The sequence below is a fragment of the Perognathus longimembris genome, chromosome 4 (genome assembly GCF_023159225.1).
Source record: "Perognathus longimembris pacificus isolate PPM17 chromosome 4, ASM2315922v1, whole genome shotgun sequence".
In the NCBI taxonomy this organism is placed as follows: domain Eukaryota; kingdom Metazoa; phylum Chordata; class Mammalia; order Rodentia; family Heteromyidae; genus Perognathus; species Perognathus longimembris.
Genome location: NC_063164.1, coordinates 5475274 through 5612287, shown reverse-complemented (window position 1 = coordinate 5612287; position 137014 = coordinate 5475274). Strand labels below are relative to the sequence as shown.

The window sequence follows — 137014 nt, the reverse complement described above, 5'->3', positions numbered from 1 at the left end:
TGTGATACGGTTTGCGTAAATGACCTTGAAACATGAACCTGGGCTTAGAGAGAGAGCGCACAAGTAATTCGGGAGAGTTACAAGGACGTCACAACTAGGCATCTGATTTGTTATTTATTATCAGGCCTCAACTTCCCAGTTTTTAGCTGAGACTTGATTTCCCCCACTGACCAAGTATTACATGTAGTATTAGCAATAACACCACTTGGTAAAGCTAATAGATAATCAAGAGAAATTCATCCAACATTCCTCTGGGGAGGGAATTTAATGGGTGTTGTTGATTAACTGATTACAGTCTGTGTGGTCCCTGCTATGAAACATATCTCTGTCATAGATAAGTTTCCAATTAGATGCTTAATAGTCACACCGGGGTCCAAGGATCTGACAAACAAATGAAATCCAGAGCCCCAGTGTCCTGATCCCATTTGGATACTCCCTCTTGGACTCTTTTTTGACGGTTGGGCTTGAACTCAGGGCCTGGGCACTGTCCCTGAGCCTCTTTGTGCTCAAAACTAGTGTCCTACCATTTGAGCCACAGCGCTGCTTCCAGTTTTTGAGTGGTTAATTGCAGGTAAGAGTCTCACAGGAACTTTTCTACCTGGACTGGCTTCAAACTGCGATCCTCAGATCTCAGCCTTTTGGGTAGCTAGGATGACAGGCAGGAGCCACCAGCACCTGGTCATCCATTTTTATTTAAGATTAACATAAATACTTCCATTTCAGTTCTGAAGCCAGCCCTCCCTCCCTCCCTCCCTCCCTCCCTCCCTCCCTTCCTTTTCCTTTCATTAGCTAACAGGGCAAGTTTATTTGAAAGTGAAGGAAATCCAGGAGAGGAAAATAGTGAGAAAGCATGGAGACTCTACGCAGAGCGAGGCCTTCGAGAGGAATCCGGGTTCTCGTGACTTTCAGCCCAGCCGTTGAGATCGGCGCTCGGGATCACGTTGGCCACGCGGATGGAGGTGCGGTCCGGGCTGCTGCGCGATCCTCCACTACAGTGTGCCATGGCGGCCTGCACGCTCTTCCACACTTGGGAAGGCAGTCTCGTGTGCACGGAGAGCATCCTTCCACACCCAGTGTGTGTGGACACAACCGGCGACACGGGGCCGCGTGGGCCCCGCCTCCCACCTCCACCCCTGCGTCGGTGGGCTGTGGGGATGCTTCACAGTCTGGGAAAGGACAGTGGCTAGCAAAGGACAACGCCCAGGATACCCAGAGAGCACGAAGGGAAACAGAGGCAGCCCCTTCCCCTGTGCCACACGGAGCAGCGGCGTGACCACCTCGCTCGGGCTGGGATTCGGAGGGCAAAGCTCGTCCAAGCCGAGGTTGCCGAGTCCCGAGCCGCGTTCCTAGAGCCAGGAGGGGCCGCGGGGCTGGGCGGGAGCACTGAGCCTCCCGCAGGGGCTCCGTGGAGGTGCTTCCGGAACCCTCCGTGGCTGCCCGGGTGGGGCAGAGGCCACTGGGCTGCAGAGGCCGCCCTGGAGGGAACGCTGGGCATCTGGGACCAGAAAAGAGATGGCCAAGCTCAAGGGGGACCGGGAGACACAGCTAACGGAGCGGGCCCCGCGAGGGCGGCCTTGGAAGCAGAGGCGGGGGTGGGGGGGATGAGGCCCCCGTGCCTCGTGCGGCTGCTCGTAGCTGCTGGTATGTGAGGGTCTGGAGCAGACACACGCGCACGTGCACACACACACACACACACACACACACAAGCTGGGCACCCTGGCTCATGCCTGTTCTCCTAGCTACTCAGGAGGCTGAGCTCTGAGGCTCAAAGTTCAAAGCCAGCCAGGGCTGGAAAGTCTGTGAGGCTCTTATCTCCAATTAGCTACCGAAAAGCTGGAAGTAGAGCCGGGGGTCAAGGGGTAGGACATTAACCTTGAGCACAAAGGCTCAGGGACAGCGCCCAGGCCCTGAGTCCAAACCCCAGGACCAGCACCTCCCTCCCCAGCTGAAATCCACTTAGAGAAAGAGTTGATTTTGTTACATTAAAATGACTTTCTAAGCCAGGCACTGGGGGCTCACACGAGTGAGCCCCCACACTGGCTGCTCAGGAGGCTGAGCTCTGAGGATCACAGTTGGAAGCCAGCCTGGTCAGGAAAGCCCGGGAGACGCACCTCCAAAAAAGAAGCCAGAAGTAGAGCTGTGGCTCAAGTGGTAGAGCACCAGCCTTGAGCAAAAAAGCTAAGAGACAGTGCCCAGGCCTTGAGTCAAGCCCCAGTACACACACACACACACACACACACACACACACACACACACACACACACACACACTCTTCACAGAGGTCCGAGTGAGTCTGATCAGATCCAATTAGCCAGGGCCTTCCTGTCTGGAAAGAAGGACAATGGCGGACTGTGGTGCTCAGAGGTGAGGAGGCCCAGCAGAGTGCGGGCCTCGTAGGCCGCGCCATCCGCCAACAGGCGGAGCCGCAGGGCCGGGAGAAGGAATCTCCGGGACAGAGTCCATGCTGCTCAGCTGCTGCAGCCCCAGAGCCCTGGGAACGCGGCAGATCCATCCACCTGTGCGCGAACCCGCGGACAGGGCTGCAGGCCTCGGGCACTGCACAGGGAGCCGAGGGTGCTGACGGAGGAGGCCCTGGCCTCTGGGGTGCGGGATGCTGACGGAGGTGGTGTGGGGGAGCCGGGCGGGGCTCCCCTCGAGGGCACAAGGAGAATGTAGAGCCTGGACTGCTGCTTTCTGCACTTTTGTCCTGGGGACCCCCCCCTCCTCACCTCCTTCCCCCCCTCCAGGCCCCTGCTGCCAGCCCCGCTCTGCCTTGCCCTGCCCCTGCCCCGCCCGGGGCCTTCACCCCGGCCCATAGGCTTGGGGAAACTAGAGCAAACCACACGGGGTGTCTTCACCAGGACTGGCCAGGACCTGGAGGTCACAAGGCGGGGGACGCGGGGGGTGGAGCCCCGGAGAAGCACCCACCGACAGGAGCACCCCACACTGAGCCAGGACCACCCACCAGGAGGTCAGGCTGTGTGCCTTGTCCTTACGCCGTGGTGGAGCCTGAAGCCGGTCCGGAACACGGGCGCCCTGGTGCAAGTGGCATCCTTTCAAAAGCCAGACACAAATGGAAAGCTACAGCGACCACCAGGGCAGAGCTTTTGAAAACAGGCCACCGATGGACGAAATGAGTCTCACAAACATGGAGGAACAATATTGTCTGGCCACACTGCAGCCCACACACCTAAAGTGGCGTGGAAGATAAAGACCACAAAAGCACACGTGTGGCAGGACATGAAGTTCAAAGACCAAGCGAGGACTACACTCCGTGGGGCGGAACACCAGCGCCGGCAGTTGAGTGCTGTGTAGTCAAACTGCTGGGCTGGGGCGCTCTGCTCCCTGGCCCTCGCCTCAGGAGCTCCGGGGCCTGCAGGTGGCTCAGTGCGAACCAGGTCCCCGTGTCCCAAACCATCCCAGCCCAGCACAGCCACGGAGCCCCAGCCCTTCCAGACACCACAACCAGGCCCACGCCTGCGGGACTGAACTCTGCTCAGGTGGACTTGTGTGCGGTTTTGGCTTTGCCACACTGTGAGTTGGTGGGGGGGGGGTGCCCCTCTGTCCCAGGGGTGCAGGCAGTGAACTAACTGGCCAGGCACTTGCTGGGGCTCTGCCCTTCCTCTCTCGGGGAGGCCAAGCTTGTGCATTTCTGTTCTGAACTCTGGGAGGAGAATAATAATCCCTCTGGATTCGAAAATCATGACGGAAGCGAAGTGGGGTCCTGCAGGAGGCCTCAGAGACCGGCGTCAGATACAAACTGGACTGGGGCTGGGGTAGGACCGGATTTGAAGAATGAATGGGATTGGACCCATGAAATGGGTTCATCTGGATCCGGGGGCTAGTGTCCCCAAGTCCTGTGACTTCGGCTTAGTTTGCTTTGGGTTTGGTTTGGGGGGTGTGGTAGTGAGTTTGGACTCGGGGCCTCATGCTTGCCAGGCAGTCACTACAGCTAAGCTACGCTTCTGGCTCTTAGGTGCAGATTATGCCCGACATAGGGCCTCACTTCCCGCCTGGCTTGTGGCTGGACCTAGATCCGCCTATTTTAGGTTTCCCCACCATCGCTGGGTGACAGGCACACACTGCCACCCCGAGCTTTTCCCACTGAGAGGGAGTCTCGGGCTTTTCTGCCCTGGGTTGGCCTGGAACCTTGATCTTGGCCTCAGCCGCTCACATAGGTGGTGCACCCATCGGTTGGAAAGGGGGTCTTGCAAATGGTTCTGCTTTGGCTGCCTCAATTGCAGTCCCCTCAACTGTTAACGCCCCCCCCCCCCCCCGCACCATCCCAAGTAGCTAGGATTACAGGCAGGAGCCTCCAATCCAAGCTTTCAGTTAAGGTGGTGTTGTTCTTCTTCTTTTGGGCAGAGAAGAGTTTATTGGGGAGGAGGGAAAACTGCCTGCTCACACGAGATAGAGGCATGGGGAGACGGGGGGACGGAAGAAGAGAAAAACAGAGAAAGAGAGAAAAGGAAAGAGAGCCAGAGAGAAAAGGAAAAAGAGCGAAAGCAGAGCCGTTAAGTTTTTGTATAAGAAGTACTATAAGAACCAGAGGGGCTGGGGATATGGCCTAGTGGCAAGAGAGCTTGCCTCGTATACATGAGGCCCTGGGTTCGATTCCCCAGCACCATATATACAGAAAAACGGCCAGAAGTGGCGCTGTGGCTCAAGTGGCAGAGTGCTAGCCTTGAGCAAAAAGGAAGCCAGGGACAGTGCTCAGGCCCTGAGTTCAAGGCCCAGGACTGGCCAAAAAACAAAACAAAACAGAACCAGAGAAAAGCTGAACCTTATCTAAAATAGGTTAGAGGGGCTGGGAAGGTGGCTTCACCGTAGAGTGCTTGCCTAGCACGAATGAGGCCCTCAGTACACATAAACGAAAAACAAGTAAAGGAGAGAAAACATACATTAAAATTAGTTAAAAAATATCAGTCAATGAATTTACTGTTAAAGAAAAGTTAATAAAAAACTTAGAGTTATAGTGGCAGGAATGGGGAGATTTTAAGCAAAATTTAACCAAAATACATTGGAAAAGAATATACTCTGGATCCATAATCTGAAACCATTGGATGTGTTCTTCATTGGCACGTACGGAGTGAAAAGAAAAGAAACGTTAATCCTAGTTACTGCTGACTGACAACTCGGCACCTTCTCTCTGCCTGCCTTCCGCGGCGTTCTGGGAATCTTCTGACTGCTTTGCTCACTTTTCCTAAGTGAGAAGCATTCTGAATGCGTGGTCTGCCGGGTCCAGTGGGAAAGGGGCTCACCTGACACGTGGGTCAACTAGCTTAAAAACACTTAGCTGCTCATCTGTCATTGCTGTGGCGTCACTTTTTAAAGGGCCTGTGGAGCAAACTTCATGTGTGTCAGTGTCTTCTTCACTTCCAGTTCTGCAGGAAGCAAAGGCCAAAGGCTTGGGGACAGCCCAGCCCCTCGGCAATGGCCTCCACCGAGCTCCCAGCTGCTTCCTTCCTTCATCAGGGCCAAGACTGGCGTTCACTCCTGAGAGCTGAGTTTTGTCTCTGAAAGGTAGGGGTCTGATCCTGCGTTCTCTGGAGTTCACAGTCGTTACTTTCAGCAAGACAAACTTTGAGGAGACTGTCGTCAGGAAAGAGGGATGAGGAAAGAAGGAGAGAGACAGAAGATCTGGGAAAGAGGGAGGGAGAGAGAGAGAGACAGACAGAAAGATGAGGAAGGGAGGAGAGGAAGAGAAGCAGGAAAATCGCTCAGAAGTAGATTGCTTGCCTAGCACCCGTAAGACCCCGGGCTCGGTACTCGGCACTGTAAAATGAACAAATAAATAAATGAAAAACCTTAAAAGCCTTCTCCACAAGAACTGGCAGGGCAGCCGTCGGCACCGGGGCAGGTCAAGTTAACCTCTCCCACCCGCCAGCTCCGCTGCAGAGTCTGGAGCGACCGCGCCGGGGGGGGGGGGGGGGGGGGGGGGGTCGGCCGCGCTTCGCTGCCTCCGCTTGCTACCGTGCGGTGGGCGGGTGGTGTTTTTCCACCTCCAGGCATTGCCACCAAAACCTATCAGAAAGCTCTGTTCCGCTGGCTGAAGGGAAACGAAGGGCAAGGAAATGGCGCTGCCCTGCGTTTGTTACCAAATCCAAGCCCATGACTTCTCTAAGAGGAAAAGTTGAGGCGGGCCTAAGAAACGAGGAGAGGGAGCCCCGCATCTCAAGGGAGCCCCGGACCTCCAATCGATCTCCCTCAGGAAGGAGGTGAGGGGCACTGACGGGTGATCGGGGGCGTGGGGAGAGGTACCCGCGGGAGAGAAAATGCAGCGGTGGGCATTGTGCACGCGTGTCACCTGACTCCCTAGCTCTTCGTGCGACCTGCGGGCAGAACCAGCGCCGGAGGCAGGCGGGTGGCCTGTCTGCGTCTCTCACATCCCAAGGTTGTAAAGGCCCACGAGCTGGTGGCTCACGCCTGTAGAGGCAGAGATCTGAGGATTGTAGTTCAAAGCCAGCCTGGGCGGCAAAGTCTGTGAAACACATCTTCAGTTACCAGCAAAAAGTCAGAAATGGAGCCGTGTGACTCAAGCCTTGACGCAAAAAGCCTAAGGGAGAATACACAGCCCCGAGTTCAAACCCCCTTGCCAGCACACGCACGTGTGTACACACGCGCACACGCATACGCACACACACATGCACACACACACACACACACACATCATGAAGGGCCCAGTGGTTTTCGCCAACTTGGGCAACCTGTAGGTTCCTGAAGAACCACTGAAATAACCATTACCACTGTGGCTCAGACATCAGCCGTTCACCGCGCCCCGTGACCCCTGCCACCGGCCATGAGAACTAGTGACTGGAGGGGCGGGGGCTGGAGCGAGCCAGGTTTCCCTCCGGTCACAGACTCCGTCCGGCAAGTGCTCATGGTGGACTGGACGTAATTGGGCCGAGAGCGATCTCTATCCCAAACCTGCCATTAGAGAGGTTAGTTGCTCTGGCAGACGGACAGATGGACAGCTCATTTCCTGAGGGTGCTATCCCTCTGAAGATGTTTTTAATTGCTCCTGGGACCCCCACAGGAAGTGATGGAGGGCACTGAGGGTCTCTGCGAGCCCACTGCTCCGCCCCTGGGACCGCCCCAGGCCGGGGCATTTCTTGGGATTTGCTGTCTACCCTGGCCGTGGCTTCGTAGGAGTTTCTAAACAAACACCATCTGCTCCAGGGTCCGAGGGACCAATCCTGGCCTGACTGGGGTGCTGGGTGGGAGCCCCATTATCTACACCCAAGCACCGACCCCATGATGGGGGGATTTCCTTCCAGAGGCAACAAGAGAGTGGCATCCACTCACTGGCGATGTATCAGTGGACAGATACCCTTGAGTAGCACGTTAAATACCCAGACACTCACCCCCGGCCCCTGAGCAGTGTAGACTACATTCTAGATGTTTATTCCAGGGATCTCTTTCTCTACAACGCCCCTTCGGGATTTCTGGCTGTCTTTATGCATTACACTCATGGATCCTCTTTGTGTAAATGTTCTTTCTTCTCCCTCCCTCCTTCCATTCCTCCCTTCCGTCCTTCCTCTCTCGGTGAGGGATTCGACTCAAGGGCTCTATCCCGTAAACCACATTCCCATTCCCCCAAATGATAACTTCCTATATCACCAAATAAGTTTGCGTGCACAACTGGAGAACACTGGTTTCCGGATGAGACAAGTTTAGTAGGAGGCTTACCTTGAACGGCTCCTAGGGGTTGTGTCCTAGACTACCTTTCAATCAGATTAGACTGAGAGCTGGTCACACTTAAAAGTAACAGTTCACTCACATTATGATTTTACAACTCCAACAACTTCCTAGCCAGAGTACAACTCTCTGACATTTAGTTCGCCATCTTGAAACTCTGAAGAAAAAAAATCACCTCTGAAGAAGAAATTTCCACTCTAAGGGTGAACTCCCCATTGTCCCCTAACTGTCTGTCTGTCTGTCTGTCTGTCTGTCTCTTAGTCTCTCATCTCATCTCTTTCTCCTCAAACTCCTGGGCCCAAGGCACTGACCTAAGCGATTACAGGCACCTGCCATGCAACCTGACTCTTGACACAGGGCAAGATAGGAACTTACATCTGCAAAACAAGCCTCCCCTTTGACTGCCTGATCTTTTCTGGGCCTTTACCTGTGCCCTTCTCTGTCTCAGCAAGCAATGGTGCGCAGATCCAAGTTTTCTTCCTCTCACTTGTAGCCTCAATTCACCCAAGAAGCATCGTTCACATGTGCAAATTTAGAGCTACCGAGCTAAGATGGCTAGAGACACTCACACAAGCTAGAAAACAATTGATAGTCTAAGGAATAAAATGATTTAAAAGCTAAAAAAATTGGAAAATCCAAATGAAAGCTCTCAGGTCTTTGTGCGTGTGTTTGATGTGTGCGTACACGTGTCTACTGCTCATCGCGTCTCCATGGACGCCATCCATAGATGTGATTGTGTGTTGTCTCCACGGTACACGTGGATTTAGAAATAAATGAGTGCTCACACATTCAGCCAAGTGGATCGAGGTGTTTTCAGCACTTACATGGCTTGGGAAATTCTTACATACCATTAGTTTCATGGGGGAAATCTTCTGATTAACTAGGCTCGTGTGTTTAATGTAAATCTCTTGCTTAGTCAGCAATGCATGCTGTGAAAATGGGTAATGACCCACAAAATCAGTCCTGCGAGCGGTTTGGGAACTGTCCACTGTGGGGCCAGGCTGCCGGGATGGCGGATCAGAAACCCCAGCTCTCAGCAGAGGAGGCGAAAACATGAGCCAAGCTGCATCTTCCATCAACCCAACGAGACAACAAACACTGACGTCATGGTTACTGTTGTTGTTGTTTCTTTTTCCACTCAAGGTTGGTGCTCTACCACTTGAGCCATATCTCCACTTCTGACTTTTTTTTACTGGTTAATTAAAGATTCGAATCTTGTAGACTTGTCTGGGCTGGCTTTGAATCTGGATCCTCAGATCTCAGCCTCCTGAGTAGCTAGGATTACAGCCGTGAGCTCTTGTGGGGATCGATCTTTAACCACTACTGCCAGTAAATAAATATAGAGTCTAGGGGTGCCGGGACTCTGGGAAGAACTGCCCTGGTCACCCACAGCTCTGTGAGTAGCCCCAACCCCAACTCCTCCACTCAGCAAGCTGGAAGGGTTCGAGTCGTTCTTTGGGCCGTTGGCATGGCCCCAATTGGAAGGCACGTACTTCTTTTTTACATCTCTCTGGGAAATTCCCGTTCACCCAGCGGCAGGGAGCGAAGGACAGGACAGCTTGCTAGTGTGGTTCAGTGCTAATGAGATTCCTGTGAGGAATTCAGACAGCTTGTTAAGAGCAAGTGGATTAGGTGGGATAAACTCTTCACGTTATAGAAATGAAAGGTCTGGCTGAAGACTAGGGCAGGCCTCCCCCTTGAGGACACTGGGGTGCTCTCCTCTCAACGCCGTAGGGTGTGTGTGTGTGTGTGTGTTTTGCCAGTCCTGGGGCTTGAACTCAGGGCCTGAGCACTGTCCCTGGCTTCTTTTTGCTCGAGGCTAGCACTCTACCTCTTGAGCCACAACGCCACTTCCGGCTTTTTCTATATATGTGGTGCTGAGGAATCGAACCCAGGGCTTCATGTTTATGAGGCGAGCACTCTACCACTAGGCCACATTCCCAGCCCCAGGGCTTCATCACCACGGCCCCAAACAAATGTTTCCTCCAGCTAGAACCTTGCCGTGGACCGTGACTGGCTGCCATTTATAGTGCCTGTGTGTTCTTGACATAAGCATAGTCTGAAAGTGAAACTTCAGAGCGGTTTAGAGAACTAAACACTAAGGAGAGGCATTACAGAGGCCAGCGGGGGTTCTGGGTTCTGGGCCTCTACCCAAGATTTAGCAGTTAACATCTAACCACTAAGGGCGGGCTTCTCTTCAGCAAAAGGATTGGGGGGGGGGGAAGCAGAGGAGGGGCAGCAAGGTCGAGCCCGCGAGAGCACGCCGGTCACATTTGTAGTCTCAAAAGTCTTTTTTTCAGGCAATTGAAGTCATAAGGTCATGTTCTACCAAGTTCAGTTGTATTCTTTAGCTGTCTAAGCTGGTTTTCTTTTTCTTTTTTTTCTTTTTTTTTTTTTTTTTGCCAGTCGTGGGGCTTAAACGCAGAGCCTGAGCACTGTCCCTGACTCCTTTTTTGCTCAAGCCTAGCACTCTGCCAACTTTGAGCCACAGCGCCACCTCTGGCCTTTTTCTATGTATGTGGTGCTGAGGAATCGAACCCAGGGCTTCATGTATACCAGGCAAGCACTCTTGCCACGAGGCCATATTCCCAGCCCCTTCAAACTCACAATCCTCTTGCTTCAGCCTCTGGAGTGCTGAGATTACTGGCATGTGCCACTACAGCCATCCCAGACCTTTTTTATTAGAATATGTTGATATTAATGCTACCAATTATTAAGTTTAAGGTTTATATAATTTATTTATCTACTTCCTTACTTATTTAGCTAGCTATCTAGTCCTGGGGCTTGAACTCAGGACCTGGGCACTGTCCCTGAGCTGCTTTTTGCTCAAGGCTAGCACTCTGCCACTTGAGTCACAGCGCCACTTCCGGCTTGTGCTTTTTATGTGGTGCTGAGGAATCCAACCCGGGGCTTCATGCGTGCTAGGCAAGCATTCTACCACTAAACCACATTCTCACCCCAAGGCTCATATAGTTTAGTATTTTATTTTTATATGATTTTTTTTAAAAAGCCCAGTCTGAGACTTCATTTATTTTAGTGTTTTGAGATGTTGCAGTATATCCTGGGATGGCCTCAGATTTCAGATCCTTCTGCCTCGACCTCCTGAGCGCTAACATCACAGACACTGACCACCATTCGGCTTTTCTGCCCAGGCTGGGCTGGGTGCTCCGGTCTCACAGTTTTGCTCTCCCTCATAGCTTAGAATGACAGGCAGGTGCCCCCCAGTCCAGCCATGTGTTGATGAGTGGGTTCTCTCCAACAGTTGTGCCTGAGTTGGCCTCAAATCCTTCCACTCCCATTCTCAGCCTCCCAAGTAGATGGGATTACAGACACTAGCCATGGTGCGCAGCAGAAAAACGTTTAAAAATGAGCCGCATGTCGCCATGCAGAGCTGAAAGATCTAGACCTGGAAATTAGAACAACAAAGGGGACAGACAGTAGGAAGGCATTTGCATTTGCATTTGGGGTACCTGTCAAGTAACTGTTGCATCCAGTACTCAGTGCAACCTTCAAGTTTCTGCAGAGTAACCTAGGCCACCATTACTGTAACTCAGGTGTCAGAATTGTTATCTGCAACAAAGCTAGTGGGCAGCTAACAGTGTGTTTTCCAGCTGAGCAACCTCCAACATGAGCAATTTTTAAGTTAGCTAAGCTAAATAAACTAAAGCACTTTTTTAGGCATTTTCCTCAGTAGCACCAAGGGAGAGGTTCATTATAAGGAAGTATAGGGGCTGGGGATATGGCCTAGTGGCAAGAGTGCCTGCCTCATATACATGAGGTCCTGGGTTCAATTCCCCAGCACCACATATACAGAAAATGGCCAGAAGTGGTGCTGTGGCTCAAGTGGCAGAGTGCTAGCCTTGAGCAAAAAGAAGCCAGGGACAGTGCTCAGGCCCAGAGTCCAAGCCCCAGGACTGGCCAAAACAAACAAACAAACAGACATTATAAGGAAGTATAATTTTGCCCTGACAGATTGTCTGGCATTCAGGGTAGGGGGAAGTTCTATTGAGAGCTTTTTAGAGAAAGAGGGTATCCCACGCCCCCTTTGAAAACCATACCCTCGTGTGTTCGTCAGTTGTGCGACCATCTCAAACCTCATTAGTTTTAGCGTGGTCTAGTCGTAAGGGTGGCTCCACTCTGGAAAGTTTCTGGCTTTGTGGCCTAATCTTGTTTTATGACAAGGCTGTTGAAAGCCGGCTTTGAATGGGTGACAATAAGGTCTGGGGGTGTGGCTCAAGTGGTAGGGTGCCTACTTCTCAAGCAAAGCCCTGAGTTTGAGACAGAGGCCAGGCAGGGATTGTCAACCAAGACTCACCCTGCCAATCTACACACACACACACACGGCTTCCCCCGTCATCCCATTGTGACTAAGCTGCAGAAAACCACACACTGGAAGAACATAAGAGAGTGAAATCTCCACAAAGTCTAGACCTAGATTGTAATCCCCAGTGAAAGATCAAGGCAACACGTCTTCCTCAAAAACTAAGGATGCAACTGGGAGAGAGCCAAGGAAGGGGTGACATTGTCCAAAAAGAAATGTTCTCTTTACCTGACTTAGGTAACTGTAACCCCTCTGTACAGCACCTTTAAAATCACAATTTTAAATTTTTAAATACAAAAAAATAACAAAAGAAAACCAATGATGCACCAATAAGAGACTTAAATGAGACTGAAGAAAAAAGTTCAAACAATGAGCTCAATAAAACAATTTTAACAATGATTAATGAAAATTTTAAAAGACAGATGTTTAAAAATTGGCTAACTTTGAGGCTGGGAATGTGGCTTAGTGGTAGAGTGCTTGCCTTGCATGCATGAAACCCTGGGTTCAATTCCTCAGCACCACATAAACAGAAAAAGCCAGAAGTGGCCCTGTGGCTCAAGAGGTAGAGTGCTAGCCTTGAACAATAACAACAACAACAAAAAAGAAGCCAGGGACAGTGCTCAGGCCCTGAGCTCAAGCCCCAGGACTGGCCAAAAAAATAAAAAGGATAAATTCAAAGAGGATTCAAACTAAAGAAGTCAAATTTTAAAAAAGATAATAAGAAATAAAAACAAACAGCTGAATGTAGGAAAAAAATCACTACAGAGAATGAGAGAGAAATGCAATAAAGAGGTAGAAACCTTAAAAAAATCCTAGAAATGAAAGGATCAGTTGCTAAATAAAAATTCAATTAAAAGCTAAGGTAATGAGGTAGAAGTAGAAAACAGACTATAGGTAATAAGACAGGAGAAATAGAAAACAGGGTACAGGTAATAAGACACAAGAAGTATAACAGGGCATCAAAGGTCAAAGATAAAGCAGAAGCATTAAATGAATCAGTGAAAGACATTGAGAAAACACTTAGAAGATACCAAAGGAATTAGAAGACCTCTTGGACTCTGTCAAAAGATCAAACCTGTGAATAATGGGGATAGACCAGGAAGAAGAAGTAAAAACTTAAGGCATTGAGAATCCATGTAACAAAATAAAGGCAGAAAACCTTTCCAGCCTCAAGAAAGAGAGCATTGTCTATGCGATTGAGACTTTCAGAAATCCAAGTAGGCAAGATTAAAGAAGAGACAATCCTAGGTACATCATAGTAAAAACATCATATATACTGACTGAAAAATATATTGAAAGTTGTAAAAGACAGAAGAAAGTAATTTACAACTGCAAGCCTAATAGAACAGTAGTAGATTTCTCAACACAGATGCTAAATGCAAGGAGGGCATAGAAATACATAATTCAAGCCCTAAAAGACAAGAATTGCCAACCTACATTGCGATACCCAGTGAGTCTATCCTTCATAACTGCTAGAGAAATAAAAACTTTGCTAAAGGAATCAACAAGTACTAAACCAGCACTGCAAAGAATACTTAAGTAGTTCCTACCCTCTGAGAAACAAAAACAGAAAAATACAGGGAAGAATAAACCCTTCTTGAAGAATAGATTAGCAAAGCCGGAAGAGAAAAGGAACACGCTTCACAAAAGCAACTAAGTGACAGGAAATCTGGCATGTCCCTCAATGTGAACCTTTTATGTTATAAGCTTATCTCTCCAATTAAAAGACATGGCATGGAAACTTCGAGCATGAAACAAGATCCAACCCTTTATTGCCTATAAGGAACACATCTCAAAAGTGGAGGTATGGCCAAGAACACCAGCCTGAAGTGGGAAAAGCCCCGTGAACACTCAAGGCCCAGAATTCAAACCTCAGTACCAACACAAAACAAAAATCCCATTGACAAATACAAACTTGGAATTAGAATGAAAGGATGGAGAAAGACCTTCCAAGCAATGGATTCTAAAAGCAGGCAGGGGCAGCCATACTTATATCTGATAAAATACTCCAAGCTGAAATCAGTGAGAAGAGACAAAAAAAAGTCATTTCATATTAACAAAGGGAATGACCCATAAAGAGTAAATTAGAGTTGTAAATACATATGCACCAAATAGCAATGAACCCAGGTACATTAAACAAACTTTTCTGGAATTACAATAACAGCAAAAGATATTAATGCCTCACTCTCACCGTTAGATAGGTCATCCAAACAAAAAATAAACAAAAGAACCCTTAGAATTAAGTATACATTGTCTATCTCTGTCTATCCATGCTTATTTGTATATTCATTTATATGCCATCTAAGAAAAACTAAGCACTCTTTATTAGAAAAATATGTTCCAATGTTACAAATCGTAAGACATAAGACTTGTTGAATGTTGACAAACATGGAATCTAGGTACAGGATTATTTGTATGCCCCATTTACCACAAAAGAGGCTTCTGGACAATACTAGGCCTGGGTCCTGGGAACTAAGACTTGTCCTTGGTAAAGTTAAACTCCATAACTTGGTTAACATAATTTTAGCTAGATGCATCTTGGATATGAGCCATTGAAGACTCAGCTTAGACCAGTGGACATAGTCCTTCTGATTAGTGTTCGAATGGTCCCAGTGCCTTGAGAATATTGGATAAACGTTTGTTTACAGAGCAACATCCACAGTTCAGTGGTGAAAAACTGCATTTCATCCTTACCACTGCCCAGTCCTTCCTGACTATTTTAACCATAAAAACAAACAAAAAGGAAACCACTGGACTTAGACACCACCTTGTGTAAATCCCAATACAAAAACCCAAGAAATATTTTTTAAAACAAGGCAAAAGGGCTGGGGATATGGCCTAGTGGCAAAGAGTGCTTGCCTCATATACATGAAGCCCTGGGTTCAATTCGCTAGCACCACATATACAGAAAATGGCCAGGAGTGGAGATGTGGCTCAAGTGGCAGAGTGCTAGCCTTGAGCAAAAGAAGCCAGGGACAGTGCTCAGGCCCCGAGTCCAAGCCCCAGGACTGGCAATCAATCAATCAATCAATCAATCAATAAAATTTTAAAAAAATAAAATAAAACAAGGCAAAATAATTCCTCCAAAAGTCAATAATTCCAGTGTCAGAGGCTAATGATCATAAAGTGGATGAAGTACCACATAAAGAATTCAAAACAATGATTATAAGAATGATCAGCAAAATCAAACATGACATGAATAAGCACATAAATGAATTCCAAATGAATACAATTGAACAGCTGAATGAATTAAGGGAGACAGTGCAAGATATGAAAGAAGAATTCCACAAAGAGATAGAAATTCTAAAAATAAAATCCAATTAAAACTTGGGAAATCGGTCAGTAAATAAAAACTCAGCTGAAAGTCTCAGTAAATTAGATCAAGTAGAAAATATATCAGTACTGGAAGACAAGATAGATGAATTAGAAATTCAGATTTACATATAAAAATTAGTAAAGTATAAACAACTTACAAACTTCTGAGACATTATTAAAAGACCTATCATAGTGATCATGAGCAGAGAAGGAGAAGTTCAAGCTAAAGGCATAGAAAACATATTCAGCAAAATAATAGAACATTCCCCAAATTTTAAGAAAGAGACGTTATGTTAATATAGATACAAGAGAACGTCAGACAACACCAGAAAAGAACCTTACTATGTCGATTATAGTCAAGACACTGAGCATTCAAAACAAGGAAAAAATATTGAAAGCTGCCAGAGAAAAGCAGAGTCAGCCAGCTGCTGGTGGCTTACGCCTGTCATCCTAGCTACTCAGGAGACTGAGATCCGAGGATCACGGTTTGAGGCCAGCCCAGGCAGGAAAGCCTGTAAGACTCTTATCTCCAATTGCCCACCAAAAATAGCTGAAGTGGAGCTGTGACTCAGGTGGTCCAGCTCTAGCCTTGAGCACAAAAGCTCAGGGACAGTGACCAAATTGCGAGTTCAAGCCCCAAGACTGGCACACACACACAGAAAAGTCAAGTCACATATAAAGTCAAACCCATTAGAATAACAGTAGATTCTCTAAAACTCTAAAGCAGAAATTTCAAAGCAAGGATGGCATGGAACAATGCACTTCAAGTTCTAAAAGGAAATAGGTGACAACCTAGATTACTGAGCCCAGCAAAGCTAAACTTTGTGGGCTGGGAATATGGCCTAGTGGTAAAGTGCTCGCCTCATGTACATGAAGCCCTGGGTTCGATTTCTCAGCACCGCATATATAGAAAAAGCCAGAAGTGGCGCTGTGGCTCAAGTGGTAGAGTGCTAGCCTTAAGCAAAAAGAAGCCAGGGACAGTGCTCAGGCCCTGAGTTCAAGCCCCAGGACTGGCAAAAAAAACCCACAAAAAAAAACAAACAAGCAAAACAAAGCTAAACTTTGTGATTGAAGGAGAAGTAAAAACACTGTGTGATAAACAAAAGGTAAAGAAATTCATGGCCAACAAACCAGCACTACAGAAAATACTTCAAAGAATCCTGCGTACAGATGAGGAAGATAAAAACAAAGACTGTGAGAATGTGAGGAGAAAATAATGTTCTAAAAGAGTAGATAAGGGCTGGGGATATAGCCTAGTGGCAAGAGTGCCTGCCTCGGATACACGAGGCCCTAGGTTCTATTCCCCAGCACCACATATGCAGAAAACGGCCAGAAGCGGCCGTTCTGCCAGAAGTGGCAGAGTGCTAGCCTTGAGCGGGAAGAAGCCAGGGACAGTGCTCAGGCCCTGAGTCCAAGGACCAGGACTGGCCAAAAAAAAAAAAAAAAAAAAAAAAAAAAAGAGTAGATAAGCAGATGAGAATTAGGAAAAAGTCATTACAAAAACAGCAAAATGATAGGAATCAGTTTATGCTTTTCAACAATAAATTTGAATGTTAATGGTATTGGTTCACTAATGAAAAGACAGATTCTGGTGGCATGGGTTATATTTATGTTTGTTGACAACAAGTTCACTTCAGTAGGGCATGGTAGCCCACACCTCGTATCCCAGCTACCCAGGGACTAGAAACAGGACCGTGTTTAAGGCTAGCCAAGACAAAGTGGACAGGACCTTATCTCCAAAACAAAACAGAGACAAAAAATAAATGGAGGTGTAGCTCAACCAACGGAGCTCTTGCACAGCATGCAAGATGCGCTGGGTTCAATCCCCAGTGCCATGAAAGAAAGAAGGGAAGAAGAAAGAAGAGGAGAAGTGCACATTACCAGTAAAGAAAAGAAAGCAAGCTTAAGTGAAAGAGTGGAAAAAGATATTCCAAACTAATGAAACCAGAAAGCAAGTAGTAGCTTTATTCGCAGCTAACAAAACTGACTTCAAGCCCGAATTAGTCAAGCAAGGCATAGATCACTCAATATTGATAAAGGGAATAATCTATCATGAGTATAGAATAATTTTAAACATGTGCACAAAATGTCAGCACACCCAATATGACAGAACAGACATACTGGGCATAAGACCACCCCTAGACCCCAACACAACGGTAGTGTGTGCCTTTAGTACCCCACTCTCACCAACAGAAAGGACCAGCCAAAGAACGCAACAGTTCCAACCAAATCCAACATACATTCCAACCCCGGCTTCACATCAGGAGCACAAGATTGCTCGACATACGCAGTGGATAAATGTAGTACAACACAGAATCACATTATCATCTCGATAGATGCAGAAATACCCTTCGACAAAAACCAACATCACTTCATAGTAGAAGTACTGTAGCTAGCAAGAGAAGTTTCATACCTCAGCTCAATAAAGAGTACACGTGGCAGACCTACTGCCAACATTATATTGAAAGTGGGAAAACTAAAAACACTTCCTCTAAAATCAAGGATGTGCACTCTAGCCACTCTTATTCAATATAGTGCAGGAATTCTTAGCCAGAGCAATAAGACATGACAAAGAAATAAAAGGAATATGAATAAGAAAGGAAGACTTCCAATGAACCCTGAGTCCAGACAACATACTACAAATACTACAAATTATTCTAGAAGACTGTTACAGCTGAAAGAAGATTTCAGAAAGAAGAACAATACAAAATTAACATACAAAAATTGTAGTTTTTCTGAGCATTGACAACAAAGTGACTGAAAAAGAAATCATGAAAAGCAACCCCATTCACAATAACACTTTTTAAAACCTAGGCATACATTTAGCCAAAGATATTAAATTTCTCTACCATAAAATCAGCAAAGAAAAAATTGTACACGACTCGGGAAGCTGCAATCTGAGGATTATGGTTCAAAGCCAGCTCAGGCAAGAAAGTCCATGAGGCTCTTAGCTACAATTATTACTCAATGGTAAGAGCACCAGCTTTGAGTTAAAAAAGCCAAACAAAAGTACAAGGCTCTGAGTTCAAGCCACAATACTGGCACAAAAAAAATTAAAAGAAATTATAGAAGTTACTGGAACATTCAAAGATCTCCCAGGTAAATGGAGCAGCAGTAGAAGAACTATTTAAATGGCCATGCTGCTTAAAGTAATACAAAAGTCCAAAGCAATCCCCACCAAAATTCCCATGGCATTCTTCACAGAAAGAAAGTCAGACATTACATTTTCTTTCATGTCAAATCTTGATCTGAAATAATGATAACAACAATCATGAAGGGGCCTCAGTTTAAAAGAGAAACTGGCTGGGGACCGGTGGCTCACCCCTGTAATCCTAACTCCTCAGGAGGCTGAGATCGGAGGGTCATAGTTTGAAGCCATCCTGGAGAGGAAAATCTGTAAGACTCTTATCTCCAAGAAGCCGGAAGTGGCGCTGGGGCTCAAGTGGTAGGGTGCTAACCTTGAGCAAAAGAAGCTCAGGGACAGCACCCGGGCCCAGAGTTCCAGTCTCAGGACAGCGAGAAAAAAAAAGGGGGGGGGGCGGGGGACTGACTGGTGGGGAACTGGGTGGGAGGGGGTGAGGAGGGGGAGATGGGAAGGTGACCATGGTCGAGAACAGGTGGTATGTAGCCAAATGAGACACTTTTTGAAAAGCAGAGGAAGAGAGGGAGTTTGGGTAGTGTACCAGAGCGGGTAATGATCAAAGTACACTGTATGCATTTGTGGGAATAAAACACTAAAAACACCTTGGTACAATTAATATACACCAGGGGCTGGGGATTTGGCCTAGTGGCAAAAGTGCTCACCTCGTATACATGAAGCCCTGGGTTCGATTCCCCAGCACCACATATACAGAAAACGGCCAGAAGTGGGGCTGTGGCTCAAGTGGCAGAGTGCAAGAAGCCGGGGCAGTGCTCAGGCCCTGAGTCCAAGCCCCAGGACAGGCCAAATAATCATAATAATAATAATAACTAATTAATAATAATAATATACACCAATAATAAAAAGAAGGAAAAGACAGCACAGCAATTCCTGGTGAGGACGGGGGAGGGGGCGGTGCTCTTACCCTCTGCTGGTGGGAATGTGAATTAGCCCCGCCACTGTGGGAATCGGTACATCAGTCCCTCCAGAAGTTAAAAACAGTACTTCCATAAGACGCAGCCATCCCACTTCAGGGTATACGCCCACAAGAAGCAAAGGCAACTTGCTATAGACATACCGAACACGCGTGATCACCAAGGCACATTCACAGTAGCCAAATCATGGAGTCAACCTAGCTGCCCATCAGTAATTGAATGGATAGTGAAAACACGGCAAAAGCCAGGGGCTGGTATCTCCCATCTAAAGTCCTAACTATTTGGAGGCTAAGAGTAGGAGGGTCACAGTTCAAGGCCAGACCAGGAGACAATGACACAAGGCCTCTGTCCTAAACCATAGAGATTGGGAGGGCTGTGGAGCTCAGCCACCCTGTGCAGGAAAGTCCACCAGACTCCGTCCCCACAGAAGGGAAGCTGGAAGCTGTAGCGTGCACCTGAGAGAGAAGGGAACCCTAAAAGTAGGCAAATCACAGCTAAGCACGCACCCAGGAGGGAAGAGAGACCCCAGCTAAAATAGAACCAGTGGAAACCGGGACCGAAGGTGGGCCCCAGGGGCAGGGTGTCGTCTAGAAGCTCTAGGCCCTTGAGTTCAGACTCTACCACCCCCAAAAGTAAATAAAGTAAAAATGGAGAAGGAGAAAAAGTGGCATGTGTACACAACGGAGCTTTGCTCAGCTATTAAGAAGAATGAACTTCTGTCATCTGTTGGAAAATGGATAGAACTGGAGATGTTAAGGGAAATAAGCCAGTCCCACGGAGGTAAGTCTTTCATTGCTTTCTTTGGTTTATTGAAATCAGGAGGGGAGACAAAAATAGAAACACAGCCAGGAAACTAGGAGGTCCGTAAATACTGGAGCATGGAAAAGGAGAGGGAAGGAGAGCGGGGGGGGGGGGGGGGGGGGGGGGGGGAGGGGTGAGCGAGTGCTGGGTGCACCAATACAGCCAGAACACATCCCCCAGCAGAGTCATGGTGACACGCTCACGCAGTTAACATAAAACCAAAAAAAAACCCAAACGACAAATGCATCACACACACACACACACACACACACACACACACACACACACACACACACACCATTTTCTGTTTGCGTTTTGTAATGCGTCTTTGGGTGGAGTCCAATACAGGAGCCCCCGTTTGAGGAGGGGAGCAGAGCGGGGTCCCGTCTCTCCACGTCTAGTGAGTTCTCTGGCTAGCCCTCCCTCCGCTGGCCCCCCCCTCCATGATGTCACATGGTGTGTATGCGATAAAACCCCCTAGGGAATCGTATTCAAATTAGCCGCAGATAGGTGACCATTCACAAACAAATTAAGACTGCTAAATTAGCCCAGCTGCTGTATGGTCCACGGGACTTAGGTAAATCTTTGGCAGATGGACTAACCTAAATTTGTTGGTCAGTGTTTTCCTGGGCTGCTGGCCAATCAGAATTATGTGTGTTTCTGGTAGACTTAAACTAAATAAATAAACACTGTGGGCTTCTCAGAATACAATGTACTGGAGTGTACCAAAGGGATTAAAGCTCTTAATAGTGCATTTAATTATAGGCACAATAAAGGAATGAAAAAGGAAAGTAAAAGGCGTTGGAAGTGTGGCTCCGTTGGTGGAGCGCTAGCCAAGGAGCAAAATTATGTGGTTCAAGTCCTGGTTTCAGACAAAAGAAGAAAAGGAAACTAGAGTGAAGGAGGGGGGTGACATTGACCAAGAAGAAATGGACTCATTACCTGACTTATGAAATGGCAAACTCTCTGTACAGTTAAAGGAAGAGAAAAGCAAACGAAAACTCTGGGCTGATAAATAAAACCGCACCGACATTTATTGAAAGGGAGGGTGATTCGGTAAGGATCTCTTCAGAACTTGAAGGAAGTGGGCAAACGGAACAAAGGAACGAGTAAACGGGAAAGGGGGGTGTAAAAGAAGTTTGAGTCGTGGGTGAAAGAGAGATGAATGTCAGAAACGATTTAGTAAAGTTAAGATGTTTGTCCCATGACTGGATGGCTGAAAAGAAAGTCCAAAACGCAGAAGGTTTAAGTATAGAGTCTGTGAAGGGTAAATTTTGCGAGAGAAATCGTTTGATGTCAGGAATCAGAGGGAATTTTGTTTGCAAATTTTATTCCACTAGACACTGAGTGTCTCCAGAATAATTATTATCCCAAAGCACTATACACAATGGAGACAGCAAAGCTGCCAAATTGCTCATCGTAGCTGCTCTAAGTCTTATCATTCACTGTTATGACTCCTCTCAGAAGCACCTGGAGCCAGCAGCAGGGAAAAGATGTCAGTGAGTGCAGGGACAGCTTCCCAGGCAAATGAAATGTGTCTGTAGCAAGACGGGTACATTTCTAAAACTTCCTAATTAGTAAGAACTAAACACTCCCCTCCCTGCCAGGGCACAAGAGAAGACGAAGGTTGGCATTGGTCCCTGGGACTGATAGACCTGATTATCTGGGTGCTCAACAATCAAGACTTGGAGACCAACAGCGTAATCACTTTCCGTGCCACTCAGCCTCCGCTTTTGTCACAGAGACACCGAGACACAGAGACACAGAGGCTTCCGAGGCCACGCTAGACGGGGCGTTCCAGCCTAAGCATGATCACGGGTAGAAAAACGTTGGGCGTTTAACACGAAAAAGAAAAAATTTAGAAGAGAGTGAAAGGTATCTAGGTTCTAGATCATCTCGTAAGTTAATAAAAAAAAGGGGGGGGGGGGAAGAAGGAACAATGGGATTAGGACCAAGGAGGGAAAATGCCACCTTAAACCTCGCATGGTGACTCATGCCTGGAACCCTAGCTAACTCCAGTGGCTGAGATTGGAAGGAGCTCAGTCCCACGCCTATGAGGGCCCCATCTCAACCAGTAAGAATTGGATTGTAGTGGTGCATGCCTATCATCCCTGAAACATAAATAGGAGGATAGATGGCCAGGATATCCTGGGGGAAAAAAGTGAGACACTATTTTTTTAATAACCAAAGAGAAGGAGGGTTAGCAGTCTGGTTCAAGTGGTAGTATATCTATCTGCCTAGGACATAATGTTGTGAGTTCAAATCCCAGCACCACCCAAACAAAAGAAGGGGGGAAAAAAACCATCTTGGAAAGGAGAGGACAAAACTGTTAGATGAAGGCTCTTCTAGCTGGTCCCCCCCAGGAAAACTAGGCTTAGGATTCTCATCCAGCCTTACAACCAGGAAGGGTGGGTGGATCCACCCGTTCCGAGTTTGTGTTTGGGGCTGCACGATAGCACACAACCACCTGGAAGCAAACCCCTCACAAACAGCCGACTTCCAGCCCAAGGCACAGAGCACCTCCCAGGTGTTCTGAAAAGCAGTGGCAATCCCTGAACAGTGCCTTGGCACTAAAGGAGCAGCTCTGAACCATGGGGCTGAAGATGGGTTGACCTCGGGGTACGCGGCACGCCTCAGAGACTAGAACACGGGTGGTTGATAGCTCTCAAGCTATTACAAGTGAGTTTGCTACTTCTTCTAGACAGTATTACCAAGAGCGGCATGATCAGAAGTCGCCACCGCTCTGATGTGGTGTGGCTGGTTTATTTCCACTCCAGTGAAGGCCCAGATAGAAGAGGAAACTTGTTCACCAGAAGTGGTGATTTTCTGAGAACTCTTACAAAGTGTTTAAGGGGGTCCTTAGTGTTGGGGGGTCACTTGGGAACCTGATAGAACATGTCTTCTCAGTCACCTGGAACAGACTTCCTTACGTGCCCTTGAGCTGAAGAGGCAGTTACAGAAAACGTCACAGGAAGAGCCTTCGGTGTAGGAAACTTTTTGTTGTTGTTGTTTTTTCTGTGTAGGACCATCTCTTGTGTGGTGTTCACCGGCGTGTGTGTCTATGTCTTTATGACAAGAGGCGTCTACGTTCATGGAATCTCAAGTCCCACTCACAGGCTGAACATTTCCCATCTCTGACAAGAGATTGGAGGTGTGATTCAAGTGGGAGAACACTTGCCTTAAAAAAAACAAAAAACACAAGAGCCAGGCACTGGTGGCTCACACCTGTAATCCTGGCTACTGAGGGGGCTGAGATCTGAGGATCGCAGTTCAAAGCCACCCTGGACAGAACAGTCCGTGAGACTCCTTTTTTTTTTTTTTTTGCCAGTCCTGGGGCTTGAACTCAGGGCCTGAGCACTGTCCTTGGCTTCTTTTTGCTCAAGGCTAGCACTCTGCCACTTGAGCCACAGCGCCACTTCTGGCCGTTTTCTGTATATGTGGTGCTGGAGAATGGAACCCAGGGCTTCTTGTATACAAGGCAAGCACTCTTGCCCCTAGGCCATATCTTCAATTAACCACCAAAAAAAAAAAAAAATGGAAGTGGCTCTGTGGCTCAAAGTAGTAAAGCACTATCCTTGAGCGAAAAAGCTCAGGTCCTGTGTTCATGCCCCACGACCTACAAAAACAAACAACAAGAAAGACCATTAGTTCAAATCCCAGTACTGCTTTAAAAAGGATGAAGGAGGGAGAGGGAGAGAGAGAGAGAGAGAGAGAGAGAGAGAGAGGAAGGAAGGAAGGAAGAAAGAAAGAAAGAAAGAAAGAAAGAAAGAAAGAAAGAAAGAAAGAAAGAAAGAAAGAAAGAAAGAAAGAAAGAAAGAAAGAGAAGTATTAATAGCTACGCTGGAGTATGCCACATTGCGATCGATGCTTACCTGAGAAGCAATGGATGCTGGTTCTTGGTGACTTGGTGTGAAAGTTCTCCAGCTGCAGCTAGCCTCACATGGGCAGCTGTAGGAGGCTTTGTGCTGATGTGTTACCCACAGAACCACATACCACAAAGCTCCTCTACACCATCTAGCCTGGCCCCCAGCCTTGCTTGATCTTCTAGCAATGTTTGTACTTCCTGATTTTCTTTTTTTTTTTTTTTTTAATTTCTAAGATGGTGTTGGGCTACATAACCCAGGTTGGCCTCAGGCTTGAAATCTCCTTCCTTTGCCTCCCAAGTCTTGTACTTATACGCTTGTACTACCACTCCATGCTGAGTCCTTTGATTTCTAACCTCCTGAAGAATTTCTATTTTCCAGACTTCAACAACTTTATCCCAAACTGACAATGAAGCAATTTCCAGCCATGACATCCAAGAGTTGGGTCCTGAAAAAACTTTAAAATAGAGATTTTTTTTATAACCAGGGGACCCTGAGGAAAACGCCTTGTTCAGTTTGAAGAAATTGTAGCACAAGACCTTCTCCCAATGAATGAAGCCGTTGGTGGGGCTTCTGCTCGCTCTGGGGGACCAGGGAAGGAATTATGCATTGGTAGAACACGGTTAACTAACTTGCTGCTAATGTTCGTGAGAAACCTTATTGTAAGTACTCCTTTTAGCGTTTATTTTTTTTTTCCTTTAAGTGTGCTGAGATGTTGGGGGCTGAGATCATTTGATGTTCTAATTGACAGCGTGTAGGCCCTTCCGTGGGGCCATGCTGTCTCGAGTGCAGGAAGACCAGCCAATCAGACGGGCAGACTGTCCTCATGCCAGAACTTGAAGAAGCTGTACCCCGAGCCACAATTCCGGTTCCTGAGAGGGTGCTGTCCCAGCAAGCAGACTGTGCAAAACGTTTTGCCATTACACACCTGCTTGAACTTCAGATGACCCTGAAGCCATTTTTACCCAAGCTAGAGGTGGAGCCTTTTCCCTGGTGACCCAAGAAGACCTGTGATTGGTGTAAATAAAAATCCTCCATTTGTATAAGGAACTGCCATAACCAGTGACATGAGGCACTTCCCTGATTGGTGCAAAGATAATCCGTCATTTGAATGAACGGACTGGCCTGATTGGGTCAAACATGATTCTTCATTTACATAGAGGGTCTGTCCTGATAGGTCCAAACATGACCCTTTATTTTTTATGGGGGGAACTGAGCTTATTAATGTACACATGATCTTTTATTTGCCTGAAGGGACTATCCCAACTGCCGCAAACACCATTCTTCATTCGTATGCCAAGGGACTGTCCTGGTTGGTGCAAATATTGTCCTTTGGTTTCCTTAGCACCTTTAATTTCAAACCCACTCTCTGACTCACTATATATTGTGCCAGTTCTGGGGCTTGAACGCAGAGCCTGGGCACTTTCCCTGAGCTTTATTTGCTCAAGGGTACTGCTCTACCGGTTGAACCACAGTTCCACTTCTAGGTTTTTGCTGGTTAATTGGAGATAAGAGCCTAGGCTGGCAATGAACCATAATCCTCCGTCAGATCTCAGCTTCCTGAGTAGCTAGCATTACAAGTGCAAGCCACCAGTGCCTGGCTTCAACAAACAGTTCTTGAATAAAATATTCATTAGGCTATTTGTGATATTTCGACAGGATGATGCTCACATCAGCAGAGAAAATCAGTGTAGCCAGCGGGAGCTGCAGTACTTATCGCCAGCGGTGTTAAGCTCCATGGGTTCTGACAAAAATTCATGGAAATCTAACAGTCCTTTATACTTTCAGTCTTACTTCTACTTACCATTTTCAAATGTATGCAACAGAAACCACCGAGTATCCTCATCCACAGATGGTTGTTTCCATCAGTAGCATTCACAGATGCTTCTTTCCTGAGTGACTACTAGGCCTAAAGCATTTTGTTCCAGAGAAACTCCTGGGAAGGACTCTGACATGGTTCTGATAACTTTAAGATCATACCATGGAACTGGCTGAGAATTCCCAGAACTCTTATGAAGAAACTGATTGATTCATAAAACTACTAAGAAAAGTTAATTAAATACCGAGGAAAAGCTTTAGCAGATTTGCATGCTAAGTCAGCCAGCACAGAAACCTTTAGGGCATGCAATTCAAATGAACTTCATAAGATTGATTTTAAACGACTACCCTGCCAGGTACCCATAGCTCATGCCTGCCTGTAATCCTAGCTTCTCAGGGTGCTGAGATCTTAGGATCCCAGATCAAAGCCAGCCCAGGCAGGAAAGCCCATGAGACTCTTCTCTCCAATTAACGAGCAAAAATTCAGAAGTGGATCCACAGCTCAAGTGGTAGAGCACTAGCCTTGAGTAAAAAAGCTAAGGGATAGTACCCAGGCACAGAGTTCAAACTGAGTACTAGCATTCATTCATACATACATACACACACACAAAGAAACAAACAAACAACTTTCTAGTTATGATCTGTGTAATAACCAGGCTATGTACCCAAATTGAAAAAAAAAAAGCATGTAAGAAGATAAATATGCACTGTTAAGATGGCCCTGCTCCTTCGAGTCCTTAGTTAAAGCTTTAGTTATTAAAGGTCTATACTGTAGTCCTGCTGTTGGTGTGGTTAGGATGCAAGAGCACTTGGGAAGGGGCACGTGTAAGGCCCCAGGTTGATTCTTAGCATTGCAATAAAGAAATAAATAATTGCAAGTAAAATTCTGCATTCCATAATTCATCCCAGAATAAATGAGAGGGCTGGGAATGTGGCTTAGTGGTGGAGTGCTTGCTTAGCATGCATGAGACCCTGGCTGGGTTTAATTCCTCTCTACCACATAAAGAAAATAAATTTAAAAAAATAAATACAATGGGGGCTGGGAATATGGCCTAGTGGCAAGAGTGCCTGCCTCGTATACATGAGGCCCTGGGTTCAATTCCCCAGCACCACATATACAGAAAATGGCCAGAAGTGGCACTGTGGCTCAAGTGGTAGAGAGCTAGCCTTGAGCAAAAAGAAGCCAGGGACAGTGCTCAGGCCCTGAGTCCAAGCCCCAGGACTGGCCCAAAAAAAAAAAAATTAAAAAAAAAATACAATGATCAAAATTAGGAAAAAGATTGGTGAGAGTTTCAATTCTAAATTTGCTAAAAAATGGCTTATAAGCAATGTTTGGTTACAATTGCATGGACTTCATTCAGTTGCTACCCTCAATGGGGCACTGCGCTATGGTCGTAGTTTGCTTTGGGGGATTGGCTAGGTCCTTCCCCACATCAGACCAATTCAACAATGGCTGCTAAGATATTAGAACTCTCCAGGGACAGGCACTCAAGGTCAAGTTAGAAAGGAGCTAAATAAGGCATTTCTGTACATGATGACATTACCTTTGTTCCGATCATCTTCGGTCTTCTGGAAAGGTTGAAAAGGACAAATGTATTTTCAACTTGGAGCTGGCAAAGTGGTCTATCCGTCCCCGGAATGCCACTCAGCATCCAGAGGCGTGAGCTATTGGTCCACGCTTGAGTGACTATCCAGAGAATTATGTTGAGTGGGGGGGAAAGCCCATCCCCTAAGACTATAAATTATCTGAAGCCATGGATGTAGTTTATTACAAATGTCAACATTTAGGAGAGCAGGATGGATTCCTGGCTGCCGGGGGTTAGGGGTGCGGGACGGGATGTAGGGAGGACGTGACGTGCGTACAGAGGGGTCCGGTGGGGTTGGAGCTGGGTGGTAACCCGGCCATGGAGGCTGCCAGGACCTCCTCAGGTAGCTGCACGGAGCCTGCGCCCCGCGTGAGGGCGTGGGGGTGCACGTGGCCTTCTGACTGAAGCCCGACTAGAGTCCTGACCCTCTAACCCTGAGCTTGTCAAACAAAAGGGGTTAACTGATCACGTATGCTCCAAGGTTGCTTCTTGACCAACTACAGTCATCCTCTCTAGTGTAGCCAGGTCTAACCTGCCTGTTGTTTTTCCCTATCTTTACGTGGAACCATAGCCAAGATACAGATGTTCACAGAAGCTTTACTAGAAAGACCATCATAATGGAGGTTGAACCTCCCAGTGATACAGATGTAAAGGCCCAGATCTGGAATCAGGAAACAATTCCTCATTGGGGGGGGGGGGGGGGAGGACAGTGTATATACGTGTATGTGAGAGAAGGGTGATCCATTACTGGGGCTTGAGCTCAGGGCCTTGTACCCTCATTTAGCTTTTTTTTGCTCCACTGGTGCTCTACCATTTGAGCAATAGCTCCTCTTCTGGCCTTTTGCTGGTCAATTTGACATGAGTGTCTCAAATTTGACTGCCTGGGCTGGCTTTGAACCTCAGTCCTCAGATCTCAGCCTCCTGACTAGCTAGAATTATAGCACGGGCCACCACATCCGGCAGGAATTCCTCTTGATGGCCAGTGACTGGCCTTTGCGATAGTAACTGGTAACTGGTAGGCAGCGTACAAAAAGGGTTCACCCTTCATCTCGTGTTCACCCTTCGTGGCGGTGGTGCTAGGGGAAGAAAAATGTCTAGAAACCCTCCCACGAAGAACCAAAGTAAGAGAAAGAGGGTTCAGTTGGTTGCCTGGAAATACTGCAGTGGGGGTGGGGGTGGGGGTGAAATGGCAAAATGAGTCACCTTCATTGAGAACGCCCTTCAGATAAATGTCCTGCTGGAGTTTTTACAGCCAGCCAATATTCCCGTGGCAAATGTTGTCTGGCTAACTATTTCAATGAATGAGAAAGCAAACAATTGTGTATGAGTTAATAAGAGACATGAACATAATAGAACCCCGACACAATTAATTGATTAAGGGCTTTTCCAGTAGCTAATCACCCCTGAACTTTAGCCAAGAATGTCCCTTTCCTAGCACAGAGAAGTACTTAAGGATATGAAAACTATGATTACCCCAATTTCCTCATCCTATAATGCATCACATATCCAATTAGCATTCTGTACCCCAATAAATAGGTACAATTATTATAGGGCAATAAAGAATATTTCTTGATAAACTTGCTGACACAAGAAGCAAAGAGAGAAACCAAGGCGATAGCAGGAGGCAGAGCCCCCAGATCTTTTAGGCATGTGATATTAAGAACACTCATATTGTTGTGCTACAGCGTTCTAAACCTGTCCATCTTGCAGAGTTAATACTGTACCCATGACACAGCAACTCCCCGTTTTCTCTTTGCCCTGTCCCCTGGAGACCCATTGCTCTTCTTCTGTCTCCAGGAGTTTTACTACTGGATCACACAGTATTTGTGCTTTTGTGACTGGCTGACTTCACTTAACATAGAGTTCTCATGGTTCATCAATACTACTGCATGCGTCTGAATTCTTGTCCTTTTCTTAAAGGTGGATTATATTCCACTTATATGTATGGGCTGTGTTTTGTTTAGACAGGCATCTATTGATAGACACCTGTTGTGTGTATGAGTCCATCTCCTATTTTAAAATAACAAAATTAAAATCCTATAACACAATACCTGAACGTAGGCATTAGATAAAGAAAAGAGGTTTATTTGGCTGAGTTTTAGAAGTTCAAGACTTCCTACTCTGACCTCACACATGGGCAAGGCTTGCCCAGGCCACCTCCAATAACTAGAGATACAGATAAGACCCCAACTGATGACATGTCACACGGCAGATGGAATCATGGTGTGGCTGTAGCAAAGAAAGAGAAACCCAAAAGACCAGGCAGGAAGCCAGAAATGAATGTGGGGTCAGGCTTCCTCCATTATGATAACTCACCCTCCCAAGAGCTAACTAGGGTCTCATGAGAACTACATCAATCCCTTCCAAGGACATAGCGTCAAATGCCCTAATCATCTCCCAACTGCCCTCCACTCCGCAGAGCTTCTAACCTCTCCCAGTGTCCTCCCTGCCCTGGTGACCGAGCCTTTGGGGCTCACGAGCCTTTGGGGACACACTTGAACCATACACAAACCACTGCATAGCGACTGCTCTTGCCTTTGGCTGCTGTGAATAGGGTGTATCTGGAACTGCTTAAGACAGCTTTCATTTTGTTTTGTTTTTTGCCAGTCCGGGGGCTTGGACTCAGGGCCTGAGCACTGTCCTTGGCTTCTTTTTTGCTCAAGGCGAGCACTCTGCCACTTGAGCCACAGCGCCACTTCTGGCTTTTTCTATATATGTGGTGCTGAGGAATCGAACCCAGGGCTTCATGTATGCGAGGCAAGCACCCTACCACTAGGCCACATCCCCAGCAAGAGAGCTTTCTGAGTCCCTGCTTTTAATTCTTTTTGAAAAGTCAGTGGGATTCTTGAACCCAGCCTGAAGCTATGGAACTCTCTTTACTCCTTCTCAGAGGCTCCGCGTGCCAGTGGGCCCAGGAGCTGAGATCTGAGAACACCTGCACCCCAGGACGATCTACGTGTCCACAGCGACCTTACGGGGACAAGCCTGCCGGCCTCTGTGAGCGACACAGCCCCGTGTCGCCTGCCCGGGTCACTGGTCCCACCTAGGAATGAGGCTTGCTCAGCTCTCCTTCCCTAACTAGACACACAGCCCAGCCCCCAGTCTGTGTCCACCCCCCCCCCCACAGCCAGCCCCCACCAGCTCCGTCCTTTGCAACAGCACAGTCACTCTGGGACTGCATTCCTGGGGTGCCCCGATGCCCTCATCGGGCCTGGTGGGTGGCAGGGCAGCTGGGCCACTCTGGGTCTGCTTTTCCTCATCTGTGGGGCTCCTGGCATTCGGAGGCCAAGCCTGAGCCACTGGGTCCCAGAACGGAACCCGGGCCTGGCTGTCTGTCCTGAGCTAAGGAGTGATGGGTCCCTCCCTGCAGGACCCCAGCAACGCAACACAGATACTCCCTCCCCGGAGGTCACCTGCCCCCAAGCCACGCCCCTACCTGGGCCCCACCGTGTAGCTCCTCCTTCAGGACCCCCACCCCAGGAAACCCAGCCACACCCTGCCCCTTCCCTCCAACCAGCAGGGCCAGGTTCACAGGCCGGGGCGGGGTCACGGTGGTTGGGAGGGACCGGAGGCCTTTATCGCCCAGGAACAAAGTCTTCCCCTATTTAAGCCCAGGCCGTCATGCGTCTCTGGTACCCTGGTGTCCCCGCCAACCATCGCCCTGCCTGCCCACCCCCAGCTGCAGGCATGCAGCCAGTCTGGGTGCTGCTGCTCCTGGCCCTGAGGCTCCAGCTGTCCCTCGGGGTCATCCCAGGTAGCGCGACTCCCCGAGTTCGCCCCTGCCCTCCCGCATCCGCCCGTCACGGCCCCCTCGCCTGACCCTGACTCTGTGCTCCCTTCGGCCAGTGGCGGAGGAGAATCCAGCCTTCTGGAACCGGAAGGCAGCCGAGGCCCTGAACGCCGCCAAGAAGCTGCAGCCCATTCAGACCTCCGCCAAGAACCTCATCATCTTCCTGGGGGACGGTGAGTCCTCGAGGCCTGGACACCCGGGGCGCTCACTGCTCTGCACCAAAGGCCACTGCAGGGCCTGGGGGGGGGGGGTCAGAGGTGACCGGCTTCTGCTTCCTCAGGAATGGGGGTGCCCACCGTGACGGCCACCCGCATCCTAAAGGGGCAGATGGGAGGCCACCTGGGCCCTGAGACGCCTCTGGCCATGGACCGCTTGCCCTACATGGCTCTGTCCAAGGTGAGCGCCGGTCGTCCGGGCCGCACAGCCGGGGGAGGGGGCGGGAGAAGAGGGGGGGGGCCCGGGAGAGCCGGGGTCCACCGTGAGGACAGGCCCCGAGTGCAGCGCTCAGCGTCTGCTCAGAGTGCATCCCAGGGCTCCTCCGTCCCCAGACGTACAGCGTGGACAGGCAGGTCCCCGACAGCGCGAGCACGGGCACGGCCTACCTGTGCGGGGTCAAGGCCAACTACAAGACCATCGGGCTGAGCGCCGCGGCGCGCTTCGACCAGTGCAGCACCACGTTCGGCAACGAGGTCACCTCGGTGATGCACCGCGCCAAGAAAGCAGGTGGGGCGCGGGGCCGGGCGTGGGGGACCCGGGCCGACGCCGAGGCCGGGCTGAGCCCCCCCTGAGCCCCGTCCGCCGTGGGTCCGCAGGGAAGTCCGTGGGGGGTGGTGACGACCACGCGGGTGCAGCACGCGTCCCCGGCCGGCACGTACGCGCACACGGTGAACCGCAACTGGTACTCGGACGCCGACATGCCCGCCTCGGCGCTGCGGGAGGGCTGCCGGGACATCGCCACCCAGCTCGTCTCCAACACCGACATCAACGTGTGTGGCACAAAGGGCGAGGGGAAGGGAGGGCGGGGCGGGGGGGGGATGAGTGGGGGGCCCGCCGGCTGAGCCCTGGGTCCGGCGGCCAGAGGAGGCCCTTGCCAGGACCCTGCTGGGGTGTTGAGCGTGGACTGGGGGGGTGGGGGGGACCCCTCGGGCCTCCCACTCATCCGCTCTGATGCTCAAACCCGCAGGTGATCCTCGGCGGGGGGCGGAAGTACATGTTTCCTGAGGGGACCCCAGACGTCGAGTATCCACACAGCGCTAACGACTCGGGAATCCGGCTGGACCGGCGGAACTTGGTGAAGGAGTGGCTGGACAAGAACCCGGTGAGCGGGGCATCCGGGTGCGGGGGACGGGGTGGACACGGGGGGATCTGTGGGCCCCGGGGCTGAGGGCTTGTCGCATCCTTTCAGGGGGCCCAGTACGTGTGGAACCGCACGGAGCTCATCAAGGCATCGCAGAACCCATCCGTGACGTACCTCATGGGTCAGGACCCCCCCTTCCCCCCCCCACGCCTCACACCCCCCCCACGGGAGCCACCATCGGCCCGCCCTTCAGCGTGGGGTCACCCCGCACTCCCCCTTTTCTCTCAGGCCTCTTTGAACCAATGGACACGAAATTCGAGGTGGAGAGAAACAAAGCGATGGACCCGAGCCTGGAGGAGATGACGGAGGCGGCGCTGCGCGTGCTGGGCCGCAACCCCCGGGGCTTCTACCTCTTCGTGGAGGGTGAGCGGCTGCCCGGGGGGGGGGGCAGGAGGAGAGGGGGGCCCGGGGCAGGAGGGGGGCACCCCGGCAATGCCACGGCTTCCCGCAGGGGGCCGCATCGACCGTGGCCACCACCTGGGCACCGCGTACCTGGCGCTGACCGAGGCCGTCATGTTCGACTCCGCCATCGAGAAGGCGGCGCTGCTCACGGACGAGCGGGACACGCTGACCCTCGTCACCGCCGACCACTCCCACGTCTTCTCCTTCGGGGGCTACACCCTGCGGGGCACCTCCATCTTCGGTATGGGGGGGGAGGCTGTTGCGTCCGCTTTATCTGTCTGCGTCTCGGTTTCCTCTTCCGTCCAGTGGGCGTCATGGGCACCGGCGGGCATCTCGGGGGATCCGCTGGGCACCAGGCCAGTAGGGCCCGTGGGCTGCGTGGCACGCACGTCCCGCAAGGATGAGGTGACCGCTTGTCTCCCTGCGCAGGGCTGGCCCCGCTCCAGGCCCTGGACGGCAAGTCCTACACGTCCATCCTCTACGGCAACGGCCCCGGCTACGTGCTCGGGGACAGGCCCAACGTGACCGCGAGCGAGAGCGGTGAGTGGGGGGGAGGTGGGGGGATCAGGAGCCCCGGGGACTCTGGGGTGCAGGTCACAGCCCTGACGGTCCCGTCCCGCCCCCCCCCTCCCCCAGGCGCGTCCAACTACCGGCAGCAGGCGGCCGTGCCCGTGAAGTCGGAGACGCACGGCGGGGAGGACGTGGCCATCTTCGCGCGCGGCCCGCAGGCGCACCTGGTGCACGGCGTCCAGGAGCAGAACTACATCGCGCACGTCATGGCCTTCGCCGGCTGCCTGGAGCCCTACGCCGACTGCGGCCTGCCGCCCCCCGCCGGGCAGGCCGACACCTCCAATCCCGGCCAAGCCAGCACCCCGCGCCCTGGCCAGATCAGCACCCCGGGTCCAACCCAGAGCAGTGCCGCGGGCCTCGGCCTGGCTGCCTCGCAGCTGCTGCCGCTGCTGGCCTCCACGCTGCTGCTGCTGGCCGGGGCGGGCGCCACGCCCTGACGCCCAGCTCCTCTTCCCCGTGCTGCTCCTGAAACCTCCCTCCCGGACTCGGCCTCCCACACCCCAGCAAAGACGAGGGCTCTGACGGCCACCTCCACCTACAGCCTCATGGAAGACCAAGCAAGCAGATCACCCACTGGGGTCCCCCAGGACTGTGCAGCCCCTGGATCCCCTAGGGCAGCCCCATAGGTACAATCCCAGCCAGGCTGGCTAGCTGGCTGCCACCCTTCAACCTGGGCCAGCTGTCCAGCGGGCCTCGACACAGCTCTTTGCTGCCCCTCCCTGGCCACCTCTGCGCCCCACACTCTTTGCCCGTCACCCCAGGAGAACGTGCCCCAAGTCACCGGGCTCCGGTCCACCATCACCCTTCCCCCTTGGTTCCCCCAGTCACACAAATCCCAAACAGAGATTCCTTGCCCTCCAATGGAGCCTTTCCTATGGGAGAGACAACGCACGAATAAACTACGATACAAGGGAATGCTAGTCGCGCTTCCTGTAAAGAAAAAGCCTTGAGTGGCTGCAAGGGTGGAAGATGGAAATGGGGAGGAAGATCCTGGCGCAGAGTCCGGGACGGCAGACAGAGCGGGCCCTAAGGGGGTTGTCCATCAGCAGACTGGGGCCTTTGAATGGCTGGGGCGAAGGGGCTGAAGTCTGAGGAGTCAGGACCGGCGGGGACTGGAGAGAGCAGTGCTCGCGGAGTGCCCCGATGGCAAGCCTGCAAGTGGGGATTTGATCCTAGCAGACCCGGACCACAGCGCTCTGCCTGTTTCTGGGAGGAATGGGTATTCTTTTCTTTGTGTGTGTGGTGGGGGTCAGGGGGTGCAGAAGGGACAGCTACAACCAGAGAGGAAGTATAGATCCCAAGCAGTTGTCTTTATTTTTAGTTTATGGGGGGGGGGTTAATTTTGGTGCCAGTACTGAGGCTTGAACTCAGTACTCAGATTTGTTTACATATGTTTTGGCTTTTTACTGTTTAATTGGAGATAATAGCTTCTCAGATTCGTCTGCCTGGGGCTGGCTTTGACCTGGGAGCCTCAGATCTCAGCCTCCTGAGTGGTTAGGATTACAGAAAGTGAGCCGCCCGTGCCCAGCTGGAAACAAGGTGCTTTGAAAACCTGTAGGTTTAAAATGAACTGGTCCTTGGTCTCTGACCGTATTTATTTATCGCATGCAACGTTTTGTTGAAAGACCACAGAAGTCGGAGAGATGCTAGCTGGGGTTTAACAAAAGCCTTTGCATAATTGGTAGATGGAATCTACACCTGACTGGGATGATTTAGTGAGCTCAGCTAACAACAGCCTTCTTCCATTCAGCTCTCATATTTTTGTGACAGCCACTAAAACCCAGAATTGAAATAAAGTGTTCTGAGAACCAGGCCTTCAAACTGGTGTTCTAAAGTATTAAATCAAGATTTTAGTAAATAAGAAAGCATATTCTATCATATTAATATTTCTAGTGGAAGCAAAATGTGTTTTTCTGCCTTCGTAAGTGTAGAGATAAATTTGTAATATTGCAAATTTTGTTGGGAAACATGGCTGATTTCAGCTTTATGTAATTCTTTTCAATAGTCTCCTTGGGGCAGGTTGGAGGCATTTAGAATGCTTTCTGATTAGGGGCAGAAATCTCTGTAATCACACCTATAATTCCTAGCTACCCAGGAGGCTGAGATCTGAGGATCTTAATTCAAAGCCAGCTGGGAAGACAAATCTGAGACATTCATCTCCAACTAACCAACAAAAAACCAAAAGTGGGTCTGGGAATATGGACTAGTGGCAAGAGTGCTTGCCTCATGTACATGAAGCCCTGGGTTCGATTCCCCAGCACCACTTACATAGAAAACGGCCAGAAGTGGCGCTGTGGCTCAAGTGGCAGAGTGCTAGCCTTGAGCAAAAAGAAGCCAGGGACAGTGCCCAGGCCCTGAGTTCAAGCCCTCCGCAGAGGCAAAAAAAAAAAAAGTTAAATTTTATGGTGTATAGATTCTATCTAATCTTTTAAAGATTAGTCTGTGCTTCCAAGTTCCAAAGTGCATATCAGTCGAATGCATTGTTGCTCGCAGAAATCAAGCAGCAGGGGAAATACTTTGCAAACATGTTTTCAGAGATGCTCTTTCCTTGACATGAGCTGTTGTTCAGACACAATTCCCTTCTTCATTACAAGGATATCTCTACTAAAGGGCCTGTGCAAGCAGGGAATGTGCACGTAGCTTTTCAAGCTTTTTACCAAGTGCCTAAAACTGATAGAGCTCGTGACTTTAGAAAACAAAACAGAACACGAAGTCATCCTCCTCCTCTAAGAAGAAAGAGGGCTGCAAATGGCTCAGGGGTAGAGTGCCTGCTTAGCATGCACAGACCCTGGGTTTGATCCTCAGCACTGGGGGGGGGGGGGTGCAGGGGGCCAGGGAGCCGAGGAGGAGGAGGAGGAGGAGGAGGAGGAGGAGGAGGAGGAGGAGGAGGAGGAGGAGGAGGAGGAGGAGGAGGAGGAGGAAGAAAAAGGAAATGATCTAGGAGTGGTGCACACCCATGCTCTCGGCTACCTGAAGAGGCTCAGGCAGAAGGACCATTTGAGTTCAAGGAGGACAAGGAAGAGGAGGAGGAGAAAGAGAAAGAAGAGGAGGGAAAGAAGGAGGAGGAGGAAGAAGAAGAGGGGGAGGAGAATTAGAGGAGGGGGACAGGGAGGGGAAAGTAAGGCGGACACAGAAGAAAACCAGGGACACCTTTTCTCAGTAGTTTGTCATGATTAATTCGTGACCCATTCTCTGAGGTCTGAAGCATCTCCATGATCGCCCCCAGTCCCACCGCCCTGTATGGTAACCACTCAACCCCAACGGGACAGTTGTGGCCTTACAAAATGGACCCCATGATGTCCTCCGCCCTGGCCGTGCGCTCCGTGAGCCGGTAGATGATTCTGCAGACAGTGCTAACTCTGTATCCTTACTGTTACATAGAATTTTTTTAAGGAAAAAGATCTTTTCTGAGTAGCTCTTCCATCGATGGTTACACTTGCCCAGTTTTCCCCATATGACATTGTTTTTATTCAGCAAGGCATTTACTGTTGGCAATATATCTTCCTTGCTACATCTTTCCTTTAGTGATACACACACACACACACACACACACACACACACACACACAGTAGTTTGTGTATTTCATTATTGGGAGAGAATCTAGCAAACACCTTAAGCTGGGATGAGTTAAAAACGTCTGTATTTCCAGGCAACTGTGTAGGCATCCTCCCACACTGGGTAATTTGCTCTAATATTCATTTCTTCCAATCTACAGCAGTGTTTTCCGCACATCTTCCCGGAGTATTTGCTGACAAAGAAATGCCTTTCGGTGTGTCGACAGATCATTTACTGTTCATTGTTTCTGCCATTTTTACTGCCACAGAAAGAAAAAGTGTTTGCCTCGTGGTAGGTGGAAGGGTTTGGGGTGTGTTTTATTTTGCCTTCTACTCTTATGCAACAAACTTTAAAACAGCTTTCCAAATATTTATCATTGCTTAGGGAAATAGCAGAAAGTACTGAGTTGAACGGCACATAACTTTAAACACTGCTGAAGACGAGGATTTGTGGGGTGTTTATCTTCCTGTTTTTTAAGTGTCTGGAGGGCCAGGAGGATTTATCCTGGTATCGAGGGGGGTCTCAGGGCAGTGGGGCCACTCAGGCTATGTGGGGAAGGACAGGACAGTGCTTCACACCGTCTTGTGTTTCTGTTTGCTCTGCATTTGGAGCTAACTTCTGGCTACATCTGCGTTACAGGGCCCAGGAGCCAGGAGTGGCCAGCCCCGCCGCGTCTGCCGGGTGATTTGCTCGGCTGAGGATTATTGGTGTCATTCTTTCAGGCATCTTTTTTAAGCTGCCTGACCATGCTGGAGTATTCGCGTGCTTAAAATTTGATTGCATAAGCCACAAATCCACTTAGGAAAGCACACACAACTCTAATACACTGGAAAGGACAAGGGGGCAGGTTGCAGGGGGCCTGCGTCAGCCTCAGGAACCCCATTCGTTTCTTCTGGAACACAAGAGACTCATACAGGGTGATGGCTCAGCTAAAAGAGTAAGGGGCCCGCCTGGAGCTCCAGGTGCAATCTGACAAGTGCTTACAGCTGTCACTTCAAAGGACTGCGGCGAGACAAGGGGCAGCAGCCAGGCCTGCGGTCAGCTCAGCACACACGGCGCTCGGACGGCCCCGCGTGGGGGGCCCAGGCAGGTGCAGATGTGCCGGGCCCGGGCTGTACTCCTGCGATGCTAGGCCAGGCCAGCCCAGAGGGCCCCACCGGTGCTTCCACTGGTGCCAGCTCGCAGAGCCCCTGCTCAGCTCAGGAAGCCGGGGCAGGAAGGGCCGCGGTGGGCAGAGACGGGCAGGCCGCCTTCCAGGACGCCCTCCTCCCCACCTCGGAGCCGAGGCTGCTGCGTCTGACCTTGGTGCCCCTGCCCGGTGAGCGCATGGAGCCAAGCGGGTCTGCAATCGCCCCTGAGATCTAAGGCAGCCCCGGGGCCGGCTTACTCCCGCTGCCGGGTGTGGCTGTGTGTTCTGGCAGCGTGCAGCCGGAAGGTCCCCTTGGCGTGACCTTGCCCGATGGGGAAGCCAGTCCTCGCCGGCGCCCTTGGCACTGAGCCAGGGAGACAGACCTGTGTCTCCTGAGCCGCTGTTCCAAACGACGAGGCCACCACCCACCCTTCACAGGGCGTTGTCCGGGCTCTCTGGTCTTCTCTTGTTACTTGATCGATTTGCACACTGTCCTTGTTAGCCAGCATGGCATCCCTTCTCCTGTTGGGGTTCCTCAGGTGAGAGAAAGATGCTCCCCAAAGAGCCACCTTCAAGTCTGGCCCTGCGGATGTGGACAGCAGCCCCTGCACCACTTGACCCCATGGGAAGATGGGAGGTTTGGTGGGTTTTTTGTGTGTATTTTTTAATGCCATGTATAGACAAGGAGAGATGCTGTTTAACAGAACCATGTGACAGTGACTTGGGGATTTGCGCTGTCTGCCGGCCTCATGAATCAGCTGTGAGCAGCTGCCACAAGCTCCCAGATCCCGGGCCCCAGCTGAGGTCCCGGGAAGCCAGGCGCCTGTCTTGCCTTTCAACCAGATGAGCTCATACTGGACTTTGGCTGACTCGGGACTGAACCCCATGCCCCCTCCACGCAAGCCCTGTGGGCACCTTGAACCCTACACGGGGTGGTTGGAGGGCAAGGAGCAAGAAGCAGCTACTGTGATCAATGAAGTGGGGTTCTTTCTGCTGCCAGGCAGAGGGTGACCCGAGCTGGTGACAGGGGGAAACTGAGGCAATGGCAGAAGTGGGGGGGTCACAACCAGCAGGGTATGTGGGCTGACACCTCAAAGGTAGGCCTGAGATCCCCTCACCCCAGAAGACTTGTGCCAGGGCAGGGCAGAGGAGCCCAGAGATCCCGTGAACAGCAGTCAGGACACAGGGAGCAAGACTGGGGCTGGGGGGGGAGAGGCGGGGTATGGGTAAGGGCAGGAGATGGGGCTTGCCTTGATCAGAGGTACAGCCAGCAGCAGGAAGGGGGAGACCCCACTGGCACCTCGGGATGTGTGGGTCCTAACTTACAGGAAAGGCCAGGCTGTAGCTAGGTTCCCTTCCCCCACCACCCCCCCACCCCTGGGGCAGCCGCAGCCCGGGGGCTCCTAGCTGTTGGTCAGTTATGCGACAACCAAATCTCACAGGCAATGACAAGTGAGCTTCATAAACAAGGACCTCACTTGGGAGGACGGGCTTAGTTTCTTATCGTCCTGAACCTTCTAGAAGCACATGAAGAAACCATAGATCGCTTGGGTAATGTGGCTGTGGTCTTTTTTTTCCATGAAATACTTCCAAGGACCAGCTCCTGAGATCCATTGTTGTGCAGTGCCCTAGATGGGCAGGGCTGAGGAGTTCTGGCCTTTCCAGAAGCCCCTTCGTGGCCCCTGTGGGCCCGGGGGGGCGGTGATGGAAGGTGCCTAGGGCCCCCGCCCCCAATGCGGGCAGGAAAGGGGAAAACAAATACTCTCACGCAGAAACCAGTAGTTGTCCTTCTGCTTTGGGGGTGGAAGGGGAAGTCATTTCAATTTTTAAAACCCTATCTCCTTGCAGTCTTTCTTGTAGAGGCCGCAGGGACAGGTGAAAAAAAAACAAACAACAAAATAGAGGTGGGGTTGGAGGCATGGCTCGGTTGGTAGAGCACTAACCAATGAGCAAAAAATGTCAGGTATCAAGTCCCATGCTTGGACCAAAAGAGAGAGGGCGGAGGGAGAGGGAGGAAGATGAAAGGAAGAAAGGAAGAAAGAGGGGGGGAGAGAGGGAGAGAGAGGGGGGGGAGAAAGGGAGGAAGGGAGAGGAGGGAGGGAGGGAGGGAGGGAGGGAGGGAAGAAAGCTAGGTTCTGTCCTGCCATTGTCCTGTCTTGCCCTGCCCTGGCACAAGGTGGCGCTGGAGAGAAAATGGGGGTGGGTGGGAGTAGATAATGCTCAGGCTCTAGGCAAGCCTAAAATCCATAGAAAGAAGGGAAAATGGTTCTATGTGGTCTGTGTGCTCATACTGGGGTTTGAACTCGGGGCCTGAGTTCTTGCTTAGCTTTTTTTGCTCAAGGCTCGCACTCTACTTCTTGAGCCACACCTCCACTTCTGACTTTTTATTGAAAATAAGCTTCTCAGATTCGTCTGCTGGGGCTCCTTTCAGACCTTGATTCTCAGACCTCTGTCTCCTGCGGAGCTGGGACGGCAGGCGTAGCCACCGGTGCCCGGCTGAAGGCTGTCCTTTTTTTTTTTTTCTCCTCCCCCCCCCCCCCGCCTTGGCTGTCCTTCTTAATCAAGGGAAAGTAGGTTCTTCAAGCCAGCTGAGGGGGTGGCGGGGAGCCCGGGGGGGCGGGGGATAGGGGTGAGGAGACAAGTAGTCTCAGCAGCGGCACAGGCCACATCCCCTCCAGCACCCCCAAACCACTCAGTCTGGTGTGAGGGGTACCCCAGACAGGGAAGGAACTGGGTTGCCATTCAGCATAGAGAGCACAGGGTGGGACAGGGCTGACTCCCCAGGGGCCAGACGATCCACCTCCAGGGGTGTGGGGGGGGGGGAAGACCCTGGGCTTCTAACCTACATGGAGCAAGGGCACAATCCACTTTGAATATGACCCCAAGGGCCTCTCGCTGGCCGCAGCCCAACGTTAGCTATCTGGGTCGGCACCAAGCATCTATCGGGGTAGCAAACATCTAAGTCCGGGCCCCTCTGGGTGGGTTCGAGCACCCCTGGCCGCTTCAGCTCTGAGGAAGTGGAGTCAGAGGATGGAGCGAGCCGCTGGCGAAGGTATCCTCACCCTCCGTTGCCCACGGTGACCCTGGCGCCGGGGGGCTGGGGATGCCAAAATCGCCCAGCGGGAACCCCCAGACCCCAAGGCCCAGACACCAAGCTATAGGTGGCAGAGATGCGTCCTACAGAGGCCCAGCCAGCCTCAAGGACAATGCCCTCCCAGGTGGCCCTGGCGTGTGGCCGTAGGCGTGTGGCACCCGGGTGGCTGCCTGACGCTTCAGTGCCATCCTAACTGTCCCTGTTCCTTTATTTCCCTGCTATTGTGTGCTTAGCGGAAGCCTGGGTTTTTTTGTTATCCCAATGAGCTTCGCTGAGCACATAGCTGCGTGGGTGAAGCCGCCCCCACCACTCGCTCCTGGCGGCTTCCAGAATTGCGCAGACACTGGGAAGGACACTGACGTCCCTTCACCGGACACGAGGGAAACCGAGGCTGGTTTCATCAGCTGTGCTGAGCTCGCTGACACGCCACCCGCTCTGGACACTGGACCACGCAGAGGAAGGCTTGGCCGGGGCGTGCGCTGGGCGTCTGGGGTGCTTAGCAGAGTGCACCGGCCAGTGCTGAGTGCAGCCCACACAGCCGAGCCAAGACACGGCCACCTGCAGACACCAGCTCGGGGACCTGCGCGCGCTGGGTGGCCGGGAGGAGGCTGCGAGTGCCCGCCTGGGAGAGCAGCCGGGGGCAGGGCAGGGCAGGGTCTCGGGCCTCCTGCTCCGCGGCAGCCTCGGGGGGGGGGCAGGAAACTCCCCCCGGTCCAGCCAAGCAGACAGACAGGAAGAGGCCAGCCCCGGAGTGACCCGGCCTCCTGTGTCCCATCCCTTACACAGAAGGGACCCTGCTGCTCACCACGCCCTTGAGGCCTCCCCCAAATGGGCACAGGGACAGGAGGGGCTGCTTTTGGGGCGGGGGGGGGGGGGAATCCAGGCAACTTGCAAGATCAAGAGGGCTGGGCCTGGGGCCTCGCGGAAGCCATGGTCCGGGGCCAGAAGGCTGGGGTGGGCTGTTCCAGACGCCCCGCGGAGGGCGGGGAAGGGCCGAGAGCTTCCGACCCAGCTGCCCCCGCCCGAGGGACAAGGGGGGTACACGCTCGGTAAGGGGGAATGATCCAGGGGCTCCGGGCGCGTCCCGCTTTCCATTGCCATCACCCAGAAATGTAGGTTCTCAGGACGGGGGGCGGGGGGGGAGGGCAGAGGCTGGCGGGGAGAAGGGGCGTGGAGACCCACCCAGCTCGGGAGGCAGGAGAGTCAACCAGGCCAGGGCACCCCGAGGGGCCACGAACGCCCCAGCCTCCCACCCGCGGCTCCCCGGGACACGGGAGGAGGCCACGGCGGCGACGGTACAGCAGCTTTATTGAGCACAGGCGTCGGGAAGAACACAGCAGCGGTGGGGGCCCCAGAGAACCCCGGAAGGTGGGTGTGTGGGGGGAGCCTGGCTCCAGCAGCCGGCCGCGGGCGATCCATGCGGGGCGGTGGGGGGCGGTGGGGGGCGGTGGGGGGGCGAGCGGGGTCACCACACAGAGCACTTGTGGGCGGGGTTCATGGGCGAGTCCTTGGGGCAGTGGAAGGCGCGGCCGAACTCCTCAAACTGAGACACGCTGCCCAGCACCCTGGGGTGAGGCGGGGAGACCCCCAAGAGGATAAGGACCGACCTCGCGTCCCCCCTGCCCGCTCCACCCCCGCGCCCGGCCGGCGGGCAGGCCTACCTGTAGTGTTCGGGGGCGTGCTTGTCGGTCAGCACCTGAAGGTAGATGGACTGCGAGCGCCGCTTGATGCACCAGTTCTGGGTGTGGAGTGGGTAGATGTGGGGGGGGGGGTGGACGGAGGCAGGTGTGAACTGCCCCCCCCCCCGCCGCCGCCGCCACCCACCCCACACCTTCAGGCCCCGTCAGTGCCCCAGAACCGTCCGCTCTGAGCACACAGGTGCTGGGATGCAGGCTGGGACCCGGGGTACAGCCCTGTGACGCCTGAGGAAGGCGGGGCTACTGCGTCCCCACCCCCACCCCCACCGGGCTCCCCCCCACCCGGCCCACCTGCGCGAAGGCGATGAAGAAGAGCTGGTTGTGCGTGTACTTGAGCCGGTGCAGCGGGTGCTCGGGGCCATGCTCCCGCACCCACTTCTGATAGGCCTGGGGGGGGTGCGGAGCAGAGGGGAGCTGTCTCCCCGTCCTGAGCACTGCCCCTCTCCCGTCCTCGGCCGGGATCCCCCTCCATCACCAGCCCGGCTCTGCACGGCACCACCTTGACCTCGCTGGGCCCCTGCACCGTTCCAAGCAGGCTGCCCCCCTCCAGGGACGGCGGGGCCCAGGGCTCCTTCCTTGCCTGGGGACCCCTGGGGGGCTCTGTCCCCGCCCAAGCCGGGACAGGCGGGGAGGGGGCCATGTCTTTTGTCCCCTCAGCAGGGACAGAGGGCAGACGGGGCCACTCACGTAGTAGGCCAGCTTGAGGCCGCCCATGTCCGCGATGTTTTCCCCAAGCGTGTGCTTCCCATTCACCTGCCACAAGGGGGCAGCGGGGGTTGAGTAGGGCCCACGGGCCACCCACTGCCCCGGCTACCCCTGGGCCCCTGCCCCAAGCCCCAGCCACCCCTTCCGGATCTTTCTTTCCCCGAGCCTCAGAGAAAAGCCTTCCTCTTCCTCCCCCTGCCTCTCCCACCCACTCTTCCCCACCCCTACACGGGAACCGTGTGACGCTGTGGACCCGTGGGGGCCTGCCAACGCGGAGCGTGTGTCCGGGGACCTCGCTGGGGCACCGGGGGGGGGGAGGGGGAGGCAGGGTGACATCTCACCCGCTGGTTGTAGACGGTGAAGTTGTCATAGAGACGGACGATGCACTCGGCCTTGCGCAGGAAGCGACTGTACGAGGCCTCGGTCCACCAGTGCAGGAGGTTCCCGGTGCGGTCGTACTGGCCCCCTGCGGGCGTGGGCCAGCGGGCCGCTGAGACCGAGCCTCGCCCCACAGCCGGCTCGGCACCCAGGCCTGCGAGCCTCCCGGCCCCACCCGCCTGTCACCCACCAGCCTCTCAGTCAGTCAGTCCTCCCCACCAACGGCCGCCCCCTCGGGCCCCACGGGCCTCACCCCAGTCGTCGTAGCCGTGCGTCAGCTCGTGCCCGATGATGGTGCCAATGCCCCCGTAGTTCAGAGACCTGGGGCCACAGAGGCTGCATCAGGCCCCGGTCCCTGGCCGCTCCCCGAGAGCCCCGTGCTGCTGCCCAGGCCCCGGAAGGTGGCCAGGGAGGCCACGGACACATCGGTGAGGCCCTGAGCACAGAGCGCACCCCGATCTTCCTCATGAGCTATGCGGGAGGCCAATGGTACCTGTCCAGACAGCCTCCGGAAAACAGTGCCTAAGAAAGGTGGTGAGGGAGGGCTGCGGACACCACGGCGGGGAGACGGGAAGGAAACTGAGGCACTCCCGTGGGGTTTGGCCTCCTTCCTCATCACGAGGGCCCCTCCACTTCTGCAACCCCTAAATAAGCCTAAAATAGGCTGGGGATATCCGTGACATTTAAACAAAACGATAAGAAAAAACAACACACAATTGTGTGTGTGTGTGTGTGTGTGTGTGTGCACGCGTGCGCCTGCCAATAATAAGAGGTTTAAACTCATGGTCTGGTGCTCTTGCGTGGCTTTTTTTTTGTGCTCAAGGCATCGCTATACCACCTGAACCACACCTCACCGTCTGGCTTTTTTTTGCTGGTTTAATAGAAATAAGTCTCCTGTGTCTGCTTGGGCTGACTTCAAATCTTGATCCTTGGATCTCAGCCTCCTGAGTAGCTAGGACTACACACGGGAGCCACCGACGCCCAGCAGATAACCAAGTGAGAGTCTGGGAAGCCAGCGTCTGCCGCTGCTAAGACCCAGCCCAGTTACGGGGCAGCGCAGCTCCCCCACTTTACCCTCCAGGCAAGACCTCCGGCCGCAGGTACTCACTGTGGGAAGTCAGGGTCATACAGTGTGGGCTGCAGGATTCCGGCCGGGAACACTAAGAAGAGGGCGTGGTCGGCGAGAGGCACGCCCGCTGGAAGGCACGCCCACCCCTGCCAGGACACGCCTCCTTACCCATCTGGTTCTTATTGGGTAGATAGTAGGCATTGAGCGCCTGTGGGGGGAGCAGCCACCTGTGGAGGGAAGCTGGAGTCAGCGGTGGGGTCTGGAAGGCTCCTCACACTCCAGCCTTCTTCAACCGGGTTCCCATGGTCCAGCCCCAAGTGAGCATCCTCCGGGCCTCCCCAGGCTGGGTCACACCCTGCTGGCCCCATCCCAAGCCCTGTGCAGGCCCATGCACCCTACACGTCTGAAGCAGTCTGCTCCTCCAAGCCCTCCACGACTATCTCCCCGCCCCCCCGCTCTCCGCGAAGCACCCACGTGGACTTGTCCACCTCCTGCCGGATCTTCTTGACGGAGAGCTGGATGCTGAAGCGGATGCTGTTCAGGATGTTCTTGAAGTAGGTCTTCTCATGGACCTCAAACTGCACGAGAGGTGGGCGGCACTCAGCAGCAGGCCCGGAGAGAACCTGGCCAGCTGCTGAGTAGCCAGGAGTTCATCTGTCTGTGTCCTGTGGTGGGCTTCCCGGGGGTCTGGGTCAGGGGCCTGGAAAAGCCTGCCCATTGGGCTGGGTGGAGCAGGGGGGAGGCCCCTACCTCGTACTCCTTGTCCACGGCCTCTGGCTTAAGCAGGAAGTCTGGGTAGCCCACCATGACCATCATGTACTGGAGCTGTGGGAGACAGGGCAGAAGAATGGGCCAGGTCCTCTGAAGGCAGCGGGCAAAAGCACGAGGCCAGCCTAGGGGTGGCAGCCCAGACGGTGCCAATTCCACCAAGGCCTCTCTTTCTCTCATCATCCTCCACGGCCTGGCACCCAGTCGGCACACAGAAAAAGGGTCTTGGAAGCAGTATCAGACCCAGATCCCATCTCACCTTAGCCCGAGCAGCTGCCTTGGTCTGGGCGTCCATCCAGTCAAGTTCCTCCAGGCGCTGGCCCAAGATGTACTTGATGTCTTCCACCAGCTGTTGCACCTGCCAGGTCAAAGGCCAGGAATCAGAGGTCAGTCAAGGAGGTCTTAGATCTGGCCCTAGCACCCGGCTACCAAGGGTATTCCCAACGTCCGGTACCACGTCCTAAGCTCAGGTTGTCATGGAAGCACCAAGGAGAGTCCCTAAAGGTGGGGGTCCATGCAGGCCACGCTGACAACAGCTCTCGACTGGAAGGGGGCAAAGGCTCTAAAACACGCTGTACATTCCTAATGCTGCGCCCTTCCTTGAGCATGGCTGAGAGAGGCATATAGGAACATGCCAGAAAGAAGCACAGGTAGAGGACAGCTCCTGCCCTGGGACTGGGGGAGGAAGACTGATAAAGACTTCCCGGAAACCCTCTCCAGATCCTGACGTGGGAGGGAGAAGGGAATGTGTGAGGACCACACCGCCACACCCCCCCCCCCACCCCCGCCCCCCGAGCAGCCTGACCTTGGCTTTGCTGGCAGCCGAGAAGTGCTCGTGTACAAAGAGGGCACCGAGAGCCATGCCAAAGTGGCGATTCGCCTGGCCCAGGCAGACGCGCGCCAGCTCCTGGGGCTTGTCGCTGCCCTCCATCTCCCGGGCCAGCTCGTGCAGCGCCTCTCGGAACGGCGGCGACAGGTGCTCGCTCAGCACCACCACCACACGCCACAGCAGGTAGTTGTGCAGGATCCTGGGGCCAGGGGAAGCGGGGGGGGGGTGTGTAAGTGTGCCCGTGGGTCCCCCACGCGACTCCCCCTGGGGTCCCACACTGGGGGCCGCCCGGGATCCTCCCTGCGCACACGGGGACGGGCAAGACGGCAACCCAGGCACACAGGAGCTCGGCCTGGAGGGTGCTGAGACTCAGTCACTCGGCAGAACACACTCCGCCTTTCCCTGGGACCAGGGACTGGGCAGACCCTGCCTCCCAGCTGCCCTTCATCAGCCACACCCTCCCTAGAAACCATCCAGACTCAGTTTCCCCAGACCTAGAGGAAACCATGGCACCCCAGAAGGTGGCCCAAGCTCCCTTGGGGCAGGAGGGAACAATGACCCCGAGACCTGGGACCTGGACTCCTATTACAGTGCTCCCACCGGCCTCCCTCATGGGGCTCTGCACAGAGGTGGCCATCCTGCGGTTGCCCAGCAGACAGGGCCAGGGTGCCCAGCAGGGCTGTGCGGCAGGGGCAAGGAGCGGCGGGCGATCGCAGCCTCACCTGCGGGGCGTGGAGCGGATCAGCTGGGACACCTGCTGCATGTAGTCTGTGGCCAGCAGCACCACCTCCTCCTCCTCCGAGAAGTCCTCCTGGAAGATCTGGTCCAGCAGCCACTTCCACCGCAGCTGTGGGGCCAGGACAGCGGCCACAGAGGACGGAGGGGAGGGCGACGAGGGGCGGGAACTCAGAGCCCAGGTGCGGGGAGGAGCTGGCCCCGCCCCCTGCCGCCAGGCCCCGCCCCGTCCCCAGGCCTGGGGCCGTCCACTCACGTGGGGGGTGATCTTCTGCAGCTGGGCCAGCGTCACCTTGTTGTACATGGAGCTGACGTCGCGACGCAGGTCATCGTACTCGGACACAGTGATCTGGGGAGGGCAGAGCTGAGCCTGGCCGCCCTCTCCACCCCCCCCCCACCCGGGACCCTGCTCCCGTCCAGCAGCCCCTGCCCCGGCTCACATTGGCCAGCCTCTGCTCCAGCTGCAGGATCTCCTGGGCCTTCTGCTCCACGGCCTCGGCTCCCAGAAGTCTCAGCAGACGCTCCATGAACACCCTGTAGGCCGCCAGGATCTGCCGCCCCACAGGGACTCCTCAGGGGGGGGGGCGGGCCTGGCCCCGGGGCTCCCCCGCGACGGCCCCCGGCCCGCCCAGCAGCCCAGCCGCCCCATCGCCGGGCACCTTCTCGCTCTCCTCGTCCTGAGCTAGGTACAGGGTCCTCTCGGGCAGGGTGAGCCCGTCCTGGTCAATCTGGGGAAGCAGACGGGGCACCCACACCCGAGGTCAACCGCCGGCCACCCGGATGCCCCGGAAAGACCGGCCAGACGCCCCTCCGCCCGCCGCCCGCCGCCCAGCCCTCAGCCCCGTCCTGCTGGGCTGAGCCTGCCAGCCCGGCCCGCGGCCTCCCGCACCTGGGCCGCCCTGGGAGCCGCGGGAGGTGCGGGTCGGGGCGCCGGGGCAGAGCGCAGCCCGCCCGCCGCCGCTCCCCACGCTCCTCTCCCGCCGGCCCGGCGTGCGGGGCCCCGGGCTGGGAACGGATCGCGGCTCCCGCGCGCGCGCCGGGCTGAGCGCCGCGATCCCCGGGCCGGGCGGGGCGGGGCGGGGCGGGCGGGGGCGAGGCGGCGCGGCGGGCCCCGCGCCCCGGGCACTCACGCGGATGACGTAGCGCGAGGCGTTCCTGTCGTCCAGGCTGACGGTGAGCGAGAAGAGCGCGGCCGCGCTGTACACGCCCTGCGCCTTGTAGAGCAGCCGGTTGAGGTCCCAGCGCGCCGCCGCCGCCCCCGGCGGCCCGGCCGCGGCCCCCGCGCCGCCCAGGTCCCAGCCGCCGCAGTCGGCGATGACGTCGAGCATGGGCCGCGGCCCGAGCCGCTCGATCTCGCGCATGTCGAGGCACGAGCGGAAGAAGGCGCGCACCTTGCGCTGCGCCGCGCCGCCGGGGCCCCCGGCCGGCCGCGCCAGCAGGCGCCGCAGCCGCTCCTCGTTCTGCTCGCCGATGGCCGCGATGGTGCCGTACGTCAGCTTGTCGTCGGGGATGGCGTGGCGCCGCAGCCAGCCGCCGCACGCGAACGAGTAGAAGTCCCGGCACGGGTCGATGCTGGCGTCCAGGTTGGCGGCCAGGAAGCGCGCGGCGCGCGCGAAGGCCTTGCGCTCGGGGCAGCCCTCGGGACACGCGCCGCCGCCCGCCGCGCCCGCGCCCGCCGCGCCCGCCGCGCCCCCCGCGCCGCCCGGGCCCAGGTACTTGAGCGCCAGCATGGCGGCCAGGATGGCGCACAGCCCGGCGGCGAACACCAGCCCCGACAGCAGGCACACCTCGCGCCGGTTCCAGCGCGGCAGGCCGGCCCGGGCCCCGCCGGCGCCGCGCCCCGCGCCCCGCGGAAAGCCGGGCGGCAGCGACGCCCCGCGCGCCCCGCCCGCGCCGCACCGGCTCGCGTACTTCACCTCCTGGAACTCGTCGTAGTGCGCGCTCATGGAGTACGGGGCCTCCATGGCGCCCGGCCGGCCGGCGCCCCGCGCCTCGGTGCACCGCCCGGGCCGCCTACGCCGCCAGGCCGCCGGCCGCTGGCCTCCTGCCCGCCGTCCGCATGGCTCCCGGTCCGCGGCCGCGCGAGGCTGCGGGAGGCAGACGCCGACTCAGGGAGGCCCCGCCGCCAGCAGGAGCCCCGGAGCGGGGCCGGGAGGCCCTTAGAGTCCACCCCACTCCCCCCCCCCCGGCTCCCCAGGGCCTGGCCTGGCGTTGCCACCCGGCAAGGAGGGGAGGGGAGGCTGCGAGCGGGCGGCGCGGGGCGCAGTCGGGCTTCCTTGTACCCTGACTGCCCCGCGTGCCCCGCTCGCTCGGGGGCCCCGGGCAGGAGGCTCGCGCCCCGCACACAGCGGGATCTGTGCTCAGCTGCCTCTTGCCCTCGCCTTTGTTTTTGGCCATCCCAGATCAGCAGGTCAGGGGCGCGCCCGGGAGGACCCCGAGGCCGCCTCGGGCTCCCCGCACCAGGCATCCAAGCACCAGGACCAAAGAACTAAACTCCGTCCGGGCCGCCCCCGGGGTCCCCCCAGCGCTTCCCAACTGCGGCCGTCTCCAGGCGTCCCGCCTCCCCCCGACGGCTGCCGGGGAGCCGGGGAGACGGACCGCGTCCTCCGCTCCCCATTCCCGCCTCGGGCCACTCCCGGCTCCAACAGGTTCTCCCCCGAACCCAAACTTGGGCGAAGTTTCACCCCCTGCGCCTCGCGAGCCCGGGGCTCAGAGCCTCCGGCGCGGCGCGGCGCAGTCAGCGGATCCCGAGGACCGAGTCCCGGAGTCGCCGCCGCCGCCGCCGCCGCTGGAGCCCGAGCCGGGAGGACGCAGACAAAGCCGGGAGGCCCGGCGCAGCGGCCGGCGCCGCGCTGGTGGAGGCCGCGGCGGCCAGCAGACTTACCCGGCCGGTGCGCGCCCGGGACGGCCGAGGACGGAGGAGCCGGGCCGGAGCCGCGAGCCGAGGCGGAGCGGGGCGAGCGCGGAGCGCGGCGAGCTACAGCTCCCGCCGCCCTCTCCGTGCGCCCGCCGCCTCCTCTGCCGCCGCGCCGCCCGCCGGCCCCGAGGGAGGGGGCGCGCCGGCGGCTCCACCCTCCTCCGCCCGCCCCCCGCGCCCCCTCCTTCCTGCTTGGCTCCCGGCTACCTGTCAGCTCGGCGGCGGCCGCGCGGAGATGGGGACGCGGCGGCCGCCGAGACGCGCTCCGGAGGACCGCGCCACCCGCTCCCGGCTCGGGGACCGGGAGTCTGCCCCTGGGTCGGTCCCGGGAGGAGTGCGCCCGGCCCGCTGCGGCTGCCCAGAAGGGGGGCCCTTCCTGAGGCGATGCCTCCACTCGGCCCGGAGCCGCCTACCAGCCTGCTGGGAAGGGGTTGAGGCTGCAAATCCCGGACGCTCGCTCGTGGGCCGTCCGGGACAAGCCCAGCAAACTGGAGCTGAGCTTCAGGCGGTGGGAAGGCAGAGATGGGGCAGTGCCCGGCGCCCAGAGACCGTCCGTGGCAGACTTCCTGGTCCTCCTTTTAACCCCTGGCCCACATCAGCCCATGTCTGGGACTCCGGCTGGCCAAGAGCCCTGTGCCCAACCCCAGTGGGGAGGCTGAGCCTGCTGCCTCCCCAAGCTTGGCTGGCCCTGGCCACTCTGCCCAGGAAGTCCCCGGCCCAGGTAGGGAGGAAAGGCCTAGAGATGGAGCTCCTCCCCACGAGGGAGGCAGCCCGGTCCTTTGTCCTGGAGTCCCCGACCTCGGGCCCTGAGCCTGGAGTTCGGGAGCAGGCTGTACATGGGCACCTGCTCCCTTCTGCCTTTTGGACTTGGTTTTTAAATGGAAAAACCGACCCTACCCCTGCCCCTGCTCTGAGATGGAGCCTAATTCTGCCCACCACCACCCCCCCCCCTACTGCACTCAGGGGCAGGCCACATTTGACACTGAGAAGTTGGGGCTGCTTGGATGAATGATATTTCTGAGTCTCTTCCCACTCTGCCCGGCCCTACCCACCCCAAGAACACCAGTAAGGCCTTGGGGCTCCAGCACTTCCTAAGCAATGACATGTCTGGCGGGGACTAGAGGGATCAGCCTGCCATCTTGCCGTCCTCCCCTGGGGCCCGTCGCCCTGATGGCCACCTCTGTCTGTTTCTGGCCATCCTGCCTCTAGCTCCGGCCATTCTGGGGTCTTCTTCTGCCCTGCGCATTCTCCTCAGGTCCAATTAATTCTACGGAGAGATGGAATTGCGCAAAAAACGTGGTGGTTCGGGGAGGGGGAGGGGGAGGGGGAGGGAGGGCAGGGCGGTGGCAGAGTGGCTCTTTGTGCTTTTAATCTGCATTTTCCCCTCCACGTTTCATCTCCAGGAGGATAATTTTCCAGCCTTTTCAGACCCTGATTGGTATCATTTCTCCAGCAATGACAGCTTTTATTTTCCCCGAAATGAATGCCACGAAATTTCCAAGAAATATAAAAATGGATATTGTCTCAGGAAGCTGACTCTTCTCCGACAGCAAGGCACGGAGGCCAACGCGCTTCCCACCACCATCACCCCCCCTCCCCCTGGGGACTTGGGTCTCCAGCCACCGGAAGATGGGGGACCCGAGCTCTCTGCCCCTCCCCCTGCCTCCTACCTCCCAGGTCAGCCCTCACCCCCACACGGCCATTCATTGATCCATTCATCCAACGGGGCCGCCCGGCCCAGCGTCTCATTCCCACCCCCAGCCTGACCCCGGCCCCGTGGGAATCGGCTTGTGATGAGGCCCGCCGACCCCTCGGTCCTGGTCAGCCTGCCCATGAGGAGAGGGCCCGAGGCTCACACTCTTCCTCTCCGGCCTCTTCTTCTTCTTAGAAAGGGAAAGTGAGGAGAGGATACCAGTGAGTGGGGGGGGGGGTGCTGGGATCTGACCCCCCAATTCCCTCGTTCCCAATGTGGGATGTGCAGAGCTCCTCCCCCACATCCCAAGGTGACCTCAAGACTGATGAGCAAGAGAAAATGACAGGGCACAGCGAAGCCCAGCCAAGGCCTGAGTCAGGCTACCGTGTGCTTGGTGGGGGGGGGGGGGGCGGGAGGGAGGATCTGGGCAGCAAGCAGCTGGGGTTGCAGTGGAGGGGGCCGGCGCTGGGGGAGGGGAGCAGGAGGAGGACAGGGAAGCAAGCGGTTTGGGAGCTGTTCCGCCCCTGCCCTGACCGAGGGCAGAGCCCAACTACCTGCTGGAGACCCAAAAGCCTGGCTCCGGGCTCTCTTTAAAGGGAAAGAACTCAAATCTGATCTCTTGAGCATTTACCCAGTGAGGTGCCATGCCACGTACCCTAAAAGAAGGCTGCAGCGTGACGCCGGGCCGGCCAGCCCCAGGCCTGGCCACGGGCAGACCCATCTCAGCAATACTTTGCTGTGCACAGCGTGGACCCGATCCCCGGGCCCCTGCCACAAGCCGGGGCAAGGAGTTATCTCTGCCGTGCACTGTGGCCTCCGCCCCGGCCAGCCGACCAGCCTCAGCCTCGAGCAGGGCCACGCTGTCTTCCTGCCCTCCCCCCCCCCCCCGCTCATCCATCCATTATTCACAGCCCAAAATGGATTTTTAATTTGAGAAATGAAATGACTCTCCCAAGTGGCTGGTGCGGTAGAGATGGGCGGAGGAGGGTGGTTGCAGGCCCGAGGCAGCTGGGAGAGGCTGGCTTGGGACCCCCTTTGGGAAGGTGGGGGGGGTCCCCACAGGCCCCCATCCCCCACTACTCAGTGGGTCCATGCTTCTTCCCACGTGCTCTGTGGCTGTGACCAAGTCGGGTGAGGGGCACCCCTCAGTCCTTCCTCGCCACCCCCCCCCCGGGGGTCAGAGGGACAGCTGGACCCTACGCACTTCTATCCTTCAGGGCCCTGTGATCGGCTTCTGGCTGGGTTCATCACTTCTCGGCGCCTCCTGCCCCCCCCCCCCCAGCCACCAGGAATCGTAGAGAACACCTCCACCATCATTCAAAGCACAAACTGGTGCTTAAAATTTATTGGTGTGTGTGTGTGTGTGTGTGTTTTAAGATAGGGCCTTAACACGTTGTCCAGGTTAGTCTGTAACCCCTGAGTTTGTGATCCTCCTGCCTCACCCTCCCACGTGTCTGGGACTACAGGCCCGATGTACCACCATGCCCAACTACAAAATAGACTTTAGGTGGGGAGCGTGGTGCCGTGACTTGAACTCAGGGCCTCATACTCTGGCTTGGCTTTGTCACTGGCCACTGACACTTCCCTTGAGCTCTTGGTCTGCTTAACTGGAGATGGGGCTCTCGAGGATTTTTTCCGCCCAGGTTAGCTTCCCGTAGAGATGCTGAAATGGCAGCCTCCCGGGTAGCTAGGATTACAGGCCTAAGCCAGGCTTCCAGGTACGCAGGCCCTTGACCTATAAAACTGATTCTTAGTTTGACAAACCAAATGACTTTTGTGTTTTTTGTTGTTGTTTCTGTCTTGTCTGTTTTTATTTCCTAGAACAGAGCTGGCTCCCTCACCCCTCAGGGCCTTAGCACTTGCTATCTGGAATGTTTTCCTGGCCAATTGGCAGTCGTCCTTTTTTGTTGTTGTTGTTGTTGTTGCCAGTCCTGGGGCTTGGACTCAGGGCCTGAGCACTGTCCCTGAGCTTCTTGTTGCTCGAGGCTAGCACTCTGCCACTTGAGCCACAGCACCACTTCCGGCTTTTTCTATCTGTGTGGTGCCGAGGAATCAAACCCAGGGCCTCATGTATGTGAGGCAAGCACTCTACCACTAGGCCACATTCCCAGCCCCCTGCCAGTCGTCTTCCTTGGCTTGTTGTTCTGTTACCATTGGCTGGCAATTTCTGCTCCTGGGACTGTCGGTATCCTGTATGCAAAGACCTTCTTTGTTCTTTCTTCAGAGGCACTATAACAGAAGACACATCTAACCCGTTCAGACGACAGCTATGATTTGAGCAGGGAGACCCCTGTGTGAAGAACCAACCGGGCCTCACGCCAGAAATGCCATCCACCTATAAACTACTCCGGGTCTGGCATCGTGAGCACGCCACTCCTTTACTGTGCCTCCCATCCACTGCCCAAAGGGGCTGGTCCTCCCCTCGTCCCCGCCCCTCGCTTCCATTCCCCACCTCCCTCCAGATCCTGGCCGTCATTCATACGGGAGTTCATACAGGAAGTATGGAAACACATCCTTGTTTCAAACGATGGGCCACCACCTGCGGGGAATAAATCGATAGACCCTTCGTCTGTCCCTTCCGGCCCTCCCAGCCTGTGCCCAGCCCCCTGCTCCCTGTGCGCTCCTGACTGTGGGCTTCGGAGACTTCCTTGGTCTTCTGGTCACATCTCCTGTGCCTGCCCTACTCAAGCTCACCCTACTTAGCCCCCTCCTCTGGGCCTTTGCTCAAGCTGCCTTTCCACCAGGGGGCCTCATTCACGGCCTTGGGTCCCTGCCTAGGAGGCCCCTCCTTAGAAGCGGAGATGGGCAGAGCTCCCCTGCCCGGCCACCATGTGTGAAGAGCCCCTGACAATCCCTCTGTGAGCCATGCCCCCACCTGCTCCTCCACTGGGGCTCCTGGAAAGAAAAGAGAGCCCCGTTGCCGACCTTTGTTTGCAGAAGAGAAAAGCAAGATCCAGAAAAGGCAGAGGCAGCTGCCCAAGTCCACCAGCTAGTAGGCGCTAAAGCTGAGACTGGAATCCATGTCTTCAGCCTCACCGTGTGAGGGACATACATGCCACAAGCAAGGACACGAAAGGCTGGCTCTGCAGGAGGAAATGGGGACCCCTGAATCCCAGGTGAAGGCAGCTCAGAGACTGGGCCCGAAGGTGACCTGGGGTCTAGGAGCTGTGCTTTGGGTACTGAGTATGGGCGGGCGCCACGGCTAGCTTTGCCCAGAGGCCTCGGGAAGCATCAGGGCCCGAAGGGAGGACCCAGCCCCCTGTTCAGATGTTCCCATTCATGGGGCCCGGTCTGGATCTTTCTGCCTGCAGCAGTATCAGTTCCAGATGCACCCTGTGCCAAATTTGTCCCCACCCAACGTTCTCTGTGACTTGGTCTTTTCCCGGTGACAGTCTAGCATCCCCAGTTAGTTGGATGCAGTTTCCCATTGCCTTCTGCTTCTCACCCAGCAAGGCTTTGGTACCAGGTTTGGGGGTGGGGGGACAGGGGAAGGGAAGGAGGGCAGACTGACGGAACCAAAGTGGGGCTGAAGCGATGGGGCAATAGAGAGTCTGAGGCCTGTGGGCCTGCAGCTTTAACTCCCAGACCACCGAGTCCCACTGACTTGGCAATTCTGCTCCCAGGGAATGGGGTGAAGGCACAGGAGGTGGGGAGCGTCAGAGCCCGGGCATTCCTTCCTAGCAGGGTCCCCATGGCCCAGCGCCTGTAACTGCACCAAGGAGTGGGCTTGGCACAGGCCAAGAGGCCAAAGGGAGCTGAGTCTTCCTTGGCTCCCAGCGGCTCTGGACCTGAGGTCCCTTCCCCCAGCACTCCATCATCATCTCAAGTGATTGGCGCCGGAAGGCGATCGTTAGCTAATTAAGGCAGAGCCACTAATTGTCCCTTGTAGGAAAGAGGGCAAGGCTGCAGAGGAAAGGGGACGGAGGCCCTGGGGGGCAAGAGGTCTCCGGAGGACAGACACGGGGCCTACGCCCACCTCTTCCCACTGAGCCCACCCTTTGGGCAGGGACTTGGGGAAGAATCCTTTAGAGAGGGCAGTAGGTCACATCTGAGGGTGGGTGATGGACCAGGATCCCCCATCTTCAACCTGAGCCCGAGTAGGAAAGCTTCGCTGCAAAATTTCGGCCCTCTCTTTTACCTAGTGTCCCCTCAGGCAGGTACTCCAGCCCCACAGCCAGTCACCAGCAGCCAGGTGCTTGTACCAGCCACATCGGGGCTACCCTCAACCTAGCGCCAAGCTCCCCTCATACCGAGATGGCCCAGAGTCTCTGTCCACATGGTCACAGGAGGTTTGCATTTCCTGCTGCTGCATAACAGGCTCCCACAACCATCACCCAAAACAACACCGGTAGACTTAGTCTCTGCAGACCCAAGATCCAAGTGTGGCCTGAGGAGATTCCTTCCTTCCTTCTTTCTTTCCTCCCTTCCTTCCTTCCTTTTTTTTTTTTTTTTTTTTGGCCGGTCCTGGGGCTTGAACTCAGGGCCTAAGTGCTGTCTCTGAGCTTTTCTCAAGGCTAGCGCTGTGCCACTTGGAGCCACAGTGCCACTTTGGGTTTCTGGTGGTTAATTGGAGACAAGGGTCTCACAGACTTTCTTGTCTGGGCTGGCTTTGAACCACAGTTCTCAGGGTTCAGCCTCCTGAGTAGCTAGGATTACAGGCACCCAGCTGGGAAATTCTTAATGAGGGTCCCACCGGGCTGAGACCAAGCTATCAGCCCAGACTGCAGCTGTCCCTTGAGTCTAAGGATCCTTTGCCATGCTTGTTAGTGTGACAGAATTCGGCCCCTCGCTATTGTATGTTCCTAGTGTCCCGTATGACTGTCAACTGGAGACTGGTCTCCCAGCTCCCGGTGTCACCTCTAGTTCTTGCCTTTGCCTCTCCATTTCTAAAGCCAGCAAGGAAGAACCCGGCCCCTCACCTAAGGATTCTCATTATGCTTCACATCTTTGTCTTCTCACAATGACCAATCAAGAGAACACTCTGCTTCTCAAGGGCTCTGTGATAGGTGGGCCGCGTGCCAATCATCTTCCTATCTTAAGGTCACTGATGTGGAGCCTTGATTGCATCTGCAAAACCCCTTCACAGCAGAACACAGATTTGTTGGGTTGGATAACGTGAAGACCTGCGTGTGGACATCAGGAGCTGAGAATCTTGGGGGCCCTGAAGATCCTTCCTGCTATAAAGATGAGAGCTCAAAGCCAGTGCTAAGATTCTAGTGCTGAGTTCCAGGCCAGGCCCTGGGTTCTGAGGGTTAAGTAATCACTTCCAGACCTCACAGCAATTTTTGAAGTGGGTGCTACTGCTGTGGCTAAGTGATGTTCACAAAGCCGCGCAGCTGGCTGTGGCCATGCGGAGATGCAGGGGTACCCGGGTCTGATCTAGCCTTTGTTGTGTGTTCTTGGGGACGTCGTGTAACCATCCGGACTCTGCGAAAGTGAAGGGTGCTGAGATCCATTCTCCCTGGACAGGAAGCTCAGTCTCCAAGCCGGCCTAAGTCCCAGTGGCCCAGCGGGCTGACCCCGCTGTCCGCAGCCACGTGGCATTTGACCGCGACACCTTGCATCTGTGGCACCTGATGAGATCGTGAAGCTGGTCGCTGATACCAGCCATCACACTGGCAACCCAGTGACATTGCCCCTACCACGGAGACGGGATGCTTCCCAGCCCTAAGGACCCCCAAGATGAATGGCCGGGAAACTGCTGCTGACACCCCTACCCCATGATGTCATGCAGGCCTTTGCCCGCTGTGGGCACAAGTCTGCCTAGCATACCTCCCCCACCCCCAGCAGGGCAGAGGTACCCAGGAGGCAGTAGCCACCTGCCCCTCCCCAGAGAAGGCTGTCAATCAGCCGCCACCTCCGCCCCCGCCCCCACGCTTGAGCTCCCTCCCTCGGTAATGGGGCTTAATCATAACGTGCATTAGCTAGGGCCTGCTGCCTGCAATTACAGCTTCAATCAGCCACTCGCCACCCCCCACCCCCAGCCTCAGGCCACCCACGGGGGGACACCCCGCCCGCCCATCCACACAGCCCTCCGGATACAGCACCGAAGCCCCTGCTCTGCAGACGGGCAGAAACTGTGACCTCAGCAGCAGGATCCTGGGGCGGGGGTCACCGGTCACCGGAGAGCTGCAGCTCAAGGCCACAGGCAATTACTTTAAAAGCGTATGGAGGGAAATGTCCTTCCTGCCCGGCAGCGCCTTCCCGGGGCTCCTCCGCCCCAGGTGGTGACAGGCAAACCGCACAGGTGCAGCCCACCTCCCGGGGCACACAGGCAGGGAGTCTGAGCAGAACCAGAGCGCTTCCAACCCCGAGTAGCCTGAGTGCTGGGCGGGGCTGGGCCTGGCAGGGGGAATGGAGGAGGGGCCCGCTGATGTGCTGTGATTCTCTCTAATTGCTGTTTTGCTGAGAGGTAATTAAAATCCCTTTTTATTTCACACGTCAGAGCCCTCGCTAGGCTGTGGAGAGGGCACAGGGGGAGGCCAGAGGCTGGGGGCCATGGAGAACGGGGTCTCTGCCGCACAGAGGGGTGGGAGAGGTGGAACACTGAGCCCAGCTAGCCCGTCAGGAGCCCCCAGGCTGGTCCCTGTCCAGCCGCCGAGCAGCCCGCCATCGCCAGCAAAGGCCTTGGTCATGCAGTCAGCAGTGCTGGGCACAGGTGGCTCACGCCGGCAATCCTAGCTACTCGGGTGGCTTAGATCTGAGGGTTCTGAGGGCTCAACGCCAGCCTGGACAGGAAAGTCTGTGCGACGCTTACCTCCAGTTCACCACCAAAAAGCCAGAAATGGAGCCTTGGTTCAAAGTGTGAGAGCACTAGCCTTGAGCATACAAGCTCAGGACAGCCCCCAGGTCCTGAGTTCAAGACCTAGCACAAGCACAGGCCTGCGTGCGCGCCCACGTGTGCACACACACACACAATTAAAATCAGAAGTAGCTCTGGGCGCCTCGTTGGTGCAGGTGTCTTGCTGACTGTCTACCTTATAAAAACAGCGGCTTCTAGGGAGATGCAATTATTAGCCCAGGTATGGCAGCCGTGATAAAGCTGAGACACGGTGCGATGAGGAACAGCCACGCCCCTCAGCGTACCAGGGGTAGGACCGGCTCTGAACTGATTCCCTCTCACACTCAGAAGGGTGTGTCAAACTGCCGGTGCAGCCACGTACCTATCCCCTCCCGCAGAGCCTCCTTGACCTGCCTCGGAGCATTGTGGGAAGAGCCACGGCCATGGGCCCCTGTCTGTGTCTATCAGTCCCTACCTGTGACTCTAGAGCCCCTGGTACCCTGGTTCCGTGGGACAGGTGAGCCAAGGTTTGCACTGGCCATGGAATAGAGCCCAGGCGACTACCCAGCCAGGCAGGCCAGAGATCAGAGCCATCTCCTACTGGGAGAGCTTAGTTAGCAGCCGCTGGGTCCCGTGCCCTGAGCAGCCCTCTCTGCGTCGGTTTGGTTTTTGTTTCCTTTGAACTTGTTGTTCCTATGATATATATATAGTGAGGGGTTCATTTCGACATGGCCATACCTATTTACTTTTAAGATTTTTAGTTTGGTTTGGGTTTTTTTGTACCAGGGATAGGGCTTGAACTCAAGACCTTTTTCCTTGCCTGGCTTTGTTGCTCAAGGCTTGCCTTGTGCCAGTTGAACCGCACCTCCACTTCTGGCTTTTTTTGTTGGTTCGTTGACGATAAAGAGTCTCAGGGATGTTTCTGTTCTGGCTGGCTTGGAACTGCTGTGATCTTCAGGTCTCAGCCTCCTGCATAATGTGTATTACAGTATGAAGCCACCTATTCCCAACCTTTTTAGAGATTTGTAAAAAAAAAATAAAATCTCACTATGCAACTTAGGCTGGTCTTGAACTCACTACATAACCCTAGTTATCCTAGAACTGGTGATCATCCTATCTTAGCCTCTTACCTGCCGCCACACTGAGCTACCTCTCTGCTTCTTATCCTGCCTGCCTGTTTTCTCCCTTCACTTGGGACTAGAACTGCATCCCTCCCACCTGCCATCATTCCCTCCCTACCGCTATCAGCATGGCCATCATCACCATCTGTGCCAGATTCACCACCACCATCATCACCAGCAGTGACGGACAACATTAGCATCACAGTCCTGCCATCACCACCAAATTGACTGTCATCATCACTGTCACCAAGGCCCGTGCGGTACCCAGCACTGTCTTATCTCAGTAAGTCCCCAGGAAGTCTGTGCTGCTGTGACCCTCCCATTTCTCGGGTGGGAAAACGGAGGCTTAGGATAAAAGCTCTTCTTCCAAGTCACAGAGCTGAGAAGGAAGAGAAGCAGAATTTGAATCGAAAGGACTCGATCCCAGAAACCAAAGTCATCAAGGCTCACATCTCACTCCCCGTCCGTCTAGGGGTTGTGAAACTGAGCCAATAGGAAAGGGGAGAAGGGAGATGGGAGCGGCAAGGGGCTGTCCTCGTGAACCCTCACATCACGGGAAGATCAGGCTTGCCTGAGCTCTTACAGGAAATCTCATAAGAACAGGCGCTCCGTCAGGAGGGCCCCACTGGGAACACTGGGGTTGGAGATGTAGGGCCTGGGGCACCCCACAGGAAGGATCGGGGTTCCCGAGCCCCACTAGCGTGTGCTGACCTCTTGAAGGCGGGGAATGACAAGCTCTGTGATGTGACCTGGCGGTGAGGAGATGGGGTGGAGGGAGAGGGAAGAAGCTGGGGACTCCCTGGGCCTGTGGGTGTGGGCAGGGCTGTCTCCGCGGTGTGCAGCAGCCTGGCCTGAGAGCAGAGAGAGGCTCTTCATGTCTCGGTGCCCCAGTGGGCAGCACTGGCACTCGCTGGTACTCCCTATTCATGAAATGGAAGAATGAATGGACGGGGGGGGGGGGAGGGGGGCGTAGCTTAAGTGGTAGAGCGTCTGCCTAACAAGTGTGAGGCAAAGGGGAGGGGGAGGAGAGGGAAGGGAGCAGAGAGGGCCTGGGAGGGAAGAAGAAGAGGGGGGAGGAGGAGAGAGGCCAGGAGAACCCTTTGGCCCTGGAGTGGGAAAATCCCTGCCTCACTCACCAACGGTAGCCAGGTTACCTGGCCTCGGAAAGCCTCCATGTCTCCATCTGAAAAGGGGGACGTCTGCCATGGCTTGATGAGACCAAAACAAGATCTGAGGAGAGCAAAGCAGCCAGGGCGTCGCCCGGTGCGGACAGCGCCATCCAGCATCCTTCAGGACCTCCGGGGCCACCAACTCCTGCCGCCCCCCCCGCCCCCCACCCCCATTTACTGTTCTCTCCAGTGGGGAGAGTTCTCAAAGCCGGGCCTCGCTCCAGAGCCTTCCGGCCTCCTGCCTCCCGCCTCCCGCCTCGGCCCCGGGCATTTCTGAACAAGTCCCTCGTGGTGTGTACGGACCGGGACTCCCTGGGTCTTGGAAGGGCCCAGTGGAGCCCAGTGGAATCCCAGACCAGAATAACTCCTCTCTCCAACAGTGGCAGAGAAGGCCCTGCCACAGCCGCCCTGCTCGCGAGCCTCAGTTTCCTCATCTGTGGCAGAGGAGTGTGCACAGAGGCATGGTGGGGTTTCTACAAGGTGGTGATGGCACGCAGTGGTGGGACTCGTGCACATGCACACACGCACACACACACACACACACACACACGCACCCCTTGGCTGACTTGCCCTGGCGTCCCCACGACCCTCACCACCCACTCCTGGCATGTGTGCGGCGGCCATGCTTCCCGCTCTCTCCTGTCAATGTTCCCTGCCAGCTAATGGACCAATTTTTTAGCATTACGGAGATTTGGCCAATTTGGCCGCCCTGACAGAAAGGCGCCCAGAGTGAGTGGTTGCCGGGGGGAGGGGCGGGATGGGGGAGCCGGGGTGGGAGAGCTGAAGAGGAGGAGGAGAGGCAGCAGGTACCCCCACCTCTCTGCCTGCTTGCTCCAGGCTGGGCCTCCTTGCCCAGGCAAAGGGGGGGGCACTGGGGGAGATTACAGAGATAATTAGCCCCACTTACAGCCCCTCCTGTGCTAAGCACTTTGCATACATTTTCTCTTTTTAATCCTGCAATAACCCTATGAGGCCATTTCTATTATTTGCTCCTTTCTTCCTGGGGTAGAAACTGGGCACCCAGGGCTCCAAGCTTGCCCAAGGTCATGGCAGAGGAAGTGATGGAGTTGGAATGAGAACTGAAGCTTAAAGCTGGGCCTTGGAACTGTTACTGAGCTGTTTTCACACACACACATACACACACACACACACACACAAAATCAAGCCAGCTCATCCTCCCTCCTCCCCCTCCCTCCACCTATCTCTCAGTCTCCAAGAGCCCCAGCCCCCAGTCCTCAGCCCCCAGCCTCTCAGGATTCCATCCACCTTCATAAGAAATACATTTTCCTCCTCTCCTGGCTGAGGGTGTCCTCCAGCCTCACACACCCCCCCACACTAGTCGCCATCTCTGTAGACAGGCCCTGTGCGTCAGGGTGCGGGTACCTGGGCCAGGCAGGAGCTGGGAGCTCCTCCCCTGCTCAGGCTGTGAGCAGTGTCCCCTGCTAGCCGTGGCTTCTGGGTGAGTGCCAGGCTGTGCATTCCATTTTATACCCCGAGCCCTTCTGGGAGCAAGGAAGGAAATCTGCCAGGGAGAAAGGGGAGGGGGCCCGCCGCGGGGGGGGGGGGAGGGGAAGCACCGCTATGGGCAGGGGGAGGGTGCCACAGGCTCCCTACATTAGCGATCAGAGAGCACAATATTTCATTGCCGGCAATCTCAGCCAAGACATCAACTACTTGAGGAGAGCGGCCTTAAAAGCCTTTTGATTTTATTTCTTCCACTTCATTTTTTTCCCCCCTTTCCTTGCTGGTGTCCTTGACAGGCTCCCCCCTCCCCCCCCCCACCATGCTCCTTAGGAGCCTGGCTGAGGAGGAGCTGAGCTACTCTAGGTCTGGGGGACCCTCTAGGGGTCTGGCCCAGGCAGAAAGTGTGGCTGGGGAGACCCCTGTGTGTCCTTGCCTGCGCGTCGGGGCCCCTGGGCACACTGCGCCTCAGACACCTGCTCCTGCGGGCAGGCCTGGAGCGCCGTGCGCGCGTGCCACCCCTGTGCGCAGGCCTGGGGCGTGCCGTGCGCGCGTGCCACCCCTGTGCGCAGGCCTGGGGCGTGCCGTGCGCGCGTGCCACCCCTGTGCGCAGGCCTGGGGCGTGCCGTGCGCGCGTGCCACCCCTGTGCGCAGGCCTGGGGCGTGCCGTGCGCGCGTGCCACCCCTGTGCGCAGGCCTGGGGCGTGCCGGGCGCGCGTGCCACCCCTGTGCGCGGGCCTGGAGCGCCGTGCGCGCGTGCCACCCCTGTGCGCAGGCCTGGGGCGTGCCGGGCGCGCGTGCCACCCCTGTGCGCAGGCCTGGGGCGTGCCGGGCGCGCGTGCCATCCCTGTGCGCAGGCCTGGGGCGTGCCGGGCGCGCGTGCCACCCCTGTGCGCAGGCCTGGGGCGTGCCGGGCGCGCGTGCCACCCCTGTGCGCAGGCCTCGGAAAACTCTGGAAGCCCAGTGGCGGTGGTTCCCGCGGGGGCCCCGGCCGCTAGGGGCGGGGGCGGGGGGGGGGCTGAGGTCCGGATGAGGCGGAGCCGGAGGGCCGGAGGTCTCTTGGAAGTTGCTTTTCTACTCGGTGGTCCTGCACCTGAGGCCCGGCCCCCGCCCATTGGCTGCGGGGGAGCCGCGGTCAAGCAGAGGCCCCGAGTTCAAGACCTGGTACCAGGAGAGAGAGAGAGGGGGGAAAGAGGGGGGGAGGGAGAGACAGAGAGAGGAAAGGGGGGAGGTAGGGAGGGAGGGGCATGCTCACGCGAGCGGAGGCACCGAGCGGGAGGGACGACGCAGGGGAGAGGCGAGGGTGCGCTGGAGCAGCGAAGTTGGGGACCCGCAAGGCCCTGGCTTGGGCACTGACGCAGCCCCGCAGTCACGTGGGCGTGGGCGCCGTGACGTCACCGCCGGCCCGTGACGTCACCGCCCGCCCCCGCGCGCCCCAGGTCTCCGCCGCCGGGGGTGGGGGGGGAGGCCCGCGGCTGGCAGGCGAGCTGCACATCCGCCTCGTTGGGGATCCGTGAATTGAATGGGGCTGCGGGGGCTGCGCTGCCACCGCTGTCCTGGGCCGGTGGGGGGGGCGGGGGCTGGGGTCGGGGGGCGGGGGGCGGGGCAGGGAACTGGGGAGGGAGGGGAGTCGGGGGGGGGCGGGGGCTGGGGGAGGGCCGAGGCGCCCACCCGTGCCGGCCTCTCCTCGCCCTCCTCTCCGCACGCGCCCCTTGTAGAGTCGGGTGCACTGCCAGTGGGGTGGACGAGCCGCCGGGGTGCCGGTGGGGAGGGCGCCCCACCAGCGCGCGGCCTCCCCCAGCTCCTACCAGCGCCCCGCGGGGCCCCCCCCCCCCCGCTCCGGCCCCGTGCGCCTCCCCGCGCGCCCCGCCTGTGCGTCCCCGACCCCTGCCAATTCCATCCCCCCTTCACAGATGGAGAGAGGTTAAGAGATGTGCCAGAGACCCCACAGCCATCATACTCCATGCCTGGGATTTGAACCCAAGTGCTCGGGCCTCAAATGTCAGACTCGCTGCTTTCCCCTCGGAGGACCACTTAGTTGCTAGGAGACCGCAAGCTGGTGGTTTCTATGGGAACCAGGCTGATGTATGTGAACCGGGGGAAGAGTTGGTGTCCAGGCAGGAAGAGGAAGGCTCCAGGTCACTTTCCTGGGTCCTTTCCTGCGCCAGTCAGGGAGACAGCTCTTGGCTTTGGGCTCTGACAGGCTGGGTTTCCAACCCTGGGCTCTAGGTGCCCAGGAACTCAACCTGAGATGGGGGGGGGGGGGCAGGTTTACCCTGGGGGCTGTCCTCGCCAGCTGAGATCCCTAGTGGAGGGTGTCACAGATGGGGTTGTGGGGCGAGACAGGCCAGGCCAGGGAGCCCCTCTCTCCTTCCCAGATTTGCTGGGGCCACAGCGAGGCACAGAGTTATGCCAGAGGTCTCTGGAGCTGAGCAAGCACCTCTATGTTCTTATCTCTAAAAAGGGGGGCACACAAGCCCCTTGCCCACAGACAGTGTGTTGACAAATCAAAAAAAGATACTGATCAAGATATACTGAACAGCTGGGCGCCGGGGGCTCAGGCCTGGAATCCCAGCTACTCAGGAGGCTGAGCTCTGAGAACCACCATTCAGAGCCAACCCAGGCAGGAAAGTCCAGGAGACTCTCAAATTCAGGAGAGTACTCATAAAAAGCCGGAAGTGACGCTGTGGCTCAAGTGGCAGAGCACTAGCCAGCCTTGAGCACAAAGAGGTTCAGGGACAGCGCCCCGGCCCTGAGTTCAAGCCCCAGGACTGTCAACAACAACAAAAAAAGATGTACCATACTAATAAACTGACTTGTTGAATTGAAACCCCTTTGTACAACTACTTCAAAGATAATTTTTTTTAATGAACAAGGATTCGAAACCATATGCCTGGTCATATACTTCACTAGCTATGACCCTGGACAGGAAGTTTGGCTTCTCTGGGCCTCTGTATAAAAGGAATGACACCCTGTAACCCCAGCTACTCAGGAGGTTGGGAGCTGAGGATTGAGGTTCAAAGCCAGCCCCAGCAAGAAAGTTTAGAAGATTCTTATCTCGGGCTGGGGATATGGCCTAGTGGCAAGAGCGCTTGCCTCCTATACGTGAAGCCCTGGGTTCGATTCCCCAGCACCACATATATAGAAAACGGCCAGAAGTGGCGCTGTGGCTCAAGTGGCAGAGTGCTAGCCTTGAGCAAAAGGAAGCCAGGGACAGTGCTCAGGCCCTGAGTCCAAGGCCCAGGACTGGCAAAAAAAAAAAAAAAAAAGATTCTTATCTCCAATTAACTACCCCCCCCAAAAAAAAGATGAAAGTGGAACTGTGGCTCAAGTGATAAAGCACTAGCCTTGCACAAAATAAAAAGCTAAGGGGCAGCACCAGGGCCCTGAGTTCAACCCCAGTACCAGCACGCAATGTGCATGCACGCCCACCCTACCCCCAAGGAATAGTGATAGTTCCTACCCTAGAGGGTGTGTAAGGATTGAATGAATGAATTTAGTACTTCGAACAGGCTCTCCGGAACTGTCTAGAATGTTAGCTGTCCAAGTTTGACTCATCAGCCCCCAGGGGTCTGGGTCACTGTGAGCCCAGCATCTTTGCTCCTCTCTCTCTCTCTCTCAGGACAAAGGCCAGCTATGTCCCCTCCCCGCTTGTCAGGAACTTGGGGAGCAGCAGCAGAAGCAAGACTGGCCCCAGGCCTCCCGTACTCAGACCCTGGGGGGGCCGCGTTTCTGGGACCCGGACCCTGTGAGGCAGGGGCGGCGCTGCGCAGCGGAATTTGCTCGTCTAGCCTGTCAGTCCCTTAATCTGATCCTGGAGGAACGGCACGCAGGCTTCATTCTGGAAGACAAACGAGGAGGGGAGAGGCCTGCCCTGCCCGGGCTCTGGGTGAGTAATGGCCTTGCATTAAGATATTAGGCTTGGACGAGAAGAAATGAGCTCCCCCACCCCAGCCGAGCTGGGAAGAGCAGCAGGCTCGGGGAGGGCTGGGCTCTGGGAAGGGAAGGGCAGCTGGGGGTGGGGGGAGGACTGGGGAAGGAGGCAGGGAAGGAACAGAGAGAGGAAAAGGCAGAAAGAAGGGAGACAGGTAGAGACGAGGCTCACTGAGGGCCAGAAAGAGGAGGTGTGTCAGAGAGAGAGAGAGAGAGAGAGAGAGAGAGAGAGAGAGAGACCCCAAGCAGGTGTCAGGGAGAGAGGAGGGAAAGGGAGGAGGGAGAGACTCAGACAGAGGAGGCATTAAGCCAGAAATCACAAGGCAAAGATGCCATGGTGGGCAGAGTGGCAGGTGGACAGATTGACCAGGAAGAGGATGCAGATCCCGGGCGGGGCTATGGCCACAGCCCTCCGGGGAGCGCCAGGCTGGAGGCAGGCACGCCATTTGCGATGTGTCTATTGATCCTTAGTCTCCGGGGGCCAGAGGGCCTGGGCAGTCCCAGCAAGAGGCTGCTGCTGATAGATGGGGCCTCCAGCCATGTGGAAAGCTCCTGTTCCAAGCCTGCTCCTGGGGGAAGAGGGGGACCTGACCCACGTAGAGTGGGGTCAAGGGACCGGTACCAAGGTAAGCCCCAACTCGGAGCTCCTTGGCTGGGTCGGGAGAGAGATGGAGCCAAGCTCAGAGCCCGGGTTCAGGGACTGTGCTGCCCCGAGGCAGGCTGGGGGTGGAGCCCGGCCTCTCTGCACACCTCACCCCGCGTCCTGAACAGACCTTGCCTGCCTGGGTGTCATGGGACCCAGACCTAGTCCCCTGGAGTCTACAGGATGGGGTGTTTTTGATGTCCGTGCAGCTCCTGAATCATCCTTGTGGGGTACCTAGAACAGGAAAACTGGGTCAACTTAAATTGAGGAGCAAGGTTCAAAGCCCAGAGACATGAGACGCTCAGCTCCAATTAACCAGCAAAAAATAAGCCAGACGTGGAGTTGTGGCTGAAGCAATAGAAAGCTCGGCAAGATCATGGGGCCCCAAGTTCAGGCCCCAGTACTGGCACACACCTAAGAGTGACTATGCATTGTATTATTTTCCCCAGTCCTCCCCTGGGCAGGCGCCTCCTTTTTCCTCTTCAGAGGGGTCTCCTCAGCGATTCATGCTCAGCCCGCCCCCCTCCCGCCGAGTCCACTCAGCCCCCCCCCCCACCCCGGGTGCTGCTCTTGGACCCTGTGGTTGAAGCACTGTCCCAAGGAGGCAGCGCTGAGCAAGCGCCAGGACTCCAAGGGGCGGGGATGTTTGGGAAATAAGGAGGTCAAACTTCAGAACTTTGGGGTGCAGCATAAAGACTGGAGGGTGGGCAAAGCTCAGCAGGACGGACAGCGGGGCCGGAACCAGCGGATGGTGGAGGGGAGGGGGCATCTGAAACACGCAGCCACGGGCTGGACGCCTCCACTGAGCGCGCCCACCCTCCCTCTCCCTGCCTGTGGGCGTGGTGAGCTCTGCGCCGGGTCTGCCCAGCCCTTCGAGGCCTGCGTGCCCCCCGCCGCGCCAGCAGGCGGCGCCCTGCGCCCGCTCGTCCCTCAGGACCCCGACCTGCCGGGTTTGGCCTTGGGAGGAGGCTGGTCCTCTGGCCCGCGGGGTACAGAGGGAGCGTCTGCGCCCAGGGCCGGGGCTGTCTCTGTTCAGGGCCAGCCCCGATCACAGACCCCCCTTAGGACTCACCTGCCCTCTGAGCCTCACCCCTGCCCGTCCCCGTACACCTGGTCCCCCTGGCATTGCCCACACGGCCCAGGGGACCACTTCCCAGTGTGTGGCCCTCCAAAGAAAGTAAGTGCAGGTTCTGGGGTGTGGCTGGCGACCCACAAGGCCCTGGGGCAGATGGCCGGCTCTCCGAGGGCTTGTGCGTCTCCTGCTTGTCTTCTTATACACAAGGCAGCTTCGTCTCCACTGACATCGGTTGTCCTGGCGGTCTCGGCGTAATGGCTTCCTTTTCCCCTTGTCTTTCACCTTTTTCCTTTCTTTTATGCTGCATGGTCTTCCAGGACATGGCTGAGATGGTTTAACCCAGCCTTTCCCTGATGCACACCTGGCTGTGACCGCTTTTATGCACTGACGGTGTTGCTGTGAACATTCCTGATGAGCCTCTCCATCGAATGAAATACCCTGCGGTAGGATATGAGTGGGAATCATTGCCTTTTGCCCTCCACGGAGAATCTCACAGCCGTGAAGGAAGTAGTTCACAGCAGCTTCATCAACAATGTACTGTCGTGCCCAGTACGGTAGCTCACTCTTGTAATCCCAGCTACTTGGGAGGTAGAGTGTTGAAAGAGCTTGGCTCAAGGCCAGCCTAGCTAGGCAAAGGGAAAGGGGGGGGGTGGACTAGTGAGACTCCATCTCAACCAATATTCTGCAGTTGTTGGAGCTTGGGTACCTGTGACACCCCACCACCACACACACACACACCAGCTGCAAGAAATGAACATAAATAGGAGAAACATAGTCCAAGCCATCCCACAAAGAATGTGAGGTCCTAGCTCACAAACAAAACAAGAAGAGCCAGGCACCAGTGGCTCACGCCTGTAATCCTAGCTACTCAGGAGGCTGAGATCTGAGGATCACAGTTCAAAGCCAGCTGAGGGCAGCAAAGTCTATGAGGCTCCTGTCTTCAATAAGCCACTCAAACACCAGAAGTGGCGCTGTAGTTCTAAGTGGTAGAGCGCTAGCCTTGAGCAAAAGAGCTCAGGGACAGCACCCAGGCCCTGAGTTCAAGCCCCAGGACTAACAAATTTAAAATAATAATAATAAAACAAAAATAGAGTGAAATGGACTAGAGATGTGGCCCATGTGGCCCATGTCTTCCCTAAGTGCAAAGTCCAGTACCGCAAAGAGTAAAAGTGTGTACTGTCAAACTTTGGGCTTTTGCCACATGTGTAGGTTCCTCTGTCCCAGGAAGCCTGCCTTGGCTGCCTGGCTATCCAACAGCCCCTTCCCTCCAGCCCCATGCTAGGGCTCCCCCTTGCCCCCCTAGTGCCACACACCGGCCAATAGACTTACCTACGAGCCATGATTTCTCTAGTAACTCCCTACCACCAGCCCCAGGAGGGCAAGAACCAGCCCCTGATCCTTGCTGAACCCCTCATTGTGTAGGAAGGACCTCTGTGGCGGTGACCCTCATTGGTGCAAAAGTGTGTGTGCATGTGTGAGTGTGTGTGTGTGTGTGTGTACACATGCTGGTATTGGGGCTTGAACTCAGGGCCTGAACACTGTGCCTTGGCTCAGGCTAGCTACAGTTACACTTCCACCTCCACTCTGGCTTTTTTGGTGGTTAATTGGAAATGAGAGTCCTACAGACTTTTCTGCCTTGGTTGATTTTGAACCCTGATCTTCAGACCTCAGCCATCCTGAGTAGCTAGGATTGCACGTGCGAGCCACTGGTATCCCCAGAGGCCATTAGCTCCTTTGAACAGCCGAGGGGCCAGAGGTTCACAGACAGGAGGTGACCTGCCTGAGACACTGGCTTTCCTTCCTCTGACTCGGGTTCATGGGGCCCTCCATAACCCGGGCTAAGCTCCCAGCCCTGGCAGAGCCCATCCTGCCCTGCCTGTGGTGATGGGAGCCTGGCTGGGGCCTGCCTGAGCCCCTCACTGACCCCCCCCCCCAAGCCAGGCGCCCCGTGCAGAGGGAGTGCAGGGCCCTGAGTTCCCCGACCCCCTTCGGGAAGGCCTCGCATCTGTCCTGGCCCCGTGCCCGAGTGTCAGTCTCCTCCCCGGTGGCTCCTCGTGGTGACTGCCTGCCTCCTGCCTCCCATTAATCATGTGCACAGGATTTATTTTCTCCTGCAATTTATTTCGGCAAATGCAATCTGGGGGCGCCCGCAGGTGGGCGGGATGCTCCATTGCCGCCCGCGTCACGGAACGGGGCCTCATTGTCAGGCTGACAGGCACGGGCTCGCCAGCCAGCACGCCCGGCGGGCAAGAGGGGGGCGGGACCCTAAGGACCCCCCCCCCGGGGGACCAGCTGGGCCCCACATCTACCTTGGGGTTCCAGAGGCCTGCTTTCTTGCCTTGAGGTCTTGCCAGTCCCCTCAAGGCTGGCTGGCTGCGGGGGAAATGGCCCGGAGGCTGCCCCTCCTCCCATGCTCGGGCTGAAACAGGTACCCGAGCCAGCGGTGGCTTTGCCCAGTTTCCCGCTGTGGTTTCACCTCCCCGCGGCCCAGCCCAGCTTCCCACAGAGTCACCGAGAGGTGCGATCGCCAAAGCCAGCCCTGCCCAGCTCGCCAGCCTGCCAAGGCTACGGGAAACGAGAGCAAGGGCTGTCGCGGGTCCTCGTCAGTCCTCCCAGCGATCTGCCCACTTAGAGCCTTGGAAGCAGAGGGGGAAAGGGCTGTGGGCGACCGCAGAGGTTGTACCTCCTCCGGCCCAGGCTCTCACCAGGCCCTGTCCAGCCCCACCATGCTCTGCACCCCACCCCGGGGCTCCCGTGGGCCCAGGTGCTGGCTGCGGGGGAGGGGGGGGCGGGGCCTGGCTTTTCCTTTGGGAGTCCCCAGACTTAGGCTGACGCCCCTGCCCCAGCTTGTCCCCCCCAGCCATGCCACCTCCTCCATTCCTGCTGCTGCTGCGGCAAAGCCATTACCCTGCAAATGGGCTCTGTGTGTGTGTGTGTGTGCGCGCGCGTGCGTGTGCACGCCTGTGTGCAGGGAGGGGTGGGCTGCAGCACCCAAAGAGCCCTGTTCTGCCTCACTCACTGCTCTAATTGCCTCGGGGGATTTATTGGCTTTGTGTGCTCGCCCTGAGCCCTCAGCCTAGGCCTGGCCTCCAGCCTCGGCCGGACTGCCTCCCCCCCCCACCCCCCCCCACCCCCCGCGCCCTGCCAGAAAGGCTGGAGCGCTGAGAGGGGGTGGGATGGGCCGTGCCCCGCTGGAGGGTGGGCGCAGCCCGGTGGAGGGGGCTGAGGAGGGGGCGGGGTGTGCCCCGCTGGAGGGTGGGCGCAGCCCGGTGGAGGGGCCACCTCTATAAGTGCAGCTCCTCTTACCCCCCTGGCTGGCAGATGCGCAGGAACAGAGCAGCTCAGAACCAGCACCAGGAAGATTCGTGGCCTCAGGAATCCTGGGGTGGGGGAGGGGGTGGTCAAGCTCGTCCTGGGGTACAGGACGCTGAGACTTTGAAAAGCTTTGTACAACCTGGAGCGGTTGTGGGGGGGGAGTGGCTCTGACTTCCCTCCAGGGCTCATCTGCTTTGCCTGCTTTGTCCCTGGTGTGAAGGCCCTGCCAGGCCCCAGGTCCTCGCATAGCCAGGTGGAGAGGGGGGGGGAGGCCAGGCAGGAACCGGGCTGGGGGGGGGAGGGATGGGGGTTTAGTGCAGGCAGCCCTAGGTTGACTTTCATTTCTGATTTTAGCAACTGGCCTTAAACAATTCTTGCGCAGGTTTAACATGTTGTAATACATCGAACTTGGTGACACTGCCTGCTTTCCATCAGCATTTGACATTAATAAATATTTGGGGGTAAAATGCTGCATTGATAATGCTCAGCATCGTTAATAAGGTAATAAGGTTTTCACTCGGCGCCTGCAATTGTTAAAATGCTCTTGATGTCGCGTATTTTCATAAATGCTACCTGCTGCTTTGAAAAGATCAGCGATTCAGGGAAGCACAAAGAAGAAAGAAAAAAAAGCAGCACAACATAAAAACAAATCTCAATTTCAGAAATTAAGCCATTATTAACGAACAACCATCATTTCCAGGAGTCGGGTTTGACACTGAAACAGAGAGAAGGGAGGTGGACTGAACTGATAGAAATGTTGCGGCAAATAGGAATCCTACTGAAGATTTTAATATCACTTATCAAATCTAATTTTAATTTCAAAAATAATAGGAGTAATCCGAGGTTGGGCACTGGTGGCTCACGGTTGTTGTAATCCTAGCTACCTATAAGGCTGAGATCTGAGGATGAAGGTTCAAAGCCAGACCAGACAGGAAAGTCCATGAAACTCATATCTCCAATTAGCTAGCAAAAAGCCAGAGGTGGAGCTGGGTAATGGTGGCTCACGCCTGTCATTCTAGAAACTCAGGAGGCTGAGATCTGAGGATCACAGGTCGAAGTCAGCCCGGGAAGGAAAATCTGTGAGGTTCTAATCTCCAGTTAGCCACCAGCAAACTGGAAGTGGGGCTGTGACTTAAAGTGGTAGAGTGCCAGCCTTGAGCAAAACAACTCAGGGACAGCGCCCAGACTCCAAGTTCAAGCTCCATGACCACCAACAACAACACACGCACAAAAGTGGAGCTATGGCTCAAGCAGTAGCACACTAGCCCTGAGCGAAAAAGCTCAACAACAGCACCCAGGCCCTGAGTTCAAGCCCCAGGACTGGCACACACACACACACACACACACACACACACACACACACACACATATCAGCCAAAAAAAGAATAAAAGCAATCTGAAGGGAGTCACATGGCTCCCTCTTCACAGAGAAGGGCTGTTTCCTTTTAGAATTATTATTCAAGGTTAACAAAAAGACAAGGGCTGGAATTGTGGCTCCGGTGGTAGGGTGCCTGCCTCGCAAGCACAAAACCTTGAGTTCAAACCCTAGTACAGTCATAAGAAGGAGGAGGGGGGAAAGGAGGAGAATAAAGAAGCGGGAAAGGAAGAAGAGGAGGAGAGGAACAGCGATCCTAGAGGAGGAAAGGTAAGTGTAAATACAACAGAAACTGAAGGTGTTAAATTGTCGGTCACATCTCAAAGAAACACAGCTGACAACCAGCTTGAGAAAGGAGAGGTACATTTGATGAAGAAGGATTCCTACCAAGAAAAGAAAAGACAAAGGGCAGGAGGAGGGTGGAGAGGAAGGGGAAGAAAGAAAGCAAGGGAGGAGGAGAGAGAGAGAGAGAAGGAAAGGAAAGGAAACAGGTCCAACTAGAAAATGATTCACATTCTCTTCCTCACAAGATTCAGCAGTAGCCTTTGGTGGCGTCAAGTGGCTTCACTCCTGGAATCCTAGCTACTTAACAGGCTGAGAGCTGAGAACTGTAGTTCAAAGCCAACCCTGGCCAGGAAAATTTGTGAGATGCTTATCTCCAACTGACCACGAAAACCCAGAAGTGGAGCCGTGGCTCAAGTAGTAGGATGCCAGCCTTGAACAAAAAAAGCTATGTGCTTACATAGGTAGCACCATTATGGCCAGCTAAGGGTGCGTTCTGTCGTACTGGGGGTTAGACCTCCAGAATACCTTTATGAGGGGACGTGACTTGCTGTCACACAGCTCATGACAGGAAGTGATTCACCTAAGCTCACCCAGGGGTGCGATTGGAACCCCGGGCCTGAGCTCTGAATCATGGCTGAGTGGCCTCTCTTCTCACGATGGCTCTGACATCAACCTCCCCTGCACTTGGGTACACCAGATGCCAGCTCATGGCTACTTCTGTGCCCAGCCGGAGGTCGCTATGGTCAGCCGGGACCATGACAGCAGGGGCCACTGCCCTGACGCTGTCTCTAAAGGCAGTGCCAGGGAGTTGTTGTTGGGTGAGTTGCCCTCCCATTCCGTGTGTGTGTGTGTGTGTGTGTGTGTGTGTGTGTGTGTGTGTGTGTGTGCAGGTGCGCACGTGCACCAGGTCTTGAGAACCTGCAAAGGACAGTGACCAGAAGTATCTTCCCATCATATCCCAGTGGAAGAAGCCACACCACACACGCACGCACAAGTAACAATAACAGAATGAGGTCACAAGCCATGGATTCACATGTGGTTCTCGAGAGACGAGCTCAGGGAGTGAAGGAGACTGAGCCAGACTTGGGGGTGGAGAGGACAGGGGGCTGGTGACAAGGCCCTGGGAACAGGGGGCGGGTAGAGGAGCCAGAGAGCAGGGGGCCCAGGGCAGAGCGGAATTGCAGACTTCAAGGACACTCGTCTCTCTTTGGCTGTGGCTGGGTTCTTGCCCAGAGTTGGGTGGAAGGAGCAGGTGGCGGTCTCCAGGCCTCCCACCCCGAGTGGCTGTGGCAGAGGAGAGCCAGGTGTCCCGGCTGCATGCCTTTGGAAGGCGTCTGAGGAGCTCAGGAGCCCAAGGGGCAAATGCGGGCAGCGCTGAGTTCAGACTTTCCTGCCCAGGAATCTGAGGGTCGGCGGAAGAAAACGCTGTGTGGCCAGGGGCTCGTGGCTCATGCCTGTAATCCTAGCTACTCACGAGGCTAAAATCCTGCCTCAAAAGCCAGCCAGGGCAGGAAAATCATGAGACGCTTGGAGCTGTGGCTCAAGTGGAAGAGCACCCAACTTGAGGTGGGGGGGTGGGGCGGAAAGCCATGCAAGAGCAGGGGACCCTGAATTCAAGCCCCAGTACCAGCACAAAAAGGAGGAGGAGGAGGAAGAAGAGAAAAAGAAGAGGGAGAGGAGGAAGAAGAGGAAGAGGAGGGAGGGGAAGAGGCAGAGGCAAAAGAAGAACCCTTGCAAGATAGGTACTGCGATGAATCAAATTCTCCCAGTGGTCCAGGCCCAGTGTTCCCCACATTTCTGGACTGGCAAGTGTGGGAGCTGAGAAGGGGAGCAGGGGAGCATGGCAGGGAGGGGGGAGCGGAGCTGGTGAGTACCACATCGTGCTGGGTGATTGTTCCTCCACAGGGCCTCTGTAGATCAGCAGATCAAACACTCCTGCACCGGCCCCAGTCTCCCCGGCATGAATTGGGGACCAGGGCATTTTTCTGGCCCTGGGGCTTTCTGCAGGGCCAATGGCACCCCCTGTCCCAAGTGGGTAACGCCAGCCCAGTAGAGCTGCCATTTGTGGCTCTTCCAAAGGGACCCCTTCCTGCCAGATCACTGCCGCAGTGAGTGAAAACAATGCTGGGGCAGGCTGGGCGGGCAGGGAAGGGGTCTGGGAGAGCCCCAGAAGCTTCTAGGGCCCGTCCTCCCCAAACTGGGCCACTGGGAAGCCTTTCATCTCCCGCCTTCCTCCCGGGCCACTCCACAGCCGCCTGCCTTTGCCTCTTCCCACTACCTCCAGCGCGGCAATTACGGCGCTAATTAGGATGCTTTGATCATCTTTAGAAATGGCCGCAGTGGGGAAGGGTGCTGCCAAGCAATTAGGGACAGAGGGGCTGGGATGTTAGTGGCTTCCCCAGGGGGGTGGGGCTATGCAGGACCCCCCCCCCAAAAAAAACACCCCCTTGCCCATCTCCCCCTAAGAGTGTCTGCCCCCATCGTGGCTGTCAGCTCCCTAGGGGGCAGAAGCAGATGGGGTTCCCTCCTCCCAGCCCCTGCCCTGCAGCCCCCCTCTGCCTGGCCCCTGGCCCAACCGTCAGCTCTTCTTCCCTGTCTCAGCCCCTTTGATGGACCCGCAGAAACAAGGGCTCCTTTGACAGAAGGGGGGCTCAGAGCCGGGATGATGAGACTTCAAAGGTGAGGGTCGAGCCCACTACCTCATTCCCGCTGCCAGTCCTGGCTGCCCTCCCTCCCGCGCACCCCCCATTCTGTCCTCTATATAGCCCCCACAGCTCCGTCCCCGGAGGGCTCCGGGGAGGTGACAGCCAGGCCAGGTGAGCGCGGGCCCTGGCGAGTGGGTGATCTTTGCTACGAGTGGAAAACAATTCCATGCGTGGGGCCCAAGAGACACGGGAGGTGGCTGCTAAAGAGTACGTTTGGGGAAGTGAGCCCCAGGACGGAAGAGAACCCCCCTCACCATGCTCCCGGCTGTGCTGCTGCTGCTCCTGCTGCCCAGTCCAGACCCCAGGACTGCCCACGGGCACCCACTGTACACGCGCCTGCCCCCCAGCACCCTGCAAGGTGAGCCAGGCTGGCCCCTGGGGACAGCTGAGGAGGGAGGGCATCGAGGAAGATGAACTGGACGCCCTCGCTTGTAAGCACCTGGGGACCCTCCGGCTCACTTGCTGGGACTAGCAACGGAGACAAAGGAACGGCAGAGCCGCAGGCGGGCTGGCACTGGAAGCAGAGCCGCCAGGCACTGCCAAGGGGCGCTTAGAGATGGCTCCAGAGAGAGCAGGGAGGCCAGGCCCAGGCAGCAGGCCTTGGCCACCTGGGGCCACAGGTGGGCAGCGCACCTCAGCCACCGTCCCTGTGTCAGCCGATCCGAGGTCTGGAATAGCTCTGGCTGGAATCGGGTTTTTCCTCTGAAGCTTCTTTTTCTTCTTTTTTGGTGCCAGGACTGGGGCTTGAACTTAGGACCTGGGTGCTGTCTCTTAGCTTTCTCACTCAAATTTGGAGCTCTACCATTTGAGCCACGGCTCCACTTACTTCTGGCTTATTGGTGTTGAATGGGAAATAGAGTCTCACAGGGTTTCCTGCCCAGGCTGTTTTCTAGCTGCAATCCTCACATCTCCGCCTCCTGAGGAGCTAGGATGACGGGCGTGAGCCCCCGGAGCCTGGCCCCTCCGGAGCTCCGAAGTAAAAAGTGCTTTTCAGAGATTGGGCTGAGAACTCTGTGAACAACGGCTCTGATAGTTGGGTCTCGGGGGGAGCCCTGGGGTACTGCACCCTGTCCTTAGCTTCCCACCTCCCAGGTGCTCAGGGAGCTCACCCTGCTTCCCTGTGGCCCCCCCCCCAAAGCAAGGCTTGAGGGCTAAGGCAGAGGACTAGATCGAGACTCTTCCCTACAACCAAGAATGACTCTGCGTCCTGTGTTCCCACAGTTCTGTCGGCGCAGGGGACACAGGTTCTCCAGGCCGCCCAGAGGAGCGCCCAATGGGCCGTGATGAGTTTGGCGACGAAGATCCAGCACAAGCTGCATGAGTGCCAAGGTTGTGCCAACGATGCCACACGTACCTCCTGTGCACTTGTACTCCCTATCCAGATCCAGTCCCCTCTCCCTCGGCAGCCATCTTGGGAGCGTTGGGGGCATAGGCGGGGTGGAGTACAACCCAGACACTACTGGTGGAGGTCTCTCTGGGTGGACACGCACGCTGGGCTTGGGCAGAGTGTGCAAAGACAGAAAGACGGTGTGGTGAACCGGAGGCCCGTGGCTGTGCAAATGGAGCCTGTGTGTTGGGACGGGGGTAGGGGGGGAGTTGCTGGGGAAGGAAGGGGCTCAGGCCCAGCTAGGGTGGAAGACGGGCTAAAGGAGTCACAGGGCTTTTTCTCAGCAGGACCTGGACATCTGAGGCACCTGGCCTCCTTCCTTCAGGACTCATCCGAGTCAGGTGAGGTTAAAAGGCTGGAGAGGGCCAGGCCCCTGGGGATCACGCCACTGGCTCCCCCCTGTAATCCTGGCGACTCAGGAGGCTGAGACCTGAGCATCACAGTTCAAAGCCAGCGCAGGCTGAAAAGTCAGTGAGACTCTTATCTCCAGTTAACTGGAAAAAGAAAGGAAGGAAGGAAGGGAGGGAGGGAGGGAGGGAGGGAGGGAGGGAGAGAGGAAAGGAAAGGAAGGAAGGAAGGAAAAAGGAAGCAGGAAGGCAGGAAGGAGAAAGAGACAGAGGGAGAAAGAAAGAGCGGAAAGGGAAGGAAGGAGGGAAGGAAGGGAGAGGGAGAAAGAAAAAATAAAGAGAGAGAGGAAAGGAAGGAAGGGTGGATGGAAGGAAGGAGAAAGAGAGAGAGGGAGAGAAAAAGATAAAGGGAGAAAGAGAGAGGAAAGGGAAGGAAGGAAGGAAGGAAGGAAGGAAGGGAAGGAAGGAAGGAAGAAGGAAGGAAGGAAGGAAGGAAGAAGGAAGGAAGGAGGAAAGCAGAAGGAGAAAGAGATAGAGGGAGAAAGAAAGATAAGAGCCGAAAGGGAAGGAAGAAGGAAGGAAGGAAGGGAAGGAAGGAAGGAAGGAGGAAGGAAGGAGGAAAGCAGAAGGAGAAAGAGATAGAGGGAGAAAGAAAGAAAGATAAGAGCCGAAAGGGAAGGAAGGAAGGGAGGGAGGGAAAGGAAGGGAAAGGAAGGAAGGAGAAAGGAAGGAGCTAGAAGTGGAACTGTGGCTCAAGTAGTAGAGCAATAGCCCTGAGCAAAATAGCTCAGCCATTGCCCAAGCCCTGAGTTCAAGCCCTGGTGCTCGCACAATAAATACACCCAGGCTGGAGGGGAGGGGGCTGGGAGGCGGGCGGGCCCCGGGTGAGGCCGGCTGGACGCGTCCCTCCCTCACCGCCCCGCTCCTGCCGTCCCAGGGCCGTGCGGGGAGAGACGCCCAGCTGCTGCCAACGTGACCCGGGCTCAGGGCCGCATCGTGGGGGGCAGCGCCGCGCCGCCCGGGGCCTGGCCCTGGCTGGTGCGCCTGCGGCTGGGCCGGCAGCCTCTGTGCGGCGGCGTCCTGGTGGCGGCGTCCTGGGTGCTCACGGCTGCCCACTGCTTCGTGGGGTAGGTCGTCCCCCCCCCCCCCACCTTCCCGCACCGGCCCAGCCCTGGTCCCCCAAAGTCAGGTCCCGCCCAGGCCCAGGGCGGTCGGGAGAGCGGCTCTCTGCTGCCCCCTGGTGGGGCCCGAGCTCTCAGAGGCCAGGGCGCGCACCCCAGGACCCCGGACCCCAGTGCCCTTCGCCCTCCTGGGCCCCAGGACAGCTCTGCTGGGCGGGGCTCACTGCGCCCCCGTCCCTCCTCCTGCCCACCCCACCACCACCCCTGCAGCGCCTCCAATGAGCTCCTGTGGACCGTGGCTCTGGCCGAGGGGCCCCGTGGGGAGCAGGCGGAGGAGGTGCCCGTGAACCGCATCCTGCCCCATCCCAAGGTGAGGGGGACAGGCCCCGGGGGTCCGCCCACACCCCCTAAGGGCTGGGCACAGCGCCCCACCCTTGACCTTGGACCGCGTCCCCAGTTTGACCCGCAGACCTTCCACAATGACCTGGCCTTGGTCCAGCTGTGGACGCCGGTGAGCCCCGCGGGCCCGGCGCGCCCCGTGTGCCTGCCCCGGGGGCCCCGCGAGCCCCCCGCCGGCACCCCGTGCACCATCGCGGGCTGGGGGGCCCTCTTTGAAGGTGAGCCGAGGGGTGACGGCTCTGGGAGGAAGCTGAGGGTAGCAAGTCGGGTGGCACAACGCCGCGGGCCTTACCAAGGCGCAGGGATTTGGAGACCCTGGGGGGGGCTCCCCCCCCCCAAAACCGCTGCCTCCTGCCCTCCACCCCTGCTCCCTTCCCATGGATATCCTTTTCTGTAGATGGGCCGGAGGCTGAGGCGCTGAGGGAGGCCCGGGTCCCCCTGCTTAGCGAGGACACCTGCAAGAGGGCCCTGGGGCCTGGCCTGCGCCCCAACACCATGCTGTGCGCCGGCTACCTCGCCGGAGGCGTGGACTCCTGCCAGGTATGAGCTCAGACTGGTGGGGGGTGCAGGAAGGGCTGCCCCCCTCGGCAGGACCCCTTCCTGGGTCAGGCAGACTGGTGTGGGGGGGCGTTGTGGGGCGCACCCCCTCTTCCTGGGTCCGGCTGCGCCTGTCCTGGCTGCTACCCAGGTGCGACCGAGCCCCCTCTCCCGCCCTAGGGGGACTCTGGAGGCCCTCTCACCTGTGCCCAGCCTGGCCCCCACCCCAGGGAGGTCCTCTTCGGAGTCACTTCTTGGGGGGATGGCTGTGGGGAGCCGGGCAAGCCCGGGGTCTACACCCGCGTGGCCGTGTTCCAAGACTGGCTCCGGGAGCAAATGAGCGGTGAGTGCCCGGCGCCCCGCGTGCCCCTCGCGTGGTGGCGGGGGGTGGGGTGGGGGGGCGAGGGGCGAAGGACCCCACCAGTGAGCCGGGCGCCGCCGTCCCGCCCGCCCGCCCGCCCGCAGCCGCCGCCGCCGCCACCCGCGAGCCCAGCTGCAGGGAGCTCCTGGCCTGGGCCGCGCCCGCGGAGCCGCCCGCGGACGCCGCCGCCCCCCCGGGGCTCTGCGCCTTCTACGCCCGCCGGTGCCCGCGCGCCGCCGACCGCGCCTGTGCGCGCCTCGCGCACCAGCAGTGCCTGCAGCGCCGGGGCCGTTGCGGTCAGTTTCCCCCCCCCACGCGCGCGCGCCGGGGAGCCCTCCGGGGGCGGGGTGGGGGGGGGGCGCAGCCCTCGCCGCCCGCGGGCGCTCACGCCCTCTTCCCGCCCCGCAGAGCTGCGGTCGCTGGCGCACACGCTGCTGGGCCTGCTGCGGGGCGCCCAGGACCTGCTCGGCCCGCGCCCGGGGCTGCGGCGTCGGGCCCCGGCCCCCGCTCGCCCTGCTCGGGCGCTCCGGGAACCTCCGGGGCCCTCGCACTCAGGTACCCCGCGCCCTCCAGCCCCTCCCAAGCCCCCGGGCCACCCCTGCGCCTGCGGGGAGGCGGGTGGGGGGGGGGGACGCGTCCCTAACCCAGCGTCTCTCCAGGACGGCGGGCTGCCCGAGACACCTCACCGAAGCAGAGCCCCGAGCAGCGCGGGGACACAAAGGGTAAGGCCGCCCTCTGCCGGCCTTCCGGAGGGGAGCCGCCCAGGGCCGGATCCCAGATGACCCATCAGGGGACCCGACTCGTGGCTTCGAGTTCTCCTTCACCCTTCTAAGCCTCAGTTTCCCCATCGGTAACATGCAGAAGATGGCTGGCCTGTGAGGTGCATCCCCAGCTCACAGTTCTCTCTCTTATTCGGGGCTGCCCTTCTTCCTGCAGACTGCCCTGGCGTGAAGGCTCTGCAACAGAAGCTGGCTGCCCTTCAGAGGCTCCATGCCTGGATCCTGCAGGTCCCCACGGAACACTTGGCCATGAACTTCCACGAGGTACATCTCTCGGCCTCCCAGTGGCCTGTCCAAGATGATCTGGCTCCATGGGGGTGGGGGGGCAGAGAAGAGACAGGAGGCCCAGCTCTGGCAGATGGGGAAGGGGGCCTCAAGGAAGTGGGTGGGGAATGCCTTCCTTGGCCCAAGTCTGGTGTCATCCTAGCTACTCGGGAGGCTCAGATCTGGGGATGGAAGTTTGAAGCCAGCCGGGACAGGACAATCCATGTAACTCTTCGCTCCAATTAACTACTAACAAGCCAGAAGTAGAGCTGTCGTTCAAGTGGTAGAGCACTAGCCGTGAGCAAAAAACAACAACAGCTTAGGGACTGTATCCCGGCCCTGGGTTCAAGCCCCAGGACTGGCACCAAAAAAAAAAAAAAAAAAAAGAGGAGAGGTGAGTGGGAATTAGCAGGATAGTGGGGAAACAGGCCTGGATCGAGATCTATGAGAGTTTCTAGAGGCCCCAGGAGGACAAGCTGAGCTCAGCATTCTCACTCAGGACTGGGTTTCTGGGTCTTCTGCAGGTGCTGGCAGATCTGGGCTCCAAGACCCTGACTGGACTCTTCCGAGCCTGGGTGCGGGCAGGCTTGGGGGACCGGCACGTGGTCTTCCCGGGTCTGGTGGGACTGGAGCCGGCCACACTGGCTCGCAGCCTCCCCCGGCTGCTTGTGCAGGCCCTGCAGGCCTTCCGATCATCCTTGGGAGCACCATCGAGGTAGCCCTCCGGCTCTCTCAGCCAGGCCGCCAGGAGGAGGAGTCACAGCTCTCCGGGGCTAAGGGGGGTCCAGTTGGCCAGGTTTGTGAGGGTAGGATGGCCGCCCTTGGCCCCACATGTCTTCCCAGTTGTATGATCAAAGTCAAGGCTGCTTCAATAAATGTTATTTATAATTCACACACTGGAACTTTCTTGGGGTGGGACCAGGGGCTGGACATTCGGTTGGAGGAGGACAAGCAGGGCTCAGTCTCCGGAAGCAGCTGGCTGATGTCGCCAAGAAGCTGGGTAGAGGCTGCGAGGCCTCTGTCCTAACATATCCTCTGCCTTCCGAATGGCAGCTGCTGGCTGCCCTGCTCTGGGCGTCTCTACCACCACTGGCTTCCTGCTAGCTCAGCCTGGGATCTCGGCCTCCTGTCCTTGGGCTCCGGGCCCCCGGCTAGCCAGTCCTCCCCCCCCCCCCATCACCTGTTTGGAGGTGTCAGATTGCATTTCCGGCTGCTTCTTTCCCTAGCTTCCCCCTCCCCCCAGCCTGCACCTGTCCCCTCTCCCCCTCCCCCCTTTCTCATTCCACAGCCTGCAGGCAGGAAGAGGCAGACACAAGCCCCGAGCCAGAGGGTCAGGATGGAGGGCCCTGTGGTGACGCTGGGCCTGCTGGCCTCCCTGCTTGTGTGTGGTAAGGGTGGCTGTCACTTGCTCCCTGGGCACCCCTCCATGCTCACCAAGGGCCCCCACTGCAAGGCCCCTTCCCAGGATCAGGTCCCATTCCCCGTTCCCACCCGCGAGCCTGACCGCCAGGGTCCCCACACCTCATTCCCGCAGGCGGCTGGGCACTGAACGAGGAGGAGCGGCTGATCCGGTACCTGTTCCAGGAGAAGGGCTACAACAAGGAGCTCCGGCCCGTGGCCCGCAAGGAGGACAGCGTGGACGTGACACTGGCCCTCACCCTCTCCAACCTCATCTCCCTGGTGAGTTTCTGTGTGCCCTGCGGAGCCAGCCCTCAGGCCTCAGACACCCAGGGCACCCCCGGGTCTGGGCTGCCGCACTTGAGGGACCCCGTGCTCCCACACTCCCCAGGGGTGGTGCTCAGGGCAAGGACTGGCTCGCCCATCGCCATGGGTCTCCTGGCACCGGCGGTGGCGGGATTAGGTGCCCAGTGGAGAAGGGCACAGGCTTTTGAGGGAGCCCTCTTGTCTGATTACAGAAAGAAGTCGAGGAGACCCTCACCGTCAACGTGTGGATGGAGCACGTAAGAAGTCCCCGCCCAGGGCCCGGCACCCCGGGCTCGCCCCTGCTGCGGCTCCCCGGGGGCCGGTAGGGTAGAGGGACAGTGGCAGAAGCCACTGCCCACGTGTCTTTGGGGCTTCCAGGGCTGGACGGACAGCCGGCTACAGTGGGACGTCAATGAATTTGGGAACATCAGCGTCTTGCGCCTGCCCCCTGACATGGTGTGGCTCCCGGAGATTGTGCTGGAAAACAAGTTGAGTGGAGTCCCACCCCCTCCCCCCACCCCACCCCACCCCCCACCCCCGCCAAGCCCCTCCTGACTTCCTGTAGCCCTAAGCTCGTCCTCCTGCTCTTCCTCCGCTGCCTCCCCCAGCCCCGCCGTGGTGGCCCGTGCTCCCCCACTGATCCTTGTCCCTGTCCCCAGCAATGACGGCTCCTTCCAGATCTCCTACTGGTGCAACGTGCTGGTCTACGACTCGGGCTACGTGTACTGGCTGCCACCCGCCATCTTCAGCTCCTCCTGCCCCATCTCCGTCACCTACTTCCCCTTTGACTGGCAGAACTGCTCCCTCAAGTTCAGGTGTGCCCCTCCTCCTCCCGCCCCCCCCCGAGCCCCCCCCCCCCTCCCCAGCATCTTCCAGGATGACAGGAGCGGATGAAGTGCTCCTCAGAAGGGTCCTGGTCAGAGTTTTGTTCCCCTCTCCATCTTTGATACGGGCCCTCCTTTCTTCCGGGTCCTTCCCCTCGGTGGCCCCAGCCAGGGGCCAAAGGTCACCCCTGCCCACTGCCCTCCCCAGTTCACTCAAGTACACGGCCAAGGAGATCACACTGAATCTGAAGCAGGAGTTGGAGGACAACCGTGCATACCCTGTGGAGTGGATCATCATCGACCCCGAGGGCTTCACAGGTGCTTGGGGGGGGGGAGGGCAGGCACAGGCTGCCCACAGGATGCCCACTGACCTGTCCCCCCCACCACAAAGCTACGGTGCAGACAGACACACAGACAGAGGCAGACGAGCAGACACATCTCACGTTCAGAGAAACACGCCGACACAAAAAGACCCCCTCCCCGAAGGCGGACCTGACAGGAGGCCAGGGCCAGCGCACCCCCTACCCACAGCCGGTTCCCACCACATCCCAGGTGCAGCGCACCCCCTACCCACAGCCGGTTCCCACCACATCCAGCCCTGAAACTCTCCAGGCTGTGCCGGAAGTCTGAGCATGAGATGGATAACACAGGCTAAGGGGTTGGTTTTTGCTGTGCCTTGAGACTCCTGGGGGCTGTATGTCCTGGATGGGTATATGCTACCCTCTGTGTCTGTATTCAGAGCTACGGGGCCCACTGCTCCCCCTGTCCATTAGAGGAGACCCCCCCCTCCCCATCCAGCTGGTTTCAAGGTGGGGATGTCATGGAGGTGGGGGGGAGCACAGAACTCCCACCGGCTCGGACTCCCTGCAAGTCATGTCCGTTGGCCTTCTGTTTGTTTTGTTTTTTTGGAGCTACTGGGGTTTTAAACTCACTCAGCCATGCCTTCAGCCCCGTCTCTCCCTGGCTATTTTTGTTTTGTTTTTGTCTTTGCCAGTCCTGGGCCTTGGACTCAGGGCCTGAGCACTGTCCCTGGCTTCTTTGTGCTCAAGGCTAGCACTCTGCCACTTGAGCCTCCTTGGGCTTCCCACTGTGCCCTCGGCCCAGCTCCACCTCTTATGGGGGCTTAGAAGGGGCTCCAGCCTGTTCATCCCCCCAGGCCTGGGCTGATCCTAAGCTGTGCCATCCTCAGAGAACGGGGAGTGGGAGATAGTGCACCGGCCAGCCCGGGTCAATGTGGACCCCAGCGCCCCGCTGGACAGCACCAGCCGCCAGGATGTCACCTTCTACCTCATCATCCGCCGCAAGCCTCTCTTCTACATCATCAACATCCTGGTCCCCTGCGTGCTCATCTCCTTCATGATCAACCTGGTCTTCTACCTGCCTGGCGACTGTGAGCTCTCTGCCTGGCCCTGCCTGCCATGCTCCCCGCGGAGGGACTGTGGGCTTGGCACCTGGTGGGGGGGCCACCCACAGGTGACCCCAATGAGTGTGGATAAGGGCTCTCCCCAGGAAGCTGGCAGGAGGGGCACAGACAGGAGAAGAAGGTTTATCAGGAGGTGTACGAGTGGGGCCACGTCTCCCACGGGAGAGGGAGCAACACGGCGGCTGCACCTTATCCAGGAGGTCGCTTGTGACTTTGGGGCTTGAGGGGAGGCGCGGGGAGGGCAGGGAGGAGTCCAGGCCTGGGTGAGGCTGGGGGCTGGTGGGAGTGGCCGAGGACCTAAGGTGGGGGCAGTGCTAACACAGATCACCAGCTACACAGCCAGGCTACGGGAGACGCGGGTCCTCCATCCCTGTAGCCCACGACACCACGGCACGGATCAGCACACAGTGTGGCCCTGGGAGCCAGGGTGGCCCAGGGGGCTCCTGTGTGCTCCGGGTCCCAGGTTTCAGCTAGATCTGACTCCCCAGGCGGCGAGAAGACCTCGGTGGCCATCTCCGTGCTCCTGGCCCAGTCCGTCTTCCTGCTGCTCATCTCCAAGCGGCTGCCCGCCACGTCCATGGCCATCCCGCTGATTGGCAAGTGAGCGTGGCCCCGCCCCCATGGGCCCCGCCCCACAGGGACCCGCCCCTCACAGGCCCCTCCCTTCAAGGACCCTCCGATTAGCAAGTGCGGATGGCCCTGCCCCCACCGAGGCCACGCCCCATCCAGGCCCCGCCCCTACATGCCCCTTGGATCAACAAGTGAGCGTGGCCCCACCCACACGTGCTCCGCCCTCACCCAGGCCCCGTCCCACCCCACGGGACCCTCGGGTTGGCAAGTGAGCGTGGCCCCGCCCCCCACCCAGGCCACGCCCCCACAGAGACTATCAGCAAGTGAGCGTGGCCCCGCCCCCACCCAGGCCACGCCCCCACAGAGACTATCAGCAAGTGAGCGTGGCCCCGCCTCCACCCAGGCCACGCCCCCACATAGACTATCAGCAAGTGAGCGTGGCCCTGCCCCCACCCAGGCCCTGCCCCACCCCCACGGGACCCTCGGGTTGGCAAGTGAGCGTGGCCCCGCCCCCACCCAGGCCACGCCCCCACAGAGACTATCAGCAAGTGAGCGTGGCCCCGCCCCCACCCAGGCCACACCCCCCACAGAGACTATCAGCAGGTGAGCGTGGCCCCGCCCCCACCCAGGCCACACCCCCACAGAGACTATCAGCAAGTGAGCGTGGCCCCGCCTCCACAGGCCCCGCCCCCATCAGGCTCCTAGGGTTTGCAAGTGAGAGTGGCCCCGCCCATTTCGGGCCCCGCCTCCCCCTCCCCCCCCCAGTTTCTGGACACCAGGCTGAGCTTGTGCCCACAGGTTCCTGCTCTTCGGCATGGTGCTGGTCACCATGGTCGTGGTGATCTGTGTCGTCGTGCTCAACATCCACTTCCGAACACCCAGCACCCACGTGCTGTCCGATGGGGTCAAGAAGGTGAGCAAAGGGCTGGGGATATAGCCTAGTGGCAAGAGTGCCTGCCTCGGATACACGAGGCCCTAGGTTCGATTCCCCAGCACCACATATACAGAAAACGGCCAGAAGCGGCGCTGTGGCTCAAGTGGCAGAGTGCTAGCCTTGAGCGGGAAGAAGCCAGGGACAGTGCTCAGGCCCTGAGTCCAAGGCCCAGGACTGGCCAAAAAAAAAAAAAAAAAAAGAAGGTGAGCAAAAGCCAAAGCTGCGGGGGAAGTGGACCGGGTGAGGGCGCTGGGTATGGCGGGCCGTGCAGGAGCACCCAGCACCCGGGGCCGGAGCGAGGCCAGGCGCAGAGCACTCGCCCAACGTTCAAGGACTGGCAAAACAGTCCTTTTGCTAGCAATTGGGAAGGTGTGGGGGGGGGGGGAGGCTCAGGGAGGGAACCCAGCTACCTTGGACCTAGGCAAGAGATGCAACTGTAAGATTCAGTCAGTATTTGTTCCCTGTCAAAGACAAGGAAAGAAAAGGGCTGGGTGTGGCTCCATGGTACCACGTTTCCCTAGCATGAGGTTTGGCTTTCCATTATCTGCACTGCAAAACCTTTCAAAAAAAAAAAAAATTATGGGGTGGGAATATGGCCTAGTGGCAATAGTGCTTGCCTCCTATGCATGAAGCCCTGAGTTCAATTCCCCAGCACCACATATATAGAAAAAGCCAGAAGTGGGAGCTGGGGATATGGCCTAGTGGCAAGAGTGCTTGCCCCGTATACATGAGGCCCTGGGTTCAATTCCCCAGCACCACATATACAGAAAATGGCCAGAAGTGGCGCTGTGGCTCAAGTGGCAGAGTGCTAGCCTTGAGCAAGAAGAAGCCAGGGACAGTGCTCACGGGGCTGGCCTTGCTTTCGCAGTGCATAACCTTGCCCTGGGCTGTGAGTAACGAGGGAAGTCTGGAAGCAACCTGAGCCTCCATCGCAGGGGCTTGGAGACAGATGAGCCCCGGGAGCAGTGTGTGGCCGCCAGCGACCGAGTGACGCACGTTCGGATGTGCAAAGGCCACCCCACACATTGTAAAATGGCCTTTCTCCTGTCCCCTTGGCTGCCAAAGCTCTTCCTGGAGACCCTGCCCGAGCTTCTGCGCATGTCCCGGCCAGCGGAGGAAAGCCCCGGTGCCAGGGCCCTGATCCGGAGGAGCAGCAGCCTGGGCTACATCTCCAAGGCCGAGGAGTACTTCTCCCTCAAGTCCCGCAGTGACCTCATGTTCGAGAAGCAGTCGGAGCGGCATGGGCTCGCCCGGCGTCTCACCACCGCACGTGGGTTCCTCGGTGGCCTTGGGGTGAGTTCCGTCTCGGGGGCGAGGGCGGCGGGGAGCCTCAGCCCTTCCCTTGTGGCCTGTGCCCCTAGGCCGGCCTCCAGCCAGTTCTGAGCAGGCCCAGCAGGAACTCTTCAACGAGCTGAAGCCGGCCGTGGATGGAGCCAACTTCATCGTCAGCCACATGCGGGACCAGAACAATTACAATGAGGTGAGGTGGCCACAGGTCGGGGACACCCCCCCACACACACACGAGGGGAGTGGTCCCCCACGAGACACACGAGGCCAGGCCTCTGCCCCCATTGCTGACCTTGGCTTGAGGTTGTGGGTCTGCAGCCTGAGGGCTTCCCTCACCCCAACCGTGTCTCCCCCCACTTCCAGGAGAAGGATAGCTGGAACCAAGTGGCCCGCACCATGGACCGCCTCTGCCTGTTTGTGGTGACACCCGTCATGGTGGTGGGCACAGCCTGGATCTTCCTGCAGGGTGTCTACAACCAGCCCCCACCCCAGCCTTTCCCCGGGGATCCCTTCTCCTACGATGAGAGAGACAGGCGCTTCCTCTAGGGTGGGCCTGTGGGGGCAGCAGATCTGATACCGGCTGTGGGCCCTGAGCTTGTGCCCAGCCGTTCCTACAAGGCCATGGTCAAGGCAGGACACCCCTTCCTCAAGCAAAGAATCCTGCCATGGACTGAGTGCAGTCATGAGTACAAGGAGACACCCTGGAAAATTTGGGAAGATACAGGGAGAGGCCAGTGATGGGGATAAGGAGCTCCTCCCAATTGCCTCCCCCTTTCCACCACGGGCTCAGTGTCGTTTCCAGCCTTTTCTGCCTCAGCCTATCTGCGTGGGAAGCTGCGGATTGGTAGGGGAGGGGCAGGCTTGGCCCCTTCCAAGGCCCCAGACTGGCTGAGGTCACACATACAATCCCAGAGAACCACTCTGCCCTGCAAAATGTCCCCACCCAAGCACCTCCCCTCCTTCCTAAACGAGGGTTGCACTGCAATACTTGGCACATATGTATGCTGATTCATTGTCTGTACAAAATTCACATTGGGGCTGGGAAGGTGGCCTAGTGGTAGAGTGCTTACCTAGCACGCATGAAGCCCTGGGTTCGTTTCCTCCGCACCACATAGATAGAAAATGGCCAGAAGTGGTGCTGTGGCTCAAGTGGTAGAGTGCTAGCCTTGAGCAAAAAGAAGCCAGGGACAGTGCTCAGGCCCTGAGTTCAAGCCCCAGGACTGGCAAAAAAAAAAAATTCACATGTATCTGGGCACCCTGTATTTTTGTTTCCTGTGTCCTGCAATGCTACCCCCAATAGAGCCCACACTGGGTTCCATGCCAGGCCCAAGCATGCGGGCGCCGGGAGTTAGGAGATGTGGTTTCCACCTGCTACATTCACATCCTGGGGCTCACTGTCAGGCACCCCAGCGGCTCACACTGTGGAAAGCTGGGGTGCCGAGGCTCACAGAGAAGCCACATGACCAGGCACGGAGGCCTCCTGCCCACAGCCCCCGGGGAGAACTTGGAAGCAAGTCCTTTTACTCCCCCTGGGGTCTCCAGATGAGATGTCAGCCCCAGGGAAGTCTTAGAGTCCAGACTGCCTGGCTCGGTCACTTCTGGGTTCTGGAACACCCCCCCACCTCCCCCCCCCAAAAAAAAACAACTGTCAGAGAATAAATGTCTGTTGTGTCCTTGAATTTGGGAGGCCTGTTTCCTAAGGACCGTAACCATGGGTGAGCCACCTCCCTTGGCTCTTTTTGTTTTGTTTTGTTTTTTGCCAGTCCTGGGGCTTGGACTCAGGGCCTGAGCACTGTCCCTGGCTTCTTTTTGCTCAAGGCTAGCACTCTGCCACTTGAGCCACAGCGCCACTTCTGGCCGTTTTCTGTGTATGTGGTGCTGAGGAATCAAACCCAGGGCTTCATGTATATGAGGCAAGCACTCTTGCCACTAGGCCATATTCCCAGCCCCTCCCTTGGCTCTTAGCTCATCTGCACGAAGAGTGGATGATGCACCAGCTATGGTGACATTGTGTTTGCAAGTAGCAGGAAAGGTGCTAACTTGTGTCCTATAAATTTAAGGGGTGATTACTTAGCCTATTTTTCATTTGCAAGCCTGGGTTCTAATAGATGTGTCTCTAGCTGGGTGTCCATGGCTCCCACCTGTAATCCTAGCTACTCAGACTGCTGAGGTAGGAGGATTTGGGGTTCCAAGCCAGCCTGAGAAGGAAAGTCTGTGAGACTCGAATCTCTGATTAACCACCCCAAAAGCTGGAAGTGGAGCTGTGGTTCAAGTGGTAGAGCACCAGCCTTCAATGAAAAAGTACTCAGGCCCTGAGTTCAGGCAGGCCAGTAGCAACACACACACACACACACACACACACACACACACACACACACACACACACACACACGAGGCCCAAACATGGCAAGATGAAGTAGAGAGGATGAGAACAGTATGCACTGGCCCGGTTATTCAACCCATTTCCCTTGGAGGGAAGACCTTTGGGCTCTGATAGATAGCAGGCGAGGTTTTTAATCTTAGATGAGGTTTTTAGTCTCACAGGAAATAGAACATCCATTTCAAACCCAAGCTTATCCTAGTGTCTTCTATTTCCTTGCATGAAGTGCCCCCAGATTCAAGGTGCACATCTTCAATGTTCCCCTCGGAACAGGCAAACCTGTCCTCGTGTGTCCTCAGAGCCCAGTGCTCAGGATCTCAGGACATCTCTGGAACCATCCAGCAGGGAAGGAGTTGGCAGCTGGGACCTCCCACCACACGCATTGCTGCCCTCTGCCACACGGTGGCGCTGTGGGCAGTGGCATGACCAGCCCAGGTGGCAGCAGATCTCCCAGAGAAGACAATCCCCAAACGCCACACCCAGCCACAGGTGGAACCCCATCTCCTTTCTGCCCAACGCGTACTCGGATAGCTTTCCTGGAGGCCAAATGGCTGTCCCTCCGCTTTCTCCAGTCAGTCCCGCAGGGCTGCCCACCCTCTCACTGAGCAGGGAATCCAATAGGAAAACGTTGTGCAGTAAGGACCGAACACCATGGCTTAAGCAGAAAGACTCCAAGAGACAGTGATGGTTTCAGTGGCTTGGTCCTTCAACAAAGCCACCGGGGACCCAGGCTCTTGGTTTCCTGCCCGGCACCCGGGCCTCATTCCTTACACTTGTGGCCTTGAGCGGGGAGCTGGCTACCACAGCTCCATGGATTACATCTGTGTTCTGGCAGGAAAGAGCTCAGCCTCTCGTCACGAAGGAAACATCTCCCATGAGGCCTTGAGGCATCTCATTGCTCAATACATCACATGACTGCCTCTGTCTGGAAGGGAGCCCGGGAAACAAATACAGTCAGTGTTGGTGACAGCCACAGACTGAAAATATTTGGGAGCCAGGCACTGGTGGTTCATGCCTGTAATCCTAGCTAATCAGGAAGCTGAGATATGAGGATCACAGTTCAAAGTCAACCCAAGCCAGAAACTCTGAAACTTTTATCTCCAATTAACCAACAAAGAGAAGTGGCACTGTGGCTCAAGTGGCAGGGAGCTAGCCTTGAGCAAAAGAGCATAGGGGCAGTGAGCAGGCCCTGAGTTCAAGCCCCAGTACACACACACACACACACACACACACACACACACACACACACACACACCATATGGGGGAAATGTGCCTTACTGAACAAATACAGACATGTTTGGGCTTAGCCTCTAAACAATACAATGTCATAGCTATTTGCATAGCATTTATATTTTATCAGGGATTACAAACCATCTAGAGATGATCTCAATTGTACAGGAGAACTATATTACATTGCATGCAAATATTACATGTCATTCTGTATAAGGAAACATCAGGAGGTCCTAGAGACACTGCCCCTGCTGATACTGAGAGATGACTCGGCTTAGCTTTTCCTGCCTCCATCACAGGAGGTAACAAAGGAGACATCCAGCCTGCAGTGCAGAGGGTCAAGAAGAAGAATCTTCGTGGAAGGAGTTGGCACAATTCACATCACTACACAAAGCAGTGTCCACGCCCTCCCCTTCCTCCTAGCCACTGTGGGAAGTGGGAGGGATAGTTATAGATGGGGGGGGGCGTCGATGGCCACCGCTCACTCCCCTTGCCGACCATAAAGGCCATTCGTCGTCTTCGGTGAAGATGGGCTTAGATGGGAATACAGAGATGAAGATGTTTCTCTGTGATTTGGGGGACACTGGGGGGGGGCTGCATGAAGAGGTAAGGAACCTCAGGTGGGAGGAGCTGCTAGTTTTGGAAACTCCAGGGCAAGAGGGTCTCTCGGGTGCCTTCAGGCGTGGGGCCGTCAGAGGAAACAGGGCAGCCTAGCGCAGGGCTGACAGGAAAGGCAGACAAACCAACAGGGTAACTCGGTGCAAGGGAGGTTGACACTAGAAATGACTGGCGAGGACAGGTGTCACTACCGCCACCACATACACCCCCACGGGTATGCCTCTCCTCGTGGAGTTATGGCGAGACAGGCAGGACCTGGGGCCGTGCAGGGGGCTGGATTCTGAGCCTGGCTTCCGGTGCTTTTAAAAACGATTGAAAGGCCACAGACACCATCCACTCCGTACAGGGACACACTGGGCTGTCTTTCAGTAACCAAGAGGTTCCCACGGCCTGGTCCACGGGACGCGGTGCGGAGCCACTCGGCGGGCTTCTGAGCTGTTCTTGTTCCTGTGCTGAGATACACTGGCCTCTCTGCTTGGGAGAGCTAGGCCGATGATAGTCATAAGGCAGGCGGCAGAGCCGGGCTCCCGAGTGAGTCTCAGCTTCTCCTTTGGCTCACCGCACAGTGCAAAGTAGGCAATCTACCTTCCCCCCCCCGCCTTTTCCTCCCCTCGGGGCCCCCTCATGTGCCTCTGGGAGATACGATTTTCACTGTGTGTGTGTGTGTGTGTGCGTGTGTGTGTGTGTGTGTGTGTGTGTGTGTGTACATGCCAGCCTTGGGGCTTGAACTCAGGGCCTTGTGCTCTCGTCTGGCTTTCTGCTCAACGCGCATGCTCTTCCACTTGAGCTAAGCCTGGAGCTAAGTTCCGGCTTCTGTGCTGGTTAATTGGAGATCAGAGTCTCACAGACTTTTCTGCCCGGGCTAGGTTTGAACCTTGATCCTCAGGTGTCAGCCTCCTGAGTAGGTAGGACGACAGGTGAGCGCCACCAGTGCCTGGCTCCACGGTCTTGATGCTTATCCACCTGCTCCCGTGGGCCACGCGTGCGTTCCACGAGCAGCTCGGGCCTATCCTGGGGTGTCCCCGGCCCTGCGCTGTGCCCGCCGCATGCCGGGTCCTCCGTCGTCGGCCGAATGATTCAGTAAACCACAGCCCCATTGAGGAGCCCTAGAAAACATCACACCTGACCCCCCAACTGTACAGCTGCCAGAACGATCTGGGCCAACGGGGGCACGTCAGCCCCGGCCCCAGGCAGTCTCCTTGTCCCCACCTTCTCTCCACGCCCATCCATTACTGGCTATGTGCTGCTGAGTCCCCGGGGGCCGGGAGCCGCTGGGGGCTGGGCCATCTCCGTTGGGACCCAGATGATGGAGGGGCTTCTGGAGCTCACGTAATCTGAGCCCAGCATTGTGCACATCTCGGGACAGCTGACAATGCTGTGGTCGGACAGCTGGTGAGGCTCGGGCGGGCCAGGGTAGGAGCGCGGGCTGCCTGTCACATGACACCCCAGCCCCTCTCCGCCTTGGGCCTGGGGAGCGGTCACCGGAGAGAGCAGAGGCACCATGCATGGAGCCCAGAGTTCCCGGCTGCGGCTGCTGCTGCTGCTGGCTGTGTTCTGGCGTATGACTCGAGGGCGTGGGGACAGGAACGAGGGCCGAGGTCCCGGGGGATGGAGGTTCTGCTCTGGCCTCCTGAGCCTCCATGCCTCCCCCCCCCCCCCCGGCCCCCAGCAAGGCTCTCCTGTCGCCTGCAGGGGCCCAGGGCCGCAATCAGGAGGAACGGCTGCTCGCTGACCTGATGCGCGACTATGACCCCCTCCTGCGGCCAGCCGAGCGCGACTCCGACGTGGTCAACGTCAGCCTGAAGCTCACCCTCACCAACCTCATCTCCCTGGTGAGCGGCACGAGGGGGGAGAAGGACCCCGGGGGAGGGAGGAAGGTGTGGGGCGCTGCTCAAGGCACTGGGGCCCCTCTCGTTTTCACGGATAGAATCTGGGAAGGGGGAAAGGCCTGGAGGCTTAGCCCTCCCTTCTGTACCCCCAGAATGAGCGAGAGGAGGCCCTCACCACCAACGTCTGGATAGAGATGGTAAGACGCCACCCTGTCACACACACACCCCTTTTGCCTTTCAAGGCCCCTGGCTCCCCTCCTGACAGTTGTCTGGCCAGCTCTGTGTCTTTGGGGCCCCCCTGGCCGGCTTCCCATTCTAGACACACAGGCCTGGCAAATTCTCCCTCTGCTCCCCTGCCCTGCAGCAGTGGTGTGACTATCGCCTCCGCTGGGACCCTCAAGACTACGAAGGCCTGTGGGTGCTGAGGGTGCCATCCACCATGGTGTGGCGCCCAGACATTGTGCTGGAGAACAAGTGAGGAGGGGGTAGGGACAGAGGTGAGGGGGGGGGAGATGCCAGAGTCAGGACCCAGCAGAACAAGGACACGCTGGGAAAAGACAGGAGCAGAAGGCGCCCAGTGGGGACTTCAGGGATGAGCTGGGGCCCAGCATGGGCTCTGACTCGAACCTGGCTCTGCCTCAGGGGCTGGGCCACACCCCTCCCTCTGCTTTGGCCCCGCCCCAGGGGCTGGGCCACACCCCTCCCTCTGCTTTGGCTCCGCCCCAGGGGCTGGGCCACACCCCTCCCTCTGCTTTGGCCCCGCCCCAGGGGCTGGGCCACACCCCTCCCTCTGCTTTGGCCCCGCCCCAGGGGCTGGGCCACACCCCTCCCTCTGCTTTGGACCCGCCCCAGGGGCTGGGCCACGCCCCTCCCTCTGCTTTAGCTCCGCCCCAGGGGCTGGGACACACCCCTCCCTCTGCTTTGGCTCCGCCCCAGGGGCTGGGCCACACCTCTCCCTCTGCTTTGGCCCCGCCCCAGGGGCTGGGCTATTTGGCTGGGCCACTCCCTTCCCTCTAAGCAGTTTTTCTTTCCTTCCCTCCCCCCCACTTTTATTGTCAAAGTGAAGTAGAGAAGGGTTACAGTTTCCTATGTAGGGCAGTGAGTACATTTCTTGTTCAACTTGTTACCTCCTCCCCTAAGCAGCTTTTCTCGGTACTATGTTGAGTCATCGTACAGGTTTTGGAGAGTGTTTCCTTCAGGGCCTGGAACTGTGGGCTCTTAACAGTATCAGAGAAGATTGTTGCCATTTTGCGTAATTGTTACCAGGAAGGATCATCCAGGAAGAGAAGCAAGGTTAGGAGGTGGAGCCCCAGAGAGCAGGTGCAGCTGCAGGAGGCAGTGGTAGTTCCAGGTGGATCCACCAGGGGGGGGTCCAGGCTCCACTCTGGCGGACACAGCGCTGCTCTGGCTGGGGCTCTGGGGGTCTCAGTGTGGTCTCTGCACACAGCGTGGACGGTGTCTTCGAAGTGGCCCTCTACTGCAATCTGCTCGTGTCCCCGGATGGCTGTATCTACTGGCTGCCACCTGCCATCTTCCGTTCGTCCTGCTCTGTCTCTGTCACCTACTTCCCCTTCGACTGGCAGAACTGCTCCCTCGTTTTCCAGTGAGGCGGCTGGTGGAATAGGGACAGGGGTGGGGGGGAGGGGGGATGGCCCGGGAACTGCTGTAAGAAAGACCTGGGAGCTGGCTCCCTCTCTCTCACATCCCCGCCTCCATCTCAGGCCGAGATACCAAAAGGTGTCCAAGTTCTTCCTGCTAAGCCCAGGACTCCCACTCGCCCTCCTTCATGGCCTCAGTTTCCCTGCCCGCGCCCTGGGGGGTGGGGCGCTAGGTGGGAGCACACAGGTGTGCCTGCACACCGAGCCACTTGAGGAGAGGACAGCCAGCCAGAAGCGGGGCCGTGGTCTGCATGGCAGCCCAGCCAGGCGGGGGAGGGGGGGTAAGGGAGGGGAATCCAGGTTATGGTTGTTTTACAAGAAACCCTCAGTATCAGGGCCCAAGAGGTCCTCTTGTGGCGGGCATGTATTTCCTACCTTGTGGGCTTCATCAGTGGGAGGGATAGAGAGGCCCTGGACTCTCTGAACAGGTGATGGCGTCCAGTGATCGCCTCCTAGCCCTGCCCTGTCCTGCCTGTCCCTTCCCAAGCTTTAGGGAAGTCTCCCAAGTTCAGGGCTGCATTGGTTAAAGCCAAACGCTCACTCGCCGCTGATCCTTATTCCCTCTGGGCCCTTAGATCCCAGACCTACAGCACCAGTGAAATTAACCTGCAGCTGAGTCAGGAGGACGGGCAGACCATCGAGTGGATTTTCATCGACCCCGAGGCCTTCACAGGTAGCTTCCCCGGCACCCGGGGCTGCCATAGCATTCCCACTGGGTGCTGCACGGAGGCGAGGCCAGGCAGGGACAGTGCCCCTCCTGTGTATCTCCAAACGCAAGATCATCGCTTTAAGTTTTTCCAAAACGATTCCATGAAGAGTCTAGTTGTGCACTCCCATAGTCCCAGCACTCAGGGGGCTGAGGTGGGAGGATTGAGCGTTTGAGGCCAGCCTGGGCTATACAGACAGCTTTGTCTCAAAGAACACAAAGCAGAGTCCACTGGGATTCTGACGTTTCCCATGATAATTAATGACCGATCACGAAGGGAGGAGAATTAACAGCCCGTCTAGGTCCTTCTGCTGCCGCTCCCTGGGGCGCACACTGCCCGTCATCCACCCTCGGCCTGCGTGTCTGCCCCCCACCCCCCCACAGAAAACGGGGAGTGGGCCATCCAGCACCGGCCAGCCAAGATGCTGCTGGACGCAGAGGCTCCGGCGGAGGAAGGGGGCCACCAGAAGGTGGTCTTCTACCTTCTCATCCAGCGCAAGCCCCTCTTCTACGTCATCAACATCATCGCCCCCTGCGTGCTCATCTCCTCCGTCGCCATCCTCATCTACTTCCTTCCTGCCAAGGGTACCTGGGTTCCTGGGAGGCCGGGGTAGGCCCTGCCCGGGGGAGGGGGGGACATCGGGGACCCAGAACGGGGATCGTGGGCTTCTCGTGGGTTTGGGCAGTTCCTCTAAGGGGCACTAGGGGGTGGGAGACCCACTCTGAGAGCCTCTTGGTCCTGGGCAGCTGGTGGCCAGAAGTGTACAGTAGCCACCAACGTGCTCCTGGCCCAGACTGTCTTCCTCTTCCTCGTGGCCAAGAAGGTGCCTGAGACCTCCCAGGCTGTGCCTCTCATCAGCAAGTAAGGCCTGGCCTCCCACCCGCCCCCCCTCCTGCCCAGGGAGCTTTATCCCCAGCCCCCCCTCAATTCTCCATCAACTGGCCCAAAGGAAGCATGACTGGGGGGTGGGGTGGCATCTGGGGCTGGGGTGCCCAAGGGCCACCGCCTTGTAATCCCCACTGACCCCAACAGGTACCTGACCTTCCTGATGGTGGTGACCATCCTGATCGTCGTGAATGCTGTGGTCGTGCTCAACGTGTCCCTGCGGTCCCCCCACACACACTCCATGGCCCGAGGGGTCCGCAAGGCAAGTTGCCACCCAGCCCACCCTCTGGGGAATGGCTCCCTCTGCACTCCATCCCTGGCCGTATTCCTCCTCTACTGGAATCAATGGCAAACCTGCCCTGTATGTGCCCGCCGGCTTGCGCCAAAGCCAATGGACATATTGGGGTGTCCAAAATCTCCAGCAAGTATTAGGAACATTTCCACTTAACAGGTGAGAAACTGAAGTACAGAGAGGGTAGGTAGCTTGTCCAGGGCGACTCAGTCAGGAGGCGAAGGAGGCCGGATTCTGCCCAGGGCGTCGGATTCTAGAACCTGTGAGCGCTGCAGCCAACGGACAGGGCCCTGGTTGAAAATGCAGATTCCTAGGTCCGCTCCAGGCCACTGGATAGAAACAAGAAGCTGTAGTCAGGTGCTGGTGGCTCACACCTGTAATGCTAGCTACTCAGGAGGCCCAGATCTGAGGATTTGGGTTTGAAGCCAGCTCAGACAGAAAAGTCCATGAGACTCTTATCTCCGATTAACTACCCCAAAAGCTGGAAGTGGAGCTGAGGCTCAAGTGGTAGCGTGCCAGCCTTCTTGAACAAAAAAGGTAAGACACTGTGCTCAGGCCCTTAGTTCACACACATTCACACACACACACACATCTGTGTTTGTAACAAGTGCCTTCAGGACTCAGATGTGCACAAAACGTTGGGACCCCGTGCTTCTTGCACAGGGTAGAAAAGCGAAGCTGTACCGGGGGGCCAGCTACTCCCTAGAACATGCTGCCTCCCCATCCCCCCACCCCTGGCAGTGTAAGACTTTCAGGTCCACCTCCAGCCTTTAAGTCCCAGCCCTGCCGCCCAAGCCCAGCCAACTGGAGCCTGCCCTCCGCAGGTGTTCCTGCGGCTCCTGCCACAGCTGCTGCGCATGCCCATCCGTCCACTGGCCCCAGCAGCTGTCCAGGACATCCGGCCCCAGCTCCAGAATGGCTTCTCCTCGGGCTGGGCCGTGCCGAATGGGGAGGAGGGGGGCCTCTGCCTGCCCCGCAGTGAACTCCTCTTCCGGCAGCGGCGGCGGCGCGACGGCCTGGTGCGAGCAGCTCTGGAGAAGCTGGGTGAGGCCCGGGCTGCCACAATGGAAGTTTCTGGACCCAGGCTCCCCCTCCCCCCCGTGGAGAGCCAGAACAAGCAGGGGAGCTCTGGACAAGGGTCCGGGTTGGGGAGCAAGGGGCTGGGGTCTCTAAGGAGGGGCCACTTGCTCTTTCTGATCTTCATTTTACTCCCATACCTTTCTCCATCAGAGAGAGGCCCAGAGACTGGGCAGAGCCAGTTCTGTGGCAGCCTGAAACAAGCTGCCCCCGCCATCCAGGCCTGTGTGGACGCCTGCAACCTCATGGCCCGCGCCCAGCACCAGCAAAATCACTTTGATAGCGTAGGTTGGCATGATCCGGAAAGAGTATCTGGGGGTAGGGTGAGTTGGGGGGGGGGTCCAGCAAAGGAAGTGAGAAGGGACAAGCAAAGCTGGGGACAAGGACACTGGGGGACAGGGATCATGGGGCCTGGCGGAAAGGGTTGAAGGAAAGAGAATGGAGGCTTGCTGTAAACCAGAGGATGGAAGAGGGCATCGGGCAGCCTGGGTGCCCGGCTGGTCAGCCCCCTGCCCTGTGCCCTCCCACGTGCAGGGAAATGAGGAGTGGTTCCTAGTGGGCCGTGTGCTGGACCGGGTCTGCTTTCTGGCCATGCTCTCACTCTTCATCTGTGGTACTGCCGGCATCTTCCTGATGGCCCACTACAACCGGGTGCCCGCCCTGCCATTCCCTGGAGACCCCCGCCCCTACCTGCCCTCACCAAACGGAGCCAGTTAAGTGCTGCTGGACACAGAGGACAGATCTGTGTGCTGTGCTCTTCGGCTTCTGAGTCCGCCGTGGGCTGTTTGGGAAGTACCCACCTGAGAAGACCTGGGGGAAATAAAACATGGAGTCGGAATCCTGCAGTGCTTGGGGCTGGGCCGGGGTCAGGGAGTGGGGCTGGGGTCACTGTCCATGTGGCCTTGACTGGCTCATCTTGGCACTTACCACACTTCCACATAACACCCCTCACTTCAGCCAGGCATTACTGACCTCCAAGTCATTTAAAAGCCCCAAGTAGTATGTTTTGCACAAGGCTCCTAGCTGGGCAAGGTCCTGTTCCTCCAGGTCTGGACACATCTTCCCTTTTATGAGTTCCTCTGGGAAGGAGGGCAGTCCAGACAGGTTTGAAAGCGCTCTCTCCAATGAAAGGCAGGAGTTTGGGAACAGTGGCTCCCTCCTGTAATCCCAGCTACCCGGGAAGCTAAGAGTTAGGTTTTTAAAAGTAGGCAGCCGGTAAAGGAGAATGCCACGAGGTCTTCAGGCAGGAGATAAAGTTTATTACCAAACTGCTGGCTTGTGCCCGAGGTGATCCATGGCCGGAGGGAAAGAAGAAGAGACCCCCACCCAGCCCTGCTTTATCTAGGGCAGGGGCAAGGGGTGTGGCCAGGTGGATTAGGATGTGACCTCAGGGAAAGGAGAGGTCATTGCCTCCAGGTCAGCTGGTTACCCAGGTAACTGAGTGGAGACTTAATGAGGTGGGGGCATCTGCAGGGAGCCTTTGAGGGATGAACCTTACACTAAGATCTGAGGATTGCAGTTCAAAAGCCTGCAGGAAAGTCCTTGAGACCCTTATCTCCAACTAACCAGTAAAAAGCCGGAAGCAGAACTGAGCATCCATCCAGTGGTAGGAGCGCCATCCTTGAGTGAAAAAGCTAGGGGACGGGACCTGGGCCCCGAGTTCAAGTTTCGACACAGACATGCATGCACTCATGCCCCCCCACACAAGCAAACAACAACAACGAAGAAGAGTAGGAGAAGTTTGGGGTGTGGATCAATGGCCTAGCACATGCTTGTGAGGGCCTGGGCGACATCCCCAACCCTGCAAGCGCGCGTGTGTAAGGGGCAGTAGCCACACCGCCTGGCCTCTTGGTGTTTGGAGTGTCACAAGCACTAGTAAGTACTCAGCTGCCTTTCTATTCGCGTGCTTTCTTTGCCCCTAATCACGAAAGACATTCCGTGCGCTGGGAATGGGGGCCGCGGAGGAGCCGGCGCCGGGGTTGGCCCGGGAGCGTCCCGGCGCGAAGGCCCGGGCCGCCCCGCGGCCCCTCCGCCCGCCCCGCGCCCCAGTGCGCAGCCGCGCTGGGCCGGCGTCCCCGGAAACCCGTCCCGCCCCGGGCCCGAGCGCCGACGTTCCGCTGGGCCCGCGCCACCGGAAGTGCCCGGGCCCGGAGCGGAGGGACCGGGCCGAGCGGAAGTCACTCCGTGAGGCAGTGGCGGCCGCGGAGGCGAGAGGATGAATAACAAGTTCGACGCGTGAGTGGCGCGTGGTCGTCCCCCGGGCCCCAGCCCCGCCGCAGCCGTTTCCTCCCCCGCCCGCCGGGGCTCGGCGACCGCACACCTGGCGCCCCCCCTTCTCCCCCACCCCACCCCACCCCCCCGCCGCCGCCGGCCTGCCACCGCCGGGCGTGGCCACGGCTGGGCCCGCCCTGGGCCCGGCCCGCGCGGGGGGGGGGGGAGAGAAGGAGGGAGGGAGGAAGGGGGCCCGCGGCGTCGGGGGGGGGGGGTGGGGGACGGGGGGGGCGGGCTGGTCACGCCGCCCGGAAGGAGGGGATTGGACGCCCCGCCCCGGGGCGCGGGTTCGGCGGCGCGGACGAGGGGGGGGCGCGGTGTGGGCACCGCGGCGGCCTGCGTGTCTCCGGATCCGGGGTCGTGCCCGCACCCTGTGGCCCGGGAAGGTCGCGTCCCCTCGGAGCCGGGGTTCCGTGGTCCACGGGCGGGGACGGTAACGGGCTGTGGGCCGCCGAGGTGCGCCACCGCGATGAGGTAACGTGGCTGCCGGGGGTGGTGGGGGGGTGGGGGGGGCCGGCGGGCGCTGGGTGAGGGATTCCCTGGGTCGTCCCGCGCCTCTTCCCGCTTCCTCCCTCCCCTCCCGCCGGGTCCCCGCGGTCCTGGCGGCCAGCACCGGGTCGCCCTCCACTCCTGTGCTGGAAACACGCAGCCTGGAGCCCCAGTTCCGGCTCAACACCTCCCCCCCCAAAAAAATGCATTTTTTTTTTTTTTGGCATATATCCCTCCAGTGACGGCATCTTTTCGCATTTTGGGGGGTCCATTTAACAATAGCTAGGCCAGCGTGTCTCACACGGCGTGTCTAGCTTGCAATATAGTCTGTTCTCACTGCCTTCCTGGTAACCTCGTCTGTCTGTCTGTCTGTCTATCTCTTCGTCTCTTCACCCAGAGCCCTACTGTTTTGATAGCAGAAAAAGTTCCCCGGCTCCTGTTTCCCCTAACCACGGAGGCCGGAGGGATTAGATCACACCCAGCAGTTCTTAGCGGTACTTGTGTGAACCGCGAAAGAACAAGGCGGAATTACTATTAGCTTGCTCCTGCTGCCAGTCTAGCGAAGGCTGGGCGCACCCATTCGGAGAGGCCGCCCTTACAGGCCGTTCTCCTGGTTGTGGGGAGAGAACTTTGGTGAGAAAGCGAGCTGTCTTTCTGAAGTCTACTGGGTAGCCGGGCCCGGCCCTTCTTGCCCTCACCCAGCAGTGTCTGTAGCTCCGCCCCCCACTGATTTCAACAAGTCAGGTTACATTCTGAGAAGATACTTCAAGGCTCACCTGTTTCCATGCTACTCAGGTCATTTAGGGGTCTGTAGAAAGAGTGGAAATAATGGCCTTTCTTGGGTATCTCTGTGATAGGGATCTTACCTCCTTTTTTTTTTTTTAAGTGCCAGTACTGAGGCTTGAACTGTCCCTTAGTTTTTTTCACTCAAGGATGGCATTCTTCCACTTGAGCCATAGCTGCACTTCTGGCTTTTTGGTGGTTAATAGGAAAGAGTCTTCATGGACCTTCCTGACAGGCTGGTTTCTAACTGCTACTCTGAGACCTCAGCTTCCTGAGTAGCTAGGATTACAGGCAGTGCCTTGCTTGTTATCTCTATACATAAGGAGACTGGGGTTAAGTAACTTGCCCTTGACAGATGGGAAGGGCCAGGCCAGGTTTGCTGTCTTTACTTTAGTTCAAGCATGTCTTGGTGAATAAATTATTTTAATTATTTATAATTTAAACTATTTGTAATCATTAGCTATTGTACTGAGTCAGGGTCTTATAGCACCTGCTGTCCAGCTTTGAAGGGAGACAGAAGCAAAATGCTCTCTTGTTTGAAATTAGCGGTTGAAGACAGTACTCCTGCCCCTCATTTTGTTTTAGTTGGTTGGGTTGGTTTTTTTTTTAATGTGTTCATCATTTGGTGTTTGAAGTCTGCACACTTCCCAACAGTGGTCATGAAGATATGTGCCATTTGTCAGAATCCTACTCAGAATGCAATGTCTGTAGCTGAGTGCAGTAGTATGATTTAATGGGTTCAGATTAAAGAGAAGCTCTCACCTCCTTTACTGGGTGGGTTCTGCTTCATGGTAATCAAGATTGTCATTTCTTTGGGGGAGGGGGAACATAGGCCCATTGTGATGCAAACCCCTAAGATAGTTTCTTAAGAACTGCAGTCTCCCCTCCCCATACTGTGAGAAGTTTTGTTTCAGATCATGCTTTTTTTAGTTGCTATACTTGATTGTGTCTGTATTTCTGTGCTGTTTAAAAAATTATATATAGTTAGCTTTCCACATGTTCTCTTTTTTATTTTTTTCTTTTGGGGCAGGGGATGCCAAGCCAGCACTCTGTCACTTGAGCCATGACTCCACTTCTGGCTTTTTTGATAGTTAATTGGAGATAAGAGTCTCATAGGCCTTCCTGTGGGGCCCACCTCCAAACTGTGATCCTCAGATCTCAGCCCCCTGAGCTAGGATTACAGGTGTAAGCCACTGGTGCCCAACTGGCCTGTTCTTGAGTAGTGTCTAAACCACTTATGTACTCATTGCTTTGATTTTGAAACTTTATTAATTAGCAAGTGCTTATTTTATGCCTCTATGCAATGCTGGAGATATAGTGATGAATTAGATCAAGTTTCTACCTGCAAGGAATTGATGCAGTTCAGAGAATATGGGGAAATCCCTACGCATAGGTTTAGTGAGCTAAAGAGGCCTCTCAGTCTACAGGCTCTGATGTGAACTGCTGGTGGAGCCTGTGATTTTTCATTCTGAGGTGTACTTTGGCTCAAATCCAGCTTCATATTGGGAAGAACAGCGTCTGAGAAATAGGTTGTAAAAGATTTGCCTCAAGCATTGACTTGGAGGGTAGGGTGGTTGTTTAGTTCTAGGGCTGGGGGCATGGCTGACATAGTAGTATACCTACCTAACCTAGCAAGCGTATATTGAAAGTCAAGTACCACCAAAAGAAAACATACATGCACATGTACATACACACACACACACACGAGAAAGGAAGGCAGACGGACCAGCATGTATATTGCTAGAGTTCTACTTTCTAGTAGTGAAAGGCAAAACCACTGAAGAGAAAGGGGGGGCTTCCAGGGTTTTCTTGGGGTTGGCAAAAGTAGGAGATCCTGGGATGGTTGCCCTTCTTACCCTCTAACAGTGGGAGTTAGAAGCTGACATGAGAAGAAGGTGGATGGCACCCCCAGGATGTGCCCCACAGAAGAGAATTAGCAGTTGTATTAGATGTAAGCAGTAGAAAATCCATGACAGAAAGCTGGCCTGACCAAACAGCAATAGCAAGGGCATGTGCAAAGGTTGGTAGGGAGTGTAACAGAGGGAAGAGGCTAGAAAGTGAGGTGTAGAGGAGAGTTACCCAGGGGAGAAGGCAGAACACATGCTAGGCATTATGGGTAAGACTGGGAAACTGCAATTAGCTTGATAGAACCAGAGTAAAAGGAGTTGGTTGGAACCAGGCAGGAGGTGATACTGGCTTACGCGGGCAGAATGAGGGCCTTTGTGTATATTATCTTCTCAGGTGCTGGGGGACAGGCACTCTGGTAGCCAGTACACAGTATTGGTTTGGTAAATGTTAACCCTTATGTACTAGGCGAGCTCTTTTTAAAACAAAAACAATGCAAGTTTAATTAGGAGGAAGGAATTCCAGGAGCTTGGACATGGTCTCCAGGAAGCACGGGGAGGCTGCACCAAGCAGGTGACAGCCCTGGCAGTGAGCCAGGCCCTTCTCTGCACGCTCTGTTCCTCTCTTCATTCACTGCTTCCCTGGCTCTCTCTGCTTTTGGTTCTTGTCTTGGTTCCCTCAAGGCCTTGAGGCCTAGGTTATTCACCAACCTAGACGGCACTTGGGAGCGGGCTTTCCCAGTGGTGTCATGGCCAGGGTGACAGCGGGAGGTTCGTGGCGCAGGGCCCGGCTGTCTACCTCCTCCAGCTGTGGCGGCAGCCTGGCAGAGCAAGCATCCTAACAGCTAGCTCATCCAGACCAGTCTGCTGTTCACCCGGTGCATTTTGTTAAGCACTGCTGGAGATTGATGGGCAAACTTCCCACTGTAAGTGCAGAATGCCTTATAGTGTACTTTAGTGTCTAAATAGGGCAATATCAGAGTTGTAAGTAGAGCATTTCTGTCTTGAAGTCTTTTTGACTGTACATACGGTCATGGAGTCCAGATGGGCCTGCTCTAGAAGAAATGGCATTCTCACCTTTGTACTCGACTTCTGCTTACTTATTTTGGTCTGGATCTAGTAGATTTTGATGTACCTGGGGGTCTTTAAGTAGTTTCATTGTGCCTGAGGAGAAGATAGTCCTCTGACTGATCTTGTAAGAACTCATTTGTTCCTTCCTTTAGTCTCATGCTTTTCCTTTTCATTTAACGTTTTCGTGGCATCTTCTTGTCCTGGGCCACTGGCATGACGTAAGGTGCAGAACGAATAGGCATGTGAAGAATGGCGTCTCAGGCTGGAAGCCCTGTGGGACAGAGGGTGCTGGAGAGGAGAATACCAGTTGGCAGGACTCAAGATTATAGAGGGTCTTACCGTGTATTGTACTTTCTGAGAGGATAGGCATCACGGAAGAGGGACACTTGAGAGTCTTAAGGATGCAAATTAATCACATTTGCATTTAGAAAGATGTAGAGGATAGAAAGTAAAGATTGAAGTCAGTGAACCCCTAAGACAATAGGAGAAGAGGGCCTTAAGTGGGGGAAAAGGGGTGTGGAGGAAAGATGGCAGTCTATGTAGATAACCTCCATTTGAAATGCCAAAGGCGTTGTTTACATTATAGAGAAAGAAGACAGACTGGATAGCTTGTTAGAAAATGGCACCTTGCTTGCTGGAGTTCACAAGTGAGCTTACTACTCCTAGTTTGCCTTTCCACATTGCTTTGTCCTCCTCTCAGGGGCCTTTTACAAGCCTGTGTTTTGTGTGACTTGGGGTTGGTTATATGGTGGTTCCTGTGACTGGTGGCTTTGTTAGTTAACATGAATCAGCGTAGTCATGGATTGATGTTGTTCTGCCTTCCCACTCAGCTTGAAAGATGATGACAGTGGGGACCACGATCAGAATGAAGAAAACAGCACACAGAAAGATGGTGAGAAGGAAAAAATGGAACGAGACAAGAGCCAGAGCAGCAGTAAGAGGAAGGTATGTTTGGCCCTGTGCAGGTGTACTTGTCTTTGGACTTGGGACTTGGTTATTTTATGGAGTCTGTTTATATGAAAGATACTAGATTAATTGTATGGTGTCCTAACTGCCAAAAAAGAAAATAAGTGGGGTTGAGGGGATTGTGGAGAAAGGGGGAAGGTAAGAGTGTAGTCAGTGGCAGGTACAATCAAATATGAGATTTGCATATGTGGGAATATCACAGCGAAATCGTGATACTTGTCTGTTGTTGGCTATAGGGCTTGAACTCAGTGCCTGGATACTGTCCCTGAGCTCTTTTGCTCCAGGCTAGCACTCTACAACTTTGAGCCACAGTACCACTTCTGGGTTTTTTTTTGCAAGTTAATTGGAGACAAGAGTTTCACAGACTTTCCAGCCTGGACTGGCTTTGAAGTGCAATCCTAAGATCCCAGCCCCCTGAGTAGCTAGGATTACGGGCATGAGCACCAGCACCCAGCAACCATTATACTTTTAAAAGACTGTGGAGTAACTGGAATTCACGTTGGAACTTAGAACTTTCCTTTTGTCACAGGACATGCCTTGTATTCTCCTCACCCAAGGTGAAGAGGTAAAGTGCTGGAGCTCAGAAATGGCTGCTCAGCATTCGAATGTACACATTGCTTTCGCAGTAACTTGAAGATGACTTGGAGCAGGGTGAATTCAGAGAATGAGATACAGGGCTCAGTTTCTCCTTGACCTAAGGGTCATTTAATAACAGCAAACATTTAATAACAGCAAAATGTCAGCAATAGCTGACAGTTCTTTAGTACCTACTTTATGCTGAGTATGCTGAGTACAGCCGAAGAACTATGTAGCTATGAATCCACTTGATTCCCTAGTAGCCCTTTGAGATGATTCATTTTACTTTCTTTGCTTTTCAGGAAGGAAGCTGTAGTACAACCAGGTTGAGCGTCCTAATACTCTTTTTATTTTTATTTTTTTGTGCCAGTCCTGGGGCTTGAACTCAGGACCTGGGTGCTGTCCCTGAACTACTTTTTGCTATGCTAGCGCTATTCCACTTGAGTCACAGTGCCTTTTCTGGCTTTTTCTGAGTAGTTAATTGGCGATAAGAGTCTTATGGACTCCTGCCTGGGCTGACTTCGAACTGCGAACCTCAGATCTCAGCTTCCTCAGTAGTTAGGATTGCAAGCATGAGCCACTAGTGCCCGGTTCATCCTACCACTCAAGTGGTGAAAGTGTTACGGAGGAGACAGGGATTGGGAAGGGCAAATGGTAAGGAAAGACACAACACAAATTCCTATTATTAGCCATGTGCTGGTGGCTAATGTCTGTTCAGGAGGCATTGAGGTTTGAAACCACCAGGACAGAAAAGTTCACCAGACTCCAGACTAGCCAGCAAAATGTAAGGCTGGAGGTATGGCTCAGGTAGTAGAGATTCTGTCTAGAAAGCAGTGCAGAGCTGGGAATATGGCCTAGTGGTAAAGTGCTTGCCTCGTATACATAAAGCCCTGGGTTCGATTCCTCAGCACGACATATATAGAAAGCAGTGCAAGGCTGTAAATTCAAACCCTATTACAAGGGGCTGGGAATGTGGTTTAGCAGTAAAGTGCTTGCCTAGCATGCAGGAAGCCCTGGGTTCTATTTTCCTCAGTACCACATAAACAGAAAAGGCAGGAAGTGGCACTGTAGCTCAGGAGGTAGAGTGCTAGCCTTGAGCTAAAAAAGAAGCCAGGGATAGTGCTTGGGCTCTGAGTCCCTAGCCTTCAGGACTGACAAAAAAAAAAAGAGGAAGCTGTTAAATGAGGTAGAAAGCTACTAAAGCCATAATAACATAGTGCTACAGCGGCATAGAATCAACTAAGGAAACTTACTATGTGACAAGAATCTTGACATTGAGATTGTATTCTTTTTTGTTTGTGGTATGGCAAGAAGTAACATTGTAAAATTTTCCTCTGTCTCAGAGCACATGACACAGGCCCAGGGTTAACCACCTTCTTTACTTCCCAGGCTGTTGTCCCTGGACCGGCAGAGCATCCCCTACAGTACAACTATACTTTCTGGTACTCCAGGAGGACTCCAGGCCGTCCCACCAGCTCCCAGAGTTATGAGCAGAATATCAAGCAGATCGGCACCTTTGCCTCTGTGAGTATTTAGAGATTATGGTCATGTGTTCATCTGCCTTCTTAGTAAGCTGTCTAATGTTCTGCTTTCCTTACTCAGCTTATCTGTCTCCAATGTCACATTTCTCATTCTTAAGTTTCTCGTAGACATCCACAGTTAACCTGTAGGTAGTCAAGAAGTGTAAGAATGGTGGCTTTGATCAGAAAGAAGGGTTACTTTTGGAATCTTTGTTGCTTTTGTCTTTTTATCTTGTCTCCTTGAAGTTGGAAAGCAAAATTCTGTAGAGTGGAGTAGAAAGTTTCTTTTGTATTTGAGAAAATCCCACTAGAACTGCGCACTAGTGTCTCATGCCTATATCCTAGCTACTCAGAATGCCGAGATCTGAGGATCATAGTTCAAAGCCAACCTGGACAAGAAAGTCCATGAGCCTTTTATCTCCAGTTAACCAACAAAAAGCTAGAAGTGGAGGTATAACTCAAGTAGCAGAGCATCCGCCTTGAAAAAGCTAAGGGAAGCACCTAGGGCCTGAGTTCAAGTCCCAGTACTGGCACCAAAAAAAGAAAAAGAAAAAAAATCCCATTAGGATTTTGGCTATGATATGGATTATGTATAAAGTAGCATCTTTTTCCTGTGTTCAGAAAGAGCAATGAAGTATCCAGTAATTGTTTATGAGTGTTGTCAGTATAGAGTGACCAAGCTTTGTCTTCTCTCTGCTTCAGGCGACAAGATTTGTGAACTTGGAGACTACAAACACTGCTAATCTTGTTTGACCAAGTCTACTATACATCTCCTGTGTGCTGTGCATGGGTCTCTCTCTGCAGAGTTAAACACATTTGTTACTTTTTAAACTACTTGAGGTGTTTCTATAGTTGAGAGTAACATTACAATAAACAAGAGGAAAGACACAGTAACAAAGAGACATTTTATTTATGTAATTTCCTCCAGTCACTAGAGGACCTCAGAAGGTCATTGATACTATCCACATTGTACAAATGAGGCAAATGGGACCTAGGTTGAGTATACATACAGGGTCTCAAGTCATTCATAATTACTTAAGTCAGGGAGCCAGTATTGAAACTCAGGCCAGGTAGACTGGAAGTCACATAGTGCACTAAAAATATGGCAAAAAGCTACCATTTTAATATGTTGCTTACTTACACAAAGTGTATTTATTTTTCCATTTATTACTAATCACATACGGTAATAAGATTGTCCTCTTAATGTGAGATAATATCATTGCTGGGCTGAGATCACAAAATTTCAGCCCAGTGCAAAGGCCAATTGCTGCATTTATCACTGGAAAATGTAGGCTTTTTTGCAATATCACAAACAGCCTGGTATGTATTTTACTCAAATGTTAGTTCAAGCTGGGTACCAGTGGCTTATGCCTGTAATCCTAGGTACTCAGGAGGCAGAGATCTGAGGATTACAGTTTGAAGCCAGCCCAGGCAGGAAAGTCTGTAAGCCTCTTCAAGTAACCACCAAAAAGCCAGAAGTGGAGCTGTGGCTAACTCAGAGGTCAAGTGACCGTCTGACAGTGCCCAGGTCCTGCGTTCAAACCGCAGGACCACAACAACAAAAAGAAATGAAAGAAATGTTTGTGAAGAAACTCAAGACCTTGTTAAAGTTTTAAAAAGCATTAAGCCAGAGAGCCTGTCCTTGAGTGTAATTTCCAGTCGAAGGTAGACAGCAAGTAGAGCTTCAGAAATGTAGCTGCAGTTGGGGTTCTGAGCAAAAGAAGGGTCAGTTCCACCTTGAGGAAACCTGCCTGGAAGCAGATGGATGTAAGATTGATCTTAAAGGATTTCAGGAGATTATATGAGAGCAGTACTTGTCAGAGGAAAGGTTAAACCTTTGAAATTTTTGTGCACTTCTAAAATTCTTAAATGTATTGTAGCAAAGTTTTGATTGCTCTGTGAGAATGCTAGCCAGCACAGACAAAATGTCAGCAATGAAGTCATGAACACCTGGTTAAGAAGGAACAGAGAAGAAGTGGGACCCGGTTTCTGTTAAATTGCTTTGCAGTAATTAGGAATATTTCTAGCATTTCTTTCCATCTTGTACCAAGTGCAAGTATGAATTTACCCCCAAATGTGCTAGGGGTTTGCGTGTGTTTCTCCTGTGGCATCTGTGGTGACTGGCATAAATGTCATCGGCACCTGGTGTTAATGCACTGTCGGTACTCTGTGGTTGGGAGTTTAAAATCCTGTACTAGATACTAGGAAATGGCTCACAATAGTAAATTCCTCACCAAGAAGTAACGACATTGTGAAACATTTTATCAAATCTAAAACAATATTTTCCAGTTTGTTTTTTGCTAGTACTGGGCCTTGAACTCAGGGCTGGGGTCCTTATCACTTCCTGGTCTCAGCCTCCTGAGTAGCACGAGCCCCACAGTGCCCAGGCTCTCCCCAATGGTTCTCATGTCTAATAGCAGCAGGGGAAGTTCTGCAGGTCAAGGCTGGTGAGAAGGCAGCATGTGCAAATGGAAAGAGCCTTGGGCTTTGCACCCTGGGTCTGACCTCTGCCACTGCGTGACTGCTGGAGCACGCGTGAAGCCATTTCCTCAGCTCTACAGCGAGGAGGAGGATAGGCCGGATGCTTTCTTGAGGGCGTTTCTACGTCTCATAGTCTAAGTTTCTGAACTTTCAGTTTTTGGCTTCAGTTGGAGTTTTGAAAAAACATGTTTTAAAGTTCAGTAATGTTCCTTAAGTTGTTTACTTCGTCCCTGTTGTGGTTGGGGTGTAAAATTGTGAACTTGGCACAGTTTACATGTACAGAGAACATGATTTCAGTGTGTTACCGGTCAGGGGGAAGAGGGTAAGCAGAAGGAAGAAAGCTGGAGGGTAATAGTTTTTAAGTACCTTGCAGCTATGTAGAATGTGCTTTAAAAAGCTGTTAATGGGTGGGACCGAGAAAGAGGAAACAATAGAGAGGGCCATTCTGATGAAAATATTACACATGCACATCTGAAATATCATGGTGAAAATCCTGGGCATAATTGGGCCACATTAAAATTGAATGACAAGAAAGTAAAATGGGCTCTGTAGTGAGGGTGGGTACCAGTGGGAAGGAGAAGGCTAATAAGAAAGTGAAGAATATGATCAAATCAGTGTTATTTACATGTATGAAAATAGAACCGTAAAACCTGTTGAAACTTTATTTATTTTTGCCAGTCTTAGGGCTTGAACTCAGGGCCCTGGATACTGTCCCTGAGCTTCTTTTGAAGCTCAAGGCTAGCTCTCTACCACTTGAGCCACAGTGCCACTTCCAGCTTTTTCTGTGTATGTGGTACTGAGGAATCGAACCCAAAGCTTCACACATGCGAGGCAAGCACTCTACCACTAAGCCACCTTCCCAGCCCCTGTTGAAACTTTTAAGAAGCAGTTGTATGCATGTGTGGAAATGTAGCATTGACACTTCGCCCCCTCATGCAACTGATGTACACCAATAGAAAAATCCTGCAGTTTGACTGTAAGAATAGAAGAGACAAAACCTTCCAAAGTGATTTTTGTGGGATCTCACTATAGATTACCCAGGCTGGCCTCCAACTCCCCGATGATGTCCCCGACTCAGCTGCTTGACTGCTAGAATTACAGGCATGTATGACCATACCTGGTGCTTCAAGTGATTTTTTGACTGGGGATTGGTGTATATTCTCTCTACTGTACGCCTCAGATTCCCAATTCATAGCCACTGGTCCTGTGGGATGCGCTTTGTTTCTCTCAGAGTGAGTGAAGGTTATGTTACTGTTCATTATATACACATGGCCACTTGTAGTGCCAACCACTACACACAGTTAAGCCCAGCGCCTGAAGCCCCGAGGGCCACATTGGAGTCCTCGTGTGTTCCTGTTCAGGAAAGGAACCGAAGGGGACGGCCATTTCATGCAGTGGAAGGTCACTTTTCCTCTGTTGCTGCCCAGTTCTAGAAGTATGACCTGAGTACTGTATTCATCAGTACTCCCTTTCTGCTACACAATTTTGGGTCTCGCTGTGTGTTGACAAACATTAGTGGTTTCTTTCCATGCTGTTCTGGGTTTTCTTCACTGTCCTTATTGTGCCTCTTCTCTGCCACCACTGAGTGGGTACACTCTGTCTGCTGTCAAGAACCAGCATGAGGAATATAAGTGAACGTGCATACCTTGCTTTTGATAAAGTTTTGCTATATATTTTAAACTGGATAATCCTCCCTCCCTCCCCTCCCAAGTGCTGGGGTTATAAGTGTGTGCTACCTACATAGTGCTAAGTGGTTACATTTGAAAGAAAAGTATGTCTAGTTTTCTATAGGATTGGAAGGTAGGCCAAGGAGAAGCATACCTTTTCTAGCTTGGAGAGGCTGAATCCTGTTTTATCTTTCACTTTGGTGTTCTCAGCAGTGGCTCCTTTTTATACAGCTATGCATGTGGTGCATTCATTTATGTTGAGTAATAAACAGTCAGAATGTATTTCATCTCAGCTCAGTGCTATAGTTGCCAACTAAACAGTCTCTGATCAAGAATTGACTTGAAGCTGGGCACCAGTGGCTCAAGCCTGTAATCCTAGCTACTCAGGAAGCTGAGCTCTGAGGATCGCAGAGTGAAGCCAGCCTGAGCAAGAAAGTTCATGAGACTCCAATTAACCAGAAACACCCAGGAGTGGAGCTGTGGCTCAAGAGGTAGAGCACTAGGCTTGAGTGAAAAAGGTCAGGGACAGTATCCATGCTGAGTTCAAGCCCCAGGGCCAAGGCATTGTGGTACTGAAGCCCAAAACATGAAATAAGTTCTCTTAGGGTTTGTGATGATTATCTTGCCACTTCAGTGTAGCTTCACCTAATAGTTACTGGCTTTTCTCACCCAAAGAAGTGTTTGTTTGTTTTTTCCAGTAGTAAGGTTTGAATGCGGGAGCTTGCTAACTTAAACAAGTGTTCTACCACTTGAGCCATGTCCCTAGCCCAGAAGTTCATTCTTGTATTGTCAATGTTATGTTTTTCTTGGACTGAACTATAATGATAGGCCTTTCCTCTAATACTCCCTTCTTTCCACACAGTGCTCCACACAAGGTTGTGTCGAGTGCCTTCCATGCTTATGTTCCTAAGGAAGTCTTGAGTCTTTGGATCATTTGAAGAGAAGGGAAAAATACATGCTTTGTGCTCTTGGTCTTCTGTTGTAGGTGGAGCAGTTCTGGAGGTTTTATAGCCACATGGTGCGGCCTGGGGACCTGACGGGCCACAGTGACTTCCATCTCTTCAAGGAAGGAATTAAGCCCATGTGGGAGGTGAGGACTGCCGGCCTCTAGAAAACTTAATTTTGTGTGCATGTGTGTGTATAATCTCTTTACACAGTAGATATGATTAAAAGGCTGTATATATCTAGAAACCCAGAGCTAAGCTCTGTAATTTCTTTGCAGAGCCATTGGTGGCTCCGCTCTAGTGCAAAGCATAAAGCATCTTCTGTTCTGATGCCAGGGCATTTTTCTATAAGACCCATGATTGCATCCAGCCCATCCCCCTGCCCTCCCCCCGCCTTTTTTTTTTTTTTTTTTGCCAGTCCTGGGGCTTGGACTCAGGACCCGAGCACTGTCCCTGGCTTCTTTTTGCTCAAGGCTAGCACTCTGCCACTTGAGCCACAGCACCACTTGTGGCCATTTTCTATATATGTGGTGCTGGGGAATTGAACCCAGAGCTTCATGTATACGAAGCAAGTACTCTTGCCACTAGGCCATATTCCCAGCCTCCCCCCACCCCAGCTTCTCCCCCCCTCCCCCCGCCCTTTGAAGCAGCTTTTGATACCTACTTGTTGTTACCTAATTTACCTCTTTTTTATTTTTTTCTTTACCCAACTAGGCAGTCCCTCTGCCACTTAACCATGCCTGCACATCATTTTGCTTTTACTTTTTATTTTTTAATGTACTGCTAGGTGCTTCATGATATTTTGCATGTGCATGTCTTTTATTTTAATCAGGATAGTACTCTCTATTGGAGACCTCCACCACCACCACCCCCCCATTGTTTAGCAACTTTCAGTGAGATTTCTTAGGACTTTAGGTTTGTTTTTGGTTTTTTTGGCCAGTCATGGGGCTTAAACTCAGAGCCTGAGCATTGTCCCTGAGCTGCTTTGTTCAAGGCTAGTGCTCTATCACTTTAAGCCACAGTGCCACTTTGGGGATGAGTGTCCTTATGAGAGTCTCGCTGACTTTCCTGCCTGTGCTGGCTTTGAGCTGTGATCCTCAGATCTCGGCCTCCTGAGTTGCTAGAATTACAGGTGTGAGCCACAGTGCCCAGCTTCTTCAGGTTATTTTTAGGTAGGTTTCTGTAGGGTTTTTCTTTTGGGGGAGGTGTTTATTTTTTCCCTGGGGTCATCCTGGATCCTGATCCTCCTGCAAAGGTCTCTCCCGTAGCTGGAACTATCCTTGAATCATGAATTTCCTGATCTCCGCCTCATGACTGGCCGGGAATACAAGCGTGAGCCACCCCAGCCAACCAAAAGTGTATTTTTATAAGGTTTTTAGCTGTTTTTGTTTTTTATTTTCCTCAAATAGCATATGCCAACAATAATTTACTTTTTTTAAACTAGCTTGTACTAGTTATATAGAGGGATATCTCATTGTTGTTTTTCTTGTTGTTCCCTGTTTCTTTTCTCCATCATTTTGCCAGTCCTGGCCCTTGAACTTGGCCTGAGCACTGTCCCTGGCTTCTGTTTGCTCAAGGCTAGCACTCTGCCACTTGAGCCACAGCGCCACTTCTGGCCGTTTTCTATATGTGGTGCTGAGGAATCGAACCCAGGGCTTCAAGTATACAAAGCAAGTACTCTTGCCACTAGGCCATATTCCCAGCCTACCACTGTGTTTTCTATAAAACTGAATAATTGGGAGGGAAGCATCAGACTTCTCTGGTCTTCGGGGGACTCCTTGGTTTTTGTTTTTAATTTAAATTTTTAATTTTTTAAGCTACTCTAATGTAAAAGAAAAGGCCATGGAACAATCAATATTTTAACTTGAGTGCGTTTGTCTTGTCATAGGATGATGCAAATAAAAATGGTGGCAAGTGGATCATTCGGCTGCGGAAGGGCTTGGCCTCCCGTTGCTGGGAGAACCTCATCCTGGCCATGCTAGGAGAACAGTTCATGGTTGGGGAGGAGATCTGTGGGGCTGTGGTCTCTGTCCGCTTTCAGGTAAGCCACCTGGGCCATTCTGCGTACTCCATTGCCTTTGCTTTCCCCAACTGCCCCTGATTTGCTCTGATCGTGCCTTCTGTTTCTCCTGTAGGAGGACATTATTTCCATATGGAATAAGACTGCCAGCGACCAAGCCACCACAGCCCGAATCCGGGATACACTTCGGCGTGTGCTTAACCTACCTCCCAACACCATTATGGAATACAAAACTCACACCGACAGCATCAAGTACGTGTTGGGGGGGTTGGTGGGGGGAGCAGGTCCCTGACCTTAGCAGAAGTAGCTCCGTAGCTAGGCCCAGAGGCAGAGGGGCATAGAGGACACTGGCTTGTGGAGAAGGGACAGACCAACCCCCTCTAGGGCTTCTGGCCAGGCTGCAGTTCTTGTTGGCGAGGCCCCCCGCCTGCCCACCCTGCAAGGTACTGGGGAGCAGAGCTTCTGCAGGGGCCCAGTCGTCTGCTGGGCTCGCTGTGTCTCTAGCCAGCTTGTCTTTCCTGTACTAACTACTATCTGAAATGAAAGACAAAGCACTCTTCTTTTTTCTGGCTGTTTTTAAGATAATTTCACTGAACAACAAAGTCCTCTTCCTTGCCCATCCCTCACCCCACTTCTGCATGTCTGTTTAACCTGTTAGCTTTAGTTTGTTTTCTTTGTCCTGGAAAATGGACTTCTCTTCAGGAAGGATGGCTCCATTTCCTGTGTGTATAGCTGAAGTCAGAGAGGAAGGAGGACAATTTGTGAGAGGAGAAAGGGAAGGGAAGGGAAGGCAGAGCTGCAGGGAAAGAGACTCTGTGGTCTCCTGAGGACTCCGTCCACTGTAAGAATCACTTCAGTGATCACGTGACAGATAGTCTCAGGTCCTAGGACCACATTGTGCAGAGTGGCTGCCAGATGGTCTCAAAAGCAGAGGGCGAGCCAGCCAGTTTGGAGCCAGGCCTCTTGAGGTGTCGTTCTCCCCGTGGCCCCAAGTCAGTACGCGCCTTTGGCGAGTTCCTGCCACTTCTTCACTTTCCCCGCTGTAGAACGGGGGCGTAACACCTTGTTAGCAAGGCTATGAGAGACTAACCGAATCTCTGTAACGGAGGGTCTTCAGGACAAAGCTCTGACGGGGCCAGGTATTGCTGCCATCATCACTAGCGACAGTGTCATCATCATGCTGTTCTTGTTCAGCGAGCCAGCCCAGGGATGGTGTTCGTCAGCAGGAGGACCATTGGGGAATCTCTTTCCGAGGCCTTCACAGGCAGTGTGGATGGAGTGGGCTTACGAGAGCCAGGAGCAGTGTTTAACTGGGGGCACTGCCACGAGAGTGGGTCCGCGGTGACTGTAGCCACCCAGTCATTCACTAGCCGGGACCCTGGTGGCTCGCCTCAGCGGTCCTGTAGGAGCACTTGTTCTTGAGACAGGTCTCTCTTCCTCTCTGCGCTGAGATAGGACTAGCGTCCACCCTCCTGCAAGGTTTGATCCCGGCTGGAGATATCTGTGCCTTTTTTCTAGGGCTCTTGTTTTCAAGGTTCCCCAGTTTTCCCACCCCCACCAGCCCCCAAGGCCAGCTTTGCACCTGGGTAGGAAAGAGAAGAAAGTGTTCATCGACGGCCCCCTCTCTGCTGTTCTCCCTCTCCAGTTCCCTGAGGCAGTCAGTTCATCCTGACTTGTAGAAACAGGCCCAAGTCCTGCAGGGCCTCGGAGAGTCTGTGGACTCCAGCCATGGCCGGCTAGCAAGACTGGCCTGCTGTGCACAGCTCTCCCTGGAGCTCTGCCTCTGGGACTCTGGGCTGCAGACATAGGGCCAGGACACCCTCCTTGACACCTCCACGCCACTTCCCCTTGCTCCTCCCTCTTTCCTCTCCCAATGAGCCACTTTTGCACTTCCACTAGAATGCCAGGCAGGCTGGGCCCCCAAAGGCTCCTTTTTCAAAACCTCTGGAAGCCGCGATTGAATGTGCCATGACCCTCTCACTCTCTGGATGGCACCATCATTGAAGCTGGCGTCATCGGAGTCTCTTGTTCTGTTGGCGTGCCGCCTGGAAGACCCTTCTGTCCCGGACAAGAGGAATGAATGGAAGAGCATGCTATGCTTTGAGAACAGGCTGACACACAGCAGCTTACAACAACAGCTGAGATCACAAATAAATGGTGCTAAACTAGCTTGTCTCATGCTCTTGCTCTTTATGGTGCATCAAGATGTGGCCTTTTGAAATGACTGTCACCATATTAAGGGATGGCACAGACTTTTCCGTGCAAGGCCATCTGGGGAACGCAGCTTCATTTCCAGGAGCCCATTGTGTAGTGTCATGTGGTACTTTGTTCCAGGACTGCCAAAGTCCGGCACAATGAGGTGACATCTAGCTCTCAAATAATACCCCCTGTCTGGATACTTGAACTTAGTTTCCATCTAGTCCTGCTGATGACCAGCCCAGAGTGATTTCCGACTTCATATTCAGCTGAAAGTCTGAGCTGGAGAGGGGGATCCTTAGCCTTTGCTTTGCTAACTTCCATTCGCCTTTACTTCAGAATCTCTTGCCTGGAGATAAAGCCCTGCTTCCATCTGTGTGCAGCCACACATCCATTGCTTCCTTGCTTTGTGCTAATGGTGTTCTCACGGGTGCCTAAGCCACCCAGGCCCCACGCTCTTTGCCATTCTCCCTCCCGCTTTCCCCATAGGGCAGATTGATTGTCTTCCTCTTTGAGCTAGCTTGCTTGCACCATCTCAGGTGAAGGCCCTCCCTTCCTCTCTCCAGGGTTCCCTCGCCTCGGGGGCCGGGCGGGGAGGAGGTTTGACCGTTTACCTACTGGCCTCTTGTGCTTTGTGGCTTTGGCTTACATGTGCTGCAGCTTGGCCTCAGGTCCCTAGTCTGCTTGGAGAGTTTCAGTACACTTCACAGTACATCAGGTTTTCTCAGGAGTTGCCACCAACACAGGAAGTGATCCATTTTTGCACATGTGAGGTTAGACTCAGGTCCATAGAAGTGGCTGTCATGGCTGAGTTTTCCCCACTGCTTCCTCCACCTTCGGTAGCAGCGCCCTGTGCTTGCACCAGGCTCACTGACTCCTCCAGGACCCCACAAGACCCCCGGGAGACCCCGGGCTCAGCGCAGTAGGGATGTCCGTGTCCTTCCTTTGTTTATTGCAGTCCCCAACTGGGTTGGAGTGCCTAGAAAATGGGAGGCTTGCTAGAATGTGGAAAGGCCCCATGTCCATGTTTGTAGCATTTGTTAAAAGAATTAGCTTCTCGACCTCCTTCCCCCTGGCTTTCGCCGTCAGGTTAAGGGTGTTGAGCTTAATTTCAGCCACCTTTTAACTGCATTGGGGGATGAGCTTGATGTCACCCTGCAGAGTAAGAGTATCAGCACCAAAATAACCTTGAGACTCGCAGGTCCCGGCCCCATGTGAGCAGAAGTCAGAACTGTTCTGCCTTGGTCTGTTCCTTGTGGGTCTTCCATAGATAGGGTTTTGTTTGAGGCAAGGAACAACAGCTGCTGAGAATTAAGAGTTCCAAGGAGAAGGAGGGGAGGAGGGCTACAGTGGTTCTCCCCCAGCTGGCCCAGGGAGGAGCCTGCAAAAAGAGTGCTGTGTCTTCTGGAATGCTTGATTCTTCACCCACGCCCTCCCCCTCCAGCTTGCTACGCCTGTCCCCTTCCCCCTGTCCTTCGCCTATTTGTTACTGCTTTGGTCTTTTGACTGCTGTATCTATCTCTAGGAGAGCCACACAGAAGGCTCTTCTGCAGATGGTGGTGTCCTGGTTTACGGCCAACCACCTAAGGAATGTGAAGTGTGTTAAATTGTGGTTTTGCTCAGGTCAAGGCTCCTTTTAAGGAGATTACCTCAGTTGGGTTTTTATAAGGCTTGGGTCCTGTCTCCTCTGCTTTGAGGAGAAACTCAATAACAAGGTAACGCTGGTCACAGAGCCATATAACCAGCATGATCTCGGGAAGAGATTTCTCTTTGAAATACTGCCATTGATGGCCTGTGCATCTGGCCTAGAATGGAACAGCTAGCAGGACCAGTGCCCATCGCGGGCCACAGTGCCGGGGAAGCCCAGCTGGGCTTCTCCAAGGCGTGGACGAGTGATCCCTCGTGATCCTATAGGAACCACAGACCCACTCTGTGGAGACTTTCCAGATGCTCTTTTATTTCAACATCAAATTTTCATGTGCAAAGTCCAACCCTCTCCCTTCTGCCATGGCTAACTCGCAGCCTGGTGAGGCCGGATCACACCCACGTAGATGGCTGGCCTGGCCGTGCTGGCCCTTAGAGCCATGGAGGCTGACCCACTACCGAGCTCTGGCCCCCGCGGGCTGTGGGTGGACTAGGGGAAGTACAGGGTTACCCAGAAACGGAACTTCCTCGCTCTCAGCACCTTCTTCCTCATAGGTGAGACTAGAAATTGGACTTGAAAGGACCCCTTGTTACTCTGTGGATGAAATCTATTCAGAATTCCTAGTAGCCTGTATTCATCTGATTGGTTGTTTTGTGTGTTGTTTTTTTTTAAAGTTCTAGTTTTAGAAAGTCTGTCTTTAAAAGAAGGACGTTTTAATACTACCTGTCATGCTTGGTATGTCCAATGGAACAGAGCTAGCCTGTGAGAATAAAAGTAATTGTACTAGAATCCATGACCAGCTGTTTTCTTCCCGCTGAGTCTAAGCAAGAAAATCCTAACCCCAGAGTCTCCATGTGAAGAGATTTCTGAAGGAACCAGGAGGGCACTTTAAGCCAGATGGGACTTCAGGGAACTTGGGAGCCCTGCCTCAGGTTCTTGACCCATAACCACTGTTTAGGCTAGGGAAGTAGGTGTGGGCTTTTCTGGAAACAAGGAAAAGTGAGATGAAGCCTCAGCACAGCTGTATCCTTTTTTTTTTTTTTTTGGCCAGTCCTGGGCCTTGGACTCAGGGCCTGAGCACTGTCCCTGGCTTCTTGCCTCTCAAGGCTAGCACTCTGCCACCTGAGCCACAGCGCCTCTGCTGGCCGTTTTCCATATATGTGGTGCTGGGGAATCGAACCAAGAGCTTCATGTGTAGGAGGCAAGCACTCTTGCCACTAGGCCATATTGCCCCAAGCTGTATCACTTCTTACACCCGTTGACACTGTTAGAATGAGAAGTTTCCTAGGCTGCTGCCCAGCAGTGTGGCTCATTTCTCATCATGTGGAGTGAAGGGTGAAATTGCCTTTCAGCGCCCCGCGTGGATTCAGTGTGCCTCGTTATCATCTCTCCAGAAAGGGCAGTGAAACACGTCTTGCTGTGGACACTGAGTTTAGGAGTTATACAGACTGTCATGCTTCTTGGGCAGTCTTAGCATTTTCCTTAAGTTAAATGCTCCTTTTCAAAGGAGGGGGACTACTGATGAGACTGGTATATACAAACCATCATGAAATTATTCTAGGTCTCCTTATTAATCCCTCCTCCCCCCCCCACCCCCTGGGGCCTATTGAAGTTTTTAGGGGGTTCTGCTGAGAATTGAACCTAGGGCATTACACATGCTAGGCAGGTACTTCTACCAATGAGCTGCACCCCTAAAGCCCTTTCTTGTAAAAAGCAAAACCCAAAGCTACCTGGAGGTCTGTTGGTGGAGTACGTTTCAGTGGTCATCAGATGCGTAGTGAGTGGCATGTCATGCGGTCACCCGGGGTACTAGGTCAGCACGTTAAACCACGAATGAAACAGCCCACAGGAAGAACTTCAGGTTTAGAAAAGCCAAGCTTTATACCTAGGTTTCCCAAGAAACTTAATGCTTTGAGGCTGAAGAGTTAACTACAGCAAAAAAAGGTAGGAAATCAGCGCCCCCCCTCCCCCGGGGCGGGAGGAGCTTGGAGAACCCCAGTGAGTGTGGGTTTCTCTCTCGGCCTGCCCAGCAGTTAGCGAGGCCCCTCCAGTCCCAGTGCCTACCCCGAGCCCCATTGTGGAAAGGCAGTGCACCAGCACGAAGGCCGTGACGGGCATTGCTCCCTGGAGATTCTGCCACCGTGTACACGGCCTAGATTTTAGGGTGACGGTGACGTGGGCATTTGACAAGCAAGCAGAATGTGCATGTTTAAGGGGTCGCCTAGCCTCGCATCTTTAGACATGGTAATACTGGTAGGTATCTGCTGAGAGCATGTGTCCGGGGCCCAAAGCAGAAAGGCGGGGCCGTGCCGGCCGAGGAGCTGTGGTTGCGGCTGAGCTTGAGCCCCAGCCTCGGCGAGAGAACCCTGACAAACCAGCAGGGAGGTAGTGAGGGCCACACGTCCCCTGGGGAGTAAGGCTGCCGGCCCGCTGCTCCGCACCCCGCTCCCTGGGGCTCCCCTTGGCCCGAAGGCCTTGGAAGCGGGAGGGTGGGGTGGCGGCGTCTGCTCTCATCTGAATGTGCTATTGTGTTTTTTGTCTCTGGTTTGCCAGGGCCTGGGAGGAGTTTCATGGCCTGGTGAACAGCAGCGGCCGCTGATCGGACGCTCCCCCTCTGTCTCTCACACTCAGGGTAGGGCCTCGTCTACCTTCTCCCGTGTAACCCCGCCACCTACCTCTTCCGTAGCAGCCCTCCTCCCAAGGGGATGCCCTCTTCCTGCGGGCCCCAGACTGCTAGCCCCCTGGGTCCTGTGTGTCTAGGTGAACCCCGGTGCAGGTCACGGGACCACGTTGTGACCTAGAGATCTCTGAGACTCCCTCTGGATGCGAATGTGCCCCAGACAGAGTTCCCTTCTGTTTGGACGTGGCCGTTCTGGAGCCGTGTGCCAGCGTCCCGGGGCTAACGGGCAGGTCCCTAAGCCCGGGTGGGTGAGCGCTAGGGCTCTGTGTGCTCGGGTCGGCGAGGTTGCCGTACCATAAACTCAGTTTCTGCCGTGAAGGAGGAAACGAGGGCAGGGGCAGGACCGTGAGACCGTTTCAGGCGGTGCTGTCGCTAGACCGCCACATCTCCTAACCGGTGGGGGTGGCGGCAGGGACGCTGGGCACGTTTCAGTCAGTAGAGTGTCCAGTCCCTGTTGAGAAGCCCAGAGTCGAGAGGCCACTGGCCGGCGAGGAGAGCCGCTCTCCCTCCGCAGGTGCAGTACTCGAGCAGAAACCCCCCTCCCTAGACAAGACGGAGGCTTCCCGGAGAAGGGAGGTCCGCGTCCCTCCCCAGCTAAGAGGAGTGACCCTGTTGGTGACAGCAGGTGGCTGCGGGCTGGGCACACTCTGTGCTCTGCCGGGATGGTTGTAGGGTTTCCGCACATTTCCATGGGCCCTCCCCTTTCCCTCATAAGTAGTTTGGTTCTAGTGCACATTCAGTGGTGTGTATGTGGGTGTGGGTATGTTCACACTTGTGAAGCAAATGTGCTACTATTTCAGCCATACCTCCAGTCTTTTGCTTTGGGGGTTGTTTTTATTAGTTTGTTTGTTTTCTCATCCTGGGGCTTGAACTCGGCCTGGGCACTGTCCCTGAGCCTCTCTGTGCCCAAGGCTATAGCACTCTACAACTTGAGCCATAGCGCCATTTCTGGCTTTTTCTGTTTGTGTGGTGGTACTGAGGAATCGAACCCAGGGCTTCATGCCTGCTAGGCACGCTCCCACTAAGCCACATTCCCAGCCCTGTTTGTTTGTTTTTTGCCAGTCCTGGGGCTTGAACTCAGGGCCTGAGCACTGTCCCTGGCTTCTTTTTGCTCAAGGCTAGCACTCTACCACTTGAGCCACAGCGCCACTTCTGGCTTTTTCTATATATGTGATGTTGAGGACTCGAACCCAGGGCTTCATGTATGCGAGGCAAGCACTCTACCACTAGGCCATATTCCCAGCCCTGCCCTGTTTTGTTTTCCGATATGGGTCTCATACTTCTGCTCAGACCAGCCTCTGACTGCAGTCACCCTACCTCCGTAGTCCCAAGAAACTGGGTCTACAGGCATTCTTTATATTTCAATTAAAAAAATCAATATGGAATTCAGATATGGCTCTAATATATATACAAGAAGGAATTAAAATGCATATCAGATGTAGTAGTGGATAATTTATTGACATAGTCTAAAATACAGGAAACAATAAGTTAAAATTTTAAAGCATGGGTTGTTTTAATAACATTTAATTTATTGTAAGGTTTTTGTTTGCTTGCTTGTTTCTAGTGATATTAAGGGCCACCAACTTCACCACTTGTGTCGCATCCCAAGCCCTTTAGGATTTTAAAATATGAATGCTCACAGTGTATGTGATGATAAAGGCTTTGTCTAGTTGTTGAAGTACATCAAATGACGGTGCCTGTCAAAATCAGCACACCCGAGGCTCACGAAGAAAAGATTTAAGTTAGAATACCCAGAATGGAAAATTGAAACCTGAAGTCAGTTCCCGAATGGAGACACTGAGTCCCCCGAGGAAAATGCCTTTTGAGTTCCTTTGGGAAGCCAGATCCTTGCCTCGTTCTTTGTTGGCTCCACGCTGTCACTTCACAGGCTAGGTATTCTGGAAGCACAGGCCTGCGAGTCTTCAAATTTAAACCAAAGGCAATGAGTTTGAGAGACAGAAAAGGGACTTGGTGTCATTTCTACTGTTTGGGTCTTGCTTTCAGGCAGAGTAGCATTTTCAGATGTGGATGCCGGCCTGCTTTGCTGACCGGCCACTTGTCCCTCTCCAGCCTAATGGCTCTCTCCCTTTTTCTTTTCCCGTTAAGTTTTCTATTCAGTTTTCTTCTTTGTGGTACTGGAGATTGAACTCAGCGCCTCACGCTTGCTAGCTGCCCTTTGAGCTGTACCTGCCACCCCTGTTGGATTACTAAATCTCAGCTTGCTGTTTTCTATCATGAATCACGACGGCTAGTGGTGGCTACTAGTTTGACTGGTCTAGCCTGCCTAAGACAGTCTGTATTGTTGGGCAGTGCAATTTTATGCTGGTTCCGTGGGAGATGAGAGATGGACACTTGCTCCCTTTGAATCTGGGAAGCATGCATAGGTGTATTGTGCACAGGGAAGAGGAAACCAGAACCACGTGTGCCCTGGGGGAGGCTGCGGGGGGGGGGGGGGGGGGGGGGGCTGGAGGATGTTCCCAAGGCCACGTGCACTCGCGCAGTAGGGCGGTGGGAGTGTCACCCCGCTCCAGGCGCCCAGCCTGCGGACCCAGGCGGCCTGGCAGTGGCAGGGAGAGGAGGCTGCTTCCGGAACAGGCCCCTGCCTCCATCTCTCGTTTCCAGGGTGAGGCGTGTGAAAGGGAGCCCAGCAAGGAGAAGATGGTCCCACGATGGGGGGCAGTTTCCCCCGGGACACCTGGGAAGGCGGCTAGAAGCCAGTTTAAATAGGGCTTTCTGGAAATTCCGAGGCCCAGTGTTGACTGGGAAAGTCAGTAGAAAAAGAGCTCTCCTGATCTCCTGATTCAGGGCTGTGAACCGGGGATCTCTGTTACATAAAGGACCCTCAGCATAGCACAATCAGAGAACGGTCGGTTGGCTAGAGGGCTGGAGCTCAGGGTGGCTCCTGAGTCTTAGTTTGGAATAGAGGCACAGAAAAAGAAGGAAAAAAAAAACACAAGCCTCCTGTGGTCACTGCCCCGTTTTGCCTATGTTCTCTTTCCCTGTCACCTGATCTGTGCGCTCTGCACCTGGGGCCAAGGACCTACTGTTCATAGCCAGCAGGCCAGAGGGGGACACATCCCCGAGAATCAAATTGGCGCTAATCAGCTCTCCACCTAGTTTCTCGCAAGGCGAGGCCGCAGTCAAAAGCCCTCACCGCGGTTGCGGGCCGGGCCGGGCCAGCCACTGTCTTTACTCTGCTGCTTTGTTCAACTGAACAACCCGGCCGGCGTCCTCTGTCTCGTCTTCTACTCTTCTCTGTTTAGTAAGCGGGTTTTCGAACGATAGGACTTCCCATCACAGAGAGGTCTCTGGCGAGGAAAATAACTAGAGTATTAAGCATCTGGATAGGAAGTGAGGTGGAGTCCTCCAGTGTGTCTGCCCCGAGAGCGTCTTCGTGGCTCCACCCAGCGCGTTTGCAGTGACCGTCCTGAAATTCCTCCCCACGGCTGAGCTGCCGAGCACAGCCGCCATCTCCCTTCCTCCAAGACGGACGCTTCCCGCTCGGTCAGAAATCCTCCCCCTGCCCTGCCTTTCCCATCAATCACCTGGCCAGCGGCCCGGAGGGGGGTGAGGGGGTGCTGGTTATCTGCAGGGTCGGGCCAGCTAAACAGCACACGCCCCATGTATGCTCAGAAGGAGCCTCGCCATGGTTATTCCCCCCCCCCCCCCCCCGCATCAGTGCCCGCAGAGAGCCGGCATCAGCCCGCAGAGAGTCCCCGTCCTCTTTGTGGCACTCAGAGGAATTTTTTTTTTTCTGTAGTATTTGAGTTTGAACTCAGAGCCCTGTGCCTGCTGGGCAGATTCTCTACCGTTTGAGCTTCACCCTTTTTATTTATTTATTTATCTTTTGCCCTAGCTACTTTTGAGATAGTCTCTTGCTTTCCCCCCGGGCCAGCCTGGACCATTTATTTTTGCTTCCTGCTTGTAGCTGGGAGGAAAGGCATTTGCCAACACCCCCCCCCACACACACACACCCCACACACACACCCCACACACCCCAGCTTTTCTGTTGAGATGGGATCTTGCACACTTGCCCACGCTGGCCTCAAACCACACACTTCCCAACCTGAAGCAGTCGCCATGCTACGCGGCAGTCCGGTGGCCCTAAAAGAGAAAGCCAGGCAGTGTCGAGATCTAGGTGGCGGGCTTCTCATTGTTTCTAGTGGCTGGGTTTCTAGTGTGGGGTAGGAAAGGTCACTAGTGGTCAGGTTGTGCCTGTGTGCAACACAAGGCACCGTAGAGAAAACTTGAGGGATCGTCTGCACAGCGCCTCGCCTCCTGGGGCTGAGACCATGTTTCCACACGGGGTTGGGGGGTTGGCGGCCGTTCTCCTGGAGGACCCCCCTTCATTCAGCAGGGGTGGGCTGGTTGGAGCCTCCCCCGCCAGGTAACAGTGTTGCGACTTATATACACAATTATGCAAACTTCTCAGCCCCAGCACAAAAGGCAGCCTCTGTGCGTTCACTCTTGTACCTTCTGTGATGGATTAGCTCATGGGGAAGCTTCCCACTTTAGGAGAAGGATTCCTGTGCGTGTGTGTGCGTGTATGCGCGTGTACGCGTGCAGGTGTGCCTCTCCCGGGGCTCCAAGCCTGGGTGCTGTCTCTGAGCTTTTTTGCTCAAAGCTCGTACTCTGCCACTTGAGCCACAGTTCCACTTCCGTCATTTCTGGTAGTTACATGGACTTTGCCGCCCAGGCTGGCTTTGAACCATGATCCTCAGATCTCAGCCTCTTGAGTAGCTAGAATTGCAGGCATGAGCCACTGGCGCCCACCCAGCCTTTTTTTCTCTTAACCCGCACATTGTACGGATGTGTCGTAACGTTGACGCCTTGCCGGTCGGCCTCCGCTTGTTCTGGCCTGGTTTCTAGTCATTTGCTACTGCAGGCCACTCAATGGAAGCCTTGGCAGGGACCCTGGGAGGCAGGTTGCTACTTGGAACGGGACTGGCAAGGGAGGCTTGAAGGTCCTGGGGCATGGCGTGCCTGGGGCGATGCTCTCCTGTGTGTGCGTGTGTGTGTGTGTGTGTGTGTGTGCGTGTGCGCGCGCGCACGCGCGGCCGTGTCTACATGGTTCGTGTATTGAACGCTGTGTTTTCTTCTATTTTCTCTTGCAGGGACAATTCAAGCTTTCGAAATACAAAAATCACATTGTGAAAGTACACAAGCTGGCAATAATCCTTTTCTGTATGTGTGTGTGTCCACGCTGGAGGGGAGGCCCTGCCGGTCCCCCATCTGCTCACAGAAAGGACGGCCCTGGGCCGCGGCTCCCTTTGCACTCGCCCGCGGAGGCGGGCTCCACCAGACGCCCTCCGGCACCCCTGACTCGCGCCGCCGGAGTAGAAAAGCCCTGCTCTTCCCCGGGCCTCTGGCCGCGTGCCGTCCAGATGCCGCCCCGCGTCCTGCCGCGGGAAGGACACCGGAACCGCGTGTCCGCGCCACGCCGTGGGCCGGCCTTGGCAGTATTATGAGCGCTCGAGCCCCGCCGCTGTGACTGAGGCGGATCCCCACGCCCACACTGGGAGGGCCGCCCGGGGTTCCGCATCCTCCCCGCCTTTGGCCCCCCAGTGCCGCTCCACGGGGACTCTGCTCACCCAGCACTCCTGCCCTTAGCACCGCGGCCCGAGGGACGGGGTGGCAGGGTCCGCCTGGGGGGCGGAGAGCAGGACCCGGCGCCATCGGGAGTTCACTTCCCATGCTGGTCTCAAGTGACAGAATGCAGCTTCCCCTGCGCGGGGCCCGGGCCGGGCCCGTGTCTGCGGGTTCCTGCGTGCCACTCACCGAGCGGGTGCGGGACGCGCTCGCTGCCCACCCTGAGACTGGGACACGCAGAGGACAGGTGGCCTTGCCGGGTGGCTTTGTCCCCATGCCGTGCCCGTCTGCTCGGAGTCTCCATCGCATGGGATGTGCACCGACCGCGATGCCCAAGAGACCTCGAAGGCTCCCGCGCTCGGCCTCCGCGAGCGACCCATCCCTCTCCAGAAGAGCTAGGCCAGCGGACTCCACAGAGGTCAGAACGGATGAGCATGAAGTCCCCCCGTGTCCCCCCACGTGGCACTGCCACGCCTGGCTCTCGAGAACAGAGATCACAGTACCTTAAATTAAGGCCTCTTTAAAACTTGTCCTTGAGGGGTTGGAGGCACGGCCCAGGGGGTAGAGCGCCAGCCAGTGAGCCAAAGCGTCAGATCCCACGTCGGAGTCCTGGTCTGCAGAGGGGCCGTCTCCACGCCTGGGGGTTCGCAGCCGCCGGGTTGCAGAGGAATGGGAGCGCTAGGCTTCCCCTTAGCGTATTTACCTCCCTGCCCTCTGACTCATCTCCCGAGTCCCCTCCACTGTGCCGGGTACCAGGCCGAGGGGGAGGCGCTTCCACTGCGGGGGAGGCGGCGGGGGACGACCCAGCGGAGCCGGACACCCCAGGAGCGCGAAGCATGCAGTGGCCTGGTGCGCAGGTGGTTGTGAGAGACCGTTTTACACAGGGGCAGTGTTGGCCGCCCAGGGCGAAGGCTGCCCCGGGGGGGTGGCAGACCCGAGGCCTCCCCGTTCGCCCAGATTCAGACCGCCATGAGCATTCCAAAGAGCAGACGCCCGGACGCGCCTCGCCGGGGCATCTGTGGGACTGTCGCGTGTGCACGGCGCGTGTTCGACACGCAGAACACGCTCACGAGGGAGGGAGCGTCTCAGGCCTCGTGGTTAGGGGTAGTGGCTTTTTTTTTTCTCTCCGATCTTCTCTGTTCAGATTTTTGAATTTCGTGTACCTTCTGCTCATGTTCATCTTGGTCATTGTATTTGACGGTTGTTTGTTCACTGGCTGACCCCGCGCGGGTTACAAGCCGGGGTCTCCTGTGGGCGGCCCCTGACTGCGGAGCGCGCGCGTCCATCCTGCCCAGCAGCTGGGCAGGAGATTGAATAGTCAGCTGACCCGGGCCGCCCCTGGCCTGACGTCTGACTTGGAGTTCAACTCCACAGGCCTCTGAGAGGCTGAGAGGCGGGGTGTATGGTTCAGATCGCCAGGCCGGGGCAGAAGCCCAGCCGGGCAGCGTGGCCAGCGCGCTGCCGGACTCGTGCTCGGGCTGTTCCCCTCCCCCCTGTGCTGGGCCTCCCCCCCCTCCCCCCCCCCCCGCCCACCTCACTGTCCGTGAGCCGGTGGGTCCCTGCGACACTGGCCGTCATGATCATCTTCCAGCCAGAGAGAAGCTTGCGCTCTGCGGTGCTCCACAAATGAATTTGCCAGTATTTGCCGCGGTGAAGGGGCGGCGGCGAGCGGTGCTGCTGTGCTCGGCAGATGTCCGCCGCGGTAATAAACGGAGGAGCAGCGAGGACAGGCCGTGTGTGGACTCGTTCATGCCAGGGACGCGGGCCCGGGGCTGCCGGCTGCCCGTCCTGCCCTTCAGTCCACGCGCTTCCGTCCTAAGGGCATGAAGAACAAAATGTGGGGCGGTCAGGGCAGCGCCCCCCGCAGTGACGTAGTTCAAGGCGAATGTATCCTCTAGATTTTCAGTGTGAAAATAGAGCTCAGCGCCAGCCTGGGCGGGAAAGGCCGTGAGACTCTCATCTCCAGCGAACCAACGGAAAACGGGAAGCGGCGCTGTGGCTCAAGTGGCCAAGTGCTGGCCTTGAGCCGAAGCAGCCCTGGGACAGAGGTCAAGCCCCTGGGAGAAAGGGACGTTGGAGCAGAAGGAAATTCACTGAATTTCATTTTCCTGTGGCACTGGCGGGTAGAACTCAAGTGCACTACCACGTAAGCCACAATCCCCATCCTCCTGCTTTGGTTTTATTTGTTCTATTTATTTGGAGAGAGGGTCTCAGCTTCTGACTCAAAGCCAGCCTCAGCCACCTCCTGCATAGGTCTGTTTTCAAGACAGTATCCTGTTGACATTTTGGGCTGGCTTGCCTCAAACAATGATCCTTTCATCTCCATCTTAAAGCTGGGATTACATGGGTGCTGTCCTGTCCAGTGCTTTCTCCATACGTTTGTTTTGTGCCAGTCCTGGGGCTTGAACTCAAGGCCTAGGTGCTCTCCCAAAGCCAGCACTCTACCACTTGAGCCACAGCTCCACCTCCGGCTTTGCTTATTTTGGTGTTTAATTGGAGATAAGAGTCTCACCAGCTTTCCTTCCCCAGACTGTCTTTAACTGAGATCCTCCGATCTCAGCCTCCTGAGTAGCTAGGATTACAAGTGTAAACCAAGGCACCCAGCTCCATATGTGTGTCTTTGTGTACGTATGTATGTATGTATATGTATATGTATATATAGGTGTGTGTATAATTTACATAATATATATAACTATATAATTTTTCTTGCCAGTCCTGGGGCTTGAACTCGGGGCCTGAGCATTCTCCTTGGCTTCCTTTTGCTCAAGGTTAGCACTCTTACCACATGAGCCACAGTGCCATTTCCAGCTTTTTTCTGTTCACGTGGTGCTGAGGATTCGAACCCAGGGCTTTATGCATGCTATGCAAGCACTCTACCGCCAAGCCACCTTCCCACCCTCCACATATATTTTAAAAACTGATCTCACAATGTAACCCAGCCTCAATCTCATGATTTCCCTCAAGTGCTGGGATTGCAGGTCTTCACCACCATTCCCAGTAAAGAGCTTGCTTTTTGAAGTAAATCACTCTAAGCCTTAGTTGGAATCTCTGAGCCTAAAAATGAGCACGCAGGCCTGCGCCACCCCCAGCGTAGGAGCTTTTTGTTGCTGCCACAGATACTTGAGTTAATCAAAAAAGAAAAAAAGGATGTAGAGTAGAAGACTGCTGTGTAAGGCTAGCTGGGCTAGGCTGGAGGCCCTGGCTCAGTCCAGATGTGGTGGCTTAAGCCTGCGTTCCCAGCTATGCGAGCCGTGCAGGGAACGTGTGTCACAGTCCAGGGCCAGCCCCAGCCCGAGACGCAAGACCCTATCCAAAAAGTAAAGCAGGAGGAGGGTAGCAAGTGTTGGAGCACCTGCCTGTCAAGGTTCCAAGTTCAAACCCCAGTGCCCACTTAAATAAGGAAGGAAGGAAAGAATAAAAGAGAAGGGAGAATTTTTTTTTTTTTTTTTTTTTTTTGGCAGCCCTGGGGCTTGGACTCAGGGCCTGAGCACTGTCCCTGGCTTCTTTTTGCTCAAGGCTAGCACTCTGCCACTTGAGCCACAGCGCCCCTTCTGGCCATTTTCTGTCTATGTGGTGCTGGGGAATCAAACCCAGGGCCTCATGTATACGAGGCAAGCACTCTTGCCACTAGGCCATATCCCCAGCCCGAGGAAGAAATGTTTAAAAAGCCAGCTCCTTGGAGAAATTGCTCACTGCACGACTGGGGTAGGGAAAACAAACCCAGCAAAGCCTCCCGCCATTATTGCTGTCTGAAGACGGAGGTCCGTCTCGCCCTGCAGGTGAAGCGGGGCGCAGGCCACCTGTTGCGGGGTTTGCTGAAATCCAGGGGTAGACCGGATGGCCTTCAAGACCCTGTTCAGCCATGAGAGCCCGAGGGTCTCAGAACGGAGGCTTGAGAGCTGCTAACCACCCCCCCCCCCGCCCCTGCGCCCTCAGGCCCTGGAGAGGCCTCGGTGTCAGACAGGCAGCTGGCAGCCGCTGAACTGGGCCTGGTAGCCGCAGGCTGCCAGCTTGGCGCTGAGCTCTTGGCCTCCTGGGAAATTTGTTGGGTGTATTTCTAGACCGCAGCTGCCAGGAAGGGATCAAGGGGTGGCTTGAAGCTCCCCGCGAGCCAGGCAGGAAATTCCTCAAGACCAGAGCGACGTGAGTGACACCAGATCGCCACCAGCCCGTCACGCTCAGCCCCTCAGCCCGGGAGCCCCGTCCCCCCTGCTGCTGTCTGTTGCCCGTCCACTCTCCCTTCTGTGGCCCTCTCCTCCCGGCCGGGCCCCTCGCCCCAGCCCTAGGAGTGCCCTGCCCTGCACCCCAAAGCGCTCCGGGCCTCCCCACCCCCACCCCGCAAGCTCCCAAACTAGACATCCCGCCATACATATGCATAATGGAAGAGAAATCAGCAACAGTCATAAGAAAGAAGAGCTGGCAAATCATAACAAAAGAAAATGGAGGAAGCTTCAATACCCACGGTGAACGCCAAGAAGCCAGTCCGAAAGGGAGACTCTAGACTGGGTCATTCCAACTACTTGGCATTCTAGAAAACTCTAGACTATGGAGACGTAAGATCGCATGGGGTTGCTAGAATTAAGGGAACAGGCAGACTACGGACCACGAGGGCTGCCGGGGGGGGGGGGGGGTGGCTCTGGGCCAGTGGAACCTTTGCTCCGAAGGTGCTGTACCACGATGGCAGCGTGCCACTGCGATGGTCCCTGGAGGCCGTGTGACCTGCTCAGCAAAGCTGATGGAAAGGTGGGCTTTGATAACAGCGATCAATACTTCCCTTTCGCTTGCCACAATAGAGCGCACTAACACCAGACAAAGCAGGGGAGGAAGGAGGAGACTGTAAACACGTCTGGGAGTTTAGCTGGGCAGTGGCTCACACCTGTACTCCTAAGTGCTCAGGAGGGTGAGATCTGAGGGTGGAGGCTCAAAACCAGCCCAAGCAGGAAAAGCTGTGGGGCTCATTTCCAATGAGCCACCAAAAAGCCAGAAGTGAGCTGCGGTTCAAGTAGTAGCCAGCCTTGAGCAAAAAACAATCTTAAGAGATAGCATCCAGGCCCCGAGTCCAGCCTTAGGACCAGCCTGCGCGTGGGAGTACGCGTGCACACACATTCACACACGTGTGTGCAGAGGAGCCCATCATCTTGCCTACCCATAAAAATCCATTCTCTCTACACTAAGGTCTAACCTTATACCAAACCTGCACCAGGAATTCTAAGGGGAGATCATTCTGTAGATTCTATTCCTCCTTCTCCCTCCCTCCCTCCCTCCCTCCCTCCCTCCCTTACTTTCCAAAATTGTTCTGTAGTACAGGCACCCAACTTCCTTTTTATGTTTAAATAATCATAGATGAACAAGGAACTGCAAAATACTATCAGGAGACCAGTGTCTCCTCCCACCTCGCCTCTTCTCCTCATTTATTTATTTATTTATTTTGCCAGTCCTGGACTTGGACTCAGGGCCTGAGCACTGTCCCTGGCTTCTTTTTGCTCAAGGCTAGCACTCTGCCACTTGAGCCACAGCGCCACTTCTGGCTTTTTCTATATATGTGGTGCTGAGGAATGGAACCCAGGGCTTCATGTATACGAGGCAAGCACTTTACCATTAGGCCATATTCCCAGCCCCCTCTCCTTCTTTAATGCCAGTACTGGGGCTTGAAATTGGGGTCTCCCACTCTTGTCTTTTTTGCCCAACTCTGTTCTACCACTTGAGCCACAGCTCCACTTCTGGCTTTTGGGGGTAGCTAATTAGAGATCAGAGACTGACCTTTTCCTGTTCAGGCTGGATTCGAATCATGGTCCTCAGATCTCAGCCTCCTAAGCAGCCAGGATTGCAGGTGGGAGCCACCGGGGCCCAGATGAGCATCTTCTTCCTGTAGCTGCTCCCTTGGTAACATTTCAGGTAACTGCAGCACAGCAGCAAAAGCCAGAAGCTGACATCTGTACACTTCCGGCTTCACTGTGGACTGTTCTCTGTGTAAACCGAGGGTGTCCTTTCCTGTCAGTAACTATTACCTGAAGTAACCATGGAGTTTTGGGTGGCTACGTGATAATTTATTGTGTAAATTTCCATAATATACCCAATACATCCCATGGCCGCACATTGGTTTATTTCCAACTTTCATTTTCCCAAATGAATGCCAAGAAGCTTAATTTTAAGAGCCTGCTCCCCAAATCAGCTATTGACTCCAAATCCTTGTTCCAGCGCCTGCTTCTGAGGGAGGCCAAGCCAGAGAGGAAACATCGATGGGGTAAACAGTTCTGGGGGGGGGGGAGAGTGGCCTTCTGAGGGGGGCTGTTATTACATGGTAGCCCCCAGCACCATCAAGGAGCAGGCTCTTCTTCACTCTGTGTCCCTTAGAAGGACGGCTTCATCTTCAGTACACTTCTTCATGGTAGCAAAATGGCTACAGCGGTGCCAGCATTCACAATGGATTCTATTCCTCCCCAAAGGGGAAGGAGGGCAGGAGTTCAAGAGCCCTTGCCAAAGAGGACTCTTCCTTTCCAGTAACCCCAGAAAAATGAGTCTCTTTGAGTCTCTTTGGCCTGGATAGATTAGGTGGCCAAACTGAAACTGGCACTGCTGGGTGATAAAAGTCCAAATGCCAATTCCCTTCAGCTGCTTTTTCCTGGCCCAATTGCTGAGGCAAGAGTGGCGTTATCCTAGTGGGAAGAAAATGGTTTGGGTGGGCAGTAAGGCAGGGAGGGGGGAGATCAGGACTGGAGGCAAGGCTCATGTGGTAGAGCACCTGCTTAACAAGCCAAACAAACAAGAAAAACAAAGTGGTCAGCCACCATCTTCTCATTGGCACGAGGAAGACGCTCCACACATTTCAAGAATTTTAAGGGGCTGGGAATATGGCCTAGTGGCAAGAGTGCTTGCCTCCTATACATGAAGCTCCCGATTCGATTCCCCAGCACCACATATATGGAAAATGGCCAGAAGGGGCGCTGTGGCTCAGGTGGCAGAGTGCTAGCCTTGAGCCGGAAGAAGCCAGGGAAGGTGCTCAGGCCCTGAGTCCAAGGCCCAGGACTGGCCAAAAAGAAAAAAGAATTTTAAGAGCTTCAGTGACCCACACCTGCAATCTTAGCTACTCAGGAGACTGAGATCTAAGGACCACAGTTCAAAACTGGCCCAGGGAGGAAAGTCTGTGAGACTCTTATTTCCAACTAACCAGCAAAATGCTGGAAGTGGAAGTGTGGCTCTGTTACGGGGTTCGAGGGAGGGGAGTCCCCATCCCTCCAAGAGTCCACCACTCAGAGACAGTCTCAAGCAAAAAGATGGATTGATTGGGGAAGCAAAAAGCGAACTGACCGGCCAGGGACGCAGTGCAGACTCGGGAGCTGAAACTGTGACCCCTAACAGTCCTCGAGTTGGGGTTTATAAAGGAAAGGGCGTAGCACAGATGTGATGTAGGGGGACAGGGGGCAGAGCAAGCAACAAACGAGGTAAGCAAGCCATTGACAGAAGCAGAATTTTGCCATTATTTTGACCTAATGTTTAACTTCATTTTAGCAACTGCTACCATGTTTCCCTAATCAAGATGGCATCCGCTCTACTGCCCCCCAACAGCTCAAGGGGCAGAACACCAGCCTTGAGTGCAAAAAGCCAAGGAAGAGTACAAATTCTTGAATTCAAGTCCTAGTACTAGCACACACACACACACAATATATAGATATAAGTGTGTGCATTTCTTCATGTGCTATGAATGCACATTTCCTGGCTGTCAGCTGAGAGCCCATTGGCCCGCAGTTTGGCCACGCCCACCTTTCAGACCTTGCTTGGAGACTCTGCTTTGGTCTGAATGGAAGCAGCACTCCTAGCAGGAGGCCAGTACATCCCGAAGCCAGAGAACCTGGAAGAGAGAAGAATGACAGGAGAGGAGACCCGGGACACAGGGAGGGAAGGGTGACATTGTCCAAAAAGAAACATACATATTACCTCACTTATGTAACTCCTAACTGCTCTGTGAGTCACCTCTATAATACACACACACACAAAATCTTTAGGAGAAGAATATAGAGCTGGGAATGTGGCTTGGTGGTAGAGTGCTTGCCTACCATGCATGCTCAATTCCTCAGCACCACATAAACGGAAGAAGCCAGAAGTGGTGCTGTGGCTCAAGTGGTAGAGTGCTAGCCTTGAGCAAAAAGAAGCCGGGAACAGTGCCCAGGCCCTGAGTTCAAGCCCCAGCACTGGAAAAGAGAGAGAGAGGAAAATAGGTGTGTGTGCCTAGTGTCAGTACTGGGGCTTGAACTCAGGGCCTGGGTGTTATTCCTTAGTTTTTTTGCTCAAGGCTGGTGCTCTACCACTTGAGCCACAGTGCCACTTCTTTTTAGTGGTTATAATTAGGGCTAAAAATCTCACAGACTTTCCTCCCTGGGCTGGCTTCTAACCACAATCTTCAGTTCTCAGCCTCCTGAGTAGCTAAGATTACAGGTGTGAGCCACTGGTGCTCAGTTAAATTCTTTTCCTCTTTCTTTCTTTCTTTCTTTCTTTCTTTCTTTCTTTCTTTCTTTCTTTCTTTCTTTCTTTTTTTTCACAGAAAAGCCAACATCAAGGGACTACTAATAGTCAAACCAGGAACAATGTAAGCACCAAAGACAACATAATCCATTAAAGACTGTGTCGTGTAAATGGAGGCCAGAGAATGGAAAAGTCCAGGCAGCTACCCCCTTCAGAGGTGGCAGCCGGATATCACTGTTCGGCCAGAAAGCAATGTTGGGGTGTGCTAAGCATATAGGGGCAAGGAGGTGAAAAGCCAGGGGATCATATGGTCTCAAGTGTCTTCCCCAGGTCACGGGCGGGCCCCTGTCATCCAGCCCCCAGGAGGCAGAAACAAGAGGATCAAGAGTTTGAAGGCAACCTGGACTTCTCAAAACAAAGACACTTGGTGGTAGAAAAGCCTTGCTCGGGCTGGGAATGTGGCTTAGCTGTGCAGTGCTTGCCTGGCATACAGGAAGCCCTGGGTTGGATTCCTCAGCACCACATACACAGAAAATGCTGGAAGTGGTGCTGTGGCTCAAGTGGTAGAGTGCTAGCCTTGAGCAAAAAGAAGTCAGGGACAGTGCTCAGGCCCTGAGTCCAAGGTCCAGGACTGGCTAAATAAATAAATAAACTAGAATTAAAAAAAATAAATAAGGGCTGGGGATATAGCCTAGTGGCAAGAGTGCCTGCCTCGGATACACGAGGCCCTAGGTTCGATTCCCCAGCACCACATATACAGAAAACGGCCAGAAGCGGCGCTGTGGCTCAAGTGGCGGAGTGCTAGCCTTGAGCGGGAAGAAGCCAGGGACAGTGCTCAGGCCCGGAGTCCAAGGCCCAGGACTGGCCAAAAAAAAATAAAAATAAAAATAAAAATAAATAAAAAAATAAATAAAAGGGGGCTGGGAATATGTCCTAGTGGCAAGAGCGCTTGCCTCGTATACTTGAAGCCCTGGGTTCGATTCCTCAGCACCACATATATGGGAAACGGCCAGAAGTGGCGCTGTGGCTCCAGTGGCAGAGTGCTAGCCTTGAGCAAAAGGAAGCCAGGGACAGTGCTCAGGCTCTGAGTCCAAGCACCAGGACTGGCAAAATAAATAAATAAATAAATAAATAAATAAATAAATAAATAAATAAATAAATAAATGGCAAAT

At 55.2% G+C, this 137014-nt stretch overlaps 7 protein-coding genes across 11 annotated transcripts; 6 read left to right on the top strand and 1 right to left on the bottom strand.

The window, feature by feature from the left end:
- Positions 1 to 31163: 31163 nt before the first annotated feature.
- Positions 31164 to 34032, top strand: Alpi (alkaline phosphatase, intestinal). The gene is given in 13 exon segments (XM_048344523.1): positions 31164 to 31230; positions 31323 to 31439; positions 31547 to 31662; positions 31815 to 31989; positions 32079 to 32089; positions 32091 to 32252; positions 32450 to 32584; positions 32672 to 32744; positions 32852 to 32986; positions 33075 to 33266; positions 33455 to 33565; positions 33662 to 33883; positions 33959 to 34032. Coding segments are annotated over 13 exon segments (1590 nt in total).
- An 8750-nt stretch (positions 34033 to 42782) lies between these two features.
- Ecel1 (endothelin converting enzyme like 1) lies at positions 42783 to 49518 on the bottom strand. 2 transcript variants are annotated; one of them, XM_048344520.1, is made up of 17 exons: positions 48685 to 49518; positions 48214 to 48282; positions 47995 to 48105; positions 47811 to 47903; positions 47542 to 47666; positions 46796 to 47018; positions 46250 to 46348; positions 45973 to 46047; positions 45697 to 45800; positions 45391 to 45449; positions 45262 to 45313; positions 44407 to 44474; positions 44117 to 44241; positions 43758 to 43823; positions 43362 to 43457; positions 43035 to 43111; positions 42783 to 42938 (listed from the first exon to the last, which is right to left on the bottom strand). In XM_048344520.1, the coding sequence occupies exons 1-17, from the start codon at positions 49516 to 49518 to the stop codon at positions 42839 to 42841; spliced, it is 2376 nt and encodes a 791-aa protein (XP_048200477.1). In that variant the 3' UTR covers positions 42783 to 42838. The 2 variants fall into 2 exon arrangements, with proteins under 2 accessions (XP_048200477.1, XP_048200478.1); XM_048344521.1 differs by having other exon boundaries at positions 42815 to 42938; positions 45703 to 45800.
- Positions 49517 to 50851, top strand: LOC125350105 (basic salivary proline-rich protein 2-like). Its single transcript, XM_048344338.1, has 2 exons — positions 49517 to 49623; positions 49957 to 50851. The coding sequence occupies exons 1-2, from the start codon at positions 49517 to 49519 to the stop codon at positions 50849 to 50851; spliced, it is 1002 nt and encodes a 333-aa protein (XP_048200295.1).
- Positions 50852 to 76179: 25328 nt separating this feature from the next.
- Prss56 (serine protease 56) lies at positions 76180 to 82010 on the top strand. Its single transcript, XM_048344337.1, has 13 exons — positions 76180 to 76385; positions 77249 to 77377; positions 77702 to 77755; positions 78699 to 78888; positions 79153 to 79252; positions 79340 to 79499; positions 79679 to 79821; positions 79999 to 80161; positions 80284 to 80475; positions 80588 to 80734; positions 80839 to 80901; positions 81116 to 81222; positions 81747 to 82010. Exons 1-13 carry the CDS (start codon positions 76283 to 76285, stop codon positions 81939 to 81941), a joined length of 1746 nt encoding a protein of 581 aa, XP_048200294.1. The 5' UTR covers positions 76180 to 76282; the 3' UTR covers positions 81942 to 82010.
- A 355-nt stretch (positions 82011 to 82365) lies between these two features.
- On the top strand, positions 82366 to 89059 carry Chrnd (cholinergic receptor nicotinic delta subunit). Its single transcript, XM_048344522.1, has 12 exons — positions 82366 to 82610; positions 82757 to 82902; positions 83139 to 83183; positions 83305 to 83414; positions 83586 to 83741; positions 83959 to 84068; positions 84940 to 85140; positions 85662 to 85773; positions 86542 to 86656; positions 87743 to 87947; positions 88039 to 88157; positions 88328 to 89059. The coding sequence occupies exons 1-12, from the start codon at positions 82559 to 82561 to the stop codon at positions 88508 to 88510; spliced, it is 1554 nt and encodes a 517-aa protein (XP_048200479.1). The 5' UTR covers positions 82366 to 82558; the 3' UTR covers positions 88511 to 89059.
- A 4634-nt stretch (positions 89060 to 93693) lies between these two features.
- Chrng (cholinergic receptor nicotinic gamma subunit) lies at positions 93694 to 99823 on the top strand. The gene is made up of 12 exons (XM_048344335.1): positions 93694 to 93751; positions 93885 to 94024; positions 94174 to 94218; positions 94386 to 94495; positions 95469 to 95624; positions 96255 to 96352; positions 96770 to 96970; positions 97133 to 97247; positions 97419 to 97533; positions 98388 to 98607; positions 98794 to 98924; positions 99175 to 99823. The coding sequence occupies exons 1-12, from the start codon at positions 93694 to 93696 to the stop codon at positions 99355 to 99357; spliced, it is 1572 nt and encodes a 523-aa protein (XP_048200292.1). The 3' UTR covers positions 99358 to 99823.
- A 925-nt stretch (positions 99824 to 100748) lies between these two features.
- Positions 100749 to 127228, top strand: Eif4e2 (eukaryotic translation initiation factor 4E family member 2). 4 transcript variants are annotated; one of them, XM_048344526.1, is made up of 8 exons: positions 100841 to 100875; positions 105929 to 106043; positions 108030 to 108164; positions 113294 to 113398; positions 115141 to 115293; positions 115388 to 115524; positions 121667 to 121745; positions 126908 to 127228. In XM_048344526.1, exons 1-7 carry the CDS (start codon positions 100856 to 100858, stop codon positions 121710 to 121712), a joined length of 711 nt encoding a protein of 236 aa, XP_048200483.1. In that variant the 5' UTR covers positions 100841 to 100855; the 3' UTR covers positions 121713 to 121745; positions 126908 to 127228. The 4 variants fall into 4 exon arrangements, with proteins under 4 accessions (XP_048200481.1, XP_048200483.1, XP_048200484.1 ...); XM_048344524.1 differs by lacking the exons at positions 121667 to 121745; positions 126908 to 127228 and adding an exon at positions 117172 to 117441 and having other exon boundaries at positions 100749 to 100875; XM_048344527.1 differs by lacking the exon at positions 121667 to 121745 and having other exon boundaries at positions 126908 to 127221.
- Positions 127229 to 137014: the final 9786 nt, after the last annotated feature.

Coding starts and splice junctions, on each gene's coding strand:
- LOC125350105 (XM_048344338.1), top strand. CDS start 49,517: ATGGCGCCCGGCCGGCCGGCGCCCCGCGCCTCGGTGCACCGCCCGGGC. Junction 49,624..49,956: donor CGCCGTCCGCATGGCTCCCG/GTCCGCGGCCGC, acceptor TGGCCATCCCAG/ATCAGCAGGTCAGGGGCGCG.
- Ecel1 (XM_048344520.1), bottom strand. CDS start 49,518: ATGGAGGCCCCGTACTCCATGAGCGCGCACTACGACGAGTTCCAGGAG. Junction 47,904..47,994: donor TGGAGCAGAGGCTGGCCAAT/GTGAGCCGGGGC, acceptor TGCCCTCCCCAG/ATCACTGTGTCCGAGTACGA. Junction 46,349..46,795: donor CGGCTGCCAGCAAAGCCAAG/GTCAGGCTGCTC, acceptor TTGACCTGGCAG/GTGCAACAGCTGGTGGAAGA.
- Prss56 (XM_048344337.1), top strand. CDS start 76,283: ATGCTCCCGGCTGTGCTGCTGCTGCTCCTGCTGCCCAGTCCAGACCCC. Junction 77,756..78,698: donor TCAGGACTCATCCGAGTCAG/GTGAGGTTAAAA, acceptor CTGCCGTCCCAG/GGCCGTGCGGGGAGAGACGC. Junction 80,162..80,283: donor GCTCCGGGAGCAAATGAGCG/GTGAGTGCCCGG, acceptor GCCCGCCCGCAG/CCGCCGCCGCCGCCACCCGC.
- Chrnd (XM_048344522.1), top strand. CDS start 82,559: ATGGAGGGCCCTGTGGTGACGCTGGGCCTGCTGGCCTCCCTGCTTGTG. Junction 83,415..83,585: donor GAGATTGTGCTGGAAAACAA/GTTGAGTGGAGT, acceptor CCCTGTCCCCAG/CAATGACGGCTCCTTCCAGA. Junction 83,742..83,958: donor AACTGCTCCCTCAAGTTCAG/GTGTGCCCCTCC, acceptor TGCCCTCCCCAG/TTCACTCAAGTACACGGCCA.
- Chrng (XM_048344335.1), top strand. CDS start 93,694: ATGCATGGAGCCCAGAGTTCCCGGCTGCGGCTGCTGCTGCTGCTGGCT. Junction 93,752..93,884: donor GCTGCTGGCTGTGTTCTGGC/GTATGACTCGAG, acceptor TGTCGCCTGCAG/GGGCCCAGGGCCGCAATCAG. Junction 97,248..97,418: donor GCTGTGCCTCTCATCAGCAA/GTAAGGCCTGGC, acceptor TGACCCCAACAG/GTACCTGACCTTCCTGATGG.
- Eif4e2 (XM_048344524.1), top strand. CDS start 100,856: ATGAATAACAAGTTCGACGC. Junction 100,876..105,928: donor ATGAATAACAAGTTCGACGC/GTGAGTGGCGCG, acceptor CTTCCCACTCAG/CTTGAAAGATGATGACAGTG. Junction 113,399..115,140: donor GAATTAAGCCCATGTGGGAG/GTGAGGACTGCC, acceptor GTCTTGTCATAG/GATGATGCAAATAAAAATGG.